Source organism: Micromys minutus (genome assembly GCF_963924665.1).
Source record: "Micromys minutus genome assembly, chromosome: 7".
Lineage (NCBI taxonomy): Eukaryota > Metazoa > Chordata > Mammalia > Rodentia > Muridae > Micromys > Micromys minutus.
The window spans coordinates 69192730-69319330 of NC_137976.1; the positions used below are offsets into that span (position 1 = coordinate 69192730).

Below are 126601 nucleotides of genomic sequence, written 5' to 3' on the forward strand. Positions count from 1 at the left end.
TGCAGTAACTATTAAAGGATAGCTTATCCCTTTATCGACCTCCGAGGTCACACTCCTCGGGTGCTGCTCTAGTGTGGAGCTGAGAACAGGACTCTGTTACTTGGCCACAAGCTACACTCTCCAGGAGATTCTCTTCCCAGGCAGTTCACTCCGCCCACACTGTTGCTTCTATCCCGGGTCGATGTGACTGCCCTGGTGTGATCCATCTCTCCATTGCCCGGCACAATCATGACTCTAAAGCCCAAAAGCTTTTCATGGTTGTTTTATTAAATTCTCAAACCACAAACCGTCTATACAATATGATTATATCCAATAGACAAAGAAACAAACTGTCCTTCTATAGGAGATAAAAAAAACCCTACAGAACCCCTGAAAATATTCATATCTACCTAACACCAATGAAGTCCACCTGCATCTGGACCATCCTTCTCCAGCTCCATCTTGATTTCTTCTCCCAATCTCTAATCCTCTTTCGTTTTCCTCCCTTTTCTCCACCCACCTCTCCACTGTCCAATCATGTAGCACCTTAATATCAATCCTCATACATTCCCTTGCATTAATTCATGTTAAACATGCAGAAGACATTGGCATCAATGGTTTAATCTTGAGGGAAAAAAAATAAGGTGCAAGGAGATAGGTAGTCCTTGTGAATACATTGTCTATTCAGAAGAAAATCGAAAGTCATGTGTGGTAGTGCACCCCTACATTTGGGAGGTAGAGGAAAGGGGACTCATTACCCCCCTGTCTATTCAGGGCTGCACATCAAAAAACAATTAATGGTACCAGCTACATGGCCCAGCAAGTAGAGTCACGTGTCACCAATCCTGAAGATCTGGGTTTCATTCCCAGGATCCACATGGCAGAAGGAGAGAACCAGTTCTCACATGTTGCCCTCTGAGTCTCACACAAGTACTGTGGCACTTGTGCACCCAAACACATGAACACACCCGAGCACAAAATAAAGAAGAGGTTAGAGAGACGACTCAGCAAGTGAGAGAGCTTACTGATCTGGCAGAGGAACATGGTTGATTCTGAGCATTCACATGATTTCTTACTGTGCCAGGTCAAGGGAACCTGTTGCCCCTGGCCTCGGCCAAAACCTGCACACCCATGTACACACTGCCCCCATCGCACATGTGTGTATAGTTACAATCTGTGGTTAAAATGAATAAGAAACAAATCAAATGCAATCCATAAAAGCCAACCAATCAGCCAACACCATTTCTGAAGATACCAGTTCTGGTAAGTGGACACTGTAAGTCATTCAGGAGGCAGAAGGGTCTAAGCTTAAGCCCAGCCTGATCTACATAATGAAGCTTTCCTTCCTGTTCTTTTTTTTTCTCCTCCTCCTTTTTTGCTCCCTTCTTCTCTTCATCCTCCTTCTTCTTTTCTTTGTGTGGGACCCGCAGTCTAGGAACTAACTCTGTAGATGAGACCAGCCTAAAACTCTCTCTTTCCAAAGTATAAAGCAATGCACCACTATATCCTGGCTGATATGATTTTAGGTAATTTTATAAGTATTAGAGTTTTACCTGCATGTATTTTTTTAAATTTTTATTTGGTGGGAGGAACTCAGGGCCCAGGAGCCATGAGCTGCTCGCCCTGCCTGAATGTATTTGAGTGCGTATATGTCCAGAGTTTAAGGTACCAGGAGAGGTTGTCAGATCCTCTGACCCTCTGACATTGCCATTACACACTGGTTTACAGTACCGTGTAATCAAAGATCCACTACGGCCTGGCAGCCAAATCCAGGCCTTCTGGAAGAGCAGCCAGTCCTCTTCATTGATGGACCAATTCTCCAGCCCACAACCCCTTTCAGTGCACACCTCCCCTGAGCAGCAGAGGTGCTGAAGTGGGAATTTCTGGTTTCACTGGAGACTCAGTCGCATCCTGTGAGGTTTTTCTGGAAACTCTCTGATGAGAGGATGTTTTACTGATGCTGACATGTAAAGGATGTTTTGCTGAGAACAGACATTTGAGAGAACACGTGATGTTTGGGAAATGTATAAGTATAACCCTGAGAGAACATGTGATGTTTGGGAAATGTATAAGTATAACCCAGAGACAGTGGACAATGCTCAGACTCAGGCCAATGGGCAGAGCCTTGAGGTTTCATCTGGATCAAAGCTGCTGACTTGTGCTGGTGTTTGCTGGTAGACTGGACCACTGACAAAGAAGACTGCAATCGCCCTCACAGAATTATTTTCAACAGGTCCACAATGCCCATTAACCCATTAACTTCTATGTCCAACTAAGGATGAAGGACTTCTCAGAAAGAGTATCAGGAGACAGAAGTGCACCCCACAGCTATGCCCTCCAGGGATCTGGCCCAGGCTGTGTTTCCAGAAGGGAGGCCAGAGCTCTGTGTCTCAGGAATCCACTTCCTTATGCCCTTCTCATCTCTTTTCCACAAAATGGCTTCTCTCCAGTCTCGGATGAGTTTGCCATATTTAGCTTGGGTGGGAAAAAGTCTTGTCTTGTGCTTTAAACCCCCTCCCCCCTCTTCTTTATAAATCTGGACTTGAGCACCAGGAGCCAGGTTAATACCCTTTAAGAGTTTTCTCTCCCTTCCCCCCACAGTGGGCAATGGTGCTCTGAGCACTGAATAACCAGCACAGCACACACATTGGCCAGTTCCAGCAAACATGGAACATTTGCTAACCAGAACTAACTACAGGGACCATTCTAAGGGGCCAACTCAGTGTTGCCCCAGGGAAGCACATTCTTTTACAGAGACATGAACAGAGTCAGCTGCTTGAGCCGGAAAAAAAAAAAAAAAAAGGAGAAAGAGAGAGTAATCAGGGAACCGAGAAGAAATAAACAAACTCAGGTTAATAATCCAAAATACTTTTCTCATACAGAAACATTTCTTTTGTAATCTCTAAAACATTCTGACAAACATTACTTCACCATATGAAAATGTTTTTAGAAAAACACAGATATTAAAAGCTCCCATTCACTTTGGTTGACCTCCTGTTGCAGTTGCTACAGATAAACACCAGCACTGAGAACTGGAAACAAGGTGGGCATGTGGCAGACAAGTCTGAGGATTTAGGAGACAGGGCAGGCAAATCTCTGAGAGTCTTTGAGTGGCCAGAGCTATAGAACCAGGGGACCTTGTCTCAAACCCAAACAAAAGCATCTGTCCCCTTAGGAGTTCCTGTCCATTCTAGGAGCAGTCTTAGGAGCCATGGCAGGAAGTGTGTCTTCCCTTCCTCCCTCTCCTGTGCCTTTCACTCCACCTTTCTTCTTTTAGTTCCTTTGAGATGGGCTTCATTGCACAGGGTTGTGTCCAGTTTAAGATCCTCTGGGCACACTTAAAGTAAAACTGAGACACGGTCTGAATGTATGGGGGAGGAGTGAGATTGGGCATGAGAACAGACTGTCATAATCAGACAAAAGGAAGCTCAACCAGTCACTTGCTTTGACTCTTAGTAACCAGGACTGCTCAGATGGTGACTCTGATCAGCTCCTCCAAAGCTGCACTGTCTGCCCCCTGGCTGTCCTGGGTGTGAGTCTTCCCCGAAATTCCCACAGTGCTTCCTGAAGTCCTAGTTCCCCAGCCCCTCCATTTCCTCCTCTCCCCTTCCTCTCACCCTGGAAACCTTTCTATGATCTGAAATGATACAAAGGCATCCATACATTTAAGACATCTATACATCTTAGAGCCTGGAGCTATTGCTGGGTCCCGAAAATAGAGTTAATTATACATGTAAACCCAAAGACTGCTACTGTCTTACTTAGTACTCAGCATGTTTGATTCACTTTTCTTCTCCAGAAGTATGCCAAAACCAACCTTACCTTGTATTTCCTATGTAATCAGATTTTCATAGATGATCTTTATTTTGTTTTGTTTTTTTGAGATAGGGTTTCTCTGTGTAATTCTGGATGTTCTAGATGTCAGTCTGTAGAGAAGGCAGGCCTTAAACTCAGAGTGTTTAAAATCCACCGGCATCTGCCTCCAAAGTGCTGGAATTAAAGGCGTGCACTACCACTGCCTGGATGCATACTGGCAATCTTCATTTATGGACTTTCTGTGTCCCAACACATGTGTGATACATATGTGTATACACGTGTGCTTTGAAAACCTTTTGCTAAAACCAGCAAATAGGTTGAGAGTGGCCTTATAAAATGAGTGTCAACCATAAACTTTGGATGTAGCAAGGATAGCGTTGGTTTGTTTGTTAGCTGGGTCAGTTTAATATAGGAGAAATGTGAAGTAAAATCAATACTGTAAAGAATTTACTAATTAACACTCTTAGAAAATACCGAGTTACACAAAGTAGAATTTAGTTAAAGCAAGTCTGACGCTGATAAGATTGGGAAGTAAGAGGTATACTGGCCTGACTTCGTACAAACTGCATGAAGGAAAATATTGTATTATAATTGAAGTGGTAGGCATGTGCCATTGCTATAAGGGAGCACAGCCAGCCATTGGGATGCTTTGGTCAGTTTGATGTGCACTGATACAGTGGAGGGTTGACAGCAACATAAGAAGTTAATGTCATGGTCATTGTACATCAGCCTAGCTGATGTAGGGCTGGTCAAACAGATTAGCAAGTGAGTTTTAAGGCTTTAATGCTCTGGCTCTCCTTGTTTCCTCCCAATTACAGCACTGTAGGCTGGGCTTATTTATTAGGACCTCCATTGTATTGATTAACTCTGTGCTTTCCTTTGGGATTTTAAAAACCAGAAGGTTTGGGCCACATATTGGAAGACAAGTCACATAATTCAGTCACAAGTGGATTGATGCAAAAGGTTTGAAAATGTGCCTGAACTTAGCAGCTTGAAGCCTGCTGATCCAGCAGGAGCAAGAGCGTCTGACCTGGGTGCCTGTCTCGATGTGACATGTGTGGCTACAGCTCAGGATCACAGGATCACAGAGAAGGCTCAATTCCTAGGAGAACATACATACCCAGGAGCACTGGAGCTCTGACACACTCAAAATCACAGTTGAGGCCATAGCATCATTCCCAACACCCAGCATAACTGGGATTCCCAAAGGAACCAGGGAAACACAAACCCCTCCTAGCCAGAGGCATGGGCTCCTTCTAACTTGTACCTGTGCCTGGAGAGAACTCAGGGCTCTGGTCCACCATGTGCTCCCGAAACACCCAGAGAAAGCTTGACTCCCAGGAGCTCTGACACAACAGGACCTCAGGAGCTTGGTTATACCAGGATTTCAGTATCTCAGAGGCAGGTTGACTCCCAGGAGCTCTGACACATCCAGGATCTCAGGATTCCAGAATCACAGGATCACAGAGACAGCTGGACTCTGAGAAGTTCTGACACAACTGGGATCACAAGAAGGACAGGCTCCAGTCAGAGACTGCAAAGGCAGGTAGCACTAGAGATAACCTGATGTCGAGAGAGACAAGCAAACGAACATAAGCAACAGGAACCAATGTTACTTGGCAACCTCAGAACTCAGTTCTCCCACCACAGCAAGTCCTGGATACCCCATCACACCAGAAAAGCAAGATTAGGATGGAAAAGCACATCTCGTGATGATGATAGAGGACTTTAGGAAGGACATGAAATAAGCCCCTTTAAGAAATACAGGAGAACACAGGTAAACAGGCAGAAGACCTTGAAGTGGGAACACAAAAACCCCTTAAAGAATTATAGCAAAATGCAAAAAAATGGGTGAAGGAATTGAACAAAACCATCCAGGATCTAAAAATGGAAATAGAAACAATAAAGACATCACAAAGGGAGACAACCTTGGAGACAGAAAACCTAGGAAAGAGATCAGGAGCCATAGATGCAAGTATCTTCAACAGAATACAAGTGATAGAAGAGAGAATCTCAGGTGAAAGAGATGCCCATGAATATACATAAAGCCTACAGAACTCAAATAAACTTTACCAGAAAAAAAATTCCGCCTGTCACATAATAATCAAAACACCAAATGTTCAAAACAAAGAAAAATATAAAAGGAGTAAGGGGAAAAGTGGTCAAGCAACATATAAAGGCAGACCTATCAGAATTACACCAGACTTTCACTAGAGACTCTAAAAGCCAGAAGATCCTGAGCAGAGACCCTACGAGATACAAATGCCAGCCCAGGCTACTATATGCAGCAGAACTCTCAATTACCATAGATGGAGAAACCAAGTTATTTTATGACAAAAAAAAAAAAAACAAATTTACACAATATCTGTCCACAAATCCAGCCCTAGAAGGGAGAATAAATGAAAAACTACTGTGCAAGAAGGAAAATGACACCCTAGAAAAAGCAAGAAAGTAATCTTCTTTCAACAAACCCAAAAGGAGATAGCCACAAAAACATAATTCCCCCTCTAACAACAAAAATAACAGAGAACAACCATCACTTTTCCTTAATATTTCTTAACATCAATGGACTCAAACCCCAACAAAAAGACACAGACTAACAAACTGGATACATAAACAGGACCCAACACTTTTGCTGCAGACAGAAAAAGACCTCAGTGACAAAGACAGACACTACCTCAGAGTAAAGTGCTGGAAAAAAAAAATTCCAAGCAAGTAATCCCAAGAGACAAACTGGAGTAGTCATTCTAATATCCAATAAAATAGACTTTAACTCAGAAGCTATCAAAAAAGATTTCCTTCATACTCATCAAGGGAAATATCTACCAAAAGGAACTTTCAATTCTGAACATCTATGTTCCAAATGCAAGGGCACCCACATTCATAAAAGAAACTCTATTAAAAGTCAAAGAACGCATTGTACCATGCACAATAATAGTGGGAGACGTCAACACCCCACTCTTACCAATGCACAGATCAAGGAAACAGAAACTAAACAGGGACACAGTGAAACTAACAGAAGTTATGAACCAAATGGATTTAACAGGCATCTATAGAACATTTCATCATACAAGAAAAGAATATACCTTCTTCTCAGTACCTCATGCATCTTCTTCAAAATTAACCATATAATTGGTCACAAACAGGCCTAAACAGAAACAAGAAGATTGAAATAATCTCATGCACCCTATGGACTAAGGCTAGTCTTCAATAACAACAAAAACAACAGAAAGCCCACATACACATGAAAGCTGTACAATGCTCCACTCAATGATAACTTGCTCAAGGAAGAAATAAAGAAATGAAACACCTTTTAGAATTTAATGAAGGCACAACATACTAAAAGCTTACAAGACAGAATGAAAGCAGTGCTAAGAGGAAAAAATCATAGTTCTTAGTGCCTCCAAAAAGAAACTGGAGAGAGCATACACTAGTAGCTTGAAAACACACCTGAAAGCTGTAGAATGAAAAGAAGCAAATACACGCAAGAGGAGTATATGGCAGGAAATAATCAAACTCAGGGCTGAAACCAACCAAGTAGAAAAAAAAAAGAACTATACAAAGAATCAACAAAACTAGGAGCTGGTTCTTTGAGAAAATCAACAAAATAGAAAAACATTTAGCCAGATTAACCAGAGGGCACAGAGACAGTATCCAAAGTAACAAAATGAGAAATGAAAAAGAAGACATAACAACAAAACTGAGGAAATTAAAAAATCAACAAATTCTACTTCAAAAGCTTAGCCTCAACAAAACTGGAATATCTAGCTGAAATGGACCATTTTCTAGAAAGATAGTCCCAAAGTTAAATCAGGATCAGAAAAATCATCTAAACAGTCCCATAACTCCCCAGTAAATAGAAGCAGTCATTAAAAGTGTCCAAACCACAAAAAAGAAAGCCCAATACCAGAGGGATTTAGTGCAGAACCCTATAAGACCCTCAAAGAAGACCTAATACCAATACTCTTCAAAGTATTTCATGAAATAGAAACAGAAGGAACATTGCCCAGTTTATTCTATGAAGGCACACTTATACTTAAACTACAAAAGATCCAACAAAGAAAGAGAACTTCAGACCAATATCCTTTATGAACATTGATTAAAAAATACTCAATAAAATTTTTACAAACTGAATCCAAAAACACATCAAAATGATCATTTATCATGATCAAGTAGGCTTCATTCCAGGGATGCAGGGATGGTTCAATATATGGAAGTACATAAACGTAATCCACTACATAAACAAACTCAAGGAAAAAAACCACATGATCATCTTACTGGATGCTGACAAAGCATTTGACAAAATTCAACATGCCTCTATGATAAAAGTCTTGGAAAGATCAAGAATTGAGGCCCAAACCTAAACACAGTAAAAGCAATATACAGCAAACCAGTAGCCAACATCAAACTAAATGGAAGACACTTGAAGCAATCCCACTAAAATCAGAGACAAACAAGGTTGCCCACTTTCTTTCTACCTATTCAATATAGTACTGTAAGTCCAAGCAAGAGCAATTAGACAACAAAAGGAGTTAAAAGGGGTGCAAATTAGAAAAAAAAAGAAGTCAAAATATCACTATTTGCAGATGATATGATAGTATACTTAAGTGACCCCAAAAATTCCACCAGAGAACTTCTAAACCTGATATAAAAAACTTCATTAAATTGGCTGGATGTAAAATTAAGTCAAACAAATTAGTAGCCTTTATCTATTCAGAGGATAAGCAGGCTGAGAAAGAAATTAGTGAAATGACACTTTTTACAATAGTCACAAACAATATAAAATACCTTGATGTGACGCTAACCAAGGCAATGAAAGATCTGTATGATAAGAACTTCAAGTGTCTGATGAAATAAATCAAAGAAGATCTCAGAAGATGGAAAGATATCCCATCCTCATGGATTAGAAGAATTTATATAGTAAAAATGGACATCTTGCCAAAAACAATCTACAGATTCAATGCAATCCCAATCAAAATTCCAATTCAATTCTTCATATAGTTGTGAAGAGAAATTTGCAAATTCAAGTGGAACAACAAAAAACCCAGGATAGCAAAACTATTCTCAACAATAAAAGAACTTCCAGGGGAATCACCATCCCTGATCTCAAGCTGTATTACAGATCAATCCTGATAAAAACTGTATGGTATTGGTACAGAGATAGGCAGGTAGATCAGTAGAATAGAGTTGAAGACCCAGAGATGAATCCACACACCGGTGATCACTTGATCTTTGACAAAGGAACTAAATACATCCATTGGATAAAAAAAGACAGCATTTTAAACAAATGGTGTTGGTTCAACTAGCAGGCAGCATGCAGAAAAATGCAAATCAATCCATCGTTATCTCCTTATACAATGTTCAAGTACAAGTGGATAAAGGACCTCTACATAAAACCAGATACATGAAAACTAATAGAACAGAAAGTGGGGAAGAACTTAGAACACATAAGCACAGTAGAAATTTTCCTGAACAAAACCCAAATGGCTTTTGCTCTAAGATCAAGAATTGACAAATGGGATCTTATAAAATTGCAAAGCTTCTGTAAGGCAAAGGACATTGTCCAAAGGACAAAAGAGCAACCAACAAATTGGGAAAAGATCTTTACCAATCCTACATCTGAAAAAGGGCTAATATCCAATATATACAAAGAATTCAAAAAGCTAGACTCCAAAGAATTCAAATAATCCTACTAAAAATGGGGGACAGTGCTAAACAAAAATTCTCAACTGAGGACTATCAAATGGTTGCAAAGTACCTAAAAAATACTTATTGTCCCTAGTCATCAGGGAAATGCAAATCAAAACAACCCTGAGATTCTACCTCACACCAGTTAGAATGGATAAAATAAAAAACTCAGGTAACAGTAGATGCTGGTGAGGATGTGGAGAAAGAGGAACACTCTTCCATTGTTGGTGGGATTGCAAGTTGGTACAACCACTGTGGAAATCAGTCTGACAGTTCCTCGGAAAATTGGACATAATACTTCCTGAGGACCCAGCTGTACCACTCCCGCGCATATACCCAAAAGCTGTTCCCAGATTTAACAAGGGCACATGCTCCTCCATGTTCATAACAGCCTTATTTTTAATAACCAGAAGCTGGAAAGAACCCAGATGTCTCTCAACAGAGGAATGAATACAGAAAAGGTGGTACATTTACACAATGAAGTTGCTAATAACTCAGCTATTAAAAACGACTTCATGAAATTCTTAGGCAAATGGATGGAACTAGATAATATCATCCTGAGTGAGGTAACCCAAGCACAAAAGAACACACATGGCATACACTCACTGATAAATAGATATTAGCCCAAAAGCTGAATACCCAAGATACAATCCAGAGACCACCTGAAGCTCAAGAGAAGGAAGACCAAAATGTGGATACTTCAGTCTTTCTTAGAAGGGACACAAAGTATTTCCTTCCTTCATGGGAGGAAATGCAGGGACAAAGTATGGAGCAGGGACTGAAGAAAACGTCATACAGTGAGTGCGTCACCTGGGGATCCATCTCATATGCAGCCACCAAACCCAGTCACTGTTGCTGATGCTAAAAAGTGCTTGCTGACAGGAGACTGATATGGATGTCTCCTGAGAGGCTCTGCCAGAGCCTTACTGATAAAGATGAGGATGCTTGCAGCTAACCATTGGCCTCAATGGAGGAGTTAGAGAAAGGACTGAAGGAACTGAAGGGGTTTGTAACCCATAGGAAGAACAACAATATCAACCAACTGGAAACCCCCCCCCCCAGAACTCCCAGGGACTAAATCATCAACCAAAAAGTACACATGGATGGACCCATGGCTCCAGCCACATATGTAGCAGATGATGGCCTTGTTGGTCATCAACTGCACAAGATGTCCTCGGTCCTGTGAGGGCTCAGCCCCTTAGTGTAGGGGAATGCCAGGATAGGCAGGTGGGAGGGAGTGGATGGGTAGATGGGGAGCACTCCCATAGAGAATAGGGAGGAGGAATGTGATAGGTGGATTCCGGAAGGGAAACTGGGAAAGGGGATAACATTTGAAATATAAGTAAAGAAAATATCCAATAATAAAAAAAGATATGGTTTATTGTTCAGGAGAAGAAACAATTATGGGAAGGTTTAGTGACTATTACTCAAACAGGCATGGGCATACATACCACTCATTCCTACCCAGACACACATACATGGAGGCCGAGGCACACACTCAGCCAAACATGGAACACATGCACACTGGCATATATGAACACACATTTACAGACAGAGTCACATACAAGATCATGTGTAGAGCCAGATTCACATTACTTAGGTCCCCTGGCCTAGCACCTGGTGCTACTGCACTTCTATGACAAACACGGCGACATTCAGCACACATGGACAACAGTCTGCTCTGGGCCTCCAGGCCTCTCAGGCAGACTCAGTCTCCAACTAGAATTCCCATCAACTACACACAAGTCAACTTGTAAAATTTTTTACTTTTATTTCTTCTTTTTCTTTCTTCTTTACTTCCTTTCCTCCCTCTGTCTTTACTTTCCTTGCGTTTATTCTTTATTGTTATTTCTATGGTGTGTGTTTGTGAGAGAGACAGAGAAAGTATGAGAATGTCTTCATGCAAGCACATATAGCCACAGCCCCACGTGTGGATGTCAGAGAGCTCTCAGGAGTGGGTGCCTCACCAGACACCTTGGTCAGACAGGTCTCCTCATTTTTCTTGCATTCATTCTCCAGGACACCTAACTTCCTGATGATTCTCTGGCCTTCCCCTCGTGGATTAAAGTAGCAATGCCAGGATTAAATGTGTGTGACCATCCAGAGGTTTCCTGTGAACTCCCAGCTGTGGTTGTCAGCCTGACTAGTGAGGGAAGCACTTGAATCAGGTGAGAGTCCTCTGGCCCTTCCCCCTTTCATATAGACTAAAAGAACCAACAGAGAGGCTGGCATGACCAGAGGCCAGAGAGGATGCCCATGGTTTGTCAGAGGTGCCAGTGTCCTGGGTGGAGCTCCCAGCACTTGGCTGATGTTCCAGCACCTGTGCATTTCAGGAGGCACCAGAGCTGACCAACCCCTGTGTCTATACACCCCGACATGCCACAGGCATTGTGTGCGGGAGGTGCTTGTACACTGTCCTCATTGTTGACATATAGAGAGACCTTTGTAACTGGACCAGGAGTAGCCAGAGGGAGGACCCTGGAAATGGTTGTTGGTTTAGCTCTTCTTTTACTGGATTCTGCTGGAATTCACTGGAGTGTTGAGCAATGTTTTAGAAATGTGCTCCGCACTCCCACATTCTTTCCCCAGAAAAACAAGCAGGTCAACAACCCCGTGTTGAAATGCTCCAGCCCAAAACCTGCTTGGACATAGAGCAGAGTCCTGTTTGTTCTCTGGAACAGGGCCAACAAAGGGTGACTGCAGGAATCCAAGTAGGGACCGGAGGGAAAGGCTTGGAGAGCAAGATCAGGAGAGGCCAGAGACTGGAAGCTGCGAAAGCAGCTTCTCAGTTTGTTATTTCCCCGTTCTTAGCAAAAACGATCCCTCCACTTCCAGAGGAGCCTTCAGCCATGAAGCTAATCACCATCCTGCTCCTCTGCTCCAGGCTCCTGCCAAGTTTAGCGCAAGAAGAAGATGCTCAGAAAATTGACTGCAATGACAAGACTGTATTTCAGGCTGTGGATGCCGCTCTGAAGAAGTATAACTCTGGGCTACAAAGCGGCAACCAATTTGTGTTGTACCGAGTGACTGAGGGCACTAAAACGGTGAGTGACAGCTTTTCTGTGGAACAACTTGTGATTGGTGATTTCAGGCACAGGGGTAGAGGGCTGGAGATGGCTGGTCCTTAGGCTTCCTGGCTGATCATGAGAGCAGTATCCAGGAAGAAAGAGACCAATGTAGATGTTGTTTGAAAGGGACAGGCATGGTGGGAATCCAGCAACTCAGCTCCCAGCAGGAGAATGCACTGCCTCTGTGAACTCAGGCATCTCCCAGGCTTCAGTGAGACTTCCACACGGGGATGGACACAGGGAGTAAGAACAGAGTTGGCGTTGTTGCCTTGGACCAGGTACCTAGGACCTAGTGTGTGTAGCTGATTCTTGGAGGTTAATTAATGTTTCCAGTAGTTCCTTAGTTTTGCTGGGCAGTAGGATTAAGCCTGGGCGTCAAGTCGCTTTAGACTAACCACTTGCTGTGATGCTGAAAATGAACTTAAACTTTGATCTCATGCCTCCATCTCCCTGGCTATGAGTACAGGCATGGGCTGCCCTGCCAGGTTTATGTGGTACTGGGGAATCTAACTCAGGACTCTGCACATGCTGGGCAAGGACTTTCCCACCTAAGCTGCACCCTGAGCACACTTTGGCTAGTTCTTACTGCACTTTTATTTCCATGTGAGTACACACAGGTAGGAAACAAATGAAAGCAGGATGTATAAATTAGAGAAAAATGTGATTATCAGGAGTGTTTTGTCATAAGTTACAGAACAGAGAGTGCTCAGGGCTCAGGGGACTGGCTACTCTTTGGGAAAATCTGGGGTCAGCTCACAGTACACATGTTAGCTCCAGTTCTAGGGAATATGGTGTGTCTTCTAGCCATCCTGAGAACCAGCCACCCATGTAGTATACAAACATACATGTGAGGTAACGTGTCATGCTCTTAAAATAAAAACAATATAGAATTAAAATTGAAAAAAATTTTTAAGTACATGTTTATTATAGAACATTAGGAAAATGACCCAGAGGACTGTTTAAAAGACACAAACCCCACACTACACATGACAAAGGCCTGAGAACATGCAAATCCTCCAGGCTGGAGAGGATGTTCCTGGAGAATCACTTCTGAAAAGTTCTCAAATATTTAAATCCAGAGTGAAGGAGTGACCTGGCATGATAGGGTCAGAAAGTCACAAAGGTTAGGGCAGTAAACAAGGCAGCGATTAGGTCACAGCAGTCACCCCTGGACGGCCACTGGAGAGCGGTGTGTATACACACACAGAGTCAGGTCAAAAACCTAGGGAGCCGCCTGTGCCCACATATCTGAGGCCCCCGAAGAATGACATAAAAAGGATGTATGACATCCATTATACATCTGTCTCAAGAACAGCACATTTCCAAAATTATGCCATGTCTTTAGAAGGGAACCGTTTTAACCAGTACAGACAGGAGGAGGAGCTCAGACCATGCTGTGCTCACAGGCATTGAAGGCATCCATTTTAGTCTTGGGGCTTCAAGAACATCTTCTTAGTTCTAATGGTCTTTATATTTCCGTTTTCATCTTCTTCGTAATTGGCGCGGTCCCTTTTCTTGGCAAACTTTTCCAATTGTTCCCACCAAAGCCTCATATCTTCTTGCCATTTCTTCATCGGACACATCGACCTCCACTGCCTCCTCTTCTTCTGCCGCTGCTCTGTTCTTAGAATTCATCTGAAGCATTAACTTCTCAACTTCAGGATTAAACCCTCTGAATGACATCCTTTCGCAGAGAAGATCTTCACATAGGGAGAAGCTCTGCTCTTTTACGATGAAGCTCCTGAAGTGGACAAGTTAGTGCTTCCGCAAGACATCTGCTCTCAGCGCTTTTTAGTCTTTCCTTTTCTTCTCCAACTACATGCTGTTTGGTTGGCCATGTTGTTGTTCTTTTTATATTTGTGACTTTATCTGGTCCCTCTGGGATAGTGACCTGTTCTCCCAGGAACCATCCCCCACACCCCTGTTCACACTGTCCCTAGGCTTCTCCTCTGTGCTAACCATCCCCCACACCCCTGGGCACACTGTCCCTAGGCTCCTCCTCTGTGCTAACCATCCCCCACACCCCTGTTCACACTGTCCCTAGGCTTCTCCTCTGTGCTAACCATCCCCCACACCCCTGTGCACACTGTCCCTAGGCTCCTCCTCTGTGCTAACCATCCCCCACACCCCTGTTCACACTGTCCCTAGGCTCCTCCTCTGTGCTAAACATCCCCTACACCCCTGTGCACACTGTCCCTAGGCTCCTCCTCTGTGCTAATCATCCCCCACACCCCTGTTCACACTGTCCCTAGGCTCCTCCTCTGTGCTAACCATCCCCACACCCCTGTTGTTCACACTGTCCCTAGGCTCCTCCTCTGTCGAAAATGTTTTTAAAAGATAAATAATACAGTACATTTTATTTTAAAAGAATCTTTCTTTGAATTGGTGAAGTTGTTTCAACATAAAAACCATCTAATCCTTTGACATTGTGAAGAAGAAAGAAAGCCCTGAGGCACACAGACATGTTTGACTCAGAGGTGAAATGAAGCCTTTGTTTCTCACTGCAGCATAGCCTGCAGCCTGCTTCTCCCACTCTGGGCCACAGTCCCCTAGTGTCTCCATTGACTGATGGATGAGGACCATGGGAGTTTGTTGTACAATGTCCCCTCAGCTCCTTTCCACTCCACTATCCATCCCTGGGCATGTGGTTTCTGAAACAGGCCTCATCTGTAGCTCTCCTTGAACTGAAGGTCCTCCTGTCTCAGTCACCATGTGTGCTACTGGGATGACAGGCTTTGTCCTATGCTCAGATGCAAACAGACATGTTGAACTCATATATGTGCATGTCATCCAGGGTCTACATAAAAGAGGGCAGGGATAATATTAAGATATAGCCTTGAAATCACTAAGGATATAAGCAAACTATGAACCTTCTTCCAAGGAGTATTCATACAAATGTAAACATTTATATCTTAATAAACATGACTCCCCTGGAGTAAGATTAGGATTTCTATGTGTAATGTGTCAGGGTCCACACACTTGCTGCTGAGTCCCCTGAGTGACTCCCTTGTCACCTTTGCTTTTCTCAGGAAGGCTCTGAAACATTTTATTCCTTCAAGTACCAAATCAAGGAGGGCAACTGCTCTGTTGGGAGTGGTCTCTCCTGGCAGGACTGTGACTTCAAGAATGCGGAGGAAGCGGTGAGTTTGCTCTTTCTACAAAAGCCCAGTGCGCCACGGAACCCTAGGGTGCTATAAAACTCAAATAAAACTGGTAAACGGGTAGATCAAGTATGAACTTGTATCCAGCGTGAGGCATCGCTGATGACTTGGTTCCTGGACACTTGTTTAAAGCAGGGTCACCTGTCACCTCAGACACTCATCAGATGTTCATTGTAACAAAATTCAAAGTATTTTTAGCCATGCTCAGTGAACAATACAACATTGTCACCTGGGTCTACTCCAGTCTACCTGTCACTTAGTGATCCTTGGTCAGCTCTGTTCTGTCCCAGCCTCCAACTGCTGGTGACTCCTGTCCTTCTCCTAGCTTAGGTGACATCACACTTGTTGGCCTTTGATGTCCTGTGCCTAGAGGTCTCACTAAGCTGGTGCTTTCCAGTTCCATCCATGTTAGAAGGATCAAGGTTTAATTGTTTCTACCTGAATGGTATTCTAGTCTGCATATACACCCACAGGCTTGCCCACTCCTCAGGTACAAGTCATGATTAATTACAAAGAAATGATATATATTAAAAAGTCTGTTCATACAGGATTTACATCAACCTTTTAATACATAGGAAAATTAGGATAACATATGTGTGTTCATGAGAAGAAAGAAAAGTTGGGAATGTGTCAATTATTAAACAGGCCTGTGTCTACTCACTAGAATTTTGGTTGTAAACAACCAAAGCTTATAAATCAGACCCCAGGGAGACAACAGAAAGATGTTTGGCCTGAGTTCAAGGTCTAGTGAAGGAAGAATATGGGAGTTCCCCTCTATTGGGCCTCAGTACAAACCTTGACTTAGCAGCTCAGCCTCCCTCAGTAGGTCCTTTTTCCTGTTAAAATGAGACAATATTGATGACACTGGCCGTGGGAGGCTGAAACCACACACAAAGTGCTGTTAACAATAAGCATCTTAAAGAAACTCTGGATTGAGCACCAGATGCTCGCCTTGCACTGGTGAGAGGGGTTATCTGCCTGAGAAGCAAGCCTGTCTTCCCACAGGCTAGGATTCCCCTCTTAGCCAGAATGTCAGCATCCCCCACAGGTCTGTTTAAGCACTGTGCTCATTCACACTGTAACAGAGCCCTGTGTTCCAGCTCAGGAGACAGGACTGCCACTCTGCCTCTGCCCTCTGTGAGCTTGTGTGGCAGCTGCTGTGCCCTGCAGTCAGTCTCTCAGAGATACAGGGACACATCAGGGTGAGCTCTAGCTTCACTCAATGACTTCTGATACTCTGGACAGTGAGCAAAAGTGAAGGCCATGTCAAAAGTATTCAACAGTGCTCACCCCTAAGAGTGGACAGCCACTGTGTAAGCACCTACTGTGTGCTGCCCCGTTAGGCATGCTGACTTTCCACAGCAACCTCTTAAGTACATGGAGTGCTCTTTCTATAAGGTGGGTAAACTGAGGCAAGGTGAGGCACCATGGCAGCAGGAACAACTCACAGTCCGCAGTGTGAATGTGGGATGTCCATAGATGTTCTACTGAAGTTTATGTAAAGGAAAGGCACCCACTAAAACTGAGGGAATCAAAGAGGAAGCTCATCCTGTTGGTCCTGACTCACGGCATCCATCTTGGTGGCAAAGAGCCCCACATCAGCGCTCAAGTTTAAAGACCTTACTCTGCCTGTTCCCTGACCTGTGAGGATCAGTGCTGTGGAAACAGTCACCAGGTCACAAAGATACTCATCCTCATGTCTCACGAGTTAGTTAATGGGCTGGAAAATTGTTGAGTTGATAAGAGTGTTTGCTGCTCTTCAGAAGTCCTGGGTTGGGTTTCGGGACCCAGATGGGCACTTAGAACCCTCTGTAATTCTAGGTCCATAGCTTCTGCTGCTCTCCTCCGGGCTCTGCAGGCATCAGGCACACATGCAGTCCACAGATACCTCCTTAAAAAGCACTGAAATGCATAAGAAGAAATAAATCCAACGAAAGGAAAACAAAGAAATTTAGAGATAAATTTAATTTTTTAAAGCAATATGTATGGGCTGGAGAGATGGCTCAGCGGTTAAGAGCACTAACTGGTCTTGCAAAGGTCCTGAGTTCAAATCCTAGCAACGACATGGTGGCTCACAACCATCTGTAATGGGATCTGCTGCCCTCTTCCGGTGTGTCTGAAGACAGTCACAGTGGACTCATATACATAAAATAAATAAATCTTCAAAAAATTAAAAAAAAAATAAAGCAACATGTACTAAAATCAATGAGTAGGTTTGTCCATGAGAAGGGAAGATTAGATCAAATGGCCTCTTTATTTTTTTTAGGCCACTGGAGAATGCACAGCCACTTTGGGGAAAAGAGGAAATAAATTCTCCATAGCCACCCAGACCTGCAATATTATTCCAGGTGGGTGATACATCTTTGGTACTGTCCTGTTGGTGGCAGTGTGTAGGAACCTGGGGATTGTGGAACTTTGATATTATTTATTTCTATGTACTAAGAACACACCCCAGGAGAGCCTGCTTCACCCTCCCAAAAGGTGCCAATGGCATATTTAGTGTTAGGATTGTGGTAGATGTTGGGCAGAGAAGCTCTGCTGCAAGTTCTTGGATTGGGCTAGTCTTGTGTCAATCATTCCCTGTTGCCTATCCTAACTCCCTGTGCTGTGTCAGCAGGTTCTGGTGAAGGTGGGGATTTGGGGCTGGCTGACAAAGGACGAGGCACCATTAACCTTAGTTTGGGCTTTGAGATGTGCCCTAGTCTGGAATCATTCCTTCTGTGTTGTAGAAAGTATTTAATCTCGTTCCAGAGTTTCTACCTAGCCATGGTTCATTTAGTTTCCAGATGAAAGGCACACTCAACCTTCATATTTGCAACAAGCCTTAACTAGTACAAATGATGTGCAGCTGCTAGAATCTACTTTCCTATAAATAATGCTGAATTATTAATTCTATGGTTCATCTGGGCTGCTCTTAACTCCCATTGGCCACTCCACAGGGATATGTTTTTATGTCTCACCTATCCCAGGATGATTTCTCCTTCTCCCCCTGCACCTTCTTTTCCTTAGTGGTCCCTGTCTGACTGCCTGCCTGGAAAACTTAAACCCCACCTATGCTACCTCCATGAAGCTATTGGCTGTTGGCCTCTTTATTTACCAATTACTTGGGGCCAAGCTCTATGTGCACTGAGACAGCCAGGTCTTGAGGGCCTGTAGTTAGCATTACAACAGAGAGCAAAAGCCCAAAGTTCAATTCTTTTTGTTTTGTTTTTTGTTTGTTTGGTTTGGTTTTAGTTGTGTTTTGGTTTTCAAGCCAGTTTCTTAGTGTAGAGCCTTGATTCAACCTCTTCTGCAAGAAGAGAAGAGAAAACTGTTCTTAAGGTTTCTGACAGCAGTAGAGATGCCATATGTCACACAGTCCTGAGGAGAGCTTGTGTGAGGGGTTGTATATCAGCAGCACGGCCCAAAACTTAGTCTACTGACTAGATCATAACTATTGTGTTAAGTCATCTTTTAGCTACTGTAATAAATTATGTGAATTGGTGCTGAGAGCTAGCCCCCATGGGGTCTTCTTTCTCATTGGTTGGTTTTGAGGAGTGGGGGAATTCGGGCAGAGGAACTCAGGAAAGGCTTCTCTGGGGTGGAGAAATGAGAAGAGTCTTTTCTGGCCAGCACAGTACCTCATGCTGACTTGTGCTAGATGGAAAAACACTGATGTGTACCTTAACAAGTTTAACAACATTGTGTGACATGAAAAAAAAAAGGAAAGACAATCCTATTTGGGGACAGGAGGTTTCTTCTCCAGGAGCCAAAGCATTAGAATGAATTTGTTGGGGTCGATGACAAGCAATATGTCAGATGGAGTTAGGTTTCAGGGAGCTCTCATTAACCTTGAAAAATAATGATGTATCTGTAATGTCTTCCCCTTTATAAACTGGTTAGTGTATTGCTGTGATCATGAAAATAATACTTTAAAATAGGGTGCTAATGATGTACCTCAGCTAAATCCACCACTGTAAGGTCGTTGAGAACTGGGAAAATGTAGCTGATAAATGAGGCAGACTACAGTCTCATGAAGTAACAAACTTTATTCAGAGCTTCAGAGAATGTGTACTCTGAGGGTTATGAAAAGTCAGTTGAATTGGGTTCCCATGGATTCAACCTTCATACAGTCACAGGAATAAGCCACATGTGAGAAAACAATGCTTTTCCGTACAGTCATATGAAGGAGAGTTTAAAGACTGAATTGAATAGCATCAGCAGACAATGAATAGTCTGAAGTAAACTCATTCCTATCCCATCCATCTGGGAGGGGCATGAACCCTCGTGCCAAGAATAATTCTGTGCTTTCAAGAAAATGAGTTCACAAGACTCTTTCCTGTCATGTATTCTTGACGTGTGCTCACAAGCACTCCAAATTCTCCTCACACAACTTCCTTCTTGAACATGTTCTGAGAAGCTAGAAGGCCTGTGTGTGATCCCCTCAGTCCATTCAGCAGGCATAGAGGCCTCTGGAGAAAAGCAGAGGAAGGAGGGTCAGCACTCGAGTCCAGCCTTAACTGCACACACAGTTCCAGACCAACCTTGGATATATGAGACCCCGTCAAAAATCGAAATCAAAAGTATAGCATAAAATAACCATTTTATAGGATATTCTCTGTATTTACCTTGCAAATGTTATCCCTCCCACCCCCCCCCCCCCATGCTCCCATTCCCTCTCTCCCTCCACTTGCTTCCATGAAGGTGCTCCCTTTCCCAATCACCCTTTCCACCTCAGTGCCTTGGCATTCCCCTACACTGGGAAAATGCGCCTTCACTGGACCAAAGGCCTCTCCTCCCATTGATGCCAAAGAATGTTATCCTCTGCTGCATATGCAAATGGAGTCATGGGTCTCTCCATGCATGCTCAGTGGTTGGTATTTGGGAGTTCTGGAGGGTTGGTTGATAATATTGTTTTTCCCATGCAGTTGCAAACCCTTTCAGTTCCTTGAGTCTTTTCTCTACCTCCTTCATAAGGTCCCTGTGTTTAGTCTGATGGTTAGCTGCAAGCATCTTCAACTGTATATGTATGACTCTGGCAGAGCCTCTAATGAGGCATCCATATCTGGTTTCTACCAGTAAGTACTTCTTGGCATCAGCAATAGTGCTTGGGTTTGGTGGCTGCATATGGGGTGGATCCCCAGGTGAGGCAGCCTCTGAATGATCTTCTCTTTAATCCCTGCTCTTCTATTTGACCTTGTATTTCCTCCTGTGAGTATTTTGCTCTCCCTTCTAAGAAGGACTGAGACATCTGGCCTTCCTTCCTTTTGAGCTTCATAAGGTCTGTGAATTGTTTCTTGGGTATTCAGAGCTTTTTGGGCTAGTATCCACTTATTAGTGAGTGCAAACCATGTGTGTTCTTTTGTGACTGGTTTACCTCACTCAGGATGATAGTTTCTAGTTCCACCCATTTGCCTAGAAATTTCTTAAGTCATTGTTTCTAATAGCTGAGTAGTACTCCAATGTGTAAATGTACCACAATTTCTGTATCCATTCCTCTGTTTAAGGACATCTGGGATCTTTCTAGCTTCTGGCTATTAGAAATAAAGCTACTATGAACATGGTAGAGCATATGTCCTTATTATGTGTTGGAACAACTGGGTATATGTCCAGGAGTAGAATAGCTGGATCTTCAGATAGTACTGTCTAGTTTTCTGAGGAACCACCGGACTGATTTCCAGAGTGGTTGTACCAGCTCACAACCCCACCAACAATGGAGGAGTGTTCCTCTTTCTCCGCATCCTTGCCAGAATCTGCTGTCACCTGAGTTTTTGATCTTAGCCATTCTGACAGATTTGAGGTGGAATCTCAGGGTTGTTTTGATTTGCATTTCCCTGATGAGTAGGGATGTTGAACATTTCTTTAGGTACTTCTCAGCCATTCAGTATCCCTCAGTTGGGAATTCTTTGTTTAGCTCTGCATCACATTTTTAATAGGATTATTTGATTCTCTGGATCTAACTTCTTGAGTTCTTTGTTTATATTGGATACTAGCCCTCTATCAGATGTAAGATTGGTAAAGATCATTTTCCAATCCATTGGCTGCTATTTTGTCTTCTTGACAGTGTCATTAGCCTCACAGAAACTTTGCAATTTCATGAGGTTTCATTTATCGATTCTTGATCTTAGAGCATAAGCCATTGGTGTTCTGTTTAGGAAAATTCCCCCATGCCCATGTGTTCTAAGATCTTCCCCACATTCTCTTCTAATAGTTTCAGTGTACCTGGCTTTATGTGGAGGTCTTCAGTCCAATTTGACTTGAACTTTGTACAAAGAGATAAGAATGAATCGATTTTCATTCTTCTACATGCTGACTGCCAGTTGAACCAGCACCATTTGTTAAAAATGTTGTCTTTTTTTCCATTGAATGATTTCAGTTCCTTTGTCTAAGATCAAGTGACCAGAAGTGTTTGGATTCATTTCTGGGTCTTCGACTCTATTCCATTGATCGACCTGCCTGTCTCTGTACCAATACCATGCAATTTTTATTACGATTGATCTGTAATGCAGCTTGAGGTCAGGGACGGTGATTCCCCAGAAGTTCCTTTATTGTTGAGAATAGTTTTGTTATCCTGGGTTTTTTGTTATTTCAAATGAATTTGTAAATTGCTCTTTCCAACTCTATGAAGATTTGAGTTCTAATTTTGATAAGGATTGCACTGAATCTATAGATTGCTTTTGGCAAGATGACCACTTTTACTATATTAATCTTTCTAATCCATGAGCATGAGAAATCTTTCCACCTTCTGAGATCTTCTTCAATTTCCTTCTTCAGACATTTGAAGTTCTTGTCATACAGATCTTTCACTTGCTTAGTTAGGATCACATCAAAGTATTTTTATATTATTTCTGACTATTGTGAAGGATGTCATTTCCTTAATTTCTTTCTCAGCATGTTTATCCTTTGAATAGAGGAAGGCTACTAATTTGTTTGAGTTAATTTTTTTTTATCAGCCACTTTGATGAAGTTGTTTATCAGTTGTAGGAGTTCTCTGGTGGAATTTTTGAGGTCACTTAAGTACACTATCATATCATCTGCAAATAGTGATATTTTGACTTCTTCCTTTCCAATTTATATTCCTTTGTCTTCCTTTTGTTGTCTAATTTCTCTGGTCAGGATTTTCAGTACTATATTGAATATGTAGGGGGAGAATGGGCAGCCATGTCTAGTCCCTGATTTTAGTGGAATTGCTTCAAATTTCTCACCATTTAATTTGATGTTGGCTACTGGTTTGCTGTATATTGCTTTTATTATGTTTAGGTATGGACCTCAAATTCCTGATCTTTCCAAGACTTTTAACATGAAGGGGTGTTGAATTTTGTTAAATGCTTTCTCAGCATCTAAAGTGTTTTTATTCTCTTTGAGTTTGTTTATATAGTGGATTATGTTGATGAATTTCTTTTTATTGAGCCATCCCTGCATTTCTTGGATGAAGCCTACTTGATCATGGTAAATAATCATTTTGATGTGGTCTTAAATTCGGTTTTCAAGAATTTATTGAATATTTTTGCATCAGTGTTCATAAGGAAATTTGTTTTGAAGTTCTCTTTCTTTGTAAGGTCTTTGTGTGGTTTAGGTATGCGTGTAATTGTGGTTTTACAGAATGAGTTGGGTAGTGTTCCTTCTCTTCTATTTTGTGGAATAGTTTGAAGAATATTGGTATTAGGTCTTCTAGGAAAGTCTGATAGGATTAACCCATCTGAACCTGGACTGTTTTGCTTGGGAGGCTTTTGATGACTGCTTCTATTTCCTTAGGGGTTATGGGACTGTTTGGATGGTTTAACTGATTTAACTTTGGTACCTGGTATCTATCTAGAAAGTTGTCCATTTCCTGTAGATTTTCCAGTTTTGTTGAGTATAGGCTTTTGTAGTAGGATCTGATGATTTCTTGAATTTCCTCAGTTTCTGTTGTTATTTCTCCCTTTCATTTCTGATTTTGTTAATTTGGATACTCTCTCTGTGCCCTCTGGTTAATCTGGCTAAGGGTTTATCACTCTTGTTGATTTTCTCAAAGAACCAGCTCCTGGTTTTGTTGATTCTTTGTATAGTTCTTTATATATACTTGGTTAATTTCTGCTCTGAGTTTGATTATTTCCTGCTGTCTACTCCTCTTGGTTATATCTCCTTTTTTTTTCTAAAAAAAAAAAATCCTTAGTTTCTTTATTTTTTTTTCCTTGACCATGTTATCACTGAGTAGAGAGCACTGTTCAGCTTCCATGTGTATGTGGGCTTTTTGTTGATTTTTTTTTGTTTTTGTTATTGAAGTCTAGCCTTAGTCCATGGTGGTCTGATAGGATGCAAGGGATTATTTCAGTCTTCTTTTATCTGTTGAGGCCTGTTTTGTTACTGAATATATGGTCAATTTTGGCTAAGGTACCATGAGGTTCTGAGAAGAAGGTGTATTCTTTTGTTTTAGGATGGAATGCTCTGTAGATGTCTATTAATTCCATTTGATTCATAACCTCTGCTACTTTCACTGTGTCTCTCTTCAGTTTCTGCTTCCATGATCTGTCTATTGATGAAAAGTGGGGTGTTGAAGTCTCCCACAATTATTGTGTGTGGTACAATATAGTCTTTGAGCTTTAGTAGGGTTTCTTTTATGAATGTGCCCTTGTATTTGGAGCATAGATGTCCAGGATTGAGAGTTTGTCTTGATAGATTTTTTTTCTTGTGATGAGTAAAAAGTGTTTATTTTTCTTATCTTTTTTGATGACTTTTGGGTGAAAGTCCATTTTATCCAATATTAGAATGACTACTCCAGTTTGTTTTTTGGGACCATTTGCTTGGAAAGTTTTTTCCCAGCCTTTTACTCTGAGGTAGTGTCTCTTTTTGTAGCTGAGATGAGTTTCCCATATGCAGCAAAATGCTGGATCCTGTTTACGAATCCAGCCTGATAGTCTTTTTATTGGGGAACTGAGTCCATTGATGTTAAGCGATATTAAGAAATAGAGATTGTTGTTTCCTGTTATTTTTGTTGTTAGAGGTAGAATTATGTTTATGGGCTTTTCTTCTTTTGGTTTTTTTGCAAGAAGATTATTTTCTTGCTTTTCCTAGGGCATAGTTTTCCTCCTTGTATTGGAGTTTTCCATGTAGTATCCTTTGTAGGGCTGGATATTGTGTAAATTTGTTCCTGGGTGTTCAGCTCTCTGTGGGCAGGCAGTGAGTCATGATGGCAGTGGCCCAGCTCTGTCTCTGGGCAGAAACACACTATTCCCAGACAGCACAGTGCCACCTGTGCCCCCAGAGTCCCAGAGGTCTTTCCCCATATAGTCATTGGGGAGGGAGTGGTGGCTCACCTCTGGGCTCAGGTGGGAGAGCGCTTCCGAGTCTATTCTCGGTGGTCATCAGTCTATGGGCAGGCCCTGGATTTTGATGGCAGTGACCCCGCTCTGTCTCTAAAATAACAATTTTTAAAATATTTATTTACTTAATGTATATGAGTACACTGTAGCTGTCTTCAGACACACCAGAAGAAGGCAAATCTCATTACAGATGGTTGTGAGTCACCATGTGGTTGCTGGGATTTGAACTCAGGAAGAGCAGTCAGTGCTCTTAACCACTCAGCCATCTCTCCAGCCCCTAAAACAACCATTCTTAATACTCTATATTTTTGCCTATAAATGCACAGGAGTCCTAAATTTTCATTAATTTCAATTTATACATAAGTCACAAGAAAGTCAAGTTTTGAGATATTTCTAAATGGTCTTATGGGTTTAGGACCAGAATATAAAATGCATTTTCAGTTACTAATGCTGTCTCTTTGTCTGCTCTTTGTTAAGGTAAGGGCCCCATAGTGACCAAGGAGTACCATTGTCTGGGTTGTGTGCACCCCATATCAACGGATAACCCAGACCTGGAGCCTGTTCTGAAACATGCCATTGAACATTTCAACAAAAACTCAAATCACACCCACCTCTTTACTCTCAGAGAAGTAAAAAGTGCCAACAGACAGGTATGTTTTTCAATTGTTCATGACATGCAATGTGGTTAAAAATCTGTTAGATTGGTATTTTGTCATTTAAAATTCACTGGCCTAAAGGAACCTGTCTGGCCACATGCTGGCATGGTACTGGAGTGTGCTGTGTTTCCATGAGAATAACTCTTAAGGCAAGAAATTTCTCAGGGTCCAAGTGAGTTGTGAGACACATGAAAAGGAAAGGAAAACTCTCACATCCCATTCCCTCAGCATCACATGTTTTCTTCCCAGAAATGAAAAAATGAATGACATTCTGGCTTTAACGTTTTACAAAATCTATATTTTATCTTCCTGCCATTAATTTAAAATGATGTTAAAATATTAAATTGTTTGAAACAAGGTGGACAAGACTTTTCAGTCATGCCCTAAATTATAAATTATACTGCCCACTTCCTCCTGGTGGTGTGCAGTAGAAATGTCTAATAATCTGATCATTTATTTATTTGTTGTTTTTAATTTGAGGCAGAGTCTCTACACAGTTCTGGTTGCCTTGGAACTCACTCTGTAAACCAGGCTGGCCTCAAACTCACTGAGATCTTTCTACTTCGGCTTCTGATGCTGGGATTAAAGGCTTTGACCACCAGGCTTTGCTTGGAATCAGATCTTTTTATTGGCTCCTTTATCAAGGCTTTCCTGAGATCTCAGTTTGGAAAGTTACAATCTCTACTCTTAGTTCAGCTTGCTGCTGTGTGAGATGTGGACTTTACCCACCTGCGTTCATGTCTAGCAGTCAGTCAGCAACGGGACGGCTGTGAACACGGACACAGATGTGTGAAGGGCCTGCCAAGAACAAAGCAGGAGTATCTCAGTACCTGGTGACCTGCAACCAGAGGTCCCACCAGGAAAGGCCACTCCATTCCACATTGCTGCTAGCTGAGAGTGGTATTGCTTCACAAACCTGAGCAATACATGCATTCTTGGCAACCCGGGAAAGTGGGAAAGAAAGATTGTGGGGTCTTCAAAGCTAAATCAATCAGTCAATCAACCATTTGCAGTTACTTAGAAGTGTCCGTGGAACTGTGTGTGTGTGTGTGTGTGTGTGTGTGTGTGTGTGTGTGTGTGAAAATACTCAATATACACTCACTGATACTACGCCCACTAATAATAAAGGTTTGTATTTCTTGAGCACTTATATACAGTTCGGTGTTTAAAGACATTTATAGCTTTTGCCCACTGTGAATAATGTTCGAGTACTCACTCAACCTAAACCATTTCAGGTGGTGGCTGGCTTCAATTTTGACATTACCTACACAATTGTGCAAACCAATTGTTCAAAGGAGCGTTTTCCTTCCCTCAGTGGAGACTGTGTGTCCCTTCCCAGTGGGGTAAGTAGCAGACGTTTAATGGTAGTCTTCCACAGTTTGCTGACAGTGTTTCCAGGACTGTGAAGCAGTAGTTTACATTCAGGTCCACCCTGGGTTTTTTGACCTAAGTTTCTGGTCAAGCAATCCGTGTGTGTCACACTAAGTACGTACATCCTGTCAGGGATTAGGAACGGGATTTGCCATGATGATGTGCTGTCACACTCTCCTGGACTCCTCCCCCTTTATGTCTGCTCCATGTTCACACAGGATCCTCTGCGTCTCATCTTCTCACTGCAAATTCTCCCGTGTTGTTTCCTCATCCTCCCTCTTTTCCTGTCATTTAATAAGTGCATTCTGAGCATCCTCTCCATCTGAGCATGACACCTTGTCATTGAAATGATGTCAGTGTCTGCTCTGTGGCCAGTGTATGCCAAGGTGACCAAGGAACAAATCTCCCTGGAATATTATTGTAGATGTTTCCTTAATGTAGTATCTGTGAGGGAGAGGTGAGAAACCTAGACCATGCTTTGCTAATTTTAATGGTCAAGCATTTCAGACACATGCTATTATGCACCATGAGGAAACGCTCAGGCAAAGAGCAGCCTGCATATTAATACTTCTTCCCCAGTCTTCTGTGGCATTGGCAGATCAGTGTAACGTATTAAGGATAAGTGAAGAACCAGGACACAAACTGAACTCACAGTAGCCCTGGAGGAAGGAGGATTAGGAATTCAAGGCTATCCTCCAATATACACCGTGTTTGAGGCCATCGTTGTTTTCAAAAGCTGCCATTTCAGAGAGAAAACCAAACAGACATATATGAATGAAGAAAGACGGGGAGGAAGCAAAGAGGCTAGGTGTGGTTACACACACCTTTATCAGCTCCCCAGAAACAGGGGATGTCCATGAGTTCAAGACCAGTGTGCTTTACAAAACAAGTTCTAGGCCATCTAGAGCTACATAGAGACATGATGCTCTCTCAAATTTTGTTTTAAATTTAAATTAAAAATAAAGAAAGGAAGGAATTGAAGCTATGTATACAGATCCATTCAAATATACAAATTAAATAATATAAATATAAAAGTGATAGAAAAGAAATGTGTTATGAATCAGAACCCTTCAGGAAGAGTTGTGGGTGCTTTGTACTGATTTTCATACCTTTTGGGATTGCTTCAATATATCTCAAATGTTCTAGCTAATCATGCATTGATTTATAGCTTCTGTCTATAAATCAATAAAGCACTCTATCAAGAAACATACAAAATGAAAGGAAACATCTCTCAATCTTCTGCCCTTTATGGGCTTAGTATGAAGATCAAGTTCAAAATCCCAGCACTCAACTCCAAAAGACAGAGCACGTCTCCAATGGTAAAGGATTGAACAGATGCTTCCAGACTTACAGGAAGCCAATAAGCACATGATGAAACCCACAGGACCACCAGCCACCAGGAAATGCAAATGGAAACAGACGGGACACAACCCCTCCCCCAGGGATTCCACATATCCCCTTCCTCTTTTTAGTGGGTGGGGAGAAAGGAGAGTTGTGGAAAATTTTTGGTGACTTTTTCTTTCTTAAAAGTTGTGATTATTTTATTTAATTTTTAGATTTATTTATATATTTCTGGGATTTTGCCTTCATGTATACGCGATGGACTATGTACATACACTGTCTGCAGAGGATGGAGAGAACACAAGATCCCTTGGGACTGAGTTAGTATGTGGTTGTGAGCTGCCATGGGGTTGCTGGGAATCAAACCCTGGTTCTCCATAAGAGCAGTCAGTGATCTGAACCTCTGAGCCGTTTCCCCAGTCCTGTGACTATTTTACACCCTCTACTTTTCTTTTCACATAGGAACTTTCCTCATCTTTAGAAATCTTGGTAAACTTTGAAAATGACTCTGTAATACATTCCAAAAGGACAGCATGGGTTGTTTTTACCACAGCACTTCTACCTTTGGGTTCCTGGGTAATTTCTATTTTTATATAACCACTAATTTAGGAAACATTTTTGAAAATAAAATTATTTTTGTATTTGGTACTTTGTTCTTCAGAATAGGGCCTCAGTTTTATAAGTGATAAACATAATTATTAAAATCTTTAACTTCATTGACTCATTGGCTGTTTGCTTAAGTAAATAATTGAAATTCTATTGCATTAAAATTCAGTATCTTATACCTAAGATATTTTAGTTTCTCAAACAGTAATTGAGGTAATGTGTTTATTGTGCTGAAATACTTTCATAAGGATGTTAGAAGCCTATGGGTTGAATGTATGATGAGTAATTATATTCTTTGCCAATTCTTTTCTTTGTGTGTGGTATATGCATGTATGTATATGTCTGTGTGGGAGAGCTCCCCTGTGCAGATCCATGTGAAGACCACATGCTCAGCTGCCTTTAAACCAAACAACACATAAACTGAAGGCAGGGAAGAGATATCTCAGTCAGTAAAGGCCTTGTCTTTGGATCTCCCTCTCCCATGCAGACATTTATAACCCAAGCACCAGGGAGACGGAGACAGGACCCCTGGGCTCACGTGACACCAGCCCCCTGTCCATGAGCTCAGGGTTCAGTGAGGTCCCGTCCTACTTAGCTTTGCTGTGCAGTGGGCAGTGCTCCCCCCTCCTTCCCATGGTGATCATGGCTCTCCGTGCTCCTCAATTCCTCCTTTCTTTCAGCTCTTATTCCTTCTCCCTGTTCCTGATGCAATGACTTGTAACTTAGACACACTGTCTTGTACTTTGCTAGTTGTTTGCCCTGACAGTGACTTCCGTTTGTGACTCTGAACCACCAGGATGATGGTGCGTGTAGGGGTAATGCCTACGTGGATCTTGATAACAACATTGCCGACTTCTCGCAGAGCTGTGACGTCTATCCAGGTGAGAAAGCAGACATGGACACACGGGAAGCAGGGGGGCCTCCTTCTTACATAGCTGCACTGTCTGTAGGTGGCCAAGGCAGCAGGGTGACTGAAGGAACACTGTGGCTTCCCCAGACAAGGTAGCCTTCAGGGACAGTGGCAGCTGCCTTTCCTTTTATACAAATTGTCCAAAATCTGGTGTTTTGAGTTGGAGAGAATTGCATCTTGTCTGTAACCATGTACAATGAAGTCCTTCCAGGTAAAGGACTCGGGGCACTTTTGGGAAAGCTCAAAGTCAGTCAGCATTTCTAGTAAAGCAGCTGACGTCACTCACACTGACAAACAGCTGTGAATGTGTCATGTTAAAGAACATCACTGTGCACCTGTCATGAGGAGTACCACTGTGCACCTGTTATGAAGAGAACCACTGTGCACCTGTCACAAACAGAAACACGATCACTTCCTGTTCAATGGAGTGATGATCTTAAAGTTGTCAATTGGAGAGTCATTTTTTTATGTTCACAAACATTTTCCTCAAAGTTTAACATTTCTCTATAGTTTCTATCAGAAATGGGACATTTTAAACTGGGCGTGGCAGTGCAAAACTGTATCCATGTCAGTTAGGAAACTGAAGCAAAACTCAAAGCAATTTCAGCATATGGGTCAACACGGGCAAACATGTTTTCCTAAATGTGAGGTGGAGGAGGACACAGAGTAGCCGTCACTGTCGCATGGGCCACCTTCCATAACCCCTATTGTTTACTTTGCACCCTGCATGAATGAGGAAGCAGGGGTTGTGTGTGACAAGGGACATGCAAGTCTCCTCTTTGGGTGTACCTGCTGACTGTGAATCTGATTTTCTTCAGGAGATGACTTGGTAGAGCTACTTCCCAAGAATTGCCGTGGCTGCCCCAAGAACATCCCTGTAGACAGCCCGGAGCTGAAGGAAGCACTTGGTCATTCCATCACACAGCTAAATGCAGAGAATAACCACACATTCTATTTCATGATTTACACCGTGAAAAAGGCCACTTCACAGGTCTGTGAACAGAAAAATCCAAGGTTGCAGCCTATGTGAAGATGGGTTGGTAATATGTCCCTTGGTACTGGCTCTGGTTGGGAAACAGTTCTAGGTAACAGGATGCGCTGGTTTAAAACCCAAGTCTTAGCTCAACTCTGCTGTGTGCTTGACTGTCCTGGGAAGGATCAGTAAAAGGCTCTGCTTTGCTGGGCAGTGCTGGCTCGTGATGTTAATGGCAGCACTGGAAGACAGAGGCAGGTGGATCTCTGAGTTAAGGCCAGCCTGGTCTACAAAGTGACTTCCAGGATAGCCAGGGCTACACAGAGAGACCTTGACTCAAAATCACAGACAGGAAGAAAAAAAATGTTGTTTCTGTGCCAGTTGCAAGCTGGCTCTGTCACTGTGGCTCTATAGTGAAGTTTGAGGTGAAGCACCATCTTATTCCTTAGGACTGCTTTGGCCATGCGACCCTTTGTGGTTTCCTATAACTTCATGTAATTTTCTAAGCCTATGACATATGGCAGGGGGATTTTTACAGGCATTGCATTAATTCTGTATCCTAATTTTGGTAGTATACGTAATTTCACACTATAAATTTTGCCTATCCAGGAGCATGGGCTATCTACTTCTACTGTACAGTATCTTCTGTAATTTTATTTAACAATATCTAGAAATTTTGTAGAAAATTTTATTGCAATCGTCTTTGAATCATTTGGTTAGACATATTTCTAACTACTTTGAAAAAAATGTATGGAAAGATGATGTTATTATATAGTCCAGATTGACCTGAAATTCTGTCTAGGTCAGGCTGGCCATGAACTCACAGAGATCTACCTGCCTCTGCCTACCTAGTGTTGGGATTACAGGTGTGTGTCCCCAACCACTGGCTTCTTTAAATATTGAAGAGGTTTCTTAATATTAAAAATATAAGAGAATCAAGATGATCTAAGTATTTTCCTAATTGAATAATCTAGAATACCTAAGAATTATCTGATTCAATATTAGGCAGCAAAACAACAAAAATTTGTTAAAGAAAATATTTTATGTTTTCTCTCCCATACCTCAGATTGTGCTAAAATGTAAGCCCTTGACTTATTTGGTAGATGTAGTTTGAAGCCTTTAGACATTAAAATTAATAGGTATATATTAATGTAAAAGTTTAGCCTGAATTTCTTTTACTTAGTGAAGGAAGCTGGCCCGATTCTTACCTAGAAATCTCAGATATATGTACAAACTAAATGCTGTATTGAATACAGGTAACTTGGGAAGTATGACTTTTTAGATGGTCAGTTTATAATTAAAATTTCTAGATTCTAACTTTATACTCACTGGAGTAAAAAAAAAAGTGTAATCTGTTATAGAAATCCTCATTAAATATTTGTCTTGTCCTATTAACTTTACAGGTTGTAGCTGGAACAAAATATGTTATTGACTTCATAGCCAGAGAAACCAAATGTTCCAAGGAAGGCAACACAGAAGTGATAGCAGATTGTGAGATCAACCGCCTAGGTGTGAGTAGCGCTGTCCCTGGGTGATGTTCTAAGGGTCACTTGCTCATGTGCCTCATGACTAATGCTGACTCATATTCTCTTGTCTTCTGCTTTCATGATTAGCAAAGTCTTGACTGCAATGCTAAAGTGTACATGAGACCTTGGGAGAACAAAGTCTTCCCGACTGTCAAATGCCGACCATTAGAAAAGGTAGGATTTAAGTATTGTCAGCTTGTGGTTAGTTCTGTCTACTCCAAAAAGCAATATCTGGGTATTGAAAATGAATCATTGGTGAAATGAGCTGGGGAAGGGGCGACCGTCTTAATCCCACAGGAAGTACATATCTATGCTGATCTTGAGTTTTGTGGCTGGAAAAGAAAACAGGTGACCTTCAGTCACTTGACTCATCGTCAGTGTTCCCTGGGAGGTCTGTGTCTGGTAGTGAGGAGAAGGCCAGGGCACTGTCCCTATCCACACAGCTCCCAGGCACACCGGAAGCCTGAGCACTACTGTGTGCTGTGCTCTGCTCTGTCCATTGAAACACTTTGTGAGAAGGATGGATTCACTGCCCTTCCACAGTTAATAAATACCAAACTGCCTTTTAAAGAGTCCTCTGGGGTCCACACGTGATTCAAATCTGAAAGGCAACACTTGGCATTGTCTTTTCAAATCTTTGGAGCTTTGTCACTTGCCAATGAGGGGACACTAACATTTGAAATGCTCTGAGGCTCCAGAGTGACTCACGTCACCAGGTCCCTCATCCCAGGATCTGCACAGAAAGCTCCTTGCACATTCTCATCAGTACTGGGGACCTTGGAAGTCAGGTGCCATGGTTTTTATTTGGCAGCAACGTGGACTTAGTGTGTAGAGTGTTGAGTGCAGGTCAAATCTGAGCCCACTCTTTCTACCATGAGCCCGACTGCTAAACGATGTTTGACTCTGAAGCCTGAGTTCTTCGGTCTCTGAAAACTGGTTTCGACTGTGGCCTTCCCACATTGGTAAACAGGGAGGTGGAGCATATCCAGAAAGCCACACATCATGCAAATTGTCACCTCTCTTTTTCTAACTGAGGTTCTTGTCATTTCTGCTCTATCTCTAACAGATTGTAAAAGGCTTTCCCCTCAGGCTGTGAGCAGGCCCTATGGTGGCAGAGCCTGACAAAGCTTGGCCATAAAGACCTTTAAAGACAACAACAACAGTCATTGTAACAGAAATGGTATCAGGTATCAAACTGAGTACCGGAGAGATCATGAGCTTAACTATGAAGTTTTCTAAAAGAAGAAAAACTCTTAGCCTTAAAGGACTATTAAGAAAATAATCAGGGCAGGGCTGAAGCTATCACTCAGCACTCTAGTACCTGCCCCTGCCTACACGTCCAAGGTTCTTAGTTCAATTCCTAGGACCACAAACAAAGCTTACACATTTTTAAAATAATAAAAGAGAAATATTGTTAATTTATTTTTCTAGAAAAGTAATATTGTGTTTTATAATAATGAAGAGAAACCAGAGATATGTTTTTTGGAGGCTCGGTATAGTGTGGGAAAAAGGGATGCCACTGTGAGACCATGCTGAGGCATCCCTTCTCCCTGAGCTACCAGCCACATGATAAAATATTATAGATAGAGTTTATTTAGGGCATGGGAAAAGAAACTGAAGGAATAGTAGAGACAAAGAAAGACAGAGAGAAAGAAAAAGAGAGATGGGAAGGGTGAGGAATAGAGGCCGGCTATGAGCAAGTGGAGAGAGAGGCAGGAAGGAAATGAGAAAAGAGGCTAAAGAGGGTAAGAAAGCAGGAGCAAGAAGAGAGACGGGGGGGGGGGGAGAGGAAGGGAGAAAGAAAGAGAGAGACAGACAGAGAGAGAGAGAGAGAGAGAGAGAGAGAGAGAGAGAGAGAGAGAGAAAAGAGAGGCAAGATGCCCCTTTTATAGTGAGTCAGGCACACCTGGCTATTGCCAGGTAACTGTGCAGTGGAGTCTAGACTAAATGCCAACAAATATGTTACTTAACATTTGGGAAAGATTCGCCTAATTACAATAAAAATGGTATCATTAGGTTCTTAGTCTTTTATTTCTCAATTGACACCATGGTACTCACATGATGCAATCATCTTAATATTTCTGTGTAGAGTACAATGATGAGAAGGCCTCCAGGCTTTTCACCTTTCCGGGGAATCCAAGGAAGAAAAGAAGGAACAACTGTAAGTCCACCCTACATTGCTGGGGTGCAAGAAGAGAGGGATGCAGAAAATGAACACGGACCCACACACGGGCATGGCTGGTTGCATGAAAAGCAAACAAAGGATAAGAATCATCGTGGTCATAAGCATGGGCATGACCACAGCCATTGGCCCCCAAAGAGGCATGGTCTTGGCCATGGACACCAGAAACCACATGGCCTTGGCCATGGACATCAACTTAAACTTGATTATCTTAAACACCAAAGGGAAGACAGCTATGACCCAAGACATACAGTGGGACATGGTCACGGTCATAGTCATGGTCATAGTCATGGTCATGGTCATGGCCATGGCCTTAGTCATGGTAAACACACAGACAAAGACAAAAACAATGTAAAGCACAGTGACCAGAGAACAGAGCCTTTGACAAGCTCTTCTGAAGACAGCACTACATCTGTACAGATACAGGAGAGCACAAGAGGGCCAACCTTGAACCCTCCGCTAGCCCAGCCAACTGTTATCTCTCCTGGTTTTCAGGACTCAGATTTCATTGAGGATGTGGTAGTTACCACACCACCATATGATACTGAGATCCACGATGATTTCATCCCTGATGTCTATGTACAACCTGATAGCCTTTCTTTTAAGCTGATATCTGATTTTCCAGAAGCACCTTCTCACATGTGTCCCGGGCACCCATGGAAGCCAGTTAGTAGGAAGGATCCAACCACAGAAACAACAGAATTTTCTGATTTTGACCTTCTTGATGCCCTTTCTTAAGTTATATATCCTTCGTATGCTTCTGTTTTCTTCTTCTGTAGCCCAAGCACAAATATAAGTCATCAAGCCATAAGGCTTAGAACAGCTAACAATGGGATGTCATAAATCCCTGTGGACTGATAATAAAATTACCATCATTCTGAATCCCTTCTGAGCCTGCCTCACACACTTTCTTAACCAATACAGGAAGAAGCCACCCAGAATCCACTGCTCTGATAAAGACAGGGCACCCAAGATGCACATTAGCATTTCCATACAGAACTGTGGCATGTGTGTCTAGAAAACAGAAAATCAAGAGACCGAAATTTGAGTTGATGGATGGGAAAAAATACCAGCAAAACTTCCAGATGTCAGAGAGAGAAAAGAAAACAGATGCAGGCTGACCAAAGGGAGGAAGGGGGCAGTGTTGACTTGACTGTATGTTTTTCGATCAGGTTAATTGTAACCCTCACTGGATCAGCTTATCCTTGGGTTTTCTCTTCTTGGTGAGGGTTTTCCTCACCACTCTAACCACTAGCTAATCTCTGCCATAAGGCTTCAAGCAGGAGTTTTCTGTTAGTGTTGCTGAGCTTGGATCAAGCAACCCTAAGTTCTCAGAAGTTCTGTGTCTCACACTAAGGACAGAAAGTAGAAGAAAGAATATTGTAAAAAAAAAAAAAAAAAAAAAAAAAAAAAAAAAAAAAAGAATATTGAAGCAGGTTTGCTATGGCAACCTTTTATTTCTTGAGACAATGGTGGGTCATGGGAGTTGATGGGAACTTCATTTTTTACTTTTTAGGAGCCAGTTCCTTAACATCACCTTAAAATTGTTTCCTCCTTTTTCAATGACATTGAAGACCATTGACCTTGGAAAAGGAGAAAGAGGTTATTACCCATTGCCTTAGAATGTGAGGAAGGTGTGTGGTTTAAAACCCATGATGTGCTTTGCCTGGAAAAAGAAGATAAGACCTTTTGAACCCACTGATAAATCCTCCAGGCTCTATCACTGAGGGACTCTAGGTACATTCCCTGGTCACTAGACAAAAACATGAATCCCAGAAGTGAACCTGTAGGAAGGAGGGGCCCTGTCAGATGTGGGAGGAGAACAGACAGTGTGGGATAAGAACAAAATATGTGTGTTTAAGGGACTCACTGCAGAGTCACCACAAACTCAGTATAGAGAAAGCTAAGGACCTGTACAGTGCACTGAAGTGATGTGTAGGAATAAGAAATAAGGTGGTGGCTTTGTACAGCTACTCCAGCCTGTGTGAGTGTGTGTGTGTGTGTGTGTGTGTGTGTGTTTATGTTTGCACTGTGGGAAACTGCATCTGAGCTGAGTGTTCCTGTCACATCAGTCACTTTACCCAGTGACATCGGGGACATTCTCACCCTGTCACCGGCTGCACTGCTTTCAAAAGTTGAGCAGAAGCAGGAGATTAACAGCATTTTACTATATTACAGAGGCTCCTAATCTCGTGTGAGTACAAGGGCAGACTCTCAAAGGCAGGGGCAGAGCCAGCGCCTGAGCGTCAGGCAGCATCTTCACACGTGGCACAATAGCCCCAGCACTGACCCGAGTGGAAGGCCCAGAAGAATCCTGGACGTGTGTAACACGGAAGCATGTTTCTTCATCACCCTGATCCTGGGTGGAATAAAATTCACACTTGAGTTCACAGTGGTCTCCTTTCAGCCATCCCCATCTTGTAGCATGTTGAAGCTGCTCCAAAGGTTGTGTTTGGCCACAGGGGCTATAGTCCCTCTCTAGAACATTCTCTCTAAGGTAGACAAGAATTCTTAGATGCAACTTGCTTTGCACAGAGAGAGCACGGCTGCCCCAGGAAGGCTTAGAGAGTGTCACTTCTGTGGGATCTAAGAATTTGCTCTTTCTTCTTCCTGTCTCCTGCTCACCGAGACAACACTAGAATAGTTAGAGTTGTTTACCAGTGTTTCTAAAGCTGTGTAATTACCCAACAGGAAAATAATCTATGTCAACATGATGTCTACCAACATCTTATTATGAGAAAGCACACAGTGACCAGGGTGGCATATTCTTGTTATCCCAGGAATGGGTGACCTGAGACAGGAGGATTGCAGAGAGTTTGAGGTTAGCCTGGGTTGTCTTGTGGGTTCAAGAGTCCAAGCACAGCCTGGGGTACCTGAATAACAAGTGTCTTTAAAAGTAAAGGCAGGAATGGTGGTTCTGGCCCTTAGTCCTAGCCCTTGGGAGATAAGGGCAGGTTGAGTTTGAGGCCAGCCTGACCTAAAGGGAGAGTCATGGGACAACCCTACATGGACACACACATATACATGCCAGCTATGTGACAACCTCAGTTAAGCAACCCCTCTCCCCACAAAAGTCCCCCACTTTCTTCCAGCACTCAGACCCCACATTCTGGGACCCACCTGGAACACCTGCTCCCTCTACAGATGGAGCCATCGCTCCAACTCCCTCTGGTTCTCTAACCCTAACCCAACACAGAGCAGAAGCCAATACACCTTAATAAAAAGTCAAGAGAGCCAGACATGGTCACACAGGCTTTTAATTCAGCATTCAGGGGATTGGGGGAGCTGATGACATTTCACTGTTTAACTCTTCCTGTTCTGTGGCCATACACTGATGGCTTCTGGCTATTAATGCCTGCTGACAGCATCTAAAGTTTAAGAAAAGAAATTCTGGTATCAGGGAGAAAAGAGACTTCTGGTCCAGAGAATGCTTGTTTTCCCAGTGTAGGGGAATGCCATGGTGCTGAGGTGGGAGAGGGTGTTTGGGAGAGGAAGCACCTTTATGGAGGCAATGGGAGAGGGGAGGGGAATAGAACTGGGGGGAGGGAGGATAACAACTGAAATATAAATACAGAAAATGAGCAATAAAAATAAAAATGAAAAGAAACTTAGTTACTTAGGCTTTTTGATATTTGACTCATGGTCTCTAGCCTGCCATGTAAGGGGACTTTGTTAGTCTGGGCTAATCAGAGAAAAGGGAAAAAAGAGGAAAGAAAGTCAGGCACACACACAGACACACCAACACTGATGACCCAGAAAACGCTGCACTCTCACTTCATCTCTGTTTTCAGTTTTTATCATTTCTCAGACAAAAATTAACTCGTTATTTTCAGGTAGACTCATTGCAGTTTTCTAGCTCCCAAGGTTCAGTATAAATGTACAGCATTTTTAAATGTCTAGAATATTTATTCTTATTGGATTGTTTTTTTCTGTTCATGTCTGAATTATATCTCCCCCCCCCCTTTTTTCGTGTCCAAATCAGCATTTATTTCAGCAGTGGACTGAACAAGAGCTCTTGGCGTGGCGCCTTAGGCAGCAACAGTTTCTTGCTGCCCTCCTCTCTTCCAGCATCCTCTGCTTCTGCTTTGCTAGGCACTTTCTGGCAGAATAGTGGTTGTTGAGGCAGCAGTCCTGGTAGGCTTTAAACACTTTGGTGAACTGCTCCAATTCCTTGGAATATCATTAATGGTGTCAGGGATTGGTTCTTACTCATGGGATGGGTTTCAATTCCGGACAGTCATTGGTTTGCCATTCCTTCAGGCTCTGTTTTATCTCTGTCCCTGCACATCTTGTAGGCAGGACACATATGAGTGACATAACCAAGACCCAAAAGGACATGCATAGTTATATGTATATGTATATGCTCAGTTATAAGTATATTCATTGTCATACTTGGCTTTTTAGTGGATATTAAATCACAAGAGACATCCCTGTGTCAAACACTCTTACAAAGATGCCTTTAAGTCTCTGATTAATGCACCACTGTAGTGATCTGCTTGTCTTCATATTATCTTCCCATATTGTTGATCCTGTTATTATTAGTGTGTGTGTGTGTGTGTGTGTGTGTGTGTGTGTACACACCATGGCATGCATGTGGAAATCAGAGGACAACTTTGTGGAACCAATTATCTCCTGTCTTTATGTGAGTCCCAGGGATGGGATAAAATGCCTTTATCATTGGAGCCATCACTGGTCCTGCTGAACAGTTGGACAGTTTACCATGTCTTTTCTTCCTCTAATCCAAAGCACAGAGACTATAATTGCATGCAAATTCTCTTTTTTTAAATTCCCAGAAATACAACTAGTAAGCCAAAAGAGTGATCTTGTAGGTGAGAATTTTCTTACTACATTTGAAGATCCTGTTGGCTCCCCCAACAGCTTGCTTCTATTCTGATAACTTTTCTTTACTCTGTAGTCAGGGAAGCTAGTCTCTAGAGTAGAAATCTGTCACTAAACATTCTAATCATAGATGTCAGAGACATTATGGGAATACTCACACAAATTAAGACTGACAATGATCCAGCATATATCTCTAATGACATGGAGCATTTTTAACATATTAGGATATAAAACGTATTACAGGTATACCAAACCATCCTACAGCACAAGGAATTGTGGGAAGATTTAATTGTACTTTGAAAGAGATACTTATCAACCAGAAAGTGGCAACAAAGACATCCAGGGATAGATTACATAGTGCTTTATTATCTTTAAATTTTGTAAATGCTAGAGAACAAAAGCAAGAACTTCTGAACTAAATTTCAAATCTGTCCTCACCTCAGAATGGAAAATAGAAAATTTGTTATGTTGTGGGAAAGGCTATGCCTAGGGATTCCTTCCAAATTGATAAAATTATATATGACAGAGGGAGACCTCCTCAAGAGACTGAGTACAAACAAGAAGAAGGAGCTCAAAAAGACGATGGCAGGTCACGCATAAGCTGATCCATCGATATGGGAACATGCTAAGACTAACTGAGACTTAAATATCCATGTATAGTTAATACACCTTGTTGGCTACAAAGTCCTCCTGACTTATCACACCATTTTAAAATGACATAGATAATGTTATATTATTATCTAAAGATAAATATAATATTATATTATATTTTGGTTACAGTTCAAACTAGCTTATAAGAAAGACAGATGCCATTCATCTCAAAGAGCAAAGACTCTTCCTTAGCTCAGCTGTGCACCTTTCACTCTTCACACTCATGTTAATACAAAACCATATATCACTTGTGAGAACTTATATGTTCACAGAGAATAACAACTAAAAAGGCAATCTTGACAAGATTCACCCTCAGGGATTCTGAGACACTTGATTCTACCTCAGACTACCTCAAGGCTGCTTCCTCAAAAGACTTTCTTCCAGTGCACCTTAAAAAAAATGATGACCCCAGATGACCTCAGTTCTTTCAGCCTTACAGCTTGTTGCAATCAGGACTTCATTTAAGCCTGAACTTTCTCAGTGTTCAGAGACCAGACAACAAATGCTATAGCTAGCTTTCTTAAGACTAACCATTTTCCCCATCTTCTTGGTTCCCCCAAAAGAAATGCTCCACTCTAAACCAATAGGAAAGGAACCATTCCTAAGAGGTTGTGTGGCCCTTATTACTGTGGGGATCTGGGATGGAAATTGTGAGGGAGATGCTCAGTGTTGGGGACCGAGTTGGGATGGGACTCCTCAGCAACTGAGGGCCTCTCTCTTGCTCTCAGTGTCCTTGCTGGGAGGTGGGGTTAGGTGGTCCAGGGTTTCGTACTTCTTAGAGGTCATGTAGGCCATGAGGTCTACCACCCTGTTGCTGTAGCTGTATTTTTATACCAGAAAATGGTGTTTTAAAGACTTTTTGACATTGAGACATGTCGGCTCCTAGTAGCACCCCATTCAACTTGAAGAAGATATGCACATCAGAAAACCTTCATAGGGGATCACTGGGTAAAAGCTGAAATTATGGGGTGCCTGCACCACGATCAGCTACTCCGAATTGGGCGAAGGCCTGGTAAGGTTTGAAAGAAAGACACAACTCAGTTATTTGTGTTACCAGAGTGGTTTTACTCTGAACTCTAAGAGAACCAACTGCAACTCCAACTGGCTCCAACTCCAGATAAAAACTTACAAAAGCAGTTACAAAGGCAGTATGCAAATTCCCTAGCTGCTGGGTGGAGGAGTAACCCTCTGGGGTGAAGTCTATATCCTGAGGTAGCCAAAAGCAGGAAGAGGAACAGGTGTGGCATAGGCTTGTGACTGGGCATTAGTATTACAAAGGAAGGTGTGTTTTCCCAAAGTCAAGGCATGCAAGCGGACCGTTCAGCTAACCCTTAGCAGGTAGGGGTTGGGCATAACTCCCAACAGCATTGCTCCAACTGCAGAAAAATGCTGTTCAAAATGGGTAGACACGATGCAGGAAAGTTAGCTACTGGACTCTGCTAAGACAGGGTAAAAAACCCTTCATAATTCCTGATTCATGAAAGGTTTGTCAGACACACGGGGTTAGAAGCCTGAAGATAGATGTTCCAACATTACAAAGACATTTATTTATCCTCATAGTGTCAAAGTATTGCATTATTTTTTCTGCTGGAATAACTTGATTAATCCAAAGAAGGAGTCTTTTTTAAAGTCAAATTTATTACATTATTTATCTTTTTGAAAGCTTTTTAATTTTAATATTAAGTGCATGACTATTTGCCTGTATATATGTATGTATGTATGTATGTATGTATGTATGTATGTATGTATGCTACAAGTGTGTATGGTGCCCAAAGTGGCCAGAAGACACACCGCAGTCCCTAGAACTGAAGTTCCAGATGGTTGTGAGCTACCATGTGTGCTGGGAACTGATCCCAGGTCCTTCCCAAGAGTAGCCAGTGTCCTGAACCACTGCACTGTTTCTCCAGCCTACGAACTTTATATTTAAAAACAAAAAAACTCTTAAGGATCATGTTTTTCTCTAATTTATGCATCCTGCTTTCATTTGTTTCCTACCTGTGTGTACTCATGAAGAAATAAAAGTGTAGTAAAAACTAGCTAAACTGCACACAAGATGTAGCTTAGATGGGAAAGTCCTTGCCCAGCATATACAGAGTCCTGAGTTTGATTCCCCAGTACCACATAAACCTGGTAGGGCAGCCCATGCCTGTACTCATAGCCAGGGAGATGGAGGCAGGAGATCAAAGTTTAAGTTCATTGTCAGTATCACAGCAAGTGGTTAGTCTAAAGCGACTTGATGCCCAGGCTCAACCTTCCTGCCCAGCAAAACTAAGGAACTAATGGAAACATTACATTAACCTCGAAGAGTCAGCCACACAGAAAAGCTGTCACTCACGGTTTTAGTGCCCTCGGTCACTTGGTACAACACAAACTGGTTGCCGCTTTGTAGCCCAGAGTTATACTTCTTCAGAGCGGCATCCACAGCCTGAAATACAGACTCGTCGTTGCAGTCAATTTTCTGAGCATCTTCTTCCTGCGCTAAACTTGGCAGGAGCCTGGAGCAGAGAAGCAGGATGGTGATTAGCTTCATGGCTGAAGGCTCCTCTGGAAGTGGAGGGATCGGTTTGCCGAGAACCGGAAACCAACTCAGAATCTGCTTTTAGCAGCCTCCAGTCTCTGGCCTCTCCTGCCTCTGCTCTCCCTGCCTCACCACTTGGGTTCTTATTTATATTTCTGCTTCATTAGTTTGTTGTCTTCTTCCCAGAGAACAATCAGGACTCCGTTCACTGTCCAAGCAGGTTTCGGGCTGGAGTATTGCAACACCGGGTTGCTGACCTGCTTGTTTGTCTTTGGAAAGAATGTGCAAATGCAGCACTCATTTCTAAAACACTGTGCAATGAAAAGATATGCCCAAGTTGTATATTATCTTATATTCCAAATGTCAGTAATATTAATAATAAAAATGAAAGCTTGTAGGTTGGCGGTGACACATGCCTTTAATTCCAGCACTTGGGAGACAGAGGCAGGCCCATCTGTGAGTTCAGGGCCTGACTGATCTACAGAGCTCCAGGATAGCCAGGGCTGTGTGGAGAAACCCTGCTTCATTAGGGAGGTATGGATCCCATAATTGGTTCTTGATTGTGTCAATAAAGACGACAGAAGCCATTGTTGGGTGAAGAGGAAAAGGTGGGGTTTCCCGGTCCCAGGAGGTAGAGAAGGAGATGAGAGGGAAGAGGCAGAGCAGCAGACATGTAGGTCGCTGGGCACATATAGTTTGTAGCCTCTACCATGAGCAGAGGCCAAGGAGGACGGGACGGGATATTCTTTGCTCACCAATTGAGTTATCTGGCTAATTTTAAAATTAAATGGTGTGATGTCCATCTGCAGTGACTCGGGTGTGCAGGAGAAAGGGCACAGCCAAGATGGTCATTGGCCTTTTGGGGGAGCAAGCTGTGAGAGGTTGAGGGAGCTCAGAATGAGCTCCTGAGAAAGAATAAGCATGTTGTTACAATTACATGCAACAGAGTTGCATTTTCCTTGAATGGGCTTATTGTGGTTGGAGATTTACCACAACAGATCTACAGAATTCCAGAACAGCCAGGACTATACAGGAAAACCCTGTCTCAAAAACCCAGAACAAAACAATATGAAGAGAACCTTAGTTCTGTAACAGACTGAGCAAAGACTGGCATCCAGTATCTCAAACTTAAAATTTTCTCCAAAACAGTAATGGCAGGCAGATCAGTGTAGGAAGTCATGTGCTCCACATTGACATGTTATCTGCTTTCTAATATGCAAAATTAATACAAACATTTCTAAAAGTTTGCACAAAACCACTGCATTTATAAAAAGCACAGACGTGAATACAGTAGTTAGTGCACATGAGCAGCCATTTATACCTTTAACTATGACTGCAGATCCAAGGAAGTGAAGGTGCTTCAATATTCACACCTGCAACCACAACTGCAGATCAAAGGAAGAGTGGGTGCTTCAATAAGATTTGGCAAGTGATATAGCCACACAAGTCACTCCAGAACAGGATTAGAGATGTACAATAGGCACAGAGGATTCTGGGCTAGAGCAATGAAGGAAAGAGCCCAGAATATGTAGGTTAGATGCACTGGAGTTGAACAGAGGTAACCATTCATGTGGCATAGAATAAATGATATATTAAGTTATGGGATAATCATGGAGCAGCCAGAGCCATGGCCCAGGTATTTGTACAAATATTTGAGTCTCAGAGTCATTACTCTGGGACCCTGGGGTTGAGAGGCAAAACTTGAGAAGTACAGTTGGCACCCGACTTGGTGCTCAAATCAGTAACCCTGGGCTTAAGAGTCCCATGCTCTCCTGAGTGAGATATAGCTTAGAATGGATGTTTTTGCCACAAAACAGTAAAAATTTAAAAACATATATAGAAAATTTTTTAATTGATTCTGAATGGAAAAATGAGACTTTGTCAATTAGCAAGAACAGGTCCAGCATAGACAGTAGTAACTTTTACTAATGCTGAAATGGCCTTATTACAGGCAGAAAATGCACACTGGCAAAGAGCTTGGAGTTTTTGCAGGGGTGGGGAGTATTAATAGCAAACACCTAAAGAGCAAACAACTTCAGTTTATAAAAAGAGCCAATTGTATTCTCCCTCATATAGTAGGAGAGACTTCAATTTCTTGAGCTCCTACATGTTATACTAATGCAAATAAATCAGGACAGAGTATGAGTCACAAAAGTAAATAAAGTGGTTGAAAGTCCTTATGATTCAGTTAAAAAATCAGAGTTATATGCAGTTCTTATGGTGCTAATAGATTTTTCAAGAATCTCTTAATATAGTAACTGACTTTCAATATACAGAGTTGTTTTGCATATAGAAACTCCTGAACCTAATACCAAATTGACTTTACTGTTTATTCAACTATAACAAATGGTCAGAAATAGAAATCACCCATTATATAAAACACATAGGAGATCCCATATGGGTCTGTCAGGCCCTTGACCACAAGGTAATGTTGAAATTGAGCAGCTATTGGTAGTAAATGTGTAGCAGTTTTGAAATTTCATTAAAAACCACCATGTTAGTAGTGAAGGTTTAAGCAAAAATGTCCTATCACTTGTAAACAAGCCAAGGAAGTTATAAAGAAAAAGTCTACTTGTTTATATAACCAAATTCCATTACATGCAATAAGTAACCCTAAAGATACTATACAAAATGAAGTCTTGCAAATGGATGTGTTTCATTTTGCAGAGTTTGGTAAATTGAAATATGTACACCATACTATAGGCATATATTCAGGATTTTAATGAGCAACTGCTTTAAGTCCTGAAAAGGCTGATTCTGTAACTATGCATTTATTAGAAGTTATGGCTATTGTGGGAATACCTGCACAGATTAAGACTGACATGCTCCAGTATATGACTTTAGTAAAATGGAACAATTTTTGCAAATTATAACATAAAACATATTACAAGTATGCCTTACACTCCTACAGGATAAGCAGTTGTAGAGACATCCAATTGTGCTTTAAAAGAACTGTTTAAAAACAGAAAGGGGTTTACATGTACTTTTTGCTCATTGTAACTAGTAAGACCTTAATGCAGAGTATCAAACCTTAAAAAAAAGAAAAAAAAAAAAAAAGCCAAGCACTGACACAATTGTATTTGTATACATTTATGCAAAAATGTTTAAATTTTTTTTCTTTTATCTTTGTTTTTTAAAATAAAGTTTAAAAAATATTTGGGAAAGTTTCAGAAAAAAAAAAAAAAAAAAAAAACAGAAAGGGGTTACAAAGATCCCTAGAGAAAGAATAAATAGTGCATGCTAATGATCAAAAAACCAACAGCTATTGAGAGACATTTGACTATGGGGAAAAACTACTGAACTAAATCAGCATGTATATATTAAGAATGTCTTTCCTTGTGACTGGAGGGAAGGCAATGCATTAGGCTGGGGGAGAAGCTTTGTATATGTTTCTACAGGAGAAGAAAAACTGTGAATTCTGTCAAAATTGGTGTAAACCAGATATGGTAGGGGGAGACCCCCAAAGATCTTAGTTACAAACATAAAGAAATTATCAAAATCAATAAGGTGGGTATTGTATACTCTGATCCTTCCACATGGGAACAGCTCTGAAATTGACTGAAACTTGTTTTTATATAGCCAATAAACGTTGTTGGCTAAAGAGTCCTCATAACTTATTATTAGATGCCATTCTTTCATGTGGCATGGGTAGGGATTTATAATGCAGTTTGTTTATAAAGTCCAAACTAACTTTAAAAAGACAGATGTATTTCATTTGTTCTAACAAAAAGCAAAGAATCATCTTTAACTGATCTGTGCACAATGCACATTTAACACATATGTTTATACAGAAACATATATTATGCATGAGAGTTTGTGTGCTTCCAGAGCAAAATGAAGACAGAAGAAGGGGTCCAAGTGATCCAGTCCCACAGACTGTCTGAGTTGCTGTTTCATCAAACTTGCTTCCAGGACAATTTCAAAGCAGCTGACTCACTATGTCTAGCCTGCCTACCTTCCTTCTTCCCTTCCTTTCTTCCTTAAATTTACTTACTTATTGTATGTATATGAGTGCTCTGTCTGCATGTACAGCTGGACACCAGAAGAGGGCATTGGATCCCATTACAGATGGTTGTGAATAACCCTGTGGTTGCTGGGAATTGAACTCAGGATGTCTGGAAGAACAAACCACTCAACCACTGAGCCATCTCTTCAGCCCCACCGCTAGCTTTTTTAAGACTTGACCATTCTCCTAATTTCCTTTGGGCCCCACCAAAATAAAATCTATGCCCCCAAATCAACAGGAAGAATTTTTAAGAGAATGGCATCCCATTCCCAGAAGGCAGGATGAAAGTATTTTTGGTTGTTCAATGAGTTATGAATATTTGTTGTTGTATAAGGGGTTGTTTGCAAGTTTTTAAATGATACTAATCAGAGAGAAAACAAGGTATAGAAAGTTAAACTCACTGGCTGCTCCGAAAAGCCATCTTTGCATTGTTCCCGGGTCCTGCTCCGCGCTCACTGCAGCCACCTTCGCAGCCCACCACCTCCTCCGACGCAGACCGGCAGCTTTCTCTCCAGAATCCTCGAACTCGACTAATCCCTTACTCCTGCATCGGACCACCGACGTGCCCCACCATGTAGGACGCGGCAGTGGACACCAGCTCCGAGATCGCCACCAAGGACTTGAAGGAGAAGAAAGTTGTGGAAGAGGCAGAAAATGGAAGAGATGCACCTGCCAATGGGAACGCCCAAAATGAGGAAAATGGGGAGCAGGAGGCTGACAATGAGAGGAAGAAGGTGACGGTGAGGAAGAGGATGGAGATGAAGATGAGGAAGCTGAGGCTCCTACGGGCAAGAGGGTAGCTGAGGATGATGAGGATGATGTTGGCACCGAGAAGCAGAGACTGATGAGGATGACCAGACAGCAGAGGAAAAGCTGACCTTACGCACCGGGACCTATTCACCCTCCACTTCCCGTCTCAGAATTCAGACGTGGTCACCTTCGGGTAGAGAAGCAGGCCCCGCCCACCCACAGCGGACAGTGCCGCCCACAGATGACATGCGCTCTCCACCACCCCACCAAAACCACAACGTGAACTGGCAACATGGGAGGAAAAAAATCAGAACTTCCCAGGCCCTGCGCTTTTTTTCTTAAAAATACTTTAAAAGGAAAATTTGTTTGTATTTTTTATTTACATTTTATATTTTTGTACATACTGTTAGGGGTCACCCATTTTTAATGATCACGGTGACAGAACCAGCCTTCAGAGCGTTTTATGTCCTACTTCAGACTTTACCTGTGGTGTGACCGTGTTCATTACAATCTCCAAGGAGAAAAAAACTTGTAAAAAAAACAAAAACAACAACAAAAAACCCAATCTTATTCCAAGCATTCCAGTAACTTTTTTTGTGTATGTACCTAGCCGTACATGTAGGTGGTTTGTATGAGAATATTAAAAAGGCCAAAGATAAAAAGGTTTTTTCTTCTTCTTTTTTTTTTTTTTTTTTTTTTTTTTTTTTTTGTCTATGAAGTTGCTGTTTATTTTTTTGGCCTGTTTGATGTATATGTGAAACAATGTCCAACAAAAAAACGGAATTTTATTTTGCTGAGTTGTTCTAACAAAAGAAAGAAAAGAAAGAAAGAAAGTTAAACTCAGGGATTTCTCTTGGTTTTTCTTTTCTCTAACCTTTCTTACATAGGAGAAGGGAGTCTGAAAGGATAAAAGGGGGTTATAGGAATAATATAGGAATAATTGAAAAACACGGTATATTGTTCAATTTACTTTTAAACCAAAAAGCATTCTAGAAGCCAATAATGCCACATTGGTATAGATTTTTGTAGATACATACAAAGATTAGGGTTATTTGTGTTACGACGTACTGTATGTTATGTTTCAACTCTTGTTTAACCTATTGGATATATGCAGCTCATTTAAAACATACAAAGTTTAGTTCCAGGCCTTTTAAAGCTGCATTTGTAGACTGTTTAAAATAACTAAGCAATTAAATTTAATAGGTAGTTAATCATAGGTAGTTATAGTCATGTTAGTTTATCACAAAATATGCTTCCTAGGTTGAAAAGATAGTAATACTAAAACAAGCAATGCTTTTCTATTCAGATGTGCTTATGGATAGATAGATTGTGGGACTTAGGCTGTGAAAGGTACTCTGGTTCTCGGTCGAGACAAGTGAAGCCCCAGGAACAATAAGTGAGATGGCAGGAAGCTTCCTAGTCTCCTGAAAATCGGGAATCTTGCTGCCCCCTAGTGTGTTGGTCACTCCACAAGTCCCTCCTCCACAAGTGACCACAGGTCATGTGAAGCAGGGCTGCCCCAAATATGTAGATAAGGTCTTCCCAAGCTCTCAGGCCAAGTCAATAAAAAGTACCAGTTGTCAGACTCTGAACCATTTCAAAAACTGAATATATGGGGATTTTAACATTACCTTGTGGTCAAGGGCCTGACAGACCCATATGGGATCTCCTATGTGTTTTATTTAATGGGTGATTTCTATTTCTGACCATTTGTTATAGTTGAATAAAAAGTAAAGTCATTTTGGTATTAGGTTCAGGAGTTTCTATATGCAAAACAACTCTGTACAGCTTTTGTTTTAAGAGTTGTTAACACTGCCATTTAGGAAGAGATTTTCTCTCCCGACGCTTCTTGCATCCCGTGCCAGAGCTTCTCACTGGCTCGGTTCAACCTGGCCTGTGCTTCGTGGCAGAGGCAGAAAGAAAGGCAGGAAAGCCGTACCCAGCAGCGGAAGCAGTAGAACCGATCCCCCCTTCCCTGTTTGCCTGAGCTCAAGTGCCTAGCCAGGTCTAGCAGCGGAGAAGGCAGGAGTCACTCACATCTCTGACCAGAGATTCGTATGGGACTTTTGACCCGAGGTCCCACAATAGATGGTCTTCAAAAAAACCTCAGAGACTTGTAGAATATGTCATTTAAAGTTTTTTTTTTCTTCAACAAGGAGACATGTTTCTACCTGTGCATCTCCATTCTACATCAAGGAAGATGATGAGTATTGAAGAAACTCCTTGTGGAAGTTGTTTCAAATGTAGCAAGCTAGCTAGCGGCTGGGCAAGAACCTGCCCTTGCTTTAACTGCTGACAGTATGCTCTCCAACCTGGACAAACAAGGATGCAGGGAAGTTGACTGCTAAGCTCTGCAAGGACAAATAATTCCTGCTTCATTAAAAAAAAAATCTGTCACATATTGCCAGGAGCTGACAGAATTAAGAAATTCCCTTAGCCTGAGTAACCACATTTTACATAGATCTCAGCCTAGGTTTCTGTTTCCCACAGTAGAGGCCTTTTCTCAGAAATTAGGTGATCTCACTTTGATCAGGTAGCTAGCTGAGTAGAACGGTCACCCAGGCAATAGATGCTGCTTGACAGAGAATTTTCTCCTGCACCTGGGTAGTCCCTCTCCCCATGTAATTCTCCACAAAGAGTATTGTGAAAAGTCCTTTAGCTGGAAAGTTCCCTTAGTTCCATGCCTTACTTTTCCATGTCTCATTTTCTTCTTCTTCCTGTATAAAACTAGCATGTGAAAAAAACAAAAATTTGTCAACTTGATCAGACCAGTTGACTTGCTGTCTTTCTTCAAGCCTCTTGTCTCTCATTCTCTGCTAGGTGATCCTGGCTTCCTGTTGACTGTCTTGAGGGTCAGGGCAATATATTCTGGGCCAGAAGGGTGAAGGCGATGCTTCTATATCTTAAAGGCATTTTGGGTAACTGTCTACATAGCCAACTGTCTCTGCCATGTCTTAGTTTTGGAAGCTGCTTGTCTTCACCTCTTACACCCTCAGGTGGTACTTATTTCTCCTCTAGTCTATGATGGGGTTGAAAATTAGAGTTATAGTCTTACATATAAGTTTATGTTGTTTAGGATCTAAGAAGATATTTTAGGTTGACAATGCAAGTTATGATAGAAATCAATTTAAGTATATAACACTGAACTTATTAGTAGAATAATTGATTATGAGGTACTTTTTCTAAGTTTGTTAAAACATATGGACTAGACATAGTGTAAATATTACTTCATAGTTTTCATATTTGTATTATATAATTCATTGATATAAGAGAAAGAGCCGTTTTTTGGACTAAAAGGTAGAATTGTAGAGAGAATCTCTTGGGGAATGTATGGTTGTATCACTTGTCAATAAATAACCCATATCCTATAGGAAAAGGTAGACTAGAAGATGGGACATCCAGTAGACAGAAAGGATTCTGGGATAGGGAGGAGAGAGCCTGGAACATGGAGCAGGTCAGAAGCATGGGAGCTGAGTAACCAGCCACACGGTAGAACTTAGCTTAGAATAAATGGAATACTAAGTTATGATCTAATCAGGAACAGCCAAACAGCCTATGGTCTAGACTATTGTAAGAATTCTTAACTCTCAGAGATATTATTCAAGGAGTCTGGGGATGGGGTGAAAACTCATTTTATTATAGGCATGTTTCCTAAAACTTTTACTAGAATGTAAAAAAAAAGCTTCATACAGGACTGATGCTTTAGTGTTGTAAAACTTATTTTAAAAATCCTGGCATGGAGTTTCTTCCTGCCTTTGCCCATTTATGTTCCCAGGTGAATGACACACACCCACGCAGCCTTTGTATTTAATATGCTTCCAACTGCCTACCCTGCGTGCTGCTAGAATCTACCTCCTACCAAAAACACTGAGTTTGTTACTATTTACTGATTTGTATGTTCCATCTTGGCTGCTCTTGACTCCAATTAGTCAGCCCTCTGTTCTCTTGGCCCAGGGAATTCTCCTTACTTCTCTATCCCATGACTCTCTCCCACCTTCCTTGTGGTCTCTAGTCCCCAGGAAACCTAAACCCTGCCTATTCTCTTCTTTCCAGCTATTGGCTGCTGCCATCTTTTTTTACCAATTAGAACCAACTGGGAGCAAGTTCCCAGAGGCTATGTGCAGCCTCCAGATCTTGTAGGCCAGCACTTAGCATTACAATAAACAGTAAAAGATAAAAACCTCAATCTTCAACACTTTTGCTGTTTTATTTGATTCTTTGGGTTTGTTTTTTTTTTTTGTTTGTTTGTTTGTTTTGATTTTTTAGACAAGCTCTCTGCATTACATAGCTCTGGACATCCTGGAACGTACTGTGTAGACCAGGTTGGCCTCAAACATTTAGGTTCTACCCCTGAATACTGGAACTTTGAGGCTTGTTTTCTGTTTTGTTTTAAATACAATTGTTTATCTGTAGCAACTGCAATAGGGTATCAATTAAAATGATCCAAGCTTTTAAATTCTCCTCTTCAAGAAATATTTTCATAAACTCAAGAAATGTTTGTGAAAGTTCTTCGTGAATTACAAAGCAAATGTTTCTGTGGGATAATAATATTTTGGGTTGTTAACCTGAGTTTATTTGTTCTTGGTTTCCTGATTATCTGACACTACCACTCTCCTCCCCTTCTCAACTTGGTCCACACAAGTTGGAACACATCTAACTCTGGGTTCATGCAACTGTCAAAGAATATGGCCCCCACAGAATGGTCACCTTGGTCAATTGTCATTGGCTAATGTTCTAAATGGTTGATGGAACTGGTCAGTGCCTGTGCTGAGCTGGTTATTCAGTATTTAGAGTACATATGACCATTGTGGATAGACAGTAGGGATAATCTGAAATTATATTAACCTGGCTCCAGACGCTTGAGTCCAGATTTCTAAAGAAGGGGGAGGAGGATAAAAGCCCAAGCAAAGAGCTCAGCTGTCTCTTCTGGAAACACAGCCTGGGCCAGGTCCCTGGAGGGCATAGCTATGGGGTGCATCTTGGCACTTCTGTCTCCTGATGCTATTTCTGAGAAGTCCTTCACCCTTAGTTGGACACAGAAGTGGCAGTTAAACTAGCCTCATAGAGAGATGTGTTCCGGCCAGTGGTCCTCTGCATCCACCCAAACTCGGCACTATGTGACAATCTAGAACAGCAGTGCAAATCTACTTGGGAAGAGGCAGGCTGAAGAGACTCCAGTAAGGACTAGGGTTAGCCCAGCAAAGTGCCTATGTGAAATGGGAATTAATTGGAACATAAATGGTATTTCTTGAACATTTGAATTCATTCTCATGATTTTGCTGAAACTTTGTTTGCAGCTGGCAGCCAGTGTCTTTGTTTGTTTGATGGATTGATTGATTTTTGGTTTTCAAAGACAGTGTTTCTCTATGTAGCTCTGGCTTTCCTTGAACTTGCTCTGTAGATAAGCTGACCTTGAACTCACAGAGATCTGCCTATCTCTGCCTCCCAAGTGCTGGGATCAAAGGCCTGCACCACCACTGTTTGGTTAACCAGTTTTACTAAGCATTTCATAATTGAATTTAGATTAGAAATCTCTAGGAGACAATGTGACTCTTATAATTATTTTAAAACATAATGTATTTTTTTTCTTGGTATGTCCACTTTAACAGTTTGAATGAGAATGTCCCCATGGGCCCAGATGTTTGAACATTGGGTCCCCAGTTTGTGGTATTGTCTGGGGATGTTTAGTCGATATGGCTTTGCTGGGGGGAATTATGTCACTGGAGGCAGCGTTTGAGATTAAAAGCCTCATGTCACTTCTAGTGAGCCTTTTCTGCTCTGTGCTTGCGATGTGACGAAGCTTCTTGCTTCTCCTCTCATGCCTGCACTTGCTCCCATGCCTCCCCGCCATGATGCACTCTCATCTGTCTGGAACCAGAAGCCAAAACAAGCTCTTCCCTAAGTTGCCTTGGTCCTGGTATCTTATCACAGCAGCAGAGACGTAGGTAACACACCTGTCTGGAACACAGGAAACTAGGGAGTTAACTCGAGGCAGAGAGAAATTCTGGGTATCAGATTTGCCTCAAGTGGCTTAAAGCCAAGAGACAGAATTCACTTCTGGTTCCTAGCATTGACATCTGTACTGACTGATTTTGTGTGTCAACTTGACACATGTTGGAGTTATCACAGAGAAAGGAGCCTCAGTTGAGGAAATGCCTCCTTGAGATCCAGCTGTAAGGCATTTTCTCAATTAATGATGGAGTTGGAAGGGCCATTATGGGTGGTGCCATCCCTGGGCTGATAGTCCTGTGTTCTACAATAAAGCAAGCTGAGCAAGCCAGGGGAAGCAAGCCAGTAAGTAACATCCCTCCATGGTTTCTGCATCCACTCCTGCTTCCAAGTTCCTACCCTGAGTTAGTTCCAGTCCTGACTTCCTTTGGTGATGAACAGCCATGTGGAAGTGTAATTTGAATAAACCCTTTCCTCCCAACTTGCTTCCTGGTCATGATGTTTGTGCAGGAATAGAAACCCTAAGACAATATCTTTCCTCTCATTTCCATTTGTCCATTAGTCTCATTCTGGCTTCTTTCCCATATTTCCCTATGTATGAAATGAAAGTTAAAGTAGTTACACTTTTCATTTCCAACTGTTCACATTTTATTTATTCAGAATATTGTCCTCTTCCCCCTACCAAGGAACCAGGTTTTATTTTGGAGTCGTATTTCCAAAAAACTTGGAAATTTGTGGAAACTTACTGTCGAATTTTCCTGGACATGACTTTGAGGCTGTCTGAGGGAAGGGCTGGATCTCTGGTTGTGGGGGTTTGTTGCAATTTGGTAATGAGTAGCTGGGGAAATTGGCTTCGGGGAGAGTGAGAACTCCACCTATAGTCAATGGAGGGAGTCGGTAGACATATCCGGTTTGCCGTTGGTGGAAAGGGAAGAGTCCTTTACCTGGACCTCTTTTTCTTGAGTGTCCATGTGGTGGGCCATAGCCCCGATGATACTGACCTTTGAGTTCTTGGTTATTGGAGAGTGGGTCACAAGGTCCGTAGTCAAGGAAATCATGTCCATGAGGGTGTGGTCCATGGGGATGGTGTCCATGGGGATGGTCACCATGGGGATGGTGTCCATGGGGATGGTGTCCATGGGGATGGTCACCATGGGGATGGTGTCCATGGGCATGGTCACCATGGGGATGGTCACCATGGGGATGGTCACCATGGGGATGGTGTCCATGGGGATGGTGTCCATGGGGATGGTCACCATGGGGATGGTGACCATGAGGGTGGTGCCTGTGAGGGTGGTGTCCATGGGGATGATGTCCACGGCAAGGATGTTCATTACAACTGTGATTATGAGGGGCTCTATGGGTCCTGTTGGTACCAGAAGGAGGGGGATGGTGAGGGAGTAGTTGTGGAAGCGGTGGTCTGTCTGAGTTATCTTTTCTTTCTGGTGGAGGTGGGCATCCATGTTCATATGCCTTGTGAGTATGATGATGATCACTGGGTCCTCTGAGCTTACACAGATGCTTGTCACAAGGAGGATGTCCATGGCCCCAGTGGGGTTTCATGTTACTCGTGTTTTTATGATCCTGGTAAAGGACACAGAGACACGAATATAATTATGTAAGAAGTTAGATGTTAGGCTTGATTTAGACTGGAGGCTCTCAAAGATTTCACAAATTGATTTAAGAAGTAGGATACCAGAAAAAAGCCATTGAATTTTTTTAAGTTACTATTTTATTATATGTAGGGGTTTGCCTGCATGCCTGCATGAATGTCTGTGCACTCTGTGTGTGTGTGTGTGTGTGTGTGTGTGTGTGTGTGTGTGTGTGTGAGTGTGTAGTGCCTGTGGAGGCCAGAAGAAGGCATCAGATTCCCTAGTAGATCCCCTAGAACTGGAGCTATAACAGCCATGAGCTGCCTTGTCCGGTGGGAATTGAAGCCTGGTCCTCTGGAAGAGCAACAAGTACTCTTAACTGCTGAGCCATCTCTCCAGCTCTGGTTCTTACATTTTCTTCTACCCAAACTACATTTAAAGTAAAAAAGAAATCTGTCATTGAATAGCATTATTATTTCTCGGGAGGAATGTGACAAATCAAAAAGCAAATGTCAAAGTAAGAGTGGTCCTTTGGATGGACTACATGCTGTTTTATGAAAAATTGTATTAACCTTATTTTTCTCATCTCAATAAAAAGTGATGAAACTCTATCAAGGAACAGTGACTGTCTTTTAAACTCGCATGTTTGATGGACCTGACAGTCCCAACACATTCTCCTCTAAACTTAATCTCTAAACCCTCAGCTTTAGATTTAAACACAAACAAGCAACCCAGAGTCTTTATAGCTCAGCCTGGCTTGGAACTTGGCTGTTTTTCTATTTCAGCTTCCCACATGTTGGAATTACAATTGTATACCTAAACAGACTTTAATTTTTAAAAATCTTTGGTTAGGCATGGTGCTGCACATATGGATAGGTGTTTCAGTGTAAAACTTTAATCCCAGCACTCAGGAGCCAGAGGTAGGCAGATTCTCTGAGTTTGGGGCCCCTTGGTTTACATAGTGAGTTCCAGATTAGCCAGTGCTACAAAGTGAGGCCTTTTCTCAATAAAATAAAATAACAAGCAAGCAAACAAAATCTATGGAGCCATAATTTTGGAGACAATAAACCTACTTGCTGTCTGTCCCTCTATTGCACACACACACACACACACACACACACACACACACACACAGATATATACACACACACATACACATGTACACACATACTCACATACATCCTAAGAGCCAAATGAAACAAATGCACTACACGAGAGAAGTTATCACTTGGTCTGGTCCTGCACATGATGAAGGATGCTCAGTCAACCCACCTCAATGTTGAAGACTTCGCAGGTTATGTCAGTGTTTTCTGGGGTTTCCAAATCAGAGGCTTCTATACTGTAGGACAAAAGTGCTCTGCAGAATCCAAAGACCTTCAAAGGAAATGCCTGTTAGCATGTGCAAGAGGAGTATATAGTGAATGTGTCCATACATGTGTGTGTCCACAGGGGTATGACTCTTTCCAGCCAAGAAAAGCTTTAAATGAACAGGAGGAAAGTGACCAGGTCTGTATCTTTCTAGTGGAATTATCGACATACATGCACCACACCCAGACAAAGGAGAACTAAAGACAGTACTATTGCTGGTCACACAGCCAACACTTGGGTCAAGCACCAGCTCCTTAGGTTTTAATCAGGCCTGTGTGGGTTTCTTCAATGAACAAACACACTGAACATCTGTGTGTAGTACTGGGGGCACATGTCCCTGCTGCCCTCAGGCTAGTGTTTCTGCAAAAAGACCTGAGTTGCTTGTGCCTGGAAGAATGGGAAACGCTATTGAAGATAGATTTGTGAAAGTGGCAAGTGCTGGTAAGGGCAGAGCCACTACAAAGATGGGTTCACTTGAGCCCTGTTAATGTGAGTGTCTGCTGGTCCCAACTGGCTGGCATTCTGTGTTCTGAAGTCCCTAAACCCATTTGTCAAAGGACAAGAAGACAATTCATTTCTAGAATAAACTGTGTATTGAGGCTGTCTGTATAGTTTTGAAGTCAAAGAGACCTATATGACTGTGGACTAGCCAGTTAATCAGTAGTTGGGAAACTAATTGTACCAAGGTTCTGAAATTCAGTGTTTGTAGTTGAGTGGGGTCCTCACAGGCACAAGTGGCATTAGTTCAGTGAGGGTAGGCTGCTAGCTTCTCCTCCGGACGTTATGACGCTGCCGTAGGCTTTTTAGCACCACACAAACACAGTGGAGTATTTGTCTTTTGTGGCTTCTGAGAAGGAATCCAGAAGTGGCTCAAGTGGGAGATTTGAGCAGCTGAAATGTGTATCTATAAGTAATGCATCTGCACGTGTGAAATTAATGACACAGCACATGCCTCTTCCCTTCTGGCTGGAGAAAGCGGATGTAGCATTAAACCCCAGGAAAGCCCTCGAATCGAGAACAGAACGAAGTTCCACATTGCTCACACTAACAACTAAGAGCACACAGGTAAGTGGTTAAGATTTCAGGCCTCATCCCAGGAAAACTGAGCCAGACACTTGCATCTCCACAGCGGGGCTGTCATGAAGCTCAGCAGACGATGATGTATTATGGAGATGCTTTGTAAACACCAAGATACCCAGTACATCAGTCGTTTTATCATCACCGTGACCAAATACCTGCTAAGGAGGACTAAACGAAGGACATACTGGGCATCATTAGTAAGACCTTCCAGTAGATAATGGGTCAGTTTGACTAAGGAAGAAGTCCTGGATTCTAACCAAGCTTGGCAGGACTACTGTAACGTCCTTACTTGTCATCTGGAATGCCTGCGGGTGTCGATGCTTGGTATAGATGGCCTTGGTATATGCTGGCTATTAGCTCACTAAGCCTTTAGTCTTAAAGAATTGAAAATTCAATTCTAGGCATATGTATATAATGTCATGTATATTCTTTAGAATTCTATATCTATATATCTATATATCTATGTATCTATGTACCTATCTATATATATATCTGTATATCTGTGTATCTATATATCTATATATATCTGTATATCTATATATCTATATATCTATGTATCTATCTCTATATATATCTGTATATCTATATATATCTGTATATCTATATATCTATGTATCTGTATATCTATCTATATATTTATATATATGTATACCTATATATCTATATATCTGTATATCTGTATATCTATATATCTCATCTCTATCTATCTATCTATCTAGTTTTAACCCTTTCTCCACTTGCAAATCAGAATGAATATGTGTGCTTACCTTCTAGGGTGGAGTGAATGTTGCTCAGTGAACGTGCATATAAGGAGCCCCTTGAGGCAGTGGACACTCTCTAAATGACAGTGTGTCATGCTTACCGGAGGGTATCTTGGGAAATGCTGTGTAGAGCAGTTCCTCACTGAGAATTCCACATAGTAATTGGTTCTTTCCCCTCCTCGCTAGAATAAAGGAATCAGCATAGTTTCATGAGCATAAAAGCAAAGAGGGAAAGTAATAAAAAAAGTAATAAATACTCATTATTTAACATGTTGTGAAACACTAAGGAATTAAAATGATGAATACATGTTATTTTCCTTTGGTTTCTGCCTATTAAAAATACATTGCATCAGTGATAAGAAACCACTGCTTTACATACATTCTGTAGCACACCGGCAGAAGCATTGTGGGGGGGGGACACCCTGAGCCCCAGATGCTCATTCTTGGGGTTGTCACTGCTACTTTTTTTTTTGTTTTATTTATGTTTTTATGTGTCAGGAGTTCTTCTGTCCAAGGAGGTCAGAAGAGGGTGTCAGATGATCTGGGTCAGAATGATTGTGAACCATTATGTAGGTTCTTAGAATCCAACCCAGGTCCTCTAGAAGAGCAGTCAGTGCTGTTAACCTGTGAGACATTTCCCCAGCCCAATTCCCTCTGGTTTGATGTGTTTCTCCTTACAGGCTTTGTCCACACGCAGATATTTAAATACGTCCTATACATGGCTCATATGTTAAGAATTGTTTTGCAGCCTTCCTCTCTCTCGCCAGCTCTCAGAACACTCTCCATAGGATACCACATTGTATGCATCCCATTGCTCGAAATACTGAGATCTATTTGATTTTCTCTTTTCAAAACAGTTGGCAGAGGCCGGGGAGATATTTCAGTAGTTACAAGTACGTACCACCTTTTCAAAGGGCCAGTTCAATTCCCCATCTGGAGATCCAGTGCCCTCTTCTGATACCCAGGGATACTGTCCCTCTCCCCCTGTTCCCCTGCCTCCCACCCACACACACACACACACACACACACACACAGAGAGAGAGAGAGAGAGAGAGAGAGAGAGAGAGAATCTTAAAAATACATAGTAAAAAATAAACAAATGTCAAAACATGAACTGGCTGTTCCACATGACAGCTCTGGGTGGGAGGCACTAGAATTCTAGATCTACAAGGCAGAGATGTTTAGCCTCAGCTATAAGCTAGTTATGGTGAGGCTCTTTTTCTGAGCCTGAGTACTCTAACATAAGGAAGCTAACACTGGATGGGTTTTAGTGCTCAAAGAATCCAAATAATGCTTTTGTCTTTCCTTTGGCTTTTCTCCCCCATCAGATAATAATTCTATCCTTATCTCATTGTCTCTTCAACATGAGAAGTTTATGGAATTGCTATTCACTAAACATCCAAGGCTGTAGCAGTTTAAAAGGAGCTGCCTAGTTGGGGCCAGTGTACAGCGCGAGCTGCTCACAGTACTCACACCCGCTGTACTGGCTGATGCAGTGGGAACTCACCGCTCTTATAACCCTTTCTGCCCGGTCCACTCTGAAAGAGGCAAAGTCACCATTCTCCCTCTTGTACTTGTCCAGGGCTTTACGGGCTTGCTTTCTGTAGAGCTCGGAATCCTCAAAGAAATCCAAGAGTACAGGGCTGTCTTTGGTGTTACCAAGTGCTGAAGAGACTAGAGGAAGGAGAAAGACAGCAATGCCACGGGTCAGAGCTGGAGGCAGGAATGTTGACATCAGGTCGGAACACAGCATGTGTAAGAACAGCCCTGGGAGAGGCACTGTCATTACAGACCGACTAACTGACGGTTAAAGGAACCTGTAAAGACCAATCAGCAAGGTAGCAGTTGTTTGTTCCCTGCTTATTCCAGGTGACTTCCATCCATGATGCCACACCCACTCCGGCCTTCACAAGTTCCACTGTAGACTATGCTTCCTAGCTTTGTCAGGGAGAGAATAGCAGCAGCTTTAAGTTAAAGCTACAGAAAAAGGTTGAATGTGTGTGTCCCCTTTCTTCTTCACCCACGGAAATTACTGAGGCTACCCTCAGACTCACACCATTCCCTCTCCATCCCCTTCCTCCCCTTCTTCCCCCTCTCCCTTCCCCCCTACCTCCTTCTCCTCCTCCCCATTCTGGAAATACAGGCCCATAACACCATGACTTGTTTCTTTTTAAAGGCAATTTCAACTGCTCAAATGTTTGAGCTGAAATATTCTCTTCAAAAATTAATTCTTAGCTGGGCAGCAGCGGCCATGCCTTTAATCCCAGAATTCAGGAGGTAGAGGAAGGCAGTTCACTGTGAGTTTAAGGCCAGCCTATTCTACAAAGTGAGTTCCAGGAAAGCCAAGGCTAAACAGAGAAAAAAACAAACAACCCTAATTCTTTTGGAAAAAATACTAAAATACTTAAGAGTCTGGACTCTAGCGTGAGCACTGCAGAAACATGGAAATAACAATCTCTGTCATGCCTCAGTGTGCTTCTGAGAACATACCTTGGGATCTCTGCCAGCCCCAACTATTTTTATTTCTGCAATAAAAAGTTTCACAGCATTTACTTCATAGCCTTGCGTGAGAGTAAACAGAATGATCGGCACAGAAACAAAAGCTACTTTATCCACGGGAATAGAAAACTTGTAACTGTTGAAGCTAATTTTTACCTAGTGCTCAGTATTCTGCAAAGCGAACTCACTCTATTTAATTCCAAAAGAATTCTAAAGGAAGAAAGCCTAAATAGATTAGGTAGCCTGCTCTCCAAGTCACAATTATTCTGGAGATAAAATAGTCAGAGCTGGCATTCAATGGCGCGATCCTGGAAGCAAAATCTAGACACAAGGAAGACATGATTCCATCTCAACAGAGTTGACTCAGAAACCACTGTCAAAGAACGGGGTTTGAATTCAAGCTCAAGCTAGTCTAACCTCAGAACTAAGTCTCTGCAGTGGTGTATATTGTCTCTTTAAATCCCCACATCTGGATAGTAAATCTCCTTAGGTGAGGTATGGCAGCAGTAGGGAGCTGTCCTAGTTTCAGGAGATCTGTACTAATTAATGGAGGAACCTTTCCATCCCCACCATGGGTCATGGATGCCACGGTATGACCCAGTTCTGTGCTTATTTGGAATCAATTAGCAACTCAGCGGGTGACCTTACCAGAACTTGTGGTGCAGTTATAACCATTGATGCTAAGATCTTGAGACTCATTTGAGTGCTGCGTGGCTATTACCTTACACTGTCCAATCACCTGGAAAAGAAGAGGATTTTAAGCCCTTATGGAACTATGTGTCCCTAGTTAACAGTGCCATCTCACATAATGTGCGTGTGGGGGTCTCTCCATCAGTCTTACCACAGACTATGTGCTGCACATCATTGGCACCCCAAACTCTTAGGAGAGCACCTGTTTAAATGCAATGTGACCCAAATGTTTTCAAAGGAGACAGTGCTAGAAAGAGCCCCTTGGTGTATAAAACTCTCACTTATGGAATTGGCATCCTGCATCTGCTCATTCCTATGACAGGGAGACTGGCCTCAGTATCCATCCAGGCCCACATGCAGGATGAGACCTAATTCCTCACTGCTGCTATGGCCACGGCTGCTAATGGGATCAGTCTTCACAACACACAATTCCCAGATCATAAATCCATAGGCTGTGTGGTCTGGAAACAACACTGGAGTTCATGGGCTCCAACTCTCTCCCTTTAGAGTCGAGAAGACTGACATCTAAGGATGTTTGCCGATTTATGCAATACTTTTCTTTTAAAATTGGATTTTTTTCACTTATATTTCAAAGATATCCCCTTTGCAGTTTTCCCCTCTGGAATCCCCCTATCCTCTCCCCCTCCCCCTGCCTCCACCTACTCCCTCCCATCTCCCCACCTTGGTATTCCCCTACACCGGGACCCATGGCTCCAGCTGCATATGTAGCTGTTCAGGCATCAAGGAGAGGAGAGAACCTTGGCCCTGTGAAGGATCAATGCCCAAGACGTGAAGCTAAGGATGCTATCCCAGGGGGCCACTACTGAAGGTTACTATCATCTACATGACACTTAAGAGGCCAGCAGATTTTCCCATTGTGGTAATCCAGCATGCTGAGAGGAACCTCAGGCACTTACTATTTCAGAAGGCCACCTGTCTGGAAGACAGTCATCCTGGGCTTTTGTGGAGAGGACCCAACAGTCAGATTCCATCACATCTAAAACTAAGTAGTAGACGGTGGTCGTTCCCTAAGGGTGACAAGGAAGGAACAGGTCAGGAGGGAGCGGGAACTCTTGACTTCTTGTTTTGGTTTATTTTGTTGTTCATTTCATTTTTTAATGATTTATCTATTTTTATTTTATGTGCATTGGTGTTTTTGCCTGTATGTATGTCTGTCTGCATGAGGGTGTCAGAGCCCCTGGAATGGATGGAGTTCTAGACAGTTGTGAGCTGTCATGTGGATGCTGGAAATTGAACCCCAGGCCTCTGGAAGAACAGCCAGGGCTCTTAACTTCTAAGCCATCTCTCCAGACCCCTGTTTTTGTTTTTATAAAAGTGATTTCTTCCTTTCCCCTTTTTTTCTTTCCCTCCATTCTCCCCACTCCTCTTCCTCCCATCCCCTTCCTTTTCTTCCTCTCTTCTTCCTTCCCCTTTCCATTTTTTCTGCCCCTTGTTCATTCTTTTTCTTCTTAAGGATGTAAGAACCCAGGATGTAAGAGACCAGGCCGACTTTGAGCTGATCTCTCTGCTTCACAGTCCCAAGTGCTGAGATTACAGGCATGCACTATTGTGGGTCCAGGGGTTTGTTTCTTCTGTCACTAAATGGCCCACTGGTTTGGGTAGGTGTTAAAAGTGCTATCCCAGGGGTAAAAGTGACAATAGCTACCACTTCCTCTGCCCTGTTCTCTGCTCCTGAGCTGGCATTCCTTAATCTAACCCTCTTCTCTAGGGCTCTCTGGAGTTCCCTGTACTTCTTGGTGGCTTTAGTCATTATTTTCGGAGGTTCTCGCTATACAGATGTAAATTTCATGGGCATGGGGCTCACACCTCTGATCCAAAGCTCAGCAGGATCAAGAGTTCAAGACAAACCCGAGATAGCAGCAGCAGTAGAACAAAACAATCAAGGAAAAATATAAATACATCTTGTGATTATCAGTTTTTTTTTTCCCTTAGCCAATCAAAAACAAGGCTGAGTGGTCGTCCCTTGAAATGTCTTCTATGTCTTGTCTAGACCACTGCCTTGGTCTGGTTCTCATTTCCTCATTCCTGGATACGAGAACAGCTTCTTGGTTCATGTCCCCACCACCTCTGCCTGCTCAGTCTCACTGTGTCTCCCCCTCCCACCTTTCTGTACTGCTGTTCAGAGCTAGTGCCATTTTCTTTGATCCCGTGTCAGACAAATGTGATAAAGAACTCAGAATGTGACAGATGGCCATTAAATTACTTGTTGTCTTAAGTTCCTGTGCTTCTGTATTCTGCATTTGGCAATGCCTCCCCGTCTCCAGTGCTGTAAAAAGAATGAACTGCTGTGTGTCATCTGCAGTTGTTCATGGTCTGGCTTCCTGCTTCAAAAAATTCCATGGTAGAAAATGTATGAATTGCTATTGCTGGTGTGGCTGTTACTGCTGCAGTGGAAAGAAACAGCATCTCTCCATGGTCCTGATTAGCCTCTCAAGTCTGGTCTAAACAACCATACAGTTTAAATGAAGACAGTAAGCTTGCCATATTCCAACTTCACACTGAACCCCGTCCTTTCCTGAGCCCTAGTAAAATTCTGTAATCCCCATCTATTTATTCAATTGCTTTGCAGTGTCTCTCTTTCTGATTCCCTGCTCACCTCGAAAGATGTGGAGCTAGAATACACCTATTCAAACCCCGTCTATCCTCCAGAACCCACCAGCATGGTATTTCCCTTTCAGTATTGAAATAAGCCATTAAATCGCTCCAATATCCAATACATGCAAATGGTCACAAAATTATTCCTGTTTTTCACAGTCCGCCTATGTGAATTTTGCAGGCTGTTGCTTTCTTTAGAAGCACAGCTAATTCTAGTTGTCTTTTCAAAGTTCCCAGCATTCCATGGGCTCTACAGCGCTACAGCTACAGACTAGTGCATAGTTCCTGACATGCCAATGACAGAAATGAGTTTAGAGGCAATCCCAACAATCCAGCGCAAGCCTCAGAAACTAAACCGGAAACCTAACTAACATCGTTAACTATGCAAAGCAGTTTGCTCTGGGCTTCAGTCCCTGTTGCCCCTTATACGGTGTCTCCCAGCTTCAGTCCTCCATTGGTCATGTCTTACCACTCTGTCCAAGTGGGCGTCAGAGACCTGCAGCAGCTGGAAAGCATAGCCACTCCTCCGACCTTTATTGATCAGGTCTAGAACTTTCTCAGCCAAAGGCTTGGAAGCATCACAGTTGGTGGGACTCAGGGCATGGGAACACTGCAGGGTGACTAGAAGCAATGCCGTGGTGAGCACCTTCATGGTGCTAAACCATCCTCGGCTGTGGTTCACCATAGCCGAGAATTCTACAGTGACGCACACTCAATTGATAAAGGTCTTTATAGATTTTTTTTGTTATATAACTAGGAATGTTCACTTTGACCCCGGATTCAAATATCTGTCAACAGTCTGTAAATGATTAGTGTAGAGAAAGTTGAGACATAACTCGGATGAGTGGGTAAAACCATGATTTGTGCAATACGCTATATCTGGTGGACAACTGACTCAGGGTGTGTTTGACCCTAAGCACTTACTCTGTGGGTATGGAGATGGAGTTGGGAGTAAGTTTTCTTCTACTTGTCTCATTTGGAAATCTCTATTGTCAGCTGCATCTTCAGATTATGGCACTGAAATTTCTCAGTGGAACACAGCCAAACCATCTTACGGAGGTAACACATTCAGCACCTTCCCTCTTGAAGGGCATGACCTTCAGCTATGACTGTGAAATCAGTTGGACATTTCTAACCCTGGCACTGTTGTTTTCTTACTGTGTGATACTGTAGAGCTCCTCTGCCTTCATCACTGTTCTATTGCTGTGAAGAGACACCATGACCATGGCAACTCTTATAAAAGAAAGCATCCAATTGGAGATGGCTTTCAGTTTCAGATGTTTAGTCCATTGTCATCATTGCGGGGAGCATGGTGGCATGCATGCATAGGTGGACATGATTGAGATGTCGCTGAAAATTTCACATGGAGCCATTGGGGCTGACTTGAACTTTTGCAACTTCAAAGCCCATCCCAAGTGACACACTTCCTCTAGTAAGGCCACATTCACTCCAACAAGGCCACATCTTCCAATCCTTCCCAAGTGGTGCCATTCTCCAATGTCCAAACACTCTAATATATATGAGCCTACGAGGGTGTCTTAATTAAGTTCCTATTGCTGTGATGAAACACCATGACCAAAAGAAACTTGGGGAGGAAAGGGTTTATTTAGCTCACATTTCTATATCAGCATTCAGCTCTGAAGGACATCAGAACAGGAACTCAGCACAAGGAACTGGAGGCAGCCATTGATACAAAGACCCTGAATGAGTGCTGCTTATGGTTTTCTCAGTCTGCTTGGCTGATGGCTCTACCAGTGCTGGATGGCTCCACCAACAGCAGGCTGGGCCTGCCCCCATCAATCATTAGTTAAGAAAACACTCTATAGGCCTGTCTGTAACCCAGTCTTACGGAGGCATTTTCTTAACGGAGGTTCCCTCCTCTCAGACAACGTTAGCTCATGTCAAGTCGACATAAAAATATCCAGCAGAAGGTGGGGAGGAGCATTTTTATTCAAACCACCACATCCTTTGACTCTTAGACTTTTTTCTTTATAAAATGTGAATTGATAGCTCTTGGTGGCACTGCACGATGAATAAGAAGCCATGTCTACGCCAGTCCATGCGCTCTTGGGCACAGCTGAACTGCAGAGTAACTGATACCAGTTACTCTCACTCATGTTTGTGCTCTGACTAGGGACCCTCCCATGCCATCCTTGTTACTTGTGGCCCTTAAAGCAAATTATATGAGAGAAGACACTGGTGAGACAGATAAGGGCTGAGAAGTTGTGTAACTGACCCTTTTGGGGAAGGGCTTGTCATGGGGAACAGGGCTAAATACAGCAACTCTATCTAAGCCCTCCACAGTGTGGATCTTCCATGCTTGTAGTGACTACACTTTTAGAAGGAACCCAAGAGAGCCTGCCTAGGTTTTCTCCTCACTGCATGTAGTGTCAGCATCTCATCTCTTTCTGAACTTTCTCCACAGTGAAGACCTGCAGCAATGGTGGCTAGCCTTGCCTTCACGTGAAAAGCATTCAAAGAACTTTAAGAACAATCCTGGTGTTGGACTGGAGGTTCTTCTGGGTGTAGACGCCTACCAAGCATGCACATAGTCTGGAATTTCACATCCAGCAGAAGGAAAACTATCATGGCAGGTGCCCAGATCCCTTCACTTAGTATTAGTGGTGGATCCAAGCAAGGGCAGGTTTCAAATTCCCAGATAATTTCAAAGTGTTGTTAAGGCTGAGAAGGACTGGGCTTCTGTATGGAGACAAAGACACAAAAGAAACTAAGTGATTTATTCCTTATAATTCATTGGTGGGGGACACATTGATGGAGTCCATATGTGGCAATGCAGTATTATGAAAATATATCGACCATGGGCAAGCACCGATCCTTGACACTATTAATGATACTCTGTTATGCTTGCAGACAGGAGTCTAGCATGATCGTATTCTCAGAGGCTCCACCCAGCAGTTGACTCAAGTGGATGCAGAGACCCACAGCCAAACATTGGACAGAGCTTGGGGAGTCTATGTAAGAGTTGGGGGGAAAGATTAAAGGCTCTGAAGAGGATATGAACCCCATAGGAAGACCAACAGAGTTAACTAACCTGGACCCTTGTGTTCTCAGAGACCGAACCACCAACCAAAGAACATACAGGGGCTGGACCTAGGTCCCCCTGCACATATGCACCAGATGATAGCATTTCTTTATGCAGGTTCCCGAACAACTGGAGCAGGGGCTGTCTTGTTCTTATAACCAGGATGCTATGTCTGCCTTCAGTGAAAAAGGACGTACCTAGCCCCTGCAGAGATTTGATGTGCCAGGAATACTAGGGGAAGGGGAGGCAGTTCTCCACCCTCTTATAGGAGAAGGGCAATGGGAAATGGGGGAGGGGGATTATGTAAGGGGAGACCAGGAAGAGGGGGCCAGCAATTGGGATGTAAACTGAATAAATAAATTTAAAAGAGAAAAAAGATAAAATATCTCTTCCATGCTAAGGCATTAGGACTCCTGCTAGACCTCACATCCAGAGTAAATAAACTTTGTAGTCACTTAAGACCTAAGACTGCTATTCTACTACTCAGTCTGTTTGTTTAATTGCTTTTAAGAGGACAGTGTAACATTCCTACTTATTTGCTTTGGATTTCCCATAAAATCAACTTTTTGTTTTGCTTTGTTTTTGTTTTGTTTTGTTTGTTTGTAGACAGGGTTTCTCTGTGTAAGAAGTCAACTGTTTGCATGTTAGTTTGGTTGGCCGGTTTTTTTTTGAAACAAGTATTCTACAAGTAGCCCTGGCTATCCTGGAACTCAGAGATTCCCCTGCCTTTGCCTCCTAAGTGCTGGAATAAAAGGTGTGTGTGCCACCATCACCCACGTGATTCTAACACATATGCTCCTCATGCCCTTGGCCCATGACCACTGCACATTCCTCTGGCCGGCTTTCCTAAGCTTCCCGGCAGATGTCCCTCCTGAGAACACTTGGAGCTACTGTTCAAATTCCACCATCCACCCATCTCCATGGCAGGTTCTGCCAATGGCCTCCACATGACTACACCCTCTCAACTGTCAAGAATAGAAAACGCCAATCTTAATATTTAAAATCAACCCGACGACACAACCTCTGGTCACAGAGTCTATTATTCTAAATTCATCAGCTATTCGATGTTGGAATTCTTCTGGTGACAGAGGCCACCACTGGTTCAAAAATCTCTCCGGCTTACATTCTGCACATCCTCTCTCTTCACCAATTTGCCCCAAAGGCCCCTTCTTTCTCTCTTGTCCTCCTCTTCCTTTATCCGACTTGGAAAACCTGCCTCCTTATCTTCACTCAACAACTGGCTTCTTGTTGTCTTTATTAGCCAATCAAATAATTAGGGGATTCCCCCTAAAAACAACAGAGACATGAGATGATGTCTGCTTGAGAAAGTTTGAAAATCAAGTCAGTGTGAGCACTACTCAGAGAGCAGAAGTAGATGTAAACGAAGACCCCGATTTGACTTTAGACTAAGGGTGTTCTAAGCATCCAATTAGTAGGTTGTGGGGGGGGAAGAATGGTGGACAAGGAGTGTTGAGTACAGAAACAACCCACTCTAAGAACATGGTCAAGAAAAGAAGATCACAGTTAGAGGGAGTTACAAAGCCTAAGGGGGTTTCCAGCTTTCTTTCAGTGTGGCTTGTAGACTACCCTTAGGAAAATCCTCTGCTGGAGCTGGTGATGGTTTTTCTCCATTTGCCCCCAGGTCTACCTCTGTTTGATTTTTTTTATCTGGCCCTACTTCCTAGGATTCCCAGGGATTTGAAGTAGAAGTTTCTGGCTGTGTCAGGTGTCTTGCTGAAGAAGACTCACGTGGTGTTTTGCTAAGGCAAGACCCTCATGAGGACACGTGATGTTTGGAAAGAGTATAAATAGGACTCAATGAACAGGGATAGGGCGCTTACACAGCTAGCCTTGCAGTGCTTCTTTGCTTAGTTGAAAGAGGCACAGAAGAGAACCCTTTGGTTCTGGTCACTCCCACTGGCGCATGCCCATTCTGCAGAGGCCTGGCTGTTTCTGCTGGATAGTGCCACCACTGCTGATCCGTGTTTGGTATCCTGACACTGCGGAACTTGTCTGCTGGTGTCCTGACAACAGAGAAAGAACTACTGAGAGAACTACTGAAGAAAGCCTGCAAGGGCTACTTCTAAACAAGTCTACATCTCTTGTCCTGTTTACCATCTTCTCTCCTCTACCTTTGAATGGTGGGATGGGAGGGGGGTGTCAAGGCATTCGAAAACCCTTATTAAAGTATGTGTTGAAAATTGTAAGCCTATAGGGATTAGTGAATGCCAGTCTTCATACTGCTTAGTTTACTGAGAGCCAAAGTGTGGAGAAATTGGATGAAGGGAGGAAAAAGGCAGTGTATTTATTCAGTTGATTAGTCTCAGGTTCTCTCTCCTATCACCAAGGTTGCTCTTTCAAGGCAGGCTCTGATTCATAGTTCAGCTCACACTGGGCTTAGGTAGCCTACCACCTCTCTTCCTGCCTTCATAGCTGGGATGCTAAAAGTCGTGTGTTGTGGTTGAGGAATTGCAACATCTTTTATCCTTCTCTTCCCTTCCTTAAAGTGTTTATTACAGACTATCATCTATGCCTTTTTGGTTGGGTTTATCTTTCATTCTGCTTCTTGTCAGATCCTGACTGTGTATACATGTGTGCATGTGTGTTTCCAACAGAGAGGAAATTGGCTACATGACTTTTTTTAAATATAGAAAAGGGAAGACTACAATTGAATGTCATGATGGGCCTTCCAGTCTCTTTGATGTTTGTTCTGAGGGTTTATATAATAATAGAGATTGGTGTACCTGCTGTTTCCAATGGATGGCATAGGACAGACAGAAACATATGTACACACACACACACACACACACACACACACACACACACACAGAGAGAGAGAGAGAGAGAGAGAGAGAGAGAGAGAGAGAGAGAGAGAGAGAGATTTTGTGTTCCTGACTCACTAAGGGGATAGATCTACTGTCAAGACCCCAGACCTCAAAGGCAGATGAGAAGAAGCTGAGGGATGGACAATCTAGGCTGGGCCTTTAAGGGGAGACAAATAGGGGATTAAGGAAACGTGTTTATTTGTGCACAGATTTCATCTGTAAAGTGTAGCAGGTACATTGTCTGACATGATAAGTGAGACATCAAAACCAGAAAACAGGATAGGAAGAGCCCATGATATAGCACTCATGAGGTTTCCATCTGTGATGAGGTAAAACTTGAGGGTGAGGCAGTTGCTTCGGGATCATCCATGTTCCTTAACACCAATTTGAACATTATTCATTCATGGAAATACTTTCATAGGAAACCAGACTGACCATCACACTCTAGCAAAAACCCAACTGTCCAAAAAACTCTAGCAGGAAGCCCATTTGTGGGCCCAAACAGGTAGCCTACCAAGAAACTATAGATGTTCTGACCAGTCACTGTGACAAGTCCCCAGGCTTCTTCAAATATCCAGGCACCAATGAATGCCACATTGTTTAACTACAGTCATGGAAAGAAAACACTAGAAACTCACCATTAAAAATGCAGAGCTAGTGGCTGCTTGACAAAGAGTTCAAAGTGATTACTTTAAAAGAGGTGTGAAGAAAAATCCAGAGGCTGGAGAGATGGCTCAACAGTTAAGAACAGGTATGGCCTCCATAGTCTCATGTATTTGAATGCTTGACCAATTGACATGGCACTATTTTGAGGTGTGGCCTTGTTAGAGGAAGTGTGTCATTGTGGATGTAGGCTTTGAAGTCATTATACATACATACATATATATATATATATATATATATGTGTATGTGTATGTGTATGTGTATGTGTATGTATATGTATATGTATATGTATATGTATATGTATATGTATATGTATATGTATATATTCCAAGTTCTGCCCAGTGTGGAACACAGGACAGTCTCCTAATGCATTCAGATTAAGATGTAGAACTATCAGCTCCTCCAGCACCAAGTCTGCGTGCACAATGGTGTCTTTTCACAGCAATGAAACGCTAAGACAATCACTGTCTGCTCTTCCCAGAGGATCCAGATCTAATTCCCAACACCCACATGGCAGCTCATACCTGTCTGTAACTCCAGTTCTAGGGCTGTGACACCCTCACAAGGACATACATGTAGGCAAAATACCAATGGACATAAAATAAAAATAAATTATATATAATTGTGTATACTATGATATAGAGAAAGAAACTAAGAGACAAACAATAACTATGTTATCAAACTTAGAGGGATAGAGCTGGTGCTCAGCAGTTTCACCTTATTTATTAGCATTCATAGATTGGAAGGTGCACTGCACACAGTAATCATCAATCCATCATAACTTCAAATGCTGTGATCTAAAGTAGTAACTTGCCAGCACAATAGACATATCACTGCAATAGTGGTACAGATGTTGTGAGAGTAACCGCTTACTTGCAAGGTGATGCCAAGCCCTGCTCCACAAGATGGAACCCATACCCAACATGCTAATAAGGCCAACAACCCAAGACTAGATAGTTCATGGGACCCAAGGGGAAATCTAGTATTATCATGCTAGATGAACATAACTACAAAATAACTCCAAATGGCATGTTGCTATACCCATAAACCAGAGCATTGCTCAGCCTTCATCAGAGAAGCTTCCTCTTGAAGTAGATGGCAATTAATGCAGAGACCCACAAACTGGACAATGTGCAGAGAGTAATTCAGATTGTAAGAGCCAGAGGTAGTGAATGACTCCAAGGAGTCATCATGTTCCAGATTCACCAGGGCTCATGCATATACGACCTCAGAGACTGTGACATCATACTCAAGACATGCATAAGCTCAAGCCAGATAGAATTCTGGCATGGAGAAGAGGAGTGGAAACCACTAACTAAAAAGCTATTTGCAACTGATAATAGCTTGGAGATGGAAAATCAGTTTTCTTCAGTGGAGTGACACTGTGTATATTAACCACACTCCTGGACAGGAGTGCTCAGGAGTAGTTAACAAAAACAAACAAACAAACAAACAAACAAACAAAAAAACCCAACCAACCAACCAACCAAAAGAAAAAAATTCCAAACAAACAAAAAACCCTCCAAAGGTTGGTTTGTTTTTGTTTGCTTTGTGCCTTTGGGAGGAGGTTTGGTTTGTGTGTTTATGGTCCCCCCCCCCCCTTTTTTTAAGAGAAAGAACATAAAGTTGGGAGGAGATTGGGAATGGAAGAAAATGATAAAAAAAAAGTGTACTGTATAAAAAATGTCTAAATGGTTTTCAAAAAGAAACCGGAGGATATCTACAGGACCTCATCCAAGAACACTGCTCTTTTATCATAAAAAGGACAGAGACTAGAGACTGAAATCACAGTCACAAACTACAGGAAGAACATTTGTGACAACAGTAAGCCTCATTTCTTGGGACCCTGGATAACAGCAGGGTTCTCACCTCCAGGGACCTGAGTCTGAAATAACAACAGACCATTAGACTAAGTCTCTGGGTGATGTTACGGCCATTCTGGCTATGTGCCTTATGTCACTTCTGCATTAGATGTCAAAAGGATTTAAAAAGAGGAAAGAGAAATGCAAGAGCAGTTTGTACAGGATGCTGCCCAGGATAGAGAACCCGACCAGTGTGGTCCAGAATGGGGATTCAGTTTCATTTCCATTTCCAGTCAACATTATTGAGATCAAGAAGCATCAAAGGACACACTTTATTAGCCAGTCTACATTTGATCGTTTGTGTCCTTCCCAATTCCCACCACCTACCATCTACTGAAGGGGACTGTACCCCTAGGGAACCGTGTTAGTGAGTCTCAGGGTGGGAGAATCAGAGGGTTCTTCTCCTCTGCGGGCCCTGGGCACTCATCGGAGCGCTGTCCCTTCCCAGGGAAAGGCAGCACCACCAGCTTCTTTTCCTCAGGCCCCATGTAGAGGAAGGAAACATCAATTGTGTCCCCCTGAGGATTTGTGGTTAAATCCAGATGCACAGGAAAGGTTTCCTCAGGACTCTTTCCCTTGGAATCTTCTGGCTTCTCAACATCCAGGTCAGGGAGGTATTGGATCGATCCTCTTGGTGCAGTTACAGAGGGGGAGCTGGTAGAGGCTGTGTTTTTCTGAGGGAGTTTCTCAGAGCCCTGGGCAACAGCGGGGTTCTCACCTCCAGGGACCTGAGCCTGAAATAACAATGTATTTAAATGCAGGATTCTACAGGGAATGCCCTGCCATGACCCACACCAGGCAAAGATGCTTTGTGATTGCATATTTGTAAGACAGTCTTAAGATAGCCCAGGCTCAAATTCATCATCGCCACCTCGTCTCCTGAGTGCTGGGATGACAGGTATGGGCTTTCCACACGCATCCGAATGCTCAGAGAAACCAGCTATGCCACTGCTTCTCAACCTTCCTAATGCTGCGACCCCTTAACACAGTTCATGTTGTAGTGATCCTAACCATGAAATTATTTTCATAATCTTGCTATTCTTATGAATCATAGCGTGAATATCTGTGTTTTCCAACAGTCTGAGGCGACCCATTGTGTTGTGACCTACAGCTTGAGAACCACTGAGCTACGGAAACGAACCTCCTGATAAAAAGCTCAACAACAAGACAGGTAAGTGCCAACTGAAGCAAGGTCTGCAGAAGCTGGACATGGGATCTTTCATTTCACAGCAGAGGGGCTGAAGAACTGCCCAGGGAGTTGCCTTTGCTCCCAGGAGTGGCAGCAGGTGGCCTCTTTTACTGTTTGTCTCATGCCATTCCCCAGTAGAGTGCCCTCCATCCAAGTCCTCTCACTGGTCCATCTTAGATATCAGAACAGGGAGGTGATGACAGCACCAAGACCCAGACAGGTAAAGGGGTGGCCACGGAGCTCATAGGGACAGAGCAGGGAAGAAGCCCGGCAGCCTGTCTAACTGCATCAGGTTATCCCGCAGTAAGTACTTAGTGTTTGTGGAGACAGATTGAACATGTTCACAGAAGTGATTCCCCCTGAGGTGAGAGAGGTTTCTTGGACACCCTGGAGTTAGCACCTGGAAGGCTTAAGCTATGCAAGTGTATATAACATAGTTCACTGTGTTGTTCCTGAGTGTTCTTCCTTATTCTGCAGGGCTGTATTGGAACTAAAACAATAGAATAAGTTCTCTCCTAGAGGTGTGGGTTTATGTAGCCTAAGTAAAGTGATTCTGGATCTCGGGAAAAGCCAAGAGATTGGGAAATAGGCACCTAGAAAACCTATCACCTGATTCCATGGGAAAACATGGGGGTGTTTAGAACAGTAGGGCTCAACAGGGAACATCACGTTCCCGCAAGCCCAGCAACCCACGTTCAACTCCCCAGACCCCATGTAAAGGTGGAAGGAAAGAACAAACTCCACATGTGTGCCATGGCACATGTGATCAATATGCTTACATCACACAAACACACAATGATAATATGTTTTTCAAAAGATAAGTACCTGAGGTGGGAAAAACTCACAAGTCACTTTGGTTTGCGTTCTTACGGGCTGCATCGGAGAAAAATGATCAGGAGGAGGTCGAAACAGAGAACCTTGGCAAAGACCAACGGGCTAAAAGAACAAAAGGCATCCCGTGAGCGCTAAGTCACTAGCGAGCAGAGATGCAGGCCCTGCCCCTTCTGCTGTGCCACTGCTCCTACCTTGGCACAGGTAGGCTCCCAACCAGGTTCCTGTGAGTGAGCTAAAAACAACTGAGTCCAGTTTGCTTCTAGCAATGGGAACAGTGGTCTTTTAGGAAGGTCCACAGCATCTACTGCCTGGCCCTTGCCCTTGACCAATTATCTACAGCAGCTCTTAGTATGTCCCAGATGACTTAATGGAGATGGGGTTTCTTTTGAGAGCTAATAAAAATATTTTTAAAAAAATATGAGGTAGTGATGGTGGGTCAGGTCTGTGAATATGTAACAAAAATGGAATTGTCTACTTTAAAAGGAAAAACCTTATTGTACATAAACTGCATCTCAATAAAACACTATAAATAGGTAGATAAATAAATGAAAGAGAAGTACCTTTGCCCAGCTTCAACACAACCATGCTGACTCACATTCCCAGTATATTTCTGATAGTTTTGAGGTGTCCATCCCTTTCTTTACTTGGCCTTTCCACTGTGAAGAGTGGTCCAAAGAACGGAACACCAGGCTGCATTCCAAGTCCTCTCATGATTAATTTTCTCAGTTATATTACATTGATGATGAAAACCACACTTAGAATCGAAAGAATCCTATCACTGCACCAAGGCCTGCCCAGTTTCTTAATGCTTGAGGGAAGGAGGAGTATCACATGATTTGTGACACCCCCAGTGTGCTCTGTGACACCCCCCCCCCTCAGTGTGACTTGTGCTCAACAAGTGCCTATGATCTGTGAATGCATCCAGACTGTATGGTCAGTCGGGAATGCTCACCTCAGAGTCAGAGGGCTGGAGAGAACAGCTGGACTGCGATTTGGTACATGGTAGCTCTCTGATCAAATATTCCACAAAGTAAAAAGGACCAGCCATCCACTGTCACAAAAAAAGAGTTAAGGCATTACAATCTTACCCCAGAGAAAACTCAGGATTGACAACAGTCCTTGTATAGAACGGATTCTGAAGCGCTGTCAACACACAAGTCCCCATTGTTCCCAAAGTCCTCACAGGCACAAGACCATGTCAGTAATTCTGCTATTTAGAAAATAGCAATCAGGGCTGGAGGGATGGCTCAGTGGTTAAGAGCAATGGCTGTTCTTCCAGAGGTCCTGAGTTCAAATCCTGGCACCCACAACTGTCCATAACTCCAGTTCAAGGGGATCTAATACCCTCATACAGACAAAATACAAATCATATGAAATAAAATTAAAAGAAAAAAAAACCTATAAGGTCAGTGCCTTTCCCTGTTAAAGATGTGAAGGGTACCCTAAGCAGTTTTTTGGGTTTTTTTTTTTTTTTGTCTTTGTTTTTGTTTTTTTTTTTGGGGGGGTGGGTTTTGATTATATATATTTTTATTTACAATTTTTTCTTATAGAGATTTGCTTTAGTTTTATTTATATACAAACACTATCCACACAATTGAAATATAAAATGAATCTCCTATTCCACAACTCAGAAAGCTCACCTCCTACCCCAAGCCTTAATGAAGCAAAAGTTGTCCTGCTAAAGGGTCCATAATCAGTCAGGAAAATACCGCACCTGTTTCACCCCAAGCTCACATGAGTCTAGGAATATTCTTTTTGCTTTAAGAAAACCAAGTCACCCGATACTTATACAAATGTCAAAGAATAGCAAATGCTGTAACATGACTGAATGCACGTGGATCTCCTAAGAATGGGGATGTAGGGAAAGGACCTCAGGTCCTAAGCAGACAGAATGCCCAGGCAGCCTCCCCTCCCCCAATCTAAGACCCTGCAGCTACATCTGTGTAACTGACATGAGCATTTTTGTTTTACCTGGCCTGTAGCCTTGGTGACTTTGACGAGTGCATACTGTTTTGAGGAGCTGTTACTGTTAAACATCTCAAGCGATTCCGTGGCAGCTTCCAGAACATTGGGGTCTGACAAGTCAATGGGGCTCGGGCAGTCAGGGCACATTGAGTGAGTCTTTCTTTTAGAAACTATTGATGAGAACAGTTTACAAATATTATTAATTTTTAGTCCTAATAACAGTCATAATCATACAATTATACAGAGGCAAAGACTGGACGAAAATACTAATAGCCAGTAATGTCAAAGATTCAGTGAGAAAAGCATTTTTCTTAGAAAGCATTTAGTTATCAGAAATATGATAGCAGAAGTATTTCCTTTCTTTCTTTTTCTCCCTTCCTTCATCCCTTCCTTCCTTCCTTCGTGAGACAAGGTCTCATGTAATCAAAAGGACATTCAACTCCTGATCTTCTTGTCAGGGACCAGGCTTGCAGAGAATGGCCTCCTACTTGGCTTCTTTGGTGCTAGGATCTGAGCAGGCCTTCACACATGCTTGACTCTACCACCTGAGCTAACGTCTAGTCTCTAAGCACTATTCTGTTTGTAATAAAAAAGAAATCAAATGTGGTAGTCTTACCCTCTGATAGCCTTATTTACTACAGGAATGCTGTTCAGAACCACATGGGGCATGCCCAACCAGTAGTCTGTGCACAGCACAGCGTCAAAGACAGCAAGAATGTGGTCTAGAATGAAACTGTAAATACGCTTAAAACGTTATGAGATTTTCTTAACAACACCATTACACAGTTCTCAAGTGTGAACTTGGTAGATGACAGCATTGCATTTCTGTGTCAAAACAGTGGACACATCAGTTCCCTCCCTAGCTCCAGGTCCTTTCTCATCACTGTTCCTGTAGACAAGGGCCTTTGGAAGGCTGCCTTTCATTGTTGCCATGAGTTACTTCTCTGCCTTGGTTCTCAGCACCAAGAATGAACCTAACACCTACGGAACAGCCAGTAGAGGCCCAAAAAGCAAATGGTGACATCATGACAGGAGGAGCTGCAGAGGGCAAACGTGTGACCAAGCCTGGGATGTTTTTAGACAAAAGCCACTGTCTTCCCTAATGAATGTTTGGGGGGCGGGGAAATGGCAGGAGAGCTGTGCACACAGCTTGCCACCCGTGCCTCATCACCAGCCCCCAACACCTACGGAATCACTGCCACTAGTTTTAGAAGTTCCCAGATTGATTTCAGGCTACCCCTGTCTTCACAGTGAGGAAGCGCAAGCTGTTAGGTAGATACATTTCCCATTTTCCTGTGCATTGGGCTCCCACTTTTCCAAGACCCTCTCTTGTAAAAAGCAGGCTCTAGAGGGAGGAGTGCACATGCTACATTCAGTGGCCCATTCATCCAGCCTTACTCTTCTCTGCTCTTCAGCAATGGTAATGACCTCCAAAACCTGATGTAAATTGGAAAGCCTTGAACTGTGGGAGAGGGACATCTATCTCATATGATGGAAGACATAAGACTATAAATCAAGGTTATGCAGGTTCTGTTCTGCATTTTATGAGTGTTTTAGCCATAGTAAAAATTAACTTAAACCAGGAAAGTACCATTCCTCTCTTGAGCAAAGGGCAACTCAGAAACATCATAGGGATGTTTGTTAAAAAAGAGGTCTGAGTTCTGCGACAGAGGCCACTAAGGGCATACTTGGCAGAGGGAGGGGCTCAAGTAAGTGCAGAGATGGGGAGGTGCAGTGTGTGTGTTCTGACCGCCCGGAAGCTGGAGGGGTGTCAGGACAGTGGGACAGACAGAAAGGATCCTGGGACAGGCTATTTGTCACTCACAGAAGAATGAGCATTTAGGATCTGGAGCAGGCACAGTCCTTGGCAGTGATTTAGGAAGGCTCTCCCCCTGGGAGGAGGTAGTAAGCGTCAGTAGGGAGGTGGTGCTGGAGTATTGTTCAGTGCTGTGATGACTACAGAGGAAGAGAGGAGAGAATGCCTGCCAACTTGACAAAGGCCCTAGGCCAATTCTCTTTTCTGTCTTTTTGATGTCAAGATGTAAAAACCCCTCTTGACATTTACCTGGGCGAAGTGTACAGTTATAAGCAGCTAGGTAGAGAACTCTTCTTGGCTTGTTAATGTGAAACATTGCTTTGCACTGACCATAAACCTAGGAAAAAAACAAACACAAAGACACTTGATAGGATGACGTGCTCCAGAGAACCACCACAAGGTTAAACACCACCACCCCTTCCCCCAAGTAGGATTTTATCTGAATGTCATGAGAAACTTAAACTCCGGTTCTGCGTTTGGGGTGTGAAGAACTCCTGTTTAGCATCGGATTCTTTAACCTTTTCCCGGGACACAGCTGCCTGCTCAGACCTCCTCACTCTTAGGTGTGGACCACCACACTCTAACTGCAGAAATGGACCAGGAACAGCTTCCCATTGCCATGTCCCATGGCCACGTCAGCATGCCGTGTCCTAGCTTCATCCCAATGCCAGTGCACATGGGCACTAGGAACCCATGGGAGGAGGTGACAATGTCGGAGACAAGCACAGGGAGAAGTGGGGCCCCTCAATCATGCCCAGAGCAAAGTCCCCTGGTCAGGAACTTCAAGTTTGAAATTACATGTGAAATTAACTCCTAACCTGTGTGTCCCTGAGTGAGCACGCGCATGTCTCCATGAGCGGCCTGCATCACTAAGCCACCTATGACAAAGAGGCACATGGACTATTTGTTTTTTAAAAAACAGGTGCAGGATAAGATGCTTGAGTCATTAGCAAACTCAAAAAAAAAAAAACATGTTTGGTCAAATGATTACAAAAAACGATCTTGATCAAAAAGTTTACTTCAAACCACTGGAGATGTCACCTTGTCTCCCATGGAGGTGTCACCTTGTCTCCCATGGTATCATGCACCTCCATGCGCCTGTGAGTAGAAGCGGTCCCAGAACCACCAAGAGTCAGGTGGAAACCGACTACACTGGTTTCAAGTCTTGCCAATGGCCATTTTGAAAGGTTGAGCTCAAAGCTGAAGACATGGCTTAGTGGTTAAGACCCTTGCTATTCTTCTAGAGAACCCTCAGTGCCCCCATCATGTGTCATATAACCTTCTGAAACTCCACTTCTAGGGATCAGAGACTGGGGTGGGGGTGGGGAGTGGGGTGGGTCAAGACACCTTCTGGTCTCTGTGGGCACTACATGTATGTGGTACACACACACATACATGCATGCAAGGCACCTGTACATATAGAAAAATAAAATAATTTTTAAAAGGAGAAAAGATGAGTTCTGAGGCCATTTAGTTTTATGCCCTGGAAGCCCCTGACAGTACCCACACTGGAAGCCATCCTCTTTCCTATCTGAAAACTTCATATGGATATTCATTCAAACACAACCAAGCAGAGAACACATGCTATCCTCCATTATTGCTGCTATCTTCAAACACCAGAATCTCTCTCCCTCCTTCCCTCCCTCCTTACCCCCCCCTCTCAATATAAACTATAAACATTGGCTCAGCTGCCAAAGAATCTTAGGGTAGAAAATAATTTGGGGGGGGACTTTTCAAGTCTAATCAGCAAGTCCCCAGTCACAGGAGCCCTCCCTACCCCAACTAAACTTGGCCGTGTCCCCAATATTAGAATCTGTACGCTGGCCTGTTGCCTGGGAGACGCTGAAGCTAAAATTGAACAAATGGTAGCCACTGAGCATGCTCCAGGGACCAGGCACTTACCGACTCATAGAACACCCTCGGTTTGCAATCCTTCAGTGCCTTCCTGCTGAGCACATGACAGCCAGTCTCTAAGACATCCAGTGTGAGGTAGAACAGAGATCCCATGTCCTCCTACGATAGGGTTGGAGAAATATAGCATCCCATGTGAAACAATTCCAGGACAACCAGACCAATAGCATCTTCCTGGGAGAGCCTAAGCTCATGTGTGTGATACATGCTTTTCTATACTCCTGAAACCTGTATGTGGGACAGAGTAGGCTCTTTCTTGTCACCATTCCAATGGACAGCAAGAGTGTCATAGCACACCTGCTGATAATGGCAGAGCATTGTGTTTCCAGACTGGAAAGTACCTGTTGACAAGTAGCCCCAAGTTGCCACCCCTGGCTAGTCCCTACAGCCTGGCCAAATGTTGCCCCAAAGTCAGTCACTTGCCTGATAGTGCTCCTGAGCATCATGCACTCTGTTAAGGCTCAACATATAGCCATCCTTTTGGTCTCTGTTGATGCTCTGCAGGGCAAAGCCTGCAACCGCCAGCACTTCAGAGTCATTACAGCCCAGGGGATCCAGAGGTGAGAAGGGGCTTTTTGGTGGGGGTGGAGCTGGGGGAGAGCGGGCCACGCAGCATGCAGCCAGGGTGCAGAGCACCAGAAGTCGGAGCAGACCCATTCTGTGGGGAACAAGATTCAGGATGTGTCAGTGTTGAGCTGCCAGGAAGAGCTCTACCATGGGGCCTCAAGATGGACCTGAACAGCTTTAATTGCAATCAGAGTAGCAGAATATGACCTGAAACACTATGTCCTGAGGCTGCCTTTATCTAAACACAGCATCTTCTGAATCAGTATTTTAGATAGGATTTGTTAAGTGTTCTAACCTTGACCCTGGGTCATACCATTCATGTAAATAAATCGAAGTTTCCTAACTTTCCCAGCAATTATAGCAAATATTTGCTCAACACACGGAAGACCTGGCGTCTGTCCTGTCCAGGTGGGAGTCCTAATCCAACTGGAACTGAATACAAGCACTACTCAAAAATGCCCCTTTCTAGTTCCCGTATCGGACTGAAAATGTGTTTCATCTCAAAACTGTATTAAGATGGAGAAAGCTAATGGGACCCCAAAAGTTCTCCTAACACACTCCATTCTTCCTTGTGTGCACCTAAAGGTAAATTCATCAAGAGATGGAAACCTGACACTGTCAGGAGAAAGGTGGCGATAACCATCGAGACCCATCGTGGTCCTCGCCTCTTTCTCAGTTTCAATTTGGAGTCCAGAAAGGTCCTGGGCTCCATTAGGGATATTTAAGATTTATTTTTGTTTTAATGGGGCCTTAAACTTGTTCAGTAGCTGCAGATGGCCTTGAACTCAATCCTCTTGCATCTATTGGGACTGCAGGTGCACATCACCATATCTGGCTACAAAACCAAGTACCTTCCAAAACTCCACTTCTCTAGGACTTTACCATATGTGCCAGGAAAGCGCTTTCACAGGCTACATCACAGGGAAGTTTTATTTTGAGACAAGGCCTCACTAAGTTTCTCAGTCTAGCTTGCAACTTGCAACCCTGCTTCAGCCGCTTAAATTCCTGGGATTACTGGTATCTACCAGCATAAATGGCACACATACATTCGTACAAGAATCATACCCAAGGCCTCACTTATACCAGACAAACATTCTACTTCTGAGATACATCCACAAGCCATTTAAAATAGAAGTTTCTGCTTCAAACACACACAGAGACACATATAGACACACACACACACACACACACACACACACACACTGAAAGCAAAGGTCTAAGTCAGGAAGGGAGCCTACAGAGTAGGTTGTCTCAGAAAGCATTCACTAAGGGAAGCAACACCTCACTCTGACCCCCACCTCCACCCCTGCCCAGGCTTTCTGTGTTCAATAGATGAAAGTTCTGCGGCATCTGCAGGTACCCAGCTGGTAGGCCCTCAGTACACAGAGCATCTGAAAGACACCAAAGCTTTGGGGTCAATACTATTTCAAACACAGTTCCCTACAGCTACTAGAGAATGCAAGAGTTTTTCTGAGTGGTGCTTCTTTTTAATCCACAGATAGATTTTGGGAATGTCTGTGTTCATAAATAAGAATGCCAGCCTGTGAGGCTTTTTCATGGGAACCTGGTGAGAAGGACCAAATATTTTGGCTGGAAAGAAATGTCCCTCTGATCTAGATGAAAATCCAACATGCAGTAAGCTATGGCTGACATGAGTGAGCCAAGAAAAAGGCTGTTAACATGGCTAAAGGTCCTAAATTTACATCGGTTACATGGTAAACTTAAATATAGTGACTTACGTTTTTAGTTAACATTGCCTTTACTAAGAAAAAGTTAATTGTATGATAAGCTTACTAAATAACTTAAATTTACTATGATTAATTTAATTGTACCATAGTTGAGCAGATACAGATTTCCATCCCCTCATTTGATAGCTACTCACAGACAACTAGGCAACAGCATCCAGTCACTAACAACGGTGGTACAGACACTTACTGAAAGCCAAAGAAAGTCCAGCCAGAGAAGACCACTGGGAATCAGGAAGGGTAAAAATCCCGAGTGAATCAATACAAGTGACAGCACAGGAACCTTCCCTTTTGGAAGCTGATCTCATCGGCTTTTAAGGGTGCTTGCTGCCAAGCCAGATGACCCAAGTTTAACTCCTGAGACCCTCCTGGTGAGCAGGAAGAACTGACTTTTGAACTTTGTCCTCTGACCCCCATATCTACACTCTGGCCCATGCATCCCCACCCACCCCACCTCCACACCAAAATAAATAAATAACAAACTAATCATGTAAAAATATTTTTGCCATCACACAGAGGATTAGAACACCGCGTGCACTACTCTTTCAGCTACCAACCGACAAAGGTGGAGAAGCCACTTACCCGCCGTAAGCCACGCTGCCAAATCTGTTAAGTTCGCTAATCATGACCCTGGACCAGAAATCGTTGGCGCAGAAGGCGTTGTTAGATGTTGAGTAACGCAGCCACCTATAACTCACGTGTTCTTTCTTATTGAGCAACTACACACTGCCAGGAATCGAGGTAGGCTGTCCGGAATCAAGGGCTTAGCAAGACTGATGTGCTTTGAACTGGTTCCCAAAGCTCAGGTGTTGGAAATCAAATCACTTATGAAACCCGTGGCGGGGTGGCTCCTTTAAAGAGGAGATTAAGTCCCAAGGGCTCTGTTCTCAGGAGTGGAGCATGGCCAAGTCAGGCGAGTACATTTGTTATGCACAGTTCCTCCTACCCCCCCCCCCATCTTTTGCTACTGTGACACAGCAAGAAAGGCTGTCCCCAGTGGACTTCCCAGCCTCCGGAAAGGTGAGAAGGGTTCTGAGACAGCAGCACAGGACAGACCTCGTTAATAAGAAGCCATGCCCATTTTTAGAAAGTAAACAAGTTGTTAGTAGAGATTGATTTACCTGCCCACATCTGAAGATTACAGTTCTACAGAAGTGGCCTCAGTTGTGCTTTCAAATGGAAATAATGCAAGAAAATGGATACTGAAGCCAGAAATGGTTACTTCAAGGAAAGCAACACAGATTGAGAGACCATTAGATTAGGCAGGCTCTGGAATTTAAATCTCTCCCAAATAAATAAGTACATAAATAAAATGATAACCTCTAGACAGGAGCTTTCTGCTCTAACCAATAAAATTCATTTAGCTTCCCTTGTTTCTGTAGCTACATTGTACAAGTTTACCCTCCCATAATCCTGGACTCATAAATTGATGAACGCTCAAAAATATTTTTTTTAATTTAAATGTGCTTAACTTTCCCATTATCGATTGAAAAAAAAAATCAGGTATTCAAACTAAGGTTCAACAGAGATTTGGTTTTAGCCAGCAGTGAACACACCTTCGTGGGGATCTTGACTGGAGTGTCTGATGCCTGAGGAAATGTACCCAGTACACTTAGGTAGAGGCCACTGGTGCAACTTTAATGAATGGCAGATGCAAGCGGGGTAAAAGGATGCTACACCACATGGTAAACTGGACTTTGATCATGACCCTGCTTCGGCCCTTGTCTGTCTTACGTCCAGTTTCCTTCATCTGTGTAGGGCTTCAGACCATGTGATTGCTAAGGGTCCTTTAAACTCCAACAGGAAGACACCCTGCCTCTCTCTGCAGGAGGTACCATTCCACCTCCAGCAGCTGATGCTCCTAAAACCTGGCTCGGTTGAACCAGACGCTGGGTTCACGCAGGTGTGGGTTTAACTTACCAATGGGAATGCAGGAAGTATTTTCCACCCACACGTGGGCTGGGTGCGAGGATCAGTGAACTGTGTTTGGCCGTAGATTTGACCTCTGTACTTCCCCCAAAAGATCCTAAACAGTAAGGACAGATAGATACCCATACACTTCACGTACTCACAGTCTGGTTGATCAGAGAAAGGAAGTAGCACGGGAGGTGGGGCTTGCAGCTCTCAGAACCAGGGTTTCCAGAGAATCCGGAGTCACTTGGGCCAGAAGGACAACTCCCACAGCCACCGAGCAACCGGCGTATAGACAAGAAGCGTATTTGTTAATTAACAAACCGGAGGGAACCTCTCCAAGGTGTTCCCAATGGAGCTGCAAAGGATGCTGGCGGCTTCTCCTTCTGACTGCCCTTTTATATCTTGCAAACACAGAGTGCGCCATCCTTTCAGAACTCCAAGAATGATACACTGCTTAGCTGGGTTTCAGAGCTGGCACACACCCTAAATATGAATCAGAGGCAAGGTCCTAGAAAGAATAAGCTCTAATTAGGTTCCGAGTCTTTCCAGGGAGCCACTCAGCACTGGTTCCACCTGGGCTTATCCCAATGCTCGCCCGCCCTGTGGGTCCCACCCATAGGGTGTGGCTTCCCTGCACTGGGCCTTCTCCACTGAGTGGAGCAGAAGCTGCTGCTCCCCATGGCTCTCACTCAGTAGGTGGCTTTATTGCTGAATCTCACAATAATCGCTACTGTACACACAGTAACCCAGAAAGGCTCTGGCATGCCAGCAGCAGGTCGGGCATGGATAAATCCAGGGCACTCACGGGCAAGGACGAGGAGCGCGGCTGGATCAAAGGTCTCCTCATCCTGTTTGATAGCCGAGTCACCACAAAGCAGGTATCTTTTCTAATCCGGATGACAATAGCTGAAATCATCAGAAGCCAATTTGTCCTCCGGCTTCTCACGGAAGGGCCCCGGCTCAGGGATACCAGCCGCAGAAGCTCAGCTCGCTTGCTTGCCTTGCGGAAGTGAGAGACCATTAGGTTTGCAGTCAAGTGGTGCCTAGGGGAGGTATGACTGGAAGGCCCAAAAACTCCTACTGGGGGCTACACCTAGCAGAGATTCCGAGACCATTCAAAGCCCAGCTAAGAAGCAGACGTCAATTCATCGAAACCATTGGCATTTTCTGAATATTCCTTTTTTGTATAGCTTTGAATTTTAGAACACGGCTACCATTGGCCATGTTCAGAACTGTAAAAATTACTTAAACAAAGTTGAGTGTGAGGGGGATAAAAAATGAAATGGAAACAAAAATAATGAGCTTGGGGTTGTTACTAGAGAAGGCTGAAAAGGCCTATGATCATGGCGGCGACAGTCCAACAAGCCCACCCAGAGCTGAACCTCGTCCTTCAATTTTAATCTTTTTTTACTTTTTTGTTTTTGAGATAGGGTCACTATGTAGACCAGGGTGACCTTGAGTTCATGGATACCTGCCTGTCTCAGTCTCTCGAGGGCTGGTATCAAAGGTGCGTGTCACCGAAGCCAGTTCAATCCCAGTCTTTACTAGAGACCCAGGCTCATTCATCGTTGGTTTCTGGGAAATGGAGAAAGTAAGGAAGTGCACATGCATGAAGGGAGGCCACCGTCAACTCTCGGACAACCCAAACACACAAATAAATAATGACAGGAATATACGGTAGTAAACTGAAAAAGCAGTGGCCCATAAATTCCTTAGTGTACAATCAATGGCATTTTAAAGTCATAATTTTGCAGCCACTATTGTTGTAACTAATTCAGGAAAGAATCATCAATGTGTGTTAAACACAGGAAGCAAAATTTGACCCAGAAGAGATTGCCTACAGAGTCTCTTACCTACCTCCTCACACCGTGTGTGTGTGTGTGTGTGTGTGTGTGTGTGTGTGTGTGTGTGTGTGTAGTGCTCCTGGAGTTACAAGCATTTTCGAACTGTGCTCAGGATAGAACCCTGGTTCTCTGTGTTACTTGCTCTTAACCGCTTAATCACACAGATTATTTCCAAATTTTGATGGGGGAGGGATGTAACTATGAAACAGGGAAACCTGGAGGACAGCACATCAATCAAATGATCAATGCTAAGGCACTGATACTGGGAGAAACTGATCGAATAGACTTTCTGACATACCAACAAGGGCATCATTTTTGTGGCTCTCTGTGGGAGGCGGTTGGTTTGAAGGACATTCTACAGAACAAAGATATACTATGAGCATCCACACATATATTTGCTTACACATATCATGTATCAGTTTCTTCTGTGTTGCTATGTTAAAGCTCTGTAACCAAAAGTGACTTAAAAAAGAGTTTAGTTTGTCTGAGGACAAAATAAAAGAGTCCTTCATGACAGGGAGGCAGGAAGCTGCACACTTACATCTACAAACATGAAATGGGGGTAGGAATTTGGAGGGGAGACAACTATTAGTCAGGGCTCTCCTAAATCTCCCCAAGAAGTGCCACAAAGTGAGGACCAAGTGTTCAGACACCTAAGGCTCTCTCTCTCTCTCTCTCTCTCTCTCTCTCTCTCTCTCTGTGTGTGTGTGTGTGTGTGTGTGTGTGTGTGTGTGTGCATGCTTTAGCTATGCTATGAGAGCATACAGGAGGGACAGTAAGTGTCATTGGAAAGACATGAGGTAGAGGTGACAACCTAGGTTAGGTTGGCAGAGAAGAGGAAAAGCAGGAGACTCTTACGCTGGACCTAGACAGAGTGGGTGAGCCCTTTGCATTTCCTGCCTAGTTTTGGGGCATCTGATCCCCCCCACCACCTTTTTTTTTTTTGTCCCCACAAGTACTGCACACATGGTACACAGACATATATGCAAGCAAAACATCAATACAAACAAAAATAAAATCTTAAAATAGAAAGGAATCCCCCTTTGGGAAGGCATTGATCGTCCCAACTCCTGAGCCAGGCCCTGTGGCTGAGCTAAGCTGAGCAGACCCACGTGATTCTATCATAGGAAGACAGTGGGGCAGCTTTAGCCTCTTTGTCAGAGAAAATACCAATCTACCTTAATACATTTCCTGGGAAACAGCAATATATTCACATGGATTTAAAAGACATGCATAGGAGGGAGGAAGGAAGTGAGGGAGGGAGGGAAGGAGAGAGGGAAAACGAGAGAAACCATTGAGAACCCATGAAAGAAGTTACTCAAAAGTCTGACTAATTATTTCTTTCTAAGAACCAGTTTCCTTCTCTTGGGTATAAGAACATCTCCCTCACTCTGATGGTTGGCGACATGAGACCTTTGGGACATTAAAAATGTATGCTTCCATCCCTCTGATGCTAGACCTGTAATGTGACCCACATTTGACCAGAATCATGAGGTTATAGACTGACAGAGAGTTGGTAGGCCAAAGCTTACTTTCTCGAAATGATGTAGCCAAAGTCCTGAGAAATCTGATATTGGCCCAAGAGCACACATCCAGCCAAGAACCCCCAATCCAATGTGTTTCACAGCCTGTACACAGTGTTTATTGTTGCTGGCCATCGGGTGTGTTGCTGGGTCAATCCTCAGGCAAACTCCCATGGCTTTGATCTGTTTACGTGGATGCAAAGATCACTGGCCTCTGGTGTACATCAGGGGGCAGTGATCTCAGGGACTGGCTTGTTTTTATTCCTATCAGCATTGGCGGGGGGATTGGTGCGTCCTAGAGGGAGGAGGGTACCCGAACTGCTGCTGTGTTGGGAAGAACAGCCAGAGAACTTACAGATAGATGGTTGACCTATTGTGTGGAATTTTTTTATTTTCTCTTTAACTTAAGGAACAGATATTTTTTTTCTTATTACCTGTTTTCTCATCAATGAAAGTACAGAAGTTAGCGAATTGCCCCAGTGGGTAAAGAAGTTTGATGGCCTGGGCTTAACCTCCAGAATCTACCACAGAAGGAGAGAATTTTATCACACATTGTGTTACATGCTGCATAGCTCCTCTCATCCTCTCATCACATCGAACAAATAAGTAAACATGGGATTTAAGAAAAAAAAAGAAGTTAAAAATAGATGCCCAATTCATATTTACACCAGACCGTGCAGACAGTGCGTACCTAGTAAATAGTGACATTTAATTTTTTTTTTCTTGTTGACTCTTTGTCCAAAAATATCTATGTCTACAATGGACCTATAGGGCACAGAAAAAACTCACTTCAAGTTATCTAAACCTTTCTTCTCATTACAAGGTTATCAGCAGTGTGATTTGTGTGATACTAGAAAACACGGAGAACCTGCCCCTTCAGTGCTTGGTAAAGAATTGTTAAGTATCATCTACACACATGCCAGGCCCATTTTATATAAAAGTAATATAATACTATAATTTTGTATTATTGCCTGATTATTAAGGCCAACAGTAGATTATGAATAACTAACATACAAATAAACCTATGTCTGTAGTTTAATTTTTAATTCCTACATGGAAGCTTTTGAACAGTTGATGCAGTTATCCAGACTAGAACTTTCTTTATAAGACATTTGTATTGTTTCTTTCTTTCTTTTTACTTTGGTAAGCATCACTTCAGTTCTTCGTATACATGCCTCAATGTGGAGCAGTGGGTAAAAGAAAGTCTCCAATGTGAATGATTGTCTCTGTTTCACCAGGCATGTGCTGTCTGCATGGTTCTGTGTAAATATGAATGGTGTGTATAATCTTTCAACTTTAATTTTTCATTTTTAATTTCAAAATATTTTATTTTATTTTGTAATTAAGTATTTTATTTATTTATATCCCAAATGTTGGCCCTTACGTATCTGCTTCATGTGCATGGCTGGGAAGAGATACGCAGAAGGCTGGTGTGCTGATCGAAGGACAGCGATGTTTCTCCAGCAAGATCGTAAGGACACAAAGTCCACAGTAGCAGTGAGTGACTCACCAGCAATGAGCGTCACTGGAAGGCTACCAGCACAGTGAACAGAAACCATGTGCGATGACCAAGATGGGCTGGCTGTTAAGCTTCACATGCTGGGCTCTTCCTTGGGGAGTGGATCTGGATTCTGAGGGATAAGAGGGATATTCCTTCCTGTGAGTAAGGTCTGAACTTCTCAGGGAGGTGAAGCATCAGCTTCGTGACTAAGGCCCTGCACTGCATGCTAAGGATAAAGAAGCAAAGAGCTTATCCTTCTCACAAGGTGTCTCAGTGAGCAAAATGCTTTGCTGCGTGAGCCTGATGAGCCCGCAGAAAGGTGGTGGATGAACTTTGAAGAATGAATAGGAGTCAGTTCCAGGAAGAACTAGGGAGTTCAGATGGGTCACATGTTCAAGGCCTCACAGCAAGAACACGTATCATAGATTCAGGAGAACTAGACCCAGGAGGCTAGAAATCCAACCCCACACTTCACTCGGAAGACTTTGCAGGGTCCAGGGAGATGGCTCAAATAGTTTGTTTTGTAACCATGAGAACCTGAGTTCAAATCCTCAGCACTCCTGTGAAAAACTGAACATGGCTGCAGATGCATGTTGCAGGGAGGGCAGGGAGAGACAGCTCACTGTCTAGCCAGACAAAAAGGAAAATGTCTCGTTCAGTGGCAGACTCCATCTCTAGTGAGTAAGGTGAAAAGGAACAGAAGTGGATGCACACTTTCTTCCGGTTCCCTGTGCATTCGTGGCCACCTGAACACTTATACACATGCAACACATATAAGCACATACACATGCACACACACTCATGCACACATATACATACAACATACATGCACACATACACCTACATGTGCACACAAGTATGCATATAGTCAAACACATATGTGCTCACGCGAATGTGAACTGTACTTGCATGCACACATACCCCCCACATCCTTTTAAATGAATGCTCAAACGTCAACCCATTTCCTGGGAAGAACTGAAGAATCACTTGCTCCCAAGGCTTGTGGAAGCTACCAGGTAGCACAGGCCTGCAAATGATCAGTCGGAGATGAAAGAGAAGACAGCCATGCCTTGTAAAAACAGGCTAGTGCACTTAGTGAGGACACCCTTGCACCAGCAAGTAACAACATATTTTTTGAAGTGTTCTTTTTGGAGTTAAGATAGCTAAATTGGGGAAAATGATTTTGATTAATCAGTATAAGTTTTTTTTTTTTTTTTTGTTTTTGTTTTTGTTTTTGTTTTTTGTTACCGGGGATAGAACTCAGGGCCTGGGACAAGCTGGGCAATCGCTCCACCCCTAAGCTATCATATCTCTCCACTTCTCTATCATTTTATATCACCATATATTTTTATATTATTTTTGTATCGTGTTGAAGCCTTGAACATGCTTAGTCTGCGATCTGCCACTGAACATCTCCAGCAAAACTGATGGGCAAGTGGGAACCAGAGGGCCTTCTGAACCCTGAGATTAGCATAGGCCTCTACACTGAAAGGGCCCAGGATCTGTAGGATGCCCTGCTCATCAAGGTTGTGATCAATGAAACGGGCATAGGCATCTATCTAGCCGGAGAGCTTTCGGTCTGCTCTCAGTTCCTGTTACATCTGCGGTTCTCTTCCTGAAGGGCCATTCTGGCTTCAGACCCCATCATACAGCATGGAGACAGCAATAGAGGGGCCATATGTTGGATAATGCTCAATTTGCATTATCCAATTTGTAACCACAAGGGCTTGAGTTCAAATCCTCTGCTGGATAATTGGAAAATTCAGTTCCTTATCAAGCCTCTTTCTCCCTGGCTCTGTTAAATCTGATCAGACCCTGACTAACAGCCGTGAGTGAGGGAAAACCTGTAGCAGAGACAGAAATATCCATGGGACAGAAAGGATGAGTCTGAGCTACTCTGAAGATTCAAGAAATCAAGTCTCGATGAGCAATCAGTCATGGTTGCGCTCGGAGGAAGGGGTTGAGAATGACCCAGAATATCCCAGGGTCTGTGACTGTGGCTAGGGCTTTCGTTGTCAGTGCCAGAATTTTATGGAGAGTTCCTGTCTGAACCAGCTGTGTCCGGTTTTTTGCTGTCTTAGCCAATGAACTGAAGAAACACAGATTGTATAGTGGCAAGGGAGATTTATTTAGATTAAGGAAAGCCGTGGTGTGGGTCAGATATGCTGTGAGTGAGCAAGGGACTCCCTGAGTTCGAGTACTCAGGGCACCAGCTTCCTGACTGAGTACCTTAAGATGTCTAGGAGAAGCTGCTTGCTAAGGCTGTAGAGAGGGTGGTTCTCTGTTTGAGCTGAAAGACCTGGGTGATGTAAGCAGTTCTCCTGAACATGTCTCCTTCCTGTGATGCATGTGGCATTAATCACATGTATGCTGATGTATAATCATAGCTATAAGCTGATAAATAGATTACTCTAAAAGTTCATTCGGAGGGCACAGTTTGCCATATTGCGCATGCGCCCAAAACAAGCAGTCAGACGGGCCCCAGCAGAGAAGATAAGGATCAGGCAGAGGGCAGTAACGGACAGACAGACTGATAACTGACTGACTCGCAACCAGAAGGTTTCTTTATTGATACGGATTCCGAAAAAGAAGCAAACTTGGAGATTTCAAAAGAAATTCAGACCATGTCATTTTGTCTCTGGACAAGAGTTAGAAGTACAGAGAGAATAAGTGTCATCAGGCTCAAATCGCCCTAGTCTGCGTGATGACAGATGACATCCTATTCTTCAGCAAAGTGAGACATTAAATGACAGAAAACATCAGCCTAGGCAGGCTCCCGAGCCTGGTACAATGCACAGCTTGTGAGTTAGCCTGGCTTGAAAGCTCTCCCAGGCTGCAGGCTGGCCCACGTTCAATTGTTTTCTAGTTAAAAGACCTCGCTGTAACTTTATGTGGGCCAGTCTACTTAGGATTGGCAAATTCTTATTTTTTATATTAGTTCATCTCTACATACTATCAAAGGTTGTTTTAGGCAAACTATTTGTTAGTAAGTTTTTATTTTCTGGGGTCAATGTCTTTTAGACTACACATAGGAGGACACATGAAATCTGATCTGTTGCCAAAACTATATATTTATATATCTACATAATTATACACATTTACATAGATATAATAACAATTAGTGAGAAAATGAAGTCTTGAATTTGAAAGAGAATGTGGAATAAGTGAGAGGCTTTGAAGGGAGGAATGGGATGAGAGAGATATTCTACTTAAATTATAATCTTTTTAAATTTTTAAATTATTTTATTCATGTGTGTGTGTGTGTGTGTGTGTGTGTGTGTGTGTGTACACATGGAGGCCAGAAGGGGACATTGGGTTCTTTGGAACTAGAATTACAGGCAACTGATGTGAGTTCTGGGGTTTGAACTCTAGTCTTCTGATTAGAGCAGTAAACACTCTTCAATGCTGAGCCATCTCTGCAGCCCACACTCATCATATATTTGTTTGAAAACAAGAATGTAGTTGTCCTAGTCAGGGTTACTGTTGCTGTGATGAGACACCATGACTAAGCAACCTGGGGAGGGAAGAATTTATGTGGCTTACACTTCCATTTCATTGGTCATCACTGAAGGAAGTCAGGATAGAAACTCACAAAGGGCAGGAACCTGGAGGCAGGAGCTGATGTAGAGGCCATGGAGGGGTGCTGCTTACTGGCTTGCTCCCTATGGCTGGGTCTGCCTACTTTCTTACAGAACCCAGGACTACCAGCCCAGGATGGTGCTACCTACCATGTCTGGGCCCTCCCCACAACAATCACTAATTAAGAAATGTTGTAACCCGCCATTGGAGCCTGGCCTTATTTTTCCTTCCCTCACTTGTTTTGCTAAAGAACTCCTTCCTTGTATCCATTGTGGTTCTTAACAACACCCTAGAAAGATCCATCTGAGCTATCTTTACCCTGAGGACATCCTGTTTTGTACACTCCTGACTGCACCTGACCTCCCCAGGCTCCTGTTGTTCACCCCATATAAAAGGAGTCCCGAGTAAAGCCTGGTTGGCATTCACCGGTTATTGAGTGACCCATGTGTGTGTCTGTGTGTGTTTCTTTTTCAATCCCCTAGGCCTCTGTCCAAGGCTCAGTCACAGTGACAGAGTGGGCATCATCAAAGAAAATGTCCTACAGCTTGCCCAGAGCCCATTTTCACAGTTGAGGATCTCTCTTCTCTGATGTCAAACTGAAATAAAACTAGCAGTTAGAAATTATTTTTTAAAACACATAAAAATAGATTTTGTTCTTTAAAGGACTGAGGAGGAGTAGGGGAAATAGCTTGGGGGAAATTTAGGGCCAAGTCTAGTAACCCACTGAAAATGCAGTGTAACTTTTGAGGATTGTCTGAAAGTGTTTATAGCAAGTGTAGAGTGAGGCTCAGAGGAGAGAGAGAGATGGAGAAGGAAAAGAACAGTGATAAGATGCTGTGGTCAGTTTTGGTCCATATATGACAGTGGTTCCTTAAGATGATACAATGGAACATTTCTTGTCACTCAGCGATGTAATGGCTGGAGCCACATAGCATCTGTCTCCCATGATTTGCTGATGATGCTGATCGAGCAGAGCGTCAGAGCTGCCAGTCACAGTGGTTGCCCCAGTGATGATTCCATTCTTAGCGGTTGACAATGATAGCAAACAAGAGTCAGTTTGTGAGTTTTCTGTACCTAGAATGAAGTTTGTCCTTCTGATTCAGAAAGAAGTTACTATTAAACAGTATGCATGGTACCCCAGTTGCAGCCACATACATCTTAGGTTTATTGTGTCTCTAGACTGTATCAAGAGGCTATTGTAGGACATTGTGTGAAAGTAACTGCTGTGATGTTTACTCTATGAATACCCTCTCCCTTTTCCAATCTGGACTTGGTAGAATGGCCCTGACAAAGAAGGGTAGTGATATTGAAAGACCCCCGGAGGGTATCTTCCGTCTGAAGAGACCCCTCCCAAGGAACAGCGAGACCACTCACTTCGGATGCAAGTAGCAAGAGGTTTATTTACACAGGTACCTGTGGGCACACAGTCTCTCGGAGGACTTGCACACCGGACCAAGGGGCAGTCCCCTTTTTATAGGGCTTGGGGGGCAGAAGCAAGGTACAGAAGCAGAAGCATAGTAACAAGGTTATAATTGGTTAGTTTAAATGAAACCAGGGTGAACTGGGGACAAGCCCCAAGTTTTTGGAAAGGGCGGCCTTGGCCCCTCCTCTGGGACAAGGTGCTGTTTTTCGTTCTTGTCTCAGCATGTATGGCAAAATATTGTGTCTTTACCCAGGTCCAGGTGGACAACTACAGATATCTTGTTTGGCAGGGACTGTGGCAGAAATATGGCTCCAAGGACACAACTCTTGGTACCAGTCGGGGGCTGCAGCTTATCTGAAAGCTGGGCTTGTCTGAGTGTCTCCCTTTCTTTGTCTATTGCTAGCTGGCCGCCCACCGGTATCTTGCTTGGCCACCTGGGACCCTGACCTAGCCTGCCCCGTGTGTGCACAGCCTTACAGACATGGCATTTACTGTTGCTAAGCGGGGGTCTTTCATTATAAAGAAGGGGGTCTTCTGCCATCAGTGATGTGGTAACCTAAGAAACACTCCCAGCATTCACAAAGAATCCATATAATGAGCTTCAGGAAGTGCTTCCCTAGCCATGTGTGCTGGTCTTTAATCCCAGCACTAGGGAGGCAGGTGGACCGTGAGTTCCAAGTCTACCTAAAGAGACCCTTTAGACATTTGTCATTGAGAAATTAAGTGCATTGGTGCTAACTTCAGCCAAGTATTTCTGAGCATGTTTCAGGTTTTACCCATGTATGTTTGTCCAGAAAACAGGACAACAACGATTCAGTGAACATTCACTACTTTGTGTGTTGAGTTTTATGTCGAGTCAGCACAAGCTAGAGTCATTCTGGAAGAGGAGACCTCAGCTGTGAAAATTTCCCCACCAGATTGGCTTGTAAGCAAGCCTGTGGTGCATTTTCTTAATTAGAGATTGGAGTGGAATGGTCAGGCTCACTTTGGACAGAGCCACCCCTGGGCTGGTTGGTGGTCCTGGAAGCCATAATAAAGTAGGCAGAGCAAGCCATGGGGAGCAGGCAGGTATGTGGCAGCATTCCTCCCTGGCCTCTGTACCAGTCCGGTCTCCAGCTTCCTGTCCTGACTTCCCTCAGTGATGGACTGGGATGTAAAAGTTTAAGCAAAATGAACTCCCTTTTTCCCTTAAGTTGCTTTTGGTAATGGTGTTTTATCTCAGCAATAGAAACCCCAACTAAGACACTTTATAATCTACAGTCCCATCACTATATTGTACTGTGCACTGCTTACACAATACATAACTTTAATTAGGGAAGGTGCAGGTGGAGGGTATAACCCGAAGCAGGTAAGACTTAGAGTGGCAAAGATGGTGAGAAGGGGCAATTTGCAAATATACTGGAGAGAGTTCTAGATGATAGCATTTTATTTGAAACTGAGATAGTCATCTTCTGAGGACAGAGACTGACCTGTAATTGGGGACCTGAGAGGGGCAAACATAGATTAGCCTTTAGAGGGGCTGGGAGATATGGCGAGAAGAGAGAACTCCTCGGGCCTTCCTGTTGCCCCATCTAAGGACACAGAGCGATCACCGTTTGTCAGGAACAGAGGTACAGAAATCCTTCAGTGAGACCCTCAGGCCGGAAATGGGGAGGAGAGCTGGTGGATGAAAGGTCAAGAGTTGCCAAGGATGCTTATGTGAGTATCTCTGAAACAAGTGGCAGGACAGGGGCCCGCAGACAAGGAAAGGAAGCAGGAGGTGTCTGACCGATGGATGGATAATGTGAGTGCAGAGGGACTGGTCCTCACAGGAAGGCTGAAAAACAAGCCGAGCTGATCAGCATTTAAGAGAGACAGACAAGAGGTGTGTGGGGAAGAAAGAAAAAAAAGAAAGAAAGGAAGGAAGGAAGGAAGGAAGGCAGAGTGGCAGGCAACCTTTGTTACCAGGATAAAGACATCTCTGCACGAGGGCGGGGCAGAAGGCAAATAACAAGGGAGTGGACAATTATTTCTAATAGTAACAATTAGAAATGAAGCAGAGGCAGGGAAGAGAAGCTGGTGAGATTCAGAGGATGGCTGTGGGCAGGGCAGGGCAGGGCAGGGCAGGGAGCTGGGTATGGAAGAAGAGTGGCCAAGGCTGCTGCTGAGCGCGGAAGAGTCCCTGAGCGTCAGGGCAATTGAAGTGAGGCTAAGAATGGCAGCCTAGTTTCTGTGATACAAAACCATTTCCCAACACCCTCTGACCCTCGGTGAGCATGTACAGACCTGCTTCCTCCCTTCAGAAGGTGGAGGTGGAAGGAGTGTGGTTTTACCATAGTTCATCCCAACAATTACAAACATGAAGCCTTTCTAAGTATAAGATGATGCCTTAGAAGAGCAAGGAGAAAACAGAAGGAAGATGAATTAAAATGAACCAGACCAGCTACTGCATGTGCATACAGAGAAACAAAGCAAGGGGTTTGTGCCACCAAATGGCTCCAGAGAAAGGAAAGGCTTTTCCCATTGGATGTAGGGGAGGCTTTCTGACCAGGGAGTAGGTAAGATGGTCTATGTCAGTGACACTCAACCTTCCTAATGCTGCCACACTTTAATACAGCTCCTCGTGTTGTGGTGACCCCCCCCCATCACAAAATTATTTTTATTGCTACTTTATAACTGTAATTTTGCTACCATCATGAATCATAATGTAAATATCTGACATGCAGGACATCTGATGTGTCTTCCAAAAGGGTTACAACCCTCAGCTGGAGAACCATTTAGTCTGAGAACAGTACTGAAATGGATGCAGTTAGGGGATGGGGCAGGAGGGCGAGCAGGACACAGGAAGTTGCGTAGAGACCATGGCTTGGGATGTGTTCAGAGGACTCTCCTGGCTGAGTCTGTTAAAGCTCAGTGTGTGCTGGAAATAGAGCAGAAAGGAGATCGGATGAGATTCTGTAACACCTGGGAGAGCCAGAAGAGGAGCATAGACTTCCTGTGTTAAAAGTTGCCAATTAGGTAGCCATCAATAGAAGTTCTTTTTAGTGCGGGGATAGCATTTGGCCTTGCTCATGATGGCAGCTCTTCTGTGCTACATATCTAGCTCTAAAACACTTTATTTCCTGCTAATATATGCATGACTGTTTAATGAAATGCTTGTTTATCAATAATTGATATGCTGTCATACGTTGGACCTGATAAGTCTCAAAGGTATGTGCTAAGGGCCAGATCACCAGCTGGCCTTTGTTTAGAGCATTAGTTCCCAACGGGTCACAACCCCTCCAAGGGGCTGAATGGCCCTTTCGTGGGAGTCATCGAAGGCCACTGAAAAACATCAGTATTTATGTGACAGTTCACCACAGTGGCAAACTTACAGTTATGAAGTAGCAACAAAAATAATTTATGGTTGGGAGTCAGCACAACTGTATTAAAGGCTCAGAGCATTAGGGGTTGAGAACCAGTAATTTAGAGAGAACTGGTGCCGGTGACAACATCTTGTCTTTGGCGGAATCAGCTTCCCAAACCTTGTTACCTTGTCACTGCTGTCTCTGACCCTCTGCTCTCTCTCTCTCTCTCTCTCTCTCTCTCTCTCTCTCTGTTGTCAGACCTTGGCACTTAGCTGGTATACCTACCCTCAATTCTCATACTCTCTTTATTTAGGTAACGAGGTGAGTTTACCAGCCCACACAGCGTCTCCTAGCTTTTGCCTTTTTTGACTGTCTGAACTCCAGAAGCTAACACCCAGCTCCACATAAGATTGCACATAGTCTCTGACCTGTTATCTTTCCCCAAATCCATTGGCCAGTTCCATCTCCGCTAGTCTTTAACACAAATCTAATTGGAACCAGCACACACCAGTTGTCCGCTGTGCAGGCTGTCTCCCTCTCACCATGGACCAGCTGAGGGAGAGATCCATGGCCCGTGACCTGGAAGAATTACTGGCTAGCCCTTTACAAAAAGCCAGTCCCTGATTTGACATATAAAATAAAATAGTTTTTCTCCAGAAGAGGTGCAAGAGGGTTGGGAACACAGTGGTACAGTGCCTGCCTAGCAGAGTTCCAGACCAGCAATGTTCAAACAAAAAATCAAAACAGTAATGCATGAGATTATAGAAAATCTAGCAAGTAGCAGTAAATACTAATTGAGTAAAGCAAAATCCCTCATAATCCAGACATGATAGTTTAGCGTTTCCTTTTCCATCACCTAGTCATTCTTCAATGTCTTCACATGTTTGTATATTAATTTCAGGAAATCAGAATCAAGCTGTTTTCAACTCTCCCTTTTCATTACAATACAATGTAAATATTTTCCTGGGTGAATTGTTAGTTTTTAAATTTTAGAATTTGTTTATTTTTATTTTACAGGTATGAGTGTTTTGCCTCCATGTATGTCCATGCCTACAGAGGACAGAAAAGGGCTTTAGATGCCCCTGAGACTGGAGTTTCAGACAGTTGTGAGCCTTTTAGGTGCTGAGAACTTTACCAGAAACAGCAGGAAGAACAGACAGTGCTCTTTTGTTAGTTTTAATGACATGATTTTAATTTTTTGCCAAGTATTTCTTGGAAGTGATACAACATTAGCTTGCTAGATAGTGTATATACAATGAGTTATAAACAATTTATATTTGTAACTTTTATTATTGGAAGTAATACTATGATGAATGTTGTGAATATTCTTAGTTTTAGCAGGCTATGTAAAAAGAGGACTGGAGTTCTTGACTATTATACACACATACACACACATACACAAACACACACACACACACACACACACACACACACACACACACACACTAAGAGTTACAATAATCTTTACAACCCAGTGCAATATGTCACATATCCTTAGTAGTTCTTAGATTCAGGTAGACAAAGTATAGCTAGAAGTGGGGAAAATAGTACATTCTGTCACCAATAATATTTTATCGAGCTGGTTTGAGCCAGGCATAGTGGATTATATGTTTGTAATCCCAGCACCTGGGAACTGAGACTGGTCTATGTAACAGGACCTTGCCTCAACAAAGCCAAAACTGATGTTGAGTGATATATAACATAGGCTAATAATTCATTTTAAATTTTTAAAAGTTTTTACAATTTACTTATGATCACTAAAATCTGAAATAAGTGGGCCATTTTCTCGATTGGTGATTGATGTGAGATCACCCAGCCCACTGTGGGTGGTGCCACCTCTGGGAAGATGGTCCTGAATTGTACAGTAAGCAAACCAAGCAAGCCATGAGGATGGAGCCAGTTTTCAGCGGTCCTCCATGACCTCTGCTTCAGTTCCTGCCTACAGGCTCCTACCTTGAGTTCTTTTCTTTTCTTACAACTTTATTTAAAAAACAGAGATACATATACAGATCTTTAAAGGCATTGTCAGTACTTGATTTTTTAAAGGTTTGATAGTATGCATGGAAATCTTACTAATTACAATAAGCATTTAATTACAAAAGTACATGTAAAACAGAACGTAACATGGAAATAGTCAAAATTCATAACATGGAATTAGTCAAAATTTTCTTGGTGTGTATAAATTAAACATAATGATTTTTAAATACCAAAAATTGCTATAAGGGTATCTTCTTAGCTCTTGAGTTATTATGACTTAAGGTCTAGGTGTACCACACTCTGAGTGGGTGCTATACACTTTTTTTTTTTCTAAGAAGAGCTGAGGATTACACTTTTGACCTTTTTTTTTTTTTTTGAGCTTCATATGATCTGTGACTTGTTTCTTGGGTATTCAGAGCTTTCTGGGGCTAGTATCCAATTATCAGTGACTGCATATTATGTTTGTTCTTTTATGACTGGGTTATCTCACTCAGGATGATATTCTGTAGATACATTCATTTTCCTAGGAATTTCATAAAGTCATTGTTTCTAATAGCTGAGTAGTACTCCATTGTGTAAATATACCACAATTTTTTTATCCATTCATCTACTGGAGGACATCTGGGTTCATTCCAGCTTCTGGCTATTATAAATAAGGCTGCTATGAACATGGTGGAGCATGTGCCCTTATTGTATGTTGGAGCATCTCTGGGGTATATGCTCAGAAGTAAAATTACTGGGTCTTCAGGTAGGACTATGTCCAGTTTTCTGAGGAACTGCCAGACTGATTTCCAGAGTGGTTGTACCTACCTTGCCCTGGCTTCCCTCCATGGTGGTGATTAGGACTTGTAATCCAAGTTGCTTTTGGTCATGGTGTCTATCCCAGGGAAAGAAAGCAACCCCTGACATACCTGTCCATGTAGGGGATTGGCAGTCATGGTGCAGATACTAGAAATGGGCCTGAGACCCAGTGAAGAAGAGATATGATGACAAGGCCACCGAGGAAGCAAGTAAAGGGAACATAGGTGTATGAGAGGCTTCGACTGACTTCCCAGGAAGCAGCTCTGTAGCTGCTTTTGGCATTTCTTTAGTGACTAAATGTTGTCTAGTCATTGTCAGGCCCGTTTTGAACGTTTCAGAATGTTTGCTAGGTCCAGCATCTGATCTCTAAATGTCAATGGCATCCCAAGGAAATGTCTGCACCTCCAAGTGACTCTGGGGGTGTGGTGTGGTTCTGCTCTCCCTCATCCCATCCCCAGGCTGTGAGGCATGACACATAGTGATTTTTTTTTAAACTTTACATTTATTTGTATTTTATGCATATGAGTGTTTTTTCTGCATGTATTTATGAGCACCAACGTGTGCCTGATACCCATAGAAGCCAGTAAAGAATAGTGGATCTTTCGGAACTGGAGAAACAGGCCAGGGCTGGGAACTGAACCCTGGACCTCTCTCTGTAAGAACAGCACATGCTCCTCTTTGCTAAGCCATCTCTCCAGACAGCCCACCCCCCTTCTCTCAGTCACATGCCACTCTCATTTAAAACCATCCATGATTCCCCTCTGGGCTAACACCCCCTGGGGATATCTGGGCCTTTTTCTTCTCTTCTTCAGCCCAGCCTCTCTCTTGTTCTAACCAAGTCAATCCGTGCCCTGTGAGCCTGCTGTTCTGACTTAGACTGCTCCTTCCTTTGCTGTGTTGGCTGGTCTTCCATCAAGGATGGCTGGGAAGATGCAAAGCTGTTGGTGGCCCTGTCTGAGGAAATGAAAGCAAGGAGAGAGGGGCGTGCATGGCTAACAGGTCGGATGAGACATCTTTTAGATCCAGCTGCTTCTTAGGGAAGAGCAGCTCGATAAATATCATTCTTCTTTCTACTTAATTTGGGTTGTAAACTTGCTACCTGCCATGGGGGACCTCCAATACCCAGGGTACTTTCTCGCAGCCACTCAGGTGTGTAGCAAGAATGGAAAATAGATAAGTCCTTTTCAGTCCTGGCTGAAAACGGCCTCTTTGGAGCTTCCTCAAGGACAGACTAGCATTCCCATAAGAGATCCCTACCAACACCTGCCTGTCATTTGTCTCTCCCTGTTCCATCCTGTTTCCCCAACAATACTCAGAATCTTTTGTTTTTTTTTTATTTAAAGAAATCATTCTTCCTACTGTTTACTTCTTTGGGCCACATTTGATCTCTCGTTCCTTTCATTGTCTGCTTGATAGAGCGGACCTTGTCTGCCCTCTATTTCTTCCTCATAACCTTGGACACTCAGGTCACCACACCAGCCTCCCAGTCACCAACTAAACAGTGGTTTTCTCAGTCCTTCTCCTGTCTGCCCTCCTACAGCATCTGGCACAGCTGTCCATGGTCTCTTTTTATCTGGGTGCTGTGACCTCCATGATTTTCTTGCTATTCTGGACCTCTTTATTTCTGTAATGTTGACAAAACTTCAAGTTGGGTGACAAGGTGAGCGCCAATGCCTGACTTGCTTGCTCTTCTTGGTTCAGTGTAGCCGTTGGACTAGTGATCAGTCTTACACATTAAAACCCTACCCGGCAAGGCCCAGGAGTGAGGTATCAGAATGGCGTAATGCAAACACAACCGGCACTTCTAGGACCCCGCCTACAGTGGGCACTACTTCCATCATGCCACCTGGGTACCTGAGAGCATCTATGGTCATTTGCAGGCACCTTCCCAGACTCCCTTCTATAAGTGTTCCGAAACCAGACCTCTTCCTTTGGCCTTGAAGTGTGTAAACTAGAAAGGCCAAGCCTACTTTATAAGATTTCTTCCTTTCTGTGGGTTCTCGGGTTATTTGGCTTGTAAGGCAATCACCTTGTCGCCAGCCCTATCAAGAAGTGAGAGGGATATTCTTCCCTGATTGTTGGGAGAAAAACAGAAGTCTCTTTGTCTTTGCAAAGTCTAGGCACTGAGCCCTTCCTTAACAATGGCTTTGGTCCTCCATCTGTGGGCAGAATTTTCTCATCTCCCGTGAGCTTCAAGCAGGTCTTGCCCTCATACGTTCCTGATGTTTTTCCCCTGCGTCCCCTCTGTTTCTCTTCTCATGGAGACTTGGGTAAAGTAACATTGGTGTGCTTACTGGACAGACCACACACAGGGTGACCAGAAGGAGGTAGACAAGGATCACGACCACATTTGGCTCAGAACTTTCTTATTTAAGAAAGCTCCTTTGGGCACTTTTATTTATGGGTAGATTGGACATTGGCGAGAGCACCTTTCAGAGTCGCGGTTGCGACTGTTTGGGATGAGGTTGGCAAGAAGGCAGAGAGACAAACAGTGGCAGTAGTTTGTCACCCTACCAGTGCCAGCGCTGCTGCTGGCTTCATACCTTTCATCAAATTTGACCGTCACCTCCCTGCCCCTGTTCTCTGAGGAATGAAGAGATCGGGAATTCAGGCTGTGATGTGGCACTTGCTTTGTCAGTGGACAAGCCCCCCCAGCTTCAGGGGTGGCTATGTCCTGTCTGCCAAAACCTTACTTCACTGAGTCAAGCCTAGATCTTGAAGTGTCTGACCCTCCCCGGGCACATGGGGGCCACTGGACCAGCAGCACCAGCAACACTCGGCTGGCCCACCTTAGGTGAGGAAAGAGCTTCTCCTGAGGCCGACTCCACGGAGGCCACGGGAGAGAAGGCATGGCGTAGGTCATGGTGGGTTCGGTGGTCTGGAAGTCCAAGAGGAACTGCCACAGGTCCTACCACCACAGATGCGGGTGGGCCAGCTGGTGGGGCTGACGGTGCAGAAACTGCTGTGTTGGCATTGGCTGGCTGGGGCTGCGAGGGTACAGGTAGAGAGAGGACCATTTCAGTAGGTAAGATGGTCTTCCATGGCACAGCTCCCATGAGTCTGCTTACACCTCTCCCTATTCCTTTGCAGTAATGAGTTTTAGTTGGGAAGCATCTAGCTAAGGGGATTGGGTAAGATGCTAAGGGTCATCACAGGAAGAACAGTAACTGGCCTATAGAGCTACAGTCTCACCTGCATTACTAAGTCCCAGTAGATTTCTACAAACATAGTTTACAAGCTCTCTACCCATAGAGAACCTTTGTCATGTATACTTGGGAACTGCCAGGCAGATCAGCCCACTTGGTCTCTGTGACTAGGAAGAGCATGCCTGCATTTCACAAATAACAAGGTGGCTTTGCCAACTACACATGGGGATTGTTTTGCCCGAATCCACCAGAGCTTGGGAGGGAAAACACGGAAGAAATATCCTTCGCCCAGCTGATGAGTCCACAAACTACAGTGTTACAATCAACTTCAGGGCTTAGGGCAGGACAGCAAGTGTCCATTACTAGCCCACTGCAGAAGTGTTAAGGGGACACGTTTGGAAGAACATCCATGAAGTTACCTGTGCTTGGAATAATTTGCAGGCCACTGAAACCTCTTCCCCACCAAGCCTGTGGATGAGATTCGCCTTGCAGAAGCCATATTGCTGTTTTCAGAAAGACAGGTTATTTTCAGTGATGTACAACATGGATTTCCCTGGTGTTCAGTGACAGTGTAATACATCGAAACAAAGAAACTTCTCTCTCTCTCTTTAAATTTACTCCCATTAAGTTTATAGTTTCTGTTTAAGTTTATAACCCTCTATTGAAGAGCCATAGCGGTGTATTGAAAATCTCCTCCCCTGCATCTTTCTCTTTTTTTCTCTCCCTCCCTCCCTCTCTCCATACACATACACACTTAAATCTAAGCTATCACTTTCCTTTTTTTTTTTTCTTTTTTTTAAGACAGGGTTTCTCTGTGAAGCTCCAGCTGTCCTGAAACTCGCTCTGTAGACCAGGCTGGACTCGAACTCACATCCACCTGCCTCTGTCTCCTGAGTGCTCAGATTAAAGGCATGTGCCACCACTATCTATCACTTTATTAAAAAACCATATGTCTTATTTAATATATCTTATTTAATAAGCCCTTACTTTGTATTAACTAAAACTTCTAGATTTTGCTAGTAAAACATGTGGTATGAAATCCCATATAACATTGAATATACAGAAATACTATGAGATCAAGAATATTGTCCTGTAACCCCTGAGATAGTGGTAACACTGGGAGAGAGCTACTGCCAATGCAGTGTGGGTGGTTTTTTTTTTTTTAATTTTAAATAAATGCTGTTAATAAAACTTAAACCATGAGCTGATGTCACTGTGAATGTGAGTTTGGTCCCCTATGCCATCCACTTACTCTAGAGATGTTTTTCTCACATCTGACCTTGTCCTGCACAATTTTCTGTTCACATATGTGCCACACATTATTCAGTGACCTTCTCTGATTAAACTCTAGGTTTCTCTATGTTTGACCATCGTCATCTATGGTACCTCATCTTTACAAGTGTAGCGGTCAAATCCCTTCTGATACTCACTGTAGCTGAATCTCTACCATTGGATACAACTGGCTCAAAGACTCAGTGCCTCCAAGTATCAGAGGCACATCTAGAACATCTGCTCCTGTTCCCAGCAGCCAGGCTACACTGGGAGCTGGACACAGTCTTTCATCTGATTTCATGTGCTGCTCAGAGGTGAGAAAATTTGGTGTCTATACTTAAAGAGGGAGGTAAGACGCCAGAGAAAGGCCTGGCATAGCAAGTGGACATTTTTTAAAAGTAAGATTTGATTTGATTATTCTTAATTATGTGTATGGGTTTCTCTCTCTCTCTCTCTCACTCACTCACTCACTCAACCACCTGACATAGGTGCTAGGAACTGGCCTTGGCCCCTTTGCATGAACAGAGAAAGAAGTGTGTAAGAAGTGTGTGCTCTTAACCAATGAGTCATTTCTCCAGCTTCACAAGTGGACATTTTGCTTTTTTTTTTTTTTTTTTTTTTTTTTTTGGTCCACTCACCTTCTCTGCCAGCAGGTTGCATTTGGTTGGCTCTGTGACCTCCTTAGCAGTACAGTCAGTGGCAGCTATAAGAAACTCCGCAAGAGTAGACACTGGGAGGGGCTGAGAATAAAAATGAGAACACATGTGGGAAAGATGGTCTGGAATAAGAGGGGCAAGAAGAGGTGGGATGAAGGGAAGGAGGGAGGGAGGGAGGGATAGAGAGGGGGAAGGAAAAGGAGAGGGAGAGAGTGTGGGAGGGAGGGAAGGAGATGGAGGGAAGCCATAGTTTGACACAGTTGGAGAGAACACAAATCTCACAGACTATGTGTGTGGCCCTGGGCAATTGGAAGGATTGTGTTCTGATGCATGGGCTGTGGAGGTAGGAGCTGAGTCTTCCCAGAGTACTGGCAAGTGTGCATTGCCCATTGCTCAGGACAGAGCAGAGGTAAGTTTCCAGAGAAGAAACAGGAAGCCAAAAGGCTAACTTTAGACAGGCAGGGATGGGAACCCAGCATCTCCTGGCCCTCAACTATTGGAACCCAAGGTTTTAGCCATTCCAGGCTGGAGGGGGAAGTGAAGAGATGCCCCCACCCAGTTTCCTACACCAGTATCAAGATGGAAGTCGTTACACTTCCTTCCTCGCAATGCTTGGAGCCTTACAAGCACAGAACCTGGAATAGTACAGGATGGGAAGTTTCCAGGAATCACAGAATCACCACCTATACTAATGTATTTGTATCTCGGCTTATTTCCAGATTGCCAGCTTCCTTAAACATCACAAGTCTGTTGCAGTCAAATAGTTACTTTGGTTACACAAATAGAGGGCCCCCTCCCGACCTCGACATGAATTTGAAAGGCAGATTAGGAACCTCCCATTATTTGTCTGCAAGTACCTTTGTTAGTATTGAATCCCAGACTGCCCCAGAAGTTACTGGTAGGTGTAACTGTGTGGCACCCAGTGGATGTATTGTGTCTGAACAGAGAGCCCTATTATCAAGTGCTAAGTACAGCCAGGAAAGGAAGTCAGTATTGCTTGCCTTCTGCTTGTGGCTAACCTGTGTTGGAGTGGCTTCCTTTGGCATAGGGTTGCTGAGAGTTTGAGGCTCCTCAAAGTCCTAGAACCCCTACCGGCCCTTTCGACCAGCGTTCCCATTTCTTCTGGGTATCACCCCAGACATTCCCCAAGGGCCACCAAATCACCCAAATCACCCAAAAGAGTATTATTATTATTATTATTATTATTATTATTATTATTATTATTATTATTATTATTATTATTATTATTTACCACATTTTGAGCCCGGGAAATTTCCACCAGTTTATAATAGGTTCCATTATTCTGTGCATTGAAGGCAGCCAGGGCAGTTTGGACGGTGTGGACTACGTTGGTATCATTGAACTTGGCCAGAAGTGGGCAATCTGGGCAAAACTTATGCACGTCCTCTGCAGAGTCTGGGCGGAAAGATAACAGGGTCTTAACTGCAGCTCTCCGGTGTACTCACCACAGCTGGCTTATTTAGAAAGGGCTCCTCATGCTCCAACGCAGCAAGCCTTTGTCTCTAAACCTTCCAGCAGCTGCAGGAGGTACCACCAAGTCACAGCCACAGGGACAACGTTCGTCCATATGAACGAACTCCTTTAAAATATGGCGTCGGAATCCCAAGACCGGGAATCCTCACCACGGAAGTGAGAATTATTTGAGTTTGAAACTATTCGGATTCCTTTCTCATTCTATGGGATAAAAATAAGCAGATGTATTTTCTGACCTGGCGTGGAATGGCACTGGGTGTGCAGTACAGTCAACTGGCCATCTTGTTCCAGGATGTGGAAGTCACAGTCTCCCTCTACTGCCTAGGAAAGAGACCGCTGCTGACATCCAGCTGCACCTTGGCTGCTCCCTTGGCTGTGGGAGGTAACCTTCCCAAGGTCCCCTTCACAGGTGTTACTGAAACATTATAATCTACTGGGGGCCGGGCTTAGAAAAGCCTAAGTGTTGCGAAAATCAGCCTCCGGGAAGGCACCATCCCACAGCAGTTTTAGAAATTGCTCTCTGGCTGGCCAAGAGGGCTGCTGGGAGTTGGATAAAGCCAAACCGCCCTTTTCACCCACCATAAGGTAGCACTCACATGCTCGGTCAGCTGCCTCACAGAACAATTTGCCAAGGGGGTCGGGTCCAGAGCATGGCAGGTGGTCTCCAGCGTGTCAATTTCCAACTCATACACCTTTCCAAAGGGCCGCTGCAGAGATGGAAGGGCGGGGTGAGCAAAGGTCCCTGTGTCGCATAGTGTGAACACTAGCCCTGTGGTAGGGTTTGGGTGAGGGTGAACTTGGGGAGGAGTGAGGAGAGGCCAGCCCTACAAGTTCCAACCCGTTCTGGCTGTGCAATGCTGCGGTGGTGTGTGTTTGCTTATTTATTTATCGTCTTCCGCTATAGATAGAGCGGGTATGAAACGGGGAATGGGTCGCTCAGACAGATGTCTGAATCTGAGCGCTCTTTACAAAGGAGAAGTGACCCGGAGGGCTGGTTTTTATTGTGAACAGTTTATTATCCTTGCTAGGTCTTGGCTATCCCTCTCTCCTTCATCCTTTCTTCCTCCAGTTGTCCACTTTCCTCCCCTTCTTTGGGTTTTCATGTCCTTAAAGGTTTCTCTTGCTCCTCCCTTGGCTTTCTGTTGTCCACCTTACTGGGCCCTGGAGGCACAGAGAGTCCCATCTCCTGCTCCCCACCTGTCTGTCTATTCTGAGGTTAGGAAACTCATCACTAGGGTGGAAGCATTCTGGGAAGCTTGCCAGACCCTGTGAGGAGTTCAGCACTCTGCCTGTTTCTGTATTACCCTCCCACACCTTGAAACGCCCCAGTTTGAAAACTCAACTTCGTTCGCCCGTCATTTTCACTCTGCGGAGACCTTAGAACTACCACAGATAGATGCTCCGGGTTTATGTGCAGAGATGTCCCAAATGACCCCTTGAAAACGTGGGTCTTCCGGATCCACTCGGGCATCCCACAGAGAGCTGCCTACAATCCGCAGGTAGCGCATGCGCAGTGTTCACTCACGGCTCTCCAGTGTGTATACTAGGCAGAGAACCAGCCACGATGTTTTTTGCCACCTGCTCTTAAAACCCACCCAGGAAAACTCTGGTTTCAAAACAGCTGTCCCATTGTAAAGCTGGTTGTCCGTCCTCACTTTGAGCATCCTGATGTTCGCTGTATTTCCCCTCCTGAATCATAAGTCTCTAATGACACAAACGTGTCCTTCTTTTCTTTATGTTAAGCTGAACCGTATGGAATTTCCAACTTTGCATGTTAAAAGCAGACAAATAGTGGCACACTCCTTTGATCCCAGCACTCAGGAGGCAGAGGCAAATGGATCTCTGTGACTTTGAGGCCAACCTGGTCTACAGGTCTACGTCCTGTCTCCAGGACAGCCAGGACTAGAAAGAGAAACCCTTCTGTCTCAAAAAGAAACAAGAAGGAAGGAAGGAGGAGGGAGGGGGAAGGGAGGAATGTAGTGGGGAAGGAAGGAAAGAAAAGAGGCAAAGAGAAGCAGACAAGTGTCAGAGGTTTCATAGTTTCAATCTGTTAGCGTATGATATCTGTTGTCCAAGGACCACATGGCCATCGGCCAGGTCTGGAATGGGGGAAGGGATGGTTTAATGACCCACATTAAAGGGCTGTCACACATGGACACTGATAAAATACCACTTTCCATTTCCAACAGAGATAAATGGAATCCAAGAAAGAGAAGTGATTTTCAAATTAGCAAATAGGAGCCCAGGTTCTCCCAGCAAGTCCCGCCCTCTGCCTGTGGTCTGTGAACTTCAGGATCCTCTGGGAGATGCATGACTACAATACTGATGTGGCCTTTCCCCTCTCCTTCCTTTCCCCGCTTCTAGGAGGAGAGCAGTGTCTGCTGCAGTTGTGTCTGCACTGGGACACTGGCTAGATCCCCCATGTAGATTCCTTCGGCTCATTCTCGGTAGGCTCACTTACCCGAAACCACACCTTGACTTTGTCAATTTGATTCAACTTCTGCTTGAATCCGTGAAGAAGATGGTTATTGAGGTAGTCCACGGAAAACAAGGCTACTTGCTCTGTTTTTGGGTCATCACAAGCCAATTCTTGAAAACCCTGCCCTGTCACGGGTGGAGCTGATTGACAGCCCCAGAGCTGAGCCAAACAAAGAAGCAGGACCAGGGACTTCATGGCTGCTCCAGAGAGGTCCCGGAAGATGGGCAAATGTCAGGAGCAGCCCAGATAATCAGCTTGGAGAGCTAGACCAATGGAGGGGCAGAGGGCTCAATTTATCGGACAGAGCCTGCTGAAGGACTTGCGTAAAGGCGTGGGATGATTTTTGTTCTGGTTCCAGATAATCCTTGCAAACAACAGCTCTGGAAAAGCAAATAAGTTAGGACATCGTCTCTCCCCAATAGATCTGCCAAAGTCAATGTTGCCGTGGGGGAAAATATTCCAAAGTCTGCTTGCAACATGGTGGCTGAGGGGCAAAATGGACATGACCTGTGCAGAGCGCAGCTGCAGTGACGGGGGTGGGGGTGGGGTGGGGGGTGGGGTGGGGAGGTCATCTACCTGAATATGAGCATGCTAGGGCGATAGCATGCTTTGATAAATCTTCTAATGTTGGTGATTGATCGCCTTCAGGAAGAGTCCTAGAGGAAGAATTAGGTCCACACATGTAGCAAAGACACAGTGAGCCATGCGAGACGCAAAAGTCCTCCAGTGAGAAGACTGGAAGAGAAAGGAAGGAGTTCTGATGGCATCGAGGTGTGTGACCAGCATAGCTGTATGACTTCCCTTTCCCCTCACCTCCTTCCCGCAGACCTCCCCACCAGACCCTGCAGGGACCAGCACAGGCAGGCGCTGTTCTGTGTCTTCTGTGTGGCTGTCGGGCGTCCGTAGCGCTCTGGTCCCAGCCAAGGCACAAGTGCAAGGCTGTGGGGTTCTGGCCTGTGAGGCATTCATTTGACACGGTCCTGGGATAGAGTTCAGCATTTCAGGTCGAGGTGCTGCAAGGGCAGTATGGGCAGAGCCCTGCTCTACACTCAACAAGAGGGTAGTGTGCCTGTAGGTTTTGAAAGTCCCAGACACGACCTCCAGGGAGTGTGTGCGGGACAGTCACAGGTTTCAGGAATGTAATGTAAGGACCCCGAGCCAAGAAGCCCTCAGAAACACACCACTGTGTACTTGAAATGCTGTGAAGTCATCAACTCGTTTGGGTAGAATTGTGGTTTAGCATTGCTTCAGATGGGGGGAAAATACTTGTTACAAAAAAAGAGGAAGAGAAAACTTTTGGCAGAAATTTTCAGGGCATCAACTTTGTAGGGGCTGATCTGGTTATGGGAGCTGAGGGAGGGTGACAGGGTAGAGCCAGTGGCAGCAGGGCTCATTTTGAATTTGCTTCTAGCTATGTACACTTGTACAGACCTGAGTGGGAATTCCTGGCTCTCTTGGAGAGGGGCCATAGCTCTCAGAGACATCTAGCTAGTTATTTAGCAGAGATGATTTTCTATTAACTGTGTGCCAACTAAATTTAAGGATGTGACATAGAAACTCTTTGGGAGAGCTCAGCTTTTCTTTGAAAATACTAAATCTGGACATTACTGAATATTGGGAAGACAGGAGTGCTTTGTAAGCTCAGGCACGTAAGCCACAACTTTACTTAGGAGAATATTCGAACTTGAAATTTTGACTTTGAACATTCTTTGGCAAATGGCTCACCTACTCCCTTTCACATAACCCAATTCAGGTACTTGAGTTGAAACCCGTTCCACTAAGTGTAGCTTGCCCCCTACTGGGGTTAGAACAAGCCCCCAAATGAAGAGATACTTTACGGAAGTGCCTCTTTAGTCAAAGGTGGAAAGGTGTGCACACCTCCCCTTGTTTTGTAAGAGCCTGCTCCTGAACCCTCTGCCATGTGACCTGGCTCATCCCTCGCCAGCCCAACAGCTCTACGTGTAAGTAGTATGCTCTCTCCTCTTTGTCACTGCTTTAGCCCATAACAAGACAACCCTCCCATCAGCTCCAGGTCACTGGGGCTCCCGGTCCCAGCCAGAAGAGCCTTTCAGCCCTTCTTTCAACTCCTCCTCCAAGCCTGGGAGCTGCTTTGTCCATGTGAGGAATGGGGGGGAGTCTTGGAAAGCAGCTCACAACGTCTGTAAGGCGGCCCTGAAGTAATGGTCCTCCAGGCAGCCACTCAGGAGCACCGCCCAGGAGCACCACCCAGCACTACACCCGCCTGCCTGGGAAGAGATCTGAATTCTATTAAAACAAGATTCTGCACTGGGGACAGGAGGGGGGAGGTGTGGGGGAGACAAGAAAGCAATGTAACAAACAGTGGTATTTAAGCTAGTGGTTGGCTGTCTCTCACCCGTGATGTGCTGAGAAGAGAGATAGTAGTTGCTCTTAACCACACACCTCCTTTCTCTATATCAAATAGAAGCGCGTAGCTGTTTATTTTTTTCCCATTTAGCATTAACTTGTGAATATTGCTTCATGATATTAAAAAACGTGTTCATAACGACTCTGTGTAATTCTGCAGTGCACCTCTGCTGCTTTATTGCTTTCTGTGCACATCCCCTGAGCGCTCATGTCATGATGGGGCAAAGGTGCTCTGCACTCACACTGAATCCACACAGTGTGGTTAAGGTTGCTGAGGAAACCGGTTCCCAGTCCCCAGAGCACAAGAGGACCAGCAGTCTCCGAGGCAGCAGCAGTGTTAATGGAGGTACAAACTTCGGGACAGAAGTTAGGAATGGCATCAGGGCCTCCCCACGTGTCACCAGGGAGCCTTAAGACTAGGCGATATGTTTGACTCATTCCGACAGAGTTTGATATTTCGACCAGACCTGGTAACACAAGTCTGTTAATCCTAATCCTGGCTACTAGGGAGGCTGAGGCAGGAGGATCACAAATTCAAGATCAGTCTGGGCTACAGAGCGAGTTAAATGCCAGCCTGGTCAACTTAATTGTGATTCTCAGAGAAAAAAAGAGGGAGGCTGGGCATACAGTTCAGTAATAGAGCATTGGCTTAGCAAGTTCAATCACCAGTCTCCTGGGTTCAGTCTCCTAGAAGAGAGATGAGAGAGGGAGGGGGAAAGGGGCAGGGGAGGGGAAAGGGCAGAAAGGGAGAGGGAGGGAGGGAGAGGATAGATGAATGGGTGAAAATTCAGTATTTACAGCTGTGTAATGTAACTCAAGAAAAAAAAATAACCTAGGTTCTCAGACCAGTGTTTTCATAGGTCAGTTCTCTCTGTGGCCCTGCTGGGGGTGTGGTGTGGTGGGGGTGGGGCTCAGCACAGAAGGAGAGCATAGAAGCAGGCAAAATACCAACTGAGGCAGCTATAGGGGCAATAGAAATACAGCTTCTCACAAACTAGACTGGGAATGTGTGTTCGAGCAAAGGCCAGCAGCCTGATTGGCTGCCGTGGGGAAGGAGCCCCACTGTTGGGTTAATCACAGTCCGGGAAGGCAGGCATTTGGATTCTGATAACCTACTGTTTCTTCACTCCTGTGTTCAAAGAAAAACATCTTGAGAGTGTCTAAGGTCTGCAAAGTCAGATGCCTGGGCACGGAGGAAGGAGAAGACATTCTCCATCCAGAAGGCACACACACTCCTCCCCCTTCCCCATTGCACTGGTGTCAGTAACACCTGATATGTTGAGAACCATAGACTGTTGTATGAAAACTGGTCACACTGCTGTTGTATGAATTATCATGACATCTGCAGACACAGAGTGCGTTTGATTTCCTTAACATAAAATGGCAACCAGCAGAATGCCAGTTAGCCTGTCCCAGGATCCATCAGGCATCTTGGGAAGGTCATTCCTCACCAGTTGTCTCAGAAGGCACTGCCCAGTTACCTAAAAGAGCGACGGTTGGTGGACATGGTCCTGAGCACACAGGCAAACAGATAAGAAAACACTGACCTGGTTCTAACAGTCACAGCCTGGCTCTGTCGATCCAAATTCAAAAGGCTACACTTGAGGGCACATTGAAAGAGAGGAGCAGAGGCGGACTGAAGTGAGGCCAGGAAGAGATGGAGGTGCCAGGCTTACAGAGGAGCCACCCCTGGGGTTGCTTGCCCTTCAGTTCTGAGCCCAGGCTCTTCCTTCCTGTCTGGCTTACGGTGACGAGACAGGGTGTACACTCAGAACTCCAAGAGAAACCCTTTAGATATCAACAGATCTTTCTTCTTTTTCTCTCCTCATTCTTCTTTTTCAAGGGATGGTGTCATTGCTGCCGCTGCTGGCCACCACGGCTACTGATTTTATCGTTTGAGCTGGCGAGACAGGCTCTTGGGACAGCATGGTTCATGCGGTTGGTTTTACCTGATCCTGAAAGAAATAATGCAAGTCTTCCAGTCTCTTTCATATGAACGAAGGCTTTCTACCACAGGATGCTCGGTGTGGCCTTGATGCCTGTCACATGCTCCATGTCACAAAAGAGAAAACCGGTTCATGGTCAATGACATGAGGTGTCTAGATCTCACCTCTACAGGGAACCAGGATCCTCTTCTTAGGCCCAGGAGAGCTTGAGAGAGAGACCTGCTGTTCCCACCCGAGAAGCAGAGGCTGCTAGAGGTTCTAGAACTTGACCTCTCTAACACATCAAGAAAGCAGAGCCTAGATTTGGCCTAGTCTGGTTGCTTCTCCGTTAATCCAGAACCCGAAGAATATAGAGCCCACAAGAAGCTGGGGGATTGGCTTCTGGCCACTACTGATCAGCTAGCAACTTCTTAGCAGAAAAAAAAGCCACCACCAACAATAACAAAACTTGGTTTGGGGCGGAGGGAAGGCTAAAGGAATATAAAGTGTAATGAGATTGGTTAACAGCTCAGGGGAAGGGGGAAGCTTACAATAAGTCTGCCTGCATAATTTCAGTAAGTGAAAAAATACTCAGAAATCATTTTTTTTTCCTAAAAAAATATACCTCTACAAATTTTAGTGATGACTTGGATGATATTGAAGTTATTTCAACTGCAGGTTTAGAAGGTAAATAAAAGGTAAATGATTAGACTATTTCTAGTTACTTGTTTTCCAGGAAGAGTCTAGCCAGTAAAGAGCATCCCGCCCACCTCTCCTTGCTGGCTTCTTCATCACACTTTGCCAACCTCCAGGTGAGTGCCACTCTTTGACAGAAGAGAGGCCAGAATGAGACATTTCTTGTGCTTGCTGGGGTTTGGATGTGAAGACTTTCAGAAAGACCATGACTTCACCCTTGAAGGTTATCTGGGGCCATTGGCACCAAGTAACTCCTGGCACCTGTTAAGTTTAGACATTCAGTAATCTATTCTGTGGATAGTCGAGATCACAGTGGGTCCGTTCAGCAGTGAGTTGATAGTTAAGAGCCTGTGAATATTTGTATTGATAAGTAGAGAATATTCTCTGGACAAGCTACACGAGATGGTCCCTTTTCTTTCAGTTGCTCCCTGCTGTGTGTGACAGCCTCACTGCCTGCTGCCTGCTGTGAGCACACAGAAAGGTTTTTGCCCTTAGCCTGAAACCCAGAAACACACAGCCCTGGGGTGGGCAGAGTTCTCACATTCAACCTGCATCCTGCCCAGCAAGCCCCACAGAGGGGCTGCAGAGCAGCCACCCTCACAGGAACTCCCTCTGGTGCCTGGTGTCCACTTGAGAGCCAGATACAAGAACTTCTCTTCCACCCTGACAGCCTCTTCTATTGTTAACTCTAGTTATGAAGGAGCTTTTACATCATCCTGGTTTAAAACCTTACAGGGGTCCCAGGCTTTTTCCCTGCCTGGTCTCCACACTAGACTCTAGGACATCCAAACTCTCTCTACCCGCTCTGCCTTCTAGCCTCCATTACCTCTCTTCCTTCAGTTACAGCTCAACTGAATTCATGTTGAGACAATCTCATCATGTGATTGAGTTGGCAAGATGGGCGCCAATGGCTAAATAGTGAGATAAGTGGTCTTGTGGTCATGTTTCACTTCGTTACATAACTGAGTAGACATGGCTTGTGTTCAATAACTAATGGATGGGATCTGGTCAGTCACCATGACAGAAGGGGTTTTCCTGGTTCCCAGAGGTTTATCTGGACTCTAAAAAGGGGTTAACAATGAAGTTAAAACATAGGCATTCCTATCGATGTGTGGCCTTGAACATGTACAGGGAAAACATTGACTTCAATGAAAGAATCACAAGATGGGACAGGCCTTCCATTGGTCTTAAATCCAGCAAGCCTCTAGGCTAGTAGCAGTTTTTTCTTGGTGTCTGATCTCTTGACTATACTTGGGAGGTGTGCCATCTTTTGTGTTCTTATCAAACATTAAACAGCAACAGGATACCAGAGAGACAACTTGTAGTGAAGGTGCAGATCACAGGGTCAAGGGAGCTTTCTTTGTGTGCTGAGATTTGCAGCCAGAAGCCCAGTCATTTGATGGTCTAAGTGGCACCTGTGCTTCAGGAGCTGAAGTCTCACAGACTTAGGCAGAGGCAGAAGCAGGGAGGTGAGGCTGGGCGGGATGGAGAGAGGTTAGCAGTGTGCTAGGCAGGGCTCCGGGGCAGCTTGAGCTGGATTCTGAGCCTCCTCTCTGAGGAGCCAAAAGACACTGAAATCTCAATCCTTCTGCCATTCTTTGTCAATTTAGCAAACTTAAATTGTGCTAAGCTCTAATTTCTCCATCAGTTAAACACAGGCACTAAAACCAGGCTAATAAAGATAACCTGAGGAGTTCAGGAGATAACATCAGCTTACTGTGTTCACTGTGAAGCCTGGCACAGGGTGGCTACCAGTAAATACTAGTTCTTAGCAGTCCTAATGCACAGGGATGGAGAGTACACAGAGGTAGTGCGGGGAATGTGCCCGTGTCTGAAACTATATGGCCCAATGGCTAAGGGTAAAGGCTCTTTGGATCCCCCTCCCCCCACCCCCTTGGGCAAGCTGCTCAAACTCACTGAGTCCGATTATAGGAGTGAATACTTCAGAGATGGTTTACAATACTAGATAAGATGTACACTTAAGGTTCCTAGTGAGAACCACCTATGTTACTGTACTGGCTGATTGTGTGTGTCAACTTGACACAAGCTGGAGTTATCAGAAAAAGGAGCCTCCATGAGATCCAGCTGTAAGACATTGTCTCAATTAGTGATCAAGGGTGGGAGGGACCATTGTGGGTGGTGCCATCCCTGGGCTGGTAGTCTTGAGTTCTATAAGAAAGCAAGCTGAGCAAGCCAGGGGAAGCTATCTAGTAAGCAACATCCCTCCATGGCTTCCTCATCAGCTCCTGCCTCTGGGTTCTTACCTTGAGCGAGTTCCAGTCCTGACTTCCTTTGGTGATGAACAGCATTGTGGAAGTGTAATCTGAATAAAACACTTTGCTCCCCAACTTGCTTCTTGGTCAGGATGTTTTGTGCAGGAATAGCAACCATGACTAAGACAGTGACCAATAACATAGAGGGGATACCCCAGATGAATGTGGCAGGTCTTACATGTGTCTTTTACTTTTGTATCTCAGTGTGTGTGTGTGTGTGTGTGTGTGTGTGTGTGTGTGTAGTTGGTTTCCTACCTGAGGAAGTCAACAAGACAAGGTTCAAGATTGTGTGCAGTAGGTGTGGGTGGCTATGGGGAATTAGGAGGCCAGAGAAGCAGGCATATAGTGCTGGAGCTCAGAAACAAGGCACAGGGAGAGGAGGACATCTTATAGCCTCCTCTGCGAGGGGCTCCAATGGGTACCCAAAAGATGGTTTGCCTGGTGACACTCTCAGTGTCCCCTTGGAATCTACAAGTGCAGTCAGAGCTGGCTTCTCAGCAATTGCCCATGCTTGGGCACCAGGTCCTGCACTTAGAAGCAGCCTGTGGTTGGCAGAATGCTGCATGCTAGATGTCTTGAAATTTTAAACTTTTTTTTTTTTTCTGAACAAGGGAACCTGTGTTCTTCATGCTTATTGGGCCACACAAAGCACGTAGTAGTCCTGCAGAGCATGGGATGTATAGAAAAGGAACTAAGTACCGCGGGCATCCTCAGAGAAGGAGAGACCCATTCTAGCAAAGATGAGCAGGAGAGGAGAGGAAAATGGTGGGGGGGGGGTAGGATTTGGACAAGAGGAGGGGTGCCTCTGTGTTACAGATAGCTGAGGACCTCATGCCCACCTAGCCTTTTGAAGGGTAGCTTTTTTCCTTAAGGGCTTTCTTAGTCCTTTCTCCTAGATGCTCACCTGCTAGGCACCTGACCAGTGAAAGCATTAATTCCAACCATGTTGTAAAAACTCCATCTCCAAAATAAATGCTGACAGTGGGGGGCAGGGTTGCATTTTCAAAACCAATGGGTTCTTAATAAAAAATAATAATGGTTACAGAAATAAAAATGAAAAATAATTGCATAAGGGCTGGGAATATAACTCAGTTGTAGAGTAGTTGTAGAGTTGTCTATATTTGTATGATGTCCTATGTCCTATCCCCAGCACTATAAAAAATTATGTAAGTTAAAAAACAGGTCGGCAAAGAAGTCATATGTTGTAAAATCAGTGTTGAGACAATTACCAAGACTGCACCATGGCGGCTGGAGAGATGGCTCAGGGGTGAAGAGCACTGACTGCTCTTCTAGAGTTCAATTCCCAGCAACGACATAGTGGCTCGTGACCATGGGATCCAATGTCCCCTTTTGGTGTGTCTGAAGACAGCTACAGTCTACTCACATATATAAAATAAAGAACAGGTCGGATACAGAGCAATGGGCAAGAGCCCATCCTCTAACTTGTGGCCTCTGCTTCTTTTTATGCCGACAGTTCGAGGTGGAGATTTCACAGCCAATAGAGGGAGGACTTTGACCCAGGTCCCTATCCTGTTCCTCACAGTGACACAGCTCTGCTTGTCAAGGTGATGTATTTCCCACTGACACCGAGAGTGACCCAGCAGACAGAGCGGTACATACACAGACCTGAGATCACAATTAGAGACTGGACTAGAGAGAGGGAATGGAAAGTCGTTTTTCGTTAGGAAAAAAAAAAAAAAACCTTGAAATCTCTGTTTTCAATACCTCTATTCTAATATTTGCATTTCAAGTGTTGTTTCTTATTAAGCCAATCCAAGTGCCATCCTTTCCAGTTGGTACTAGAAATGACTTGTGACAAACCTTTTGCATTTTCTGTTTCTCATTTGACCTGCACTGTGATTTGACTTCATTTACTCAATGAATGTTGGGGTTTTCTTGTCTCCTGACTTCTCAAGATTGAACTTTCCCTACCAAAGAGTAAATGGCTGAGATAGCTAGATGGTTTCTGGACCCTTGGGTCTCCGCCTTGTCTGTTCTCTATAGACAATGATTCATGGTAGTCATGTTTTCAGTTTCATTTGAGTGAGTTTATTAAACACACAGCAAGCAGGTGCCAAGGAAGAAAACAGCAAGCAGCAACGAGGAAACAGAGCATCAGATCAGACAACCGCGCTACCAGCAGAAGCTGACTGGGGAAGTCCGTGTGTGTGTGTGTGTGTGTGTGTGTGTGTGTGTGTGTGTGTGTGTGTGTGTGTGTGTGTAAAACAGCCACCTGGAATTGTTGATAGCTAGAGGGTCCCAGAAGAACATCCTCTTCTATGCAATACTTCAGACTAAAAGCACAATCAGCCACAGGTAGAGACAGCATCATCAAACTGGGTGCATCCAGCAGAAACCAACTGGGGAAGCTCAGAGAGTCTTCTAGGTTGAGCTTTCTCTCCATAGGCGAGCTTTCTGAGCAGTGAACTTGTGGTGACTCAGCTTTCACCCCCTTCCTGCTCCAGGCTTTCTCCCAGGAGAAGCCAGTGGTAGTTCTCAGGGATTCAAATACTTTGACTGATTAGAGAAGGGAGTGGCCCCCAATGCCTGGCAGGGGTCACCAGTATCAGACAGCCATCCCTGGGTGCTTCCATTGAGTGGCATCCTTGGATAAGCATGGATACCCACAGGGAGGAGGTAGTCTCTAAGCTTAGACAGAAGTATCTTGAAGAAGGACCCAGAGCCAAGGGGAGGAAGCTCTCTGCAGGGTCAAATAGCAATCAATGCCCAGCAACAAGCTGTGGTGCCCAGGGACACCAATTTAATTCCTTGAAGAACAAAGCACGGTACTCACATGGTTCTATGTCACAGGATCTCTCTTAAATAATGTCGATATTTATTGGTATATATTATATATTTTTATATTTTAAATATATATTTAATAATCTATATTATATTAATATGTATAATATATAGCAACTATATAGCACATTTTGAGAAATGAACCAATTATAGGACATTAAGCTAAAGAAGGTTGGGAACATCATGTTTCAGAGGGGACAGGAAGTGGTTGCTGAGGACATTGAAACCCAGAAACTGCACGGAACAAGTGGGCGACGTCGTTATCTCTTGCAGACAGTCCAAAACCAACAGTTCAAGGCTAATTTACTTTATGATGCAATGAAATACAAGTCCACAGTCAGCTTGTTATCCATGTGTCCTTAAACACCAGTCTGGGGAAACACTATTGCCAAGGGAACCTCAGCAGGAACTGAGGGGTACAGGTGACCCCAAGTGGGTGGGGAGAGGCTCTGGCCCTGCTTCAGATCAGCACTCTCTTCCTTTACAGCGAGTGAGTAACGTTTCCTCAGTCCACTTCACTGGGTCAGCTGTCCATGCATTTTGGTCCCTGCACCTCGTCAGAGTAGAGATTTAGCAGCAGCACCCTGAACTTATGCTCTCCTCTGCCAGTATCAGATGGGATCCCAGTCTCCCTCCATGGTGAAAGTATCTATACCCACCATGGGGTAGAACACCCCTTTCCCACAGACCCCCACATGCTCTTTCTTTACAGGCCACACCATCTTGGGGTTCAGAAAAATGGCACCAGGAAAGCTGATACCCTGATAATGGGTAATCCTGTTTGTTATGCACTAATGAAAGCCAGATGCCAATCCCAGTTCCGGGTACAAGGGTTCCTGTGGCTCTTGGTCTCCAGTCAAGAAAAACAGAAATATACTATGCTAGGCTCTGGTCAACTCTTGCCAGGGTATGACTAGACTCAGTCATTTTAAGTGACCCTGCTCCTCTCACCCCAACACATGAGATTGGAGGTCAGAGAGGAAAGGAAGATGATAGGGAGAGAGGGAGAGAGACAGACAGACAGAGGCATAGGTGGGGGGAGAGACAGACAGATGCATGCACACACAGACACACAGAGACACACACATAGACACATAGACACACATACAGAGAGACACACAGGCACTTGCATGTGTATGCACCCGCACACACATAGTGACACACACACACACACACACACACACACACACACACAAAGGCCAAAGTTGGTTATCAGACCTGGATTTTTCACTATTATCTTAATTGCTCATTTTTTCTCAATAGAAGGCATTTTGTCAACTCTTTAAATAAGCGTGGTTTAAAGCTGATGCCATTCTTATACTTTCTATTCTGATAAATGTGTAGACAGGCAGGAGTGGGGGTGGGGGAGATTATTTTTCAGTGCTCATGTTGTGACATGTTGGAGCAGCCCAGTTGGCACAGGACCTTCTTTTTCTTTCATGAATGAAGTAGCCAGGATCTGCCTCTGGAAGATACATACACACACACACATGCACACGCACACACGTGCTGGTGACATCGTCAGAGAAGAATGCATGTGGAGGAGGAAGACACAAAGGAAGGAGAAAGCAGAGAAGCCAGACTCCAGGGTGAAGACACAATGCTAGTGGCTCAGCATTCCCCTGAACCAGCAGCGTCTTCAGCAAGAACTGGACCATATGGGGCTGCAGCTCCCACCTCACTGCATAAACGGTGTGTTGGGAAGTTATCTGAGTCCAGAGACTAGCCGTGGAGGGTACAGTGAAATTCGGCTGCCCTCCATCACCCACTGGTTGGCCTCTAGACATCCTTAGTTTCCCAGAGTCTCCTGGTGATTCACCAAGCAGCACCTTAAATGTCTCAGTGGGCCACTAGAGTAATGTTTTCATGTTAATTCCCCCGTCAACAAAGGTATTCTCAGCTGCTTCTTTTATATGACATTTCTAAAACTGGCTGTGCATGAAACACACACACACACACACACACACACACACACACACACACACACACACACACTCCTAACCTGAGTCAAGAGGAAAGGCAGGCAGGCTTATACAGACCTTGCTAGCAGTTCCAAAGGGAAACTAGATTAACAAACAATGGAATGGACTCAAAGCCAGACAGGAAGGTTTCTGTCTGTGACTGTGTTTGTCAGTGTGTGTCAGTACCTGTCTCCACATTCTTCCTCTGCATCCCTTCCCTGCCTCCCAGAGGTTGGTCCTCATGGTTTAGATACTCCACACTTCTGGCTGGAGTCGAAGTTCCATTTCTCCCTCTATGAGCTATGTGGCTTTCCCTGTTGCTGCTCTGACATCCTTCAGTTTTGGTTTCTGCTTGCTCCCCCACCTCCTGTGAGCACCAGGGATTGTCTTTTCAAAGATGGCTACAGGGATGCTTGCAAGTTTACATACTTGTAACTTTAATTTTTTTCAAACCTTACTTTTAATGATGGTTCGTAAAAGCTTTAACCTCCCTTGTAGCCCACCATCCACCTGAGGTAGTGGGAAAGAACAGATACAGGGGAGTGGGGCCTGTTCAGAAAGATTCCCTGGAGCAGCTCCCGCCTGTGTTTTCTGAAAATCGGCAGTTCAGGTCACAGGTTGGCAGTGGCAGTGTGATCCACTCACAAACACTTCACAGATACACCAGCAGTCCAGTTTGGCAGAGTCGTGCCAGCCACAGCAGTGACATGACCTAGCAGAGACTGCCAGGCCCCAGCCTCAACCCAAGCCAGCAGGAGGGACCCAGAGGGACACCAGGAGAAGCTCTCAGCTGTGCCCCTCCCAGGGAAGCAAAGATAGCGAAGACTTGGGCCCCACAAGCGCTGCTCGGCTAGCTGTACCAGGAAGCCAGCTCTGTCTCTGTCACTCCTCGGGGTCCTGTTTATACCCTCCAAACACATGTCCTCCACGTGCCTTGCCTCAGCTCAACTATGCAATGTAAGTGACCAATGCATGTTTGTCGTTAGTAAAGAATCTTACATCATGTGTCCTTTCACATGCTTGCCTTAGCGGATCACCCTCTCTCCTGTGTCTGCTTCAGTGAACCGTTCCTTCCTGAGTCTGCCTTAGCTTTCCACACTTGTGTCCGCTTTATAAAAACATTTCTTTGTTTTTGCTCCAGCAAACACCATCCAAATGACTTCCCAAAGACCTCTCCTTTCCACATCCCATACCCTTTCAAGATTTGAAGGTTTTCGTTTTTATTTGTTTTGTCAAAAGATCAAGTCAAACCTCTCTCCCCTTATGGGCAGAAATGTAGCAGAGGAGGTGCTGAGGGGATCAGATCATGGATGAGACCCCACCCTGGTCTCTCTTCTTTTGGGGGCACGTGTCTTAAGGCAGCTCTGTCCTCCTAGATTCAGCTGCCAGACATATGAGAAGAGTCTTTAAATGGCTCCAGTCCCCAGCCTCTGAGCTGTCATAGTGACACCAAGTAGAACCAGCTACACTGTGGGCTTGATGGGGAAATAAAATGTTGCTATTTGAGCCACAATGTTGAATAATTGGTTCCACAGTAATAGCAATGGGACACAACTCTTACAGTCTCATCTGCCTGTCTCATGTCACCCTAGGACATCCTGACATCTCTTCTGTGGCAGCTGCTGAGCAGAAAGTTCTCTGTTCCCAGCAGACTCAACAACATTCTTTACCTAACCACAAGGCGCAGGGAGATTAGTTTATTATAATGTGAGGCCTCACAGCCTTTTGTAATACCCATGATGTTAATACTTTCTTCATTTGGGTAGCTTGTTAACTACTCTGCCCACACATGTAGGACAGGCTTGCCCATGTTGACAGACATCTGTTCAGGTGCCAACTTGACGGATGGGTGGTCAAGCCACGCCTCCCTACTGACATTGCTCCCCAGCCCTGAAACATTGAATAAGCTTACCTGGTTGGCATCAGTGTGCTCTGGTTTTCCCTGAGCTCTTCAAAGTGGCAAGAGTCGAGGGAGCTCCACGGCTTCCAAAACAGCAGGCATTGGCACTTAAGCTCTCTTCCTGAGACACTCAGCGCCAATAAAAATAGTGAGCCGATCAGAACACAGCCCCTTTGTGCCAACGAAGTCTGCCTTCCATATTGGCTGATCCATTCGCTTATCTCAGCACTTGCCACTGTAATTAGCAAGGTAGGAATCCAACCACACGCCTTTCAGGAATACCCCAGGATGGATCTCCAACTACTTTACTACGGGAAATTTGTCTACGGCATACATTTCCCTGTTCTCCTGGTTTAACGATGCAGCTCAAAGAGGAAGCCAGGGCTTTAACTAGCTACCAGCTTTCTTCTTGTTTACACAAGTCAGCACTTGGCAGCGGTCCCTAGGCCTGTCATCCCTCTTCTGTCTCAGAAGTTGTCTTTGATTTTAATTTAACATTATTGTTTTTCCATATTGGGTGGAATCAAGCTCTAAATACAAATCCAGCCCACATTGGGAAGGCCAGCAAGATGGCTCAGTATGTGAAAGGTCTTAGGACTTGGGTTAGACCCTGGAACCCACACTGTGGACGAAGAGAACAGACTCCAACAGGTTGTCCTATGAGATCCCCCCAATTTACCAGGGCACCCATACATGCATACAGTGTGCACACACAGAAATATATAAATTAATGTAACAACACCACCCAACCCACATGAAATTTGACTTCTCTACATTAAGCATTAAGGGATGCTAAGGGAAGGGTAGGCGCACTGTTAAGGGGCATTATCTATTTGACTTTGTACTTCAATTGTTTGTTTTACAGAATAGCTTGATTTTTATTGGCAGTCTACAGGATATGGTTTTTATAAAAATCTATAGCCTCAGGGCTGATTGTAATCCATGCCTTTAATTTAGCGCCACCTGGGGACAAAGTTGTTTACTGCAGGGGGAAGAAATGGGGGAGGGGGACCCACTCAAAACTAAACCTCACAAACCTTTATAAACAGAGACACAAAGTTACTTCTTTTAGTCTGTATATCCCAAGAAAGGTACTCCAGTTGTCAGAGTCTAACTGATGAATAATCTAGGAAGCGGGCATTGTTAAAACCACCACCCTGCACTCTGCAATAAAACTGAAAAGAGGACATATTGAATCAGTCTAGATACATACTTTCCCACTACAGCCTGAAAACTGACCATCTTCTGCCCTCTGTCAAAACAAACTGTGTTAGAAACACCCCAGACAGAATGAATACCAGAAAGGAGGAGGATTCTTGGGGAAGCAGTGATTGATAAGACAGGGGTAATGTTTGAAAGCAAAGATGTCTTCAGACAAGATCAGGTGTGTTCAGGGTGTTACGGCTCTCGACAAAGCATGTCAAGAAGGATGATAAACATGTCTGTAGCTTGAAGGCATTGTGAAGAGAAGGCTGAAAGACTGGAAAGGGCCAGGCCCTCCCTATCATTCGGAACTATGAAGTTCTAACCACAAGTCTCCCTGAGGGAAAGTAGCTCTGGCAGGGACGCAGCTCCTGGATAGAATGAGCCTCTGCACACACCCCTAAGGGCACAGCTGAAATGGCTGGATGGAAATGCTGGTTTTTATGGAAAGGTTCTACTGCTTGTCAATCTGGAGAATTCCACTGACTAAATCCATGGCTTGGTTTCAGTTCTTTGGCATTAACTTGTTCAGTTTCGGATGAAGAACTGTCTGAGCAAACACAGTGTCTGGATTACAGTGCAGAGGCAGGGACAAGGCTGCCCCAACAGAGTTGGAATGAGAGATGCTGGATTTGTGCCCCCGAATACAGCTCTTTCCTCCCATGTTGACTGGACAGCCTGGGTACAGACCCACTGTCAACAGAAATACACTCTGAGCTGCAAATGTGCTTTAGCAATTTTAGTAGTCACATTTTCAAAAGTTTTAAAATAATCTTTGGTGAATTCTAACAGTATATTCTCTTTGTAAAGCTGTATTGGACTTCACTCAATATAACTCAAAATAGTATTATTGTAGTGAAATCAATACAAGAATTGAGATTTATTTTTTTATTTTTTTATTTTTTTACATCTTACAGTTAAATCTTCACAATCCAGCAAAGAGGCAGGTGATGTAACTCAGTGCTTGCCTGGTATACATCCAGTACTAGTCCTGGGCATGGTCGGCAGGTGGAAACCAAAGGTTCTTCAAGGCTGGACTAGTGAGTCTAAGGCCACTGGGTTACACGAGACCCTATCATCAGAACAAACAAGCATCCAGTGACTCTTTTGTACTTCATCATGACTACTCTTGAACCACTCATGCCTGTGCCTCTGGGACTCAGTCCTCCAGGGACTGGCTTACACCATTCTTAGCTGCTACGATAGGGGGCGTGTGCCTGTTATACCATTCAGAAGTATTTTGTCTTTCAGTGCTCTGGGGGTTTTAATTTTTTTATTCCACTTATTCACTTATGTTGTCGGGGAAGAGTACATGTAAGGTTCTTGTGTGGACAACTTGGAGGAACTGGTTCTCCCCTTCCCCGGTGTGGATCTCAGGGATGGTGCCAACCTGCCATCCCCCTGCCTGGGTCCGGGCTTTTGACATCTAACATCTCCACGGGAACTGTACCGATGCTCACTGTCTGTGACCTTACCCAAGCCTTGATCAAAAGTACTAGGGCAATTGTAGTGGGAGAAATACTGGAATTTCAGGATGCGAACATTAGGCAGTTGTTTTTCTTGATTATTTCCTGGAGTCAGTGAACATACTTGCGTTTTCAGCTCATCACTAGAACTTTTTTAATAAAAGAAATAAAATTCTTTCTACACCTGTTGACAATAACCCTAAAAGTGTTTATTTGCTTTCTTTTTAATTTTTTTTCTTTTTTATTGGATATTTTCTTTACTTATATTTCAAATGTTATTTCCTTTCCCAGTTTCCCTCCAGAATCCCCCTATTCTACACCCCCCCCTGCCTCTATTAGAGTGCTCCCCGACCCACCCACCCACTCCCTCCCACCTCTCTGCCCTGGCATTTCCCTACACTGGGTCATTGAGCCTTCACATGACCAAGGGCCTCTCCTCCTGTTGATGCTCAGTAAGGCCATCCCCAGCTACCTATGTGGCTGGAGCCATGGGTTCCTCTGTGTGTACTCTTTGGTTGGTGGTTTAGTCCCTGAGAGCTCTGGGTTTTGTTGGTTGGCATTGTTGTTCTTATGGGGTCAAAATGAAAACCCCTTCAGCTCCTTCAGCCCTTTCTTTAACTCTTCCATTGGGGACCCCGTTCTCAGTCCAATACAGATGTGAGCAGCCACATCTGTATTTGTCATGCTCTGGCAGAGCCTCTCAGGAGACAGCTATATTAGGCTCCTGTCAACATGCACTTCTAGGCATCTGCAATATT

The 126601-nt window shown here is 43.7% G+C and overlaps 4 protein-coding genes and 1 pseudogene across 8 annotated transcripts; 2 read left to right on the plus strand and 3 right to left on the minus strand.

The window, feature by feature from the left end:
* Positions 1–12226: 12226 nt before the first annotated feature.
* On the plus strand, positions 12227–36876 carry LOC308422307 (kininogen-1-like). Of its 2 annotated transcripts, XM_080918835.1 has the most exons (11): positions 12227–12527; positions 15581–15691; positions 17979–18060; positions 25471–25643; positions 26885–26992; positions 29764–29848; positions 30696–30868; positions 32254–32361; positions 32464–32550; positions 34466–34537; positions 36737–36876. In XM_080918835.1, exons 1-11 carry the CDS (start codon positions 12333–12335, stop codon positions 36833–36835), a joined length of 1293 nt encoding a protein of 430 aa, XP_080774961.1. In that variant the 5' UTR covers positions 12227–12332; the 3' UTR covers positions 36836–36876. The 2 variants fall into 2 exon arrangements, with proteins under 2 accessions (XP_080774961.1, XP_080774960.1); XM_080918834.1 differs by lacking the exon at positions 36737–36876 and having other exon boundaries at positions 34466–35378.
* Positions 36877–44193: 7317 nt separating this feature from the next.
* LOC308422911 lies at positions 44194–47664 on the plus strand (annotated as a pseudogene). Its single transcript has 2 exons — positions 44194–44202; positions 47151–47664. The product of its transcript is annotated as an uncharacterized misc_RNA (transcript).
* A 6303-nt stretch (positions 47665–53967) lies between these two features.
* On the minus strand, positions 53968–64562 carry HRG (histidine rich glycoprotein; the record flags this gene model as incomplete). The annotated part of the gene is made up of 7 exons (XM_080919668.1): positions 53968–54855; positions 56136–56237; positions 58174–58254; positions 59580–59746; positions 61220–61310; positions 62179–62289; positions 64347–64562. The coding sequence occupies 7 exons, from the start codon at positions 64560–64562 to the stop codon at positions 53968–53970; spliced, it is 1656 nt and encodes a 551-aa protein (XP_080775794.1).
* An 8082-nt stretch (positions 64563–72644) lies between these two features.
* Positions 72645–80642, minus strand: FETUB (fetuin B; the record flags this gene model as incomplete). Its single annotated transcript, XM_080919536.1, has 7 exons — positions 72645–73004; positions 74285–74395; positions 75246–75344; positions 76265–76428; positions 78324–78411; positions 79977–80087; positions 80409–80642. 7 exons carry the CDS (start codon positions 80640–80642, stop codon positions 72645–72647), a joined length of 1167 nt encoding a protein of 388 aa, XP_080775662.1.
* Positions 80643–102893: 22251 nt separating this feature from the next.
* AHSG (alpha 2-HS glycoprotein) lies at positions 102894–109427 on the minus strand (the record flags this gene model as incomplete). 3 transcript variants are annotated; one of them, XM_080918684.1, is made up of 7 exons in its annotated part: positions 102894–103172; positions 103751–103834; positions 105242–105343; positions 106512–106675; positions 106990–107074; positions 107371–107460; positions 109215–109427. In XM_080918684.1, the coding sequence occupies 7 exons, from the start codon at positions 109425–109427 to the stop codon at positions 102894–102896; spliced, it is 1017 nt and encodes a 338-aa protein (XP_080774810.1). The 3 variants fall into 3 exon arrangements, with proteins under 3 accessions (XP_080774810.1, XP_080774809.1, XP_080774811.1); XM_080918683.1 differs by having other exon boundaries at positions 107350–107460; XM_080918685.1 differs by lacking the exons at positions 105242–105343; positions 106512–106675; positions 106990–107074 and having other exon boundaries at positions 103751–103816; positions 107383–107460.
* Between the last annotated feature and the right edge of the window lie 17174 nt (positions 109428–126601).

Excerpts from the sequence above, each read along its gene's own strand:
- LOC308422307 (XM_080918834.1), top strand. The coding sequence starts at position 12,333 with ATGAAGCTAATCACCATCCTGCTCCTCTGCTCCAGGCTCCTGCCAAGT. Across the intron at positions 32,362-32,463 it reads GTGAGATCAACCGCCTAGGT|CAAAGTCTTGACTGCAATGC; the intron begins GTGAGTAGCGCT and ends TTTCATGATTAG. Across the intron at positions 32,551-34,465 it reads AATGCCGACCATTAGAAAAG|AGTACAATGATGAGAAGGCC; the intron begins GTAGGATTTAAG and ends ATTTCTGTGTAG.